Source organism: Durio zibethinus, chromosome 9 (genome assembly GCF_047325235.1).
Source record: "Durio zibethinus cultivar Kanyao isolate XHJ-2024 chromosome 9, ASM4732523v1, whole genome shotgun sequence".
NCBI classification, from domain to species: Eukaryota; Viridiplantae; Streptophyta; class Magnoliopsida; order Malvales; family Malvaceae; genus Durio; species Durio zibethinus.
In genome coordinates, this window is record NC_143170.1 from 3,540,443 (window position 1) to 3,647,906 (window position 107,464).

Sequence of the window (107,464 nt, forward strand, 5' to 3'; positions counted from 1 at the left end):
GCTATACCTGTTAGGAAATTTTTTCTGCACAATTCTCTCTCCTGGAATATTCTTGTTCCGTCCTCGTTAGTGAAGCAAAAACAAATCAATCCAATAAAAGAAGAAGGTCCAATTAAGTGCTAGGGAAGTTAGATACCTAAGTTTGGATCAAGAACAGAGTAGCAGACCAAGTAGCCAAGTCCTCATTCGGATAGCTTGGCCTCATTTGACGCTATTTTTTCATGGGGAACTGACAACATATCCTGGAAATTTTACTCACACACAATGCTCATGCAAAAGAATTCATCCTTTTATGTCGTCCCTCTATCAATAAATAACCTTTCCATCAAACATCGTACATGATGTCATCTACTAGAGCGTTAGTCCACCGATTTCTAACTAATCTTTGGTTTTTTTTTTTTTTTTTAAGCAAAAGTGCTCATCCGGATTCTTGCATCAGCGCATAATGGATACCCTTCCGATAAGCATGCAATTGACAATGACTGACTATTATAAATTGCAAAATGATCGAGACAAACGGAACATGAATTGATAAATTTATTGTGACTAAAGCAATAATTACAATAATATAGAAGTAATAAATAATAATTAATAATAAAAAATACAAAAAAAATAAAACACATCAAGATTTATGTGAAAAATCTTTCAGTATAGAAGAAAAAAATTACGGACCACTAGAAAAATATTTACTATCAAATAATAGGTATACAAAGTTCTTCTCTAATTAAAACTAGAACTAATCAACAACTAGAGAAACAATTGAAAAAATCTCATCAAACACACATTGGATGCATTTATAGAGAGCTTCAAACCCGGTTTTCACCGTTCAAAATGTAAAACTCTGAATCATAAATCTCTTCACAATGTTTCAATTCAATCGAATTACGAATCGACTTCCGTTCAATTAACTCTCCTTTCTTCTTTTTCTAGCTTTTCTTCTTTCTCTACTTCATTTTTGACACACCCTTAAAACAATCATACCTTTTTTTATTAAGTAATTAGAGCTATGTGTAAAATGAAAAATCAAAGCTCATGATCTTTACTTGATAAAAAATCACTTACATAAAGTTGGACCATTTTCCTGACAAAATTAAACCACCGCCTATCAACTTGTTTGCGATAACTTAGAGAATCCCAAAATTAGGAATAATTGAAGCAATTTGCTGCTTCCAATGATGCTCTAACATTGCTGGATTGCCCTCTCCTTCCACCTCATTGCACTCTCTCTTATCATTTTTAATCCAATGGTTGGACTGTCTAATGGGCCTATCTTTTCTCGTTCCAGGGTGAAGAAGAGATTTGGTTCTATATAAAAACCTTACTTATAAGTTAGGCAAGCTGTCATCCTCATTGCATCTCACTTTGGGACATCTCATTGCAAAGTTCACAGTTTCATGAGCCAGAACAGTAGTTGCTGAGATACTGGATATTGAAACAGGGCCTATAACTATTTCTCCTTGTAAAATTGATGTTTGACAGTTTCCATATGTTATAATTACGATTTGATGGTTGAATTATGTAATAAAAAGCATTGAACAGACTATTTTTGCAGTACTGGCTTTGCAATTGAGAAATTGTACACTGATTGTTCTGTCCTAGAAAAATGCAGTGACCCTGCTATATATAGATAGCAACAATAATTAAAAAAAAAAAAGAAATTCAAGAAATAATCCTTCATTTTACACATTGAATGGGTACACCATGTTACAAATTCAGAACTTAAGACATTTTTTGTGGCAGTGTTCTAATAAACCAAAGAAAACAACCAACAATGGTATACATGTGCAAGGACAGTGCTAACCAACATTGAACTTTCCTGATCACTTTGCACTTTTGCATTTGAGGAAAGACAAAAAATTACAATTGTTGAAGAAACAGGATAGTGATGCATGAATCCATGGAGTCCCATGTGATGGAGAGCCTCCACCAAAAGGATCATGCATGGGTTATCTCCATGAGAAAGAATGCAGCAGATTATTCTCTAATTTACAAAACCCAACTAAAAGTAAAGTTTCTAAATTGGAAAAAGGAAAGAAAGATTCAACCTTTTCGTAGTAGTGTGTAGTGGGGAAAAGCCATCGTTCAGCTCAAGTCCTTGTTCGGACGAGGGGTGATTGAGGTAATGGAGAGTGAGGAGACATGATGCCGGGTGACATGAAATCATCCTTTCTTCGAGAAAAGCTGAGTTTAAGGCTGCTTCGCCTGCATAGTTTGTTAGGAGGAACCACGGCCTCATTGTTATTAAGCATAAAGGTTCTAATTCTCGACAAAGCAACATCCATGGTGTTATCATCCATGTTAGCAAAGCAAACCCTGAACCAACCTGGCTCATGGCAATGGAAAGAAGAACCAGGGGAAACATTGAGCTTAACTTCATGGATTATCACCTGCCACAAATCCATTTCTGCTTCAAATGTCTTCTCTTTAAGGAGCTTACGCAGATCCATCCATATAAACAGGCCAGCATTGCTCTTCAAAGAACCAATACCAACTTGAGAAAGACGCCAAGTGAAATACTTGTGCCTTTTGAGTAACTGCTCTTTGCTTTTCACAATGAAGTTATCAACAAAACCATCATCAGATAGCATTGATGCAATTAAATGCTGAGTTTGTGAGGACACCAGTCCAAAGCTGGACATTTTGCGGGCACAGCTCAGCACTGCATCATTGTACGAGTAGACAATGCCAACCCTGAAGCCAGGGAACCCCATATCCTTCGAAAGGCTATAGACAATGTGGATGAGATCACGGTTACATTCGACTTCCTCTATAATCTCAGAAATACTAACGAACTCAGGCTCCATGAAAACTGTGGCAGCATAAATCTCATCACCGATCAGGTGTATGTTCTTTTCGTTTATGAAGCTTACAATACTCTTCAAAGTCTCTCTATCCAAGATAGTACCCAATGGATTTGATGGATTGGTTATGAGCAAACCCTTGACTCTGAGGTTAGCTTCTTGTGCTTTTCCATATGCAGCTTCCAAGGCATTTCTAGTGATCTTGAAATTATTGGAACTCTCACAAATGACTGGAACAAGTTCAACGCCTGTTCTCCACCTCAAGTCACGATCAAATCTGCAAAGAGATGCCAAATATTTGAGTAAACTAGGAACTAATTACACCATGAAATTGCAAAGTAATGAAATCACTTTTCAATTTCTAAATTGCTTGAATTAGTCATTCCATTTAAGCCTTAGTCCCATTTGTTATCTGTTTTCCTTTATAGCATCTTAAGTGTCTTTCATGCATCCAGCTATTATGCTACAGAGTTAGGTCTATGAGAAATGAATGACAAGCAGACTGATTCTAATGAAAATGACTACTCAACTTTCTAAGAGTATTACTGTCCCACTCAGGTTGACGAGCCTCATGTTTATAAGAAATGGTTTTTTTTTTTTTTTGCTAAAAATTAGCAAGAACTGTTGAATTATTGTCCTCCGCCCTCTATACAAGGTTCTGAAGTTTTCCTATATCTTTTAAAGAGGGTCTCTGTACTTGATAATAACTTTTATCTATACACAGATGGGCCAAGAGCTTAAAAGTTTTCGACATAAAAAAAACAAAGAGAGAATGTTGCTTTCATGATACTCGTCGGTGAAACGTATGTGCATAGAAGAAAACTTGATGCCAACAAATTTGTTTTCCTTTTTAAGGTATTGTTTAGCACGAAGGGATCACTCAAAAAATCCTGATTTATGCATAGCAATCATATTATTATATTTGATAACCATTTAGTAATCTTACGTGATAGTAATCTTGAATCATTAAAAATGATTAGATTATTTCTTTGAAAGTGATTTAATTTTCATTCGAAAATGTAAAAAACTTTTATCATTGGGATAAAATGATATATAAAATTAATAATAGTAAATATTTTACTTATTTAATATGTAAACTAAAAGCTTTTTTTTTAAAAAATTAATTGTAATTATTTTATATTATAACTTTTATATTTTCAAACTAATATTTATTGTAACAAGTTCAAAAATATTTTATGTGATTTTTTAAATTTTTTTTAAATTTATTCATAATATAATCTTTTGATTTTAATATATTAATTTATTTTCTAATTCAAAATTTTGTTTACATAATTTATACTATAAAAACTAATTTTCTATCAATAAATATATTTTTAATTTAATAATTTAATTATATTTACTATGAAGTAAATAAAATATTACTAATATTTAATATATAAATTATTATATTTAAATAATATTAAAACCATTAACTTGTGTAACTATGACAAGGTGCATGGTTATTTTGGTATTTCAAATAAAATAATATTTAATTTTTAATAATATCAAATATAATAATATTTAATTACTAAAAATTAATGATTTTTAATCAAATAAAATGATTTTCGATCACCAGAGATAAAATTACTTTTACAATAAAATCATCTCGGTGATGAAATTATTATAATGATCTTAAAAATGATGCGAATGCTATAGAAGAAGAAAAAATGGAGGAAGAGAGTACCGATTTAACCAGACTCCATCCCCCTTTGAATCAATCCCAGGCGGCGACATTGCCACATTTGACATTACTGCTAAGTTGACCAAACTTAGTTCTATTAAACTAATCTTAGCCATCATTTAATTGTGAATTAGAATTTCCTTCCTCTTTCTCGTTACTATCCATGCGTGCGTGGGTTTGGGGACAAAGGTCAAGGTTGGTCATTGCAAGGGTGAAGAAAAAACTCAAACTCAAGTTAAGCAATTCAAATTTGGGCTCTTGTATGCATCTAATTTCCATTTTCTTATCATTTTTTTTAAAGGAAAAAACCGAAAAAGGAAAATTAAGAAGAAAATGTCTGATGCATTACCCGGGGTAATAAGGAGTGGGAACCAGAATTGCTTCACCAGGATCTGCCAAGCAAAAGGCAACCATCTCATGAGCTCCGGTTGCTCCACCGCTCATAACAATGCGGTCTGGGTCAAATTCTACTCTATCTCCCCTCACTTTCGCCATAAAATTTGCAACAGCCTGTGGTGAAAGTACACAATTTTCATTAGTCAGTGTTAATTAATGTGATCAATCAATAAATTGAAGCAGATGCAAAAATTCTGTTATAGTTTGCCATACCCGTCTGAACTTGGGCATTCCATGGTAATCCTGGAAAAGTGCTGTCTCCTTGAATTTGCTTACACCTTCTCCATTGCAGAGGGAGGCTTCTGGGTGTTCCATGAGCCACTTTTCGATGAAGTCAAAGCAAAGCTGGAGAAGTAAAGAGCAGGAAACTATCAGTTTCTTTCTATCAGAGCCCAGAAAATAGAAAGTGATCTTACTACAAAATTCCGGGAGAATTGAATTTACCAGATTCTCAGCAAGACCCATCTGAATGACTCCATCTCGTCTGTCTGTGAGATGAAAAGGATTTTTCTCGAATGCCTTCCATCCATCGAAGTAAGCAGAGTTTTCACCGTGACCATTGCCAGTTGCAATCTTAGACATGCCAGCCATTTTTTCCTGCTTGAGAAAATTCTTTTTTTCAAGTTCAAAGAATGAAGATTAGCTTTGGAGAAGCAAACACGTCGTTACAAAGAAAGAACAGATTAGCTTTGGTGAGAGTGCAGGAATTGCTTTGAGTTATTGTGGGTTGTAATGCTGCTATTTATAGTGTTGATTACATCTGCATAAAGTCTATGATGGCTGGGATCTATCTGAGAGAATTAGAAAGTTCCATGAAGGAGGAAGACTATTGACAGGATTTTTGCGATTTTTTATAATCATTTTTAACATTAAATTTGCTGTTAGTGTTTAGAAAATTAAAAGAATCTCCTTACAAAAAAGAGACGACATGGCCATCAATTAAGTTAATACAGCTTCACAACGTGATGGTGACAGATGAGATGAACTATTAGTGGGCGAAAAAATTTGAAGTAAATAGATTGTTTAGTTTTTTGGATCATGATAAGATGTATTATATATAATAATTTAAGTTAAATGATTATAAGTTATGCATTCGAGATGAACTCAATAAATGATTATTAATAAAATTTGAATTTAAAATTTTTTTTTATAAAAAAAATGATCGAATCAATCATTTATTGGTAATGAGAAGTATTATTATTAGTATATTTTTGAGGATTGAATCAACGTTTTAAAAACATATAACTTATTAACTCATAGTAATTGCTTTCAAATTAAATGTAAACAACATTCCCTAAAGTACATCTTTTGTGTTTTTTCTGACTAAAGAAATCTTGTCATTTAAAGGATAAAAATATTTTCCTTGTTTCTGATATGCAATTATTATTGTTCTCTGAATTCTACAAACAGGTTGAAAAAAGATTATCAGTTCCCGAACACGGTAGCGTGTCATGGTATACAATAGTAACTCACTCCAAAGTCACCGACTAACTTTACTACATCAGACATCAAAATTCGATGAACCAAAACCGTCCCATGCGATTATAGTGCTACTTTCATATGGTAACATTTTCATCTTTTGGCTTGCTATGTGACAGTGGCATGTTCCATTTTTCATATGTCAAGCATGGACCACGAAACAACTTAGCTCTGAGAGTAAGTGTGACGGGGCAGGGTTATGCAGCCTACGACCTGGCTCGATCAAAGAATTGCAGACGACTAGGCAAGTCAATTGGTGCGGTCCTCTCAACCCTTTGCACCTTTTCCAGTAATTAGTGGTTAAAGACTTAAACGAATGAAAGTTTTTCATGGACTTTGAAGATTGAAAAACAAGGTTAGTGGAGTGGACACTTCTAGAACATTGCTTGTAAACCAGGATAGAGTCTAAATCTGTAGTAAGTGTACCGACATAAGGGAGGTATACTGGTTCATAGCTAATAACTAAAGCATATAAATGGATGTCCCGTAACCACCGACTATTAATTTATTGGAAATTTAAAGAGACCGACTTCACTTAGCTCAATCAATTCAGTAGGAGGTCTCAATCTGCTTACCTGCTATGGCCCTTCTATAGAATAATTCAACTCTCTCTTTGGCCCTATTTTATAAATGCTAGTTTATGTTGCTCAGGAAGTGCAACCAGAGAGGCAGCAGCAGCATTGGGAAGCAACTGTGGAATCAATCCGGTTTGCTCTGAGATATGCATTGACTTCCTTTTTTAATCCCCCCGGTTGTCCTTTTTAGAACAGTTGGATTACACAAACTAAGATAATGCTTTTATATCCGTTTTGATGCTTAATCTTTTATAAAGGAAGATTTGATCAATATATTTTATTGTATTATTACCTGATTAATTAGTAAATTACGTCTTAATTCTTTGGTAAAATTAGCTTGTTTTTCAAAACTTAATTTCTTTTGTTTATACAACTATCTAAAAAATTATCATTTAATACATTTAAATTTCAAATTTTAATATATATAATTTTTTATTTTATTCTCGTACTCCGACTTTTTTATATACAAAAAATTAGCGTGCTTCCTCCGTCTACTTTAGTCTTTTTCTCCAACTTGGTCGAAGGTGTCTCCTTCAAAGAGCAATGTATGACAAAATTAGAATAACAAGAAGACAGAAATATTATTGGAGGCTTCTAACTTTTTTTTTAATTAAAATTGAAAGTATATAAATTATTTAATCTTTTAATAATAATTTAAAATAAATAATTATAAATAATATATTCGAAATGATTTCAACAAATAATTATTATTAAAATTCAGATTTAAAATCTCTTCGTCAATATGATGGCTTCTAACTTGGTTACAAACTTCGTCAGCTTCAGGGGAGGCTGAGTGGAGGTCTTCCCCTGAGATTTTCACGGTCAGAGACTGATCGTATGGGAAGTTTGAAGCCTTCATAGGTGTCCAATTCGATCCACTTGTTTAACTTACTCTTTCAGGTTAAGATGAAAGCTTGTCATTCGTCGTTTAGAAAGTCAAAACATTTGATTGGCTAAGAGCAGCGTTGAAAATTCTGATCCGGTACAATAACACTTTGGCAACCCGGATAGTCAGTGACAAATAGTCTGACTCTGACCTAGTAAATGCGGTCTACCTTCAAAGCCTAACTCGAAGAACGTTTTTCTGGGTTTATTAGTGATCCTCAACTCCAGAAACCAGTAGTCCTTAATGAATTATAGAAAAATAATTTAACACCAAAAGATAATCTTTGAATTATAATAATCATTAAACATGATATTTAAATTTTAAAAATTTTTAATGTAATACTTAAATTATGAACTTATTAATTAATATTATACTCATTTTTAATGTATTTAACTTTACATAATAACACGTAATAAAATAAATAATCATTCAAATATCAACTTAATTAATATATTTATAATTTAAATATCATATTAAAATTTTTTAATATTTGGATATTAAATTAAATATTTCATTATAATTAATCTTTCACAGATTATCTTGATATGATATATAAATAAATGAGAATCATGTTGGAATTTCATGAGAAAAATAAGTTAATTGCCCGCGGCCAGAGACGTCTAAAGTTGGTTTTTATGTCTTCTACTTTGACCTGATCAAAACTCAATTGTTCAACAAAACATCAAAGAATCCCGGAAAGAAAAAGACTTTTATTCCCCTTGTAGTTTTCGTGTTGAGAAATGCAGCAAACAATATTTGAAAAGAGTGAACTTACCAATCTTTATTCAATAATCATGTGAAATTCATGGCAGCCATGTATTTGATGATTCGATGTGAAACTTGAGAATGATTATTTAAAGTAAAGAAAAAAAAAAAAACTGGTAAATTAACTAAAGTTGAACACGTGAAGGCAGCCATTGGCACTTTAATGCAGCAGAAAGTAGGCATTGAACACGGAAATTGGAAAACTGCAGAACATAAATTTTTACTATTAATTTGACCATGGTATGTTTCAAGTTGAGTCTTTGACAAACTTAGTATAACAATGACCAATATGGAGATGGTAGCCTGTTAAAACTAACCAGCACTTTATTGTTCTAGTTGTTCAGGTGAACTGGGCCAACCAAATACATTAAGCTGTCAAATATAGCAATACCATATCGATGACGGTATACAATTGCCATACTTTGAGGGACCTATATTCACTTCCTCATATGTAGGGCAATAGTATGTGCAGAATACTTTGATTTTCGCCAAGGCTGTCAACCTTCTAGTGTGTTCATTCGATCGATTCAATTAATTTTGAATCGAATTATTTAAAACCAAATTAATCGAATTAAAATGGTTCGATAGATTAATTTGATTAAAACCGAATTATGACCACCTTGGGTTGGCTTCTAACAGCTCAGACCAGTTGGCTTTGATAGCCTCCTTGTGTGGGCTCATTTTTGGTCTTTGAAGAATTAAGGTGGCATCTAAGTTTCCAATCTCATAACCTGCCTCATGCATGAGTCTCACATGAAATAAACCATGTTGCAGAAAATGAGCATGAGTAATCTAAACAGTCTGAACAGCCAAAATTGAGTATGTTTCCTAGAATGGAAGATATAAACAATGATGGCCTAGCATGACTAACTTGAGCAGAGTGCATACTGCACAAGGGAAAAAAAATTCCCAGACAAATTATTCCTACTCATTTTATTTTTAAATAATACTCTTAAGGGTTTCTCTCTGATTGTGCCTAGCACATTGATATGTAAAAACTTAGTCAGGGAGTTCTTCAAATGATATACACATTTAGTTATTTGCTACTCATTTCTAAGATCTGAATTCAGTGGAAAGGGAACAGATATCTCTTTCCTGAATTAAATCAGTTAAGGGGTCATCCACATCTATAGTTATAAAAAACCATGGTTTTCATATATTCCCCTACTTTCTAGTTTGTTTTGACTTGCCAGTTTGTTAATCATTCTTCCTTTTGCCAGTCCTACAAACAATTTAGGGTTGGCAATCTCACATTAAGTTAAAAATTTTAGAATGCCAAACAGCTAAATCCTTGAGAAGAAAGTGACAGTAAAAGATTTGGATGAGAAGAGGGATTGGGGGAACATTTTAATGATTTAGTCTCTTCTCTGACTGATGCAGTATACATGCAAATTCAGGTTCAGCAAGGATCCCTCCACTATTTATATATACAGAAAACCACATGCGAATTTCTAGGTGAAACATTTAGCATAAGATGTTTAGCATTTCACTTTACAGCCTACATTGACATCACCGTATAGCATCACAAAGTAGATTCCGTTTCCAACCACAAACAAGTTAGGCTGTTTTGAAGAAAGGTTCATTGCATCATGGTTGGTAAAGTCACTGTCAAATAAAGCATCAAAGTTTTTACAGAAGCAATATCATACCAGATACAGTGCTTTTAAAAGCAAAAAAACGTTTATTAATTTATATAACTTAAGTAAAACATCATGTTTACAAGGTGCATCTGCATATAGAATCACTTTTGCAGGTTAGATAGAATATAAGGATATATAGAGTTTTTTTCAGTTACATACATGCACGTGCCATACTAGTTCTAACATTCCGTAATAAAAACTTAATCCAATTTCCTACCATAAAAAAGTTAAGCTGTTTCAAAGGAAGAATCATAGCCTGTTAGGTTCATTGTATCAAATAAAGTACAAGGTTCATTGCATCGAGGTTGGGAAGTCACTATCAAAGTTAAAGCATCAGAGTTTTGCTCTAATACAGCAGTATAATACGCACTTCTCCACTGCTCAAGACAGCAGACATCTATTAATTTGATTTGCTAACGCATCCAAGACAAATTACCAAAAGCTTCGAACTAGCAGACACAATTTTGGTTTCTAAGCAGATAGAAATTAACCAGCCATGCCCCTCAAGAGATCAACAAGTAGTGCTATATCATATATGGGTTGCTACAAAGACTGGCTATGCAGTCCAACCCACTCCAGGAGTTTCTTTTCATTTTTTTTTCCTTATTAACAAGGCTGAAAAGGATATTTCATAAAATTTTAATACTTATATGGTGTGTCAAAGTACACTAGTGCAGCCTATAACTTTCAGTCTCGTTTATGTTTTCCTTGCTTAACCATGCACCTGAGCTAAATAATTGCATTTAGTCTCTTTTTGGTACTCACAATACTGTGGTTCGGTATCCCCATCCGAACACTTTCCATCTAAGCTAAGGCCAGATTTCAAATAGAAGTTTCAGAGTATGGCAATGAACCAGTCTTTTCTTTGTTTCCTCTGTTTTTAAGGTAACCAGCAATGAACCAGTCAAAGGCTCAAAGCATCCACGGGAAAATAAACACCCCAAAAAATTAAATAAATAAAACAAATTTCTCAAAATTACCCAGAATCTACACTAAAGAAATACTCACAGCTTCTTTGATGAAGACCGAAGATGCAGCTCCTTTCCACTTGGGATCAGAGTCTGGAAGTATCTGCCCTATATGAGGAAGCCCTAAAGCTCCCAGTATTTCATCCACAACACAATGAAGTAGCACATCTCCTGCAACATATCGATCTCCATATGGTTAGCATCAAAAGCAAATTGTGGAAATTTTAAACAAATAATACAACCAAGAAATAAAGATTTCGAGATAACATCAGAGAAATTTTATAAATTAAAACTATCCAAATGCAAGAAATCAAAAGAAATAAAAAGTATGGCGTTGATGTCGGGGAGAAAAATAAATGGGGAAAAATTTCAGAAATTAAAAAAAATAGGAAAAAGGGAATGAGAAAAATACCATCAGAATGAGCCTCACAGCCTCTATCACGAGGAATATCAATCCCACCAATGATCAGAGGGTAGCCAGGCTCCCATCGATGCAGGTAGAAGCCATGGCTCTAAACGGCAAAGACTTAGAAGGTTTGTTGAAGGTGGTGGGTCCATCGACTGCAACTGAAGTAGCAGCTGGTGAAATTGAAGCTCGAAGAGTGAAAGATGAAGAAGATGACAATGGTACGACATTATTATGATGTCTGGCGGTTGAGATAAGAGGATTAGGCAACAAAATGGACCTGATTGAGATTGTTTTGGAGGTGGGTTTTGCTGGAATTGGAGAACAACCGTAAGACTGAGTGGCCATAGCCGTTGAAATTTTGTCCTTTTTTTCTTTTTTTAATATATAATATTATACACATGGATACGAGGAGAAATTTTGAATTTCACATAAAAAATAAAAAAAAAATTATTAAAGTATATAAGATTTCATATCATCTCTTTTTTGTGAGGTGTTTTTGTAAGATAAAACCCTGAAATCAAGAGATCAGAATAGATAATATCTTACAAGGGTGTGAATCCTAACAGTTAAGTTGATCTGAAACGTTCGATGAATGGATATCCGAGTCTTGGAGCCGCGTGGGTCGGAGCTTAAGTCGTGACCTGTGGTATCAGAATCAACTCTAAACCATTTGATCCACGTCAACCACTTCGAAAGGGATAGACAGAATGATCAATTTTTTCGTTAGATCTTATGAGGTCTTTTTTATAAAATAAAATCGTGAGATCATAAGAATAAAACAGACAATACTTCTGAATCTTAAAATCATGCGAATCGAAACTTAAGTGTCAATCCATGACACACGCACGAACCAAACAATTTCATTCATTATTTTACTTTTCAACCAGTGGTGCCAAGAACTCCGGCTAGTGGCCCATTTCCAATGTTTTTATCGATGATTCATGTTAGTGTAATCACAGCCATTGCAATCCACCTACCCCATGAATACGAGTCCCAAATGCTCAAGTAATTTTTAGAAGAGCCTTTTCCAATAAATTGCTTAGGTCAGTTCGGTGCCAACCTTGAAACTTGAGAGTTGGGATCATAAATAAACCTAATTTTACTTCCTGAAACATGAATGGTTATCTTATGTCTGTCCGTGAAACCAGACAGGGAAAACCTTCAATTTGTATGACCGTAACAGGAAAAAAAAACTAACTTCATAATCAGGTTTACCAAACCAGACAACACAAAAATGTATATGATTTCAGTTAAAACATAAAGCCCCAAGAGCCCCAAGTAACATTTTCAAACGTGTGATTACCTAGAGATTCAATTGTGCACATCACTTTTAAGATGAAATCTTGAATACTTAAACCAGCATACAAGGATTTAGCATTTCAGCAATTCAGCCATACCATTGCCACATGGAATGAATACCAAGAAGAGAATGTAGAACTAAGCATAACACCTTTTGTTACTATGATAACCCCAGCTATTAGTTTGATTTATACACAAAATGTACAAGTATGGCATCCCGGTTTACGAGAATAAACAGAGACATGAGCACTAAGAAACAAAAGAAAATCTCATTATGACTATGAGGTGGAAGCCCTAGGTTGCTTGCATCCATGCTCTGGTATTAGATGTTCAGTGGCAGCTCTCTTTGATCTCAACTGCAATAGGAAAAGCACTAAGAAACTACATGACATATCCACACAGCCAGTCTCAAAGTGCATGCATGTGTCCGTGACTTTCTATCTGTGACTATGAAATTATTTGTATGCAGTGTTATAGCATGAAAAATCATAAACAAGTTACTAACCTTCTCCTCAGAACACTGATAGAAGTTTCTAATTAGTATATTTTTGGCCTCAGTAGTTATAACTGTTAAAAGTGTTTGAAAGGTCAGTTACAAATAAAGAAAATGCTTACAGGTCAATTAAAAAAATTATTCATAACAAAAAGTCATTAATTTAAGTCAATGAGCTGTGGCATTTTGCACCAGGATGCAATTTCAATCGGTAGTGCCTTTATATTGGTAGCACAGGTAGTTCAGAAAACACATACAAATAATATTCTCAACATTTTCATTCCAATTGATAAACTTCAAACAACAATTTCAATCTTGTATGCAACCAATCATTTTAAATTCTGATTAGAAAATATCCACTCTTTGTAGATATCAAAACAGAACTGAGAGACAATGAACAATTCCATATAAGTAATCTATGACATTTAGATTACTGAAGAGGGAAACAAAGAAGGTAAATCAATTCCACCATTTCAGAGGAAGATAATAGAAAGTATGTAACAAATAGTAGCAGTGGCATGCATCAAGTGATGCATAAAAATCAATTTCTCAATCCATTACCATTTATTTAAAGCCCATTTGTCAAGACAATACCATTTTTCCAGCTAAATTATATCATATCAAGTTCCAATTCAGAAATCTCTACATACTTTTCCAGCACTTGATGCTTTCAAAAATAAGTCAACATTCAACATCCTAGAAGGTATAACAGCCAAATAATTACCACACCATTTGACTCGCATTATAAAAATATATTATCACTATGTGGATAAAGCCTGAAAGAATTCTCCAAGCAAAGGTTACCATATTGTCACCACAGACAGTTTAAAGTGCCAAGAATATCTCACTTTCACTGAGAAAGAAATATTGTTTCAGAAGTAAAACAAGAAGAAAGAAATATCTGCTCAATACCTTGATCGGGTGGTGGAAGAGTCCGGCTATGAGTAGGGTGGTAGGTGGCAGGTATCATTTTCTAGCCAAAAAGAAAAAGTTACACTATAAAAGATAAGTGCAATCAATTCTTAACATGACTGAAAAATGAGGAGAAGCTTTTTGTGCTCCTAAAATGTTCAAGCAAAGTAACAAACCATACACGTGAAGTCAGTGTAATTTTGTTAAAGACCAACCCATGAGAGCAAAAAGACTAATCTCTCATAAACCGTTCATTTAAAAACAACATAGGAGCTCAATATGAACTCCATGCAATAGCATAGATCTCACATGCTAAAATAGCTCAAAATGATAAAGGGGAAGGAGAAAATTGCTCTATACCATTTGAACCATTAGACTATTCTATGCTTAATCAGAAATCTTATAACAGGTAAGCAAGGAACCACTGCAAACTATTGAAACTAAAGATAGATTACATAAATACGTCTAAATTCCCACACAAAAACAAACTATCAACTACTGTCTTAGCTAAAACATAGAATTTCGTGACCATTGTTAAGAACCAGTGCTAAGAACCAAAACTACCAAGAACACAACAAGATCTGGAAAGCTTCTAAAGCATAAACTTAAAGTCTTAGTAGTTTTTGAAGCTGATATTGACTAGCAGCAGACAAAATCACAAGCTCGCGAAGAATAGTTACCGCCCATCTTAAGGAAACTCCCATCATTATCCCGTGCAATAAAGCATTTCCGGGCTAATGCTTGTGTTGTATAAAGATCTTTGTCATTTTAGCAAACAGATAATAACAAGCATTAGCATTACTTGGATGCTTCACACATAAACATCACCATATTACACTCCATTTCATCAGATTAATCAACATCCTAATAATAAATGTATCTGGCAATGCAAACAATAAAATCACTAAAGGGTAAAATACCAGAGTTGGAATTCCATGAATCATTTAAACCGTATAAACCAGGAAGCAAATATATTCTTTTGTAACCACAAACGCCTTTATCCAAAAAGCTTCTGACAACTAACTGGTTATATATGGACAACAGCATTAAGGTCCAAATTCAGAAAAATTACTTGATAGAATCCAGTAAATATATCTGAGGTAAACCCAGAAACCTACTCATAAAAAATGTAACAAATTTTCAGTACTCATGTAAACTGCACATCGGGATTTATTACAATAGCATGACAGCTGAAACAAACAACTTGTTCAGATCAAACCCAGAAATAAAATTCCTATGTTACGTATTTCGGAAAGTGAGGTTGGGTTAAAAAGGATTGTGGGGATACTTACAGAAGGATTAGAAGGATCGGAGGGACGAAGCTGGCTGAAGTTGTGGGGGTCAAATGACGGCAGGTCACCGAGCATAGACCCCATTGGAAAAGAAAAAATGCTCGTTTTCGGCCTGCACCCAAAAATCTCTGCAGACTAGCTAGAGAGATATGAGATAAAATGATAGAGAAACCACGACAAAGCCTACCCCGGTTTTAGAATGAGCCTTGTTTATGCCAGTGCTGGATGATTATCAGTAAATTGACGTTAATATATATATGCAATAAAGCATTAGCTTAAGCATCCAATCCATTTAGGCAGTGATCTCTTTTGTCTGTCCCACTCACACCCCACCTGTTTTTCCCATATTTTCATTGTTCTTCCATGCCAAGTAGACATATATAAACTTGCTCTACAATGAGATTTGTATTGTAAATTTCTAACCTCTTATATGGATAAGGATCACTATCCACAGTAGGAAAATGATGTTTGAATAAATAACTATGACTTTTCTTTTTAATTTGTTTTTCTACAAACAAATGACCTTAATTGCACTTGCATATGTCAGGATCAAGGTACATGATTTTCTATATACATACATATATATATATATATATGTCAGTCATGAACATTTTATTTTTTCAATGTAATGATGAAAATCATTAATGGAGTTAGCATATGAAAGTTAATTAGAACCGTTGATTAGTTGAAATCAAAGAGTTTTGGTTTTTGGTTAGTAGACACTTTGACAGTGCTGAAGAAACGACGCCGTTCATATGAATACTACGCCCGATAGGTGAAATATCAACCGTTAGGAAGCGAATGCCAAAGCCTTTCTTTTTGGGCCAATAAAGCGAATGCCGAAGTGGATACTGGAAACAGAATAAGCGGCTTACAACCATCAGGTCAGCCACGCATCATTACGTTATTAAAAGGGAACCACAATCCAACCCTGTAACTATCACACCATAATTAAATATCCACCGCCAGATCTTCGCGTGTCCACTGAACTCCAACTATCTCGAAGCACCACATATCCCCTCACTTCCACCTAGGTTTTTTTCCTCCCTCTTAAACCTTTTTCTCTCAACCTTCTTTAAAACGCGGCTCAGAATTGTCGGCGGCGTAGCAGAGGGGAACAAAAAGAAGAGGCAAACATGGCCGCACCTGAAGCTCCACTCTGCTACGTCGGCATCGCTCGCCAATCTGCTGCTTTTCGACTCATGAAGCAAATGGTACGGATCCATATGTACTTATATTTTGTATGTATAAGCGTATTTGTAATTTGTAATTATTTGTTGTTTGGGTGGCCTGGTTAGGGATGGGAGGAAGGAGAAGGGCTTGGCAAAGATAAACAAGGGATCAAAGGTTACGTTAGAGTTAAAAACAAACAGGACACTACTGGTTCGTTTCTCTTTGCTTTCTTTTTTTTTTTTAATTTTAAAAATGGATTTTTATTTTTGACAATATATGGAGCAGGTGTTGGATTAGACAAGCCGAATCCGTGGGCTTTCGATACTGCTCAGTTTGATAGTATTCTCAAAAGGTTGAAAGTGGTGAGTATTTGATTCTTAATTTTATTGTCTTTGATTTGGCCAATAAAGTGTTCAATTTGATTCAATGCTCTTTTTTTTTTTAGGAGCAAGCAACGCAAAACAATGATGAAGGTATGATTGATGCAAAAAGAAAAATGAATCTCATTTTATACGTAGTAGAAGATTATTGATTGAGAAGTAAGTTAATTTTACTGAACAGCTGACAATGATGAAAATCAAGTAGAAGCCAAGATGGATGTGTCTAATGACACGGAAGAACAAGTTGTCAAGGCTACCCGACCACAGGGAAGGTTGGTGCGCTTGTTTCATGTTTGTTTGTTACTCTATTTTTAGTGATCGGAGATTTTTGGTGATTATTTATGTTGTTTGTTGTTGTTTTTACTTTCTTTGGTTCTTAGATATAAGAAAAGAGAGAGAGGGAAGCTTGTGCATGCATATTCTTCAAAGGATCTTGAAGGAATTTTTGTAAGTTCGAAACCTTCATCATGTCTTCATTAAAGTTATTTATTCTGTCAAAAATACTTGTTTGAAGCTGTGGCAATCATGCCTTCTTTTATATATATATATATATATATATATATATATTTCAGTATGTAATTCTTTTTTGTCCCCCAGTGTCCTCTTCAAGGTACAAAATAATTTTATATTACATCAGATCAAACTGTAACATGTCCTGTGTTTGGTTTGAAATGTGTTCACTTGTCATTGATTATTCAAATTTGATGTTTTAATAATGCCCAATTTACTCAACAAGATTTTCCTGGTGTAGAAAATACATGAGAGCTCAAGTAAAAGGTAAATCTTGAATATTTATGTTTTCTTGGGTGTGTTTGTAAGTCTAATTGTCAGTATAATTTTATATACTCGATCAATTTGTTAATTGTTTCATATTAGCACAAGAGAAAGAAACCATTTTACCTTCACCATTGAGTCTCTCAACTTTTTAAACAAATTCTAGATGTCTCTACATGAGTTAGAAAGGTGGAAACGCAAAGCACTTGTGAAACATGGTGATTCAGTAATAGATAGTTCTTATGTTTCGGTTAAATGCTAAATGATCTTACAACTTCATATGGAAATTGAAATGGTCATTAGAAATTAGTCTTTATGTTTTGTTTGATAGAATTATCAGATCCTTTTTTTCAGAAATATATTTTTCCCTTGTAAATAGTGTTTGATTTGATGCATTTTTGACATTTACTAGTATTTTTGGTTTAAACAATCACTGTATATTTACCCATGCATGCTTTGCAATAGGCCAAAAAGGGTGAGGAGTCATCACCGGCAAATCCTGATGTGGGTGGTGAAATGGAGTTGATAGAGACAACTGAAACTCAGGATTTTCCCACTGAAGGTAAATACTACAAATTCATTGACAGCAGACACTGATAGTAACTTTAATTCATACTGAAAACCTTGGGGTGAATTCTTGCAGTAAGTTTATGTGCTATTACATTATATTGTTCAGAAACTTTTGCTTAGTCTTTATGGTCTATGCGGTAAATATTGAAGAAGGAAAGCCAGACCAGACTTTTTATTTAGATTTTATGTTACCTTCTACCTGAAGACCTATTATAGTCCTTTTGCTGGAAAATGATATTCTTGGCCTCTTTCTGTAACTTGCTTGCTATTTGCTGGCTGCAACTGTCTGCTGTTGGTCATTTCTGATATAACTTTGCTCTTTGTTACAGGAAACAAAGCTGAAAGTGTTTCTCCAGAATGGTGGGGCCATAAATTTGGATTTGTTTCTGGAGGTTTTCTGGGAGAATCTACCAGAAAGAAATCAATAAAAGCTGGAGAGTCTAAAAATTTAACTGAGAGAACTGTATTTTTCGAAGATGACCAAGAGAATCTCTACAAACTCGTGCAAGTATGTCTCTTCTCCATTTTTTTAAAATGTGCTAAAGTTATTTGTATGATGAAGAGAACAATTATAATTTTCCTTTTAATTTAACCTTTGATCTGAAGATGAGAAACAATAACAAGTCTCATCAATGTGTAATATTTTAATTGATTATTCTGCATACTTTTGTTGTATGTGAATTTAATAGTGTTGGGGACTGGGAGATTAAGGCTTTGTTTTGGTAGAAAGGATGGAAAACTTGTTAATCGTTAAAATTCTTAACCACATTCCCACTTTATAGCTTAACCATTAGATTAACAAGTTTTATATCCTTACTCCTTTCCATCATCTCTACTAAGCGAAGCCTGAAGCAGCTGAATAGCATGTTAGATAAGTAATATTTGTCTTTTATCCCAAAATTTCAGGATAAAGCCACAACTGGAAAGCAAGGCCTAGGCATTAAAGATCGACCAAAGAAAATAGCCGGAGTTCACTTTCAGGGGAAAAGAACTTCATTTAGTGATAGTGATGATGAGAATGCTGATGATTTTGGTCTTCCAGCAAAACGAATGCATGACAACGCATTAGAAATGGAGAGAGCTAATGAACCAAAATTGAAGTTGAAAAAGCTGTGTAAACAGCTTCTTCGTCAGGTACTTGATCTAAAATGCAAGCTGTTTAAAATCGTGTTTCAATCTGTAATTAGTAGTTATCTGCCTATTTCAGGTACCTGGTGAGTCATTAAAACTAAAACGACTAAAAGTTCTTGTTGATAAACAGTCATCCTCAGTTTTTTCCAACTATTCTTCAAAGAAAGAGGCTCTTGCCTACTTGAAACGAAAGGTGACTGTATTTTCTGATTAGTTTAGTACTATGAAACTTCGTTTCCTTTTTGGTAGAAGAAAATGGCTTCATCTCTTCATTGCTTTCTGGTTCTGAATTCTGCCATTTCTTTCATTTGGCAACAGCTTGAAGGCAGTAGCAAGTTTTCCGTGGAGGGACAGCGGGTGAGTCTTACATCAAGAAGCGGCTAAATAAATTTTGATACGGATCTGATATTCTTTTAGCTACCAGTATATACTGAGACTGAATTAGTGCATTTATATGCCTTGCATTCATTTTTTGTAGCGGCCAGTATATTTTTTGAAATTTGTTCTTCATTTGTTAAGAGTTATGAGAGTTGCATGGACGACAACAGGCATGCTGGAAATACTAAAAAAATTTCATAGAATTGTCAAAGGCATTGGATATTTGTACCTTGTATATCTCACCTTGCATTTCCTCCTGTTTTTATCAGTGATTGAATTTCGAGGCATGATTCTTCTCCGACAATGCCTACTGTCATTAGATGTAATTGCCTTGTACAATTTTCTTTGCTATATACATCACCAAGTAGTCGTATCCGTGAAAATATAGAGCTTCGAAGTCTACTATCTGACCATTCTGCATCATTAGTGCCAACTCTTCCCTGTTATTCTCCTGATGAACACCATTTTAACTCTTAAAATATGGAGATGCTAGGTTATATACCAACTTCCTAGAAGGATATTGAGAACATGAACTAGGGATGGATGTAGACTACTGCACCTGCATGATTTCTGAGGAAATCAAGCTTTTAGCGATTTGAAGGTCCCGTGGCTTTACCGGAGCTAAAGATTGGTCAGGTATCAGTTGTAGATCATCGCCTCGCAGTCCCAACCACGTAACGTTGCAAGCTGAATGGTGCATAGAAAACAATTTCGGTTTATATCTTAAACAAGGAGAAAACAGGTGCAAATTGGCTTGACTGCAGGAAAGTACCCTATCTTTATGCCTCTAGGCCCTTCCCTAAGCTTCGAAACTTGTAGGTAGACAATATAGCTAATCCGGCTGGATACCTATAGAGGTTCAAGTTTGAAGCTCATCAGTGTCAATGGTGCACAGCTATTGCTGTTCTCAATTTCATGAATGAAGAATTCGTGTGCGAGTAGGATAAGTGTAAGGGGCATATACAAAGAGTCATCTCAAACAAAAGAAAATTGTGCTGAAACCAGTTTATTAGAGGTCGGTATCTACAGGAGATCCATACCAGTCAACTAGTGCTAAAATTGGCAAATCAGGAAAAGCCCGACTCATTTGGTGAAGAAGAAATCTATAGGCATTCAAGGTTGGTGATTACAATGAAAAATCCAAATGACAACAGGCTTAAGCTAGAAAATGGTTAAAGCAAATTCATGAAACTAGTTGAATTCGCAAACACTATTGGTACCTTGTGGGTATATCTGGATAACCTTTTGCTGTGAGAAGAATGCTTGGATCCTGGTTAAATGCACGATCCTCTACCAATCGCTGAAATATTGCATGCTTCAAAACAGAATCATGTCGAATGCTGTTTAATTGGATGTAGAAATCATATATTCATAATGACGTCTGATTGGATTTCAATGTAGAAAATCAACTTTTCTACCACAATAATATATAGCGAGTATCTTTCCGTTAGAAAATAGTTCATATGTGAGTAAAAAATCTTACATTACTAAAAAATCTGAATAAAATATTTTATATATACATAAATAACCTAAGAACTTAATAGTTTAAATTTTTGGGATCAAGTAGTGTCCAACATATATGTATAGATTCTCTAATGTCCTCCTATGAACTTCAAGTGTAATTTATCTTTTCAATAAGTGATATCAGAGCCAAAAATCACGAGTTCTAAAAATTACGGGTTCAAATCACAGTTGTGTTACTAAAGTGGAAATTGTTGGTAGATCATAGATTGAAGGAGCATTGAAATAACTTAGGTGATAAGGTTGAGTGCTGTGAATGAGGTATTAATAGGACTTACTCGTCGCATGGGGAGCTGAGGTAAGACTTATTAGAACTTACAAACATCATTAGAAAATCTGAATAAAATGTTTTATATAAGCATGAATGATTTAAGAACTCAAAAACCTAATAAACTCAAATGATGTCCAATATGCATATATGAGTTCCAGGTGTGGTTTATCTCTCCAACACTTTCTTCGTAACCAAGCTCTCTAACAATTTCGGATCATCTGAAATTGCTTATACAGAAGACTCACAAGCAGAAAAATCCACAGCCTCTTGGTTTGGTTCCTGTCACATGGTCCATAAACAAGAAATCACTCACATGTGCATGTACATCATAACATTAGAAAACAAAAGAAGCAAGTGGCCTATGAAATTTGATGAATTCTTTTCCCAAACAAGATTGATGAAATTGAAGTGCCTGCAGCAAGAAAGGCCCAGCAACAAGTCCTCTGCTAGATGCCATGATTCCTATTTCCTAGACAGGAACGGCTGCAACGAAGCGATGCTACAACATCTTTGGCACAAAGTTCTCAGTTATTTCAACCATTAAAAAGAAACTTAATAAGAAAAAAAAACCCCTTCATATTGAACATAAACATCTTCTGAAATCATTAGTATTATTATAAACGAGTGAGAACTCAGTGAAGTGACCTTAGATTGTCCTATTGACCTGCAATTGAGATGAGAAGTAATCTGGTGAATCACAAAGCAACTTGTAAAAGAGTTCCCTCTGCGTAACTCGCTTCTTTTGAATCAGAATCTCAAAGCATATCTCCATAACCTTCCACACTTCATTTTTAGTAGGGATAACATCAAGAACCGATTAAATTTTAAAACAAAAGAATAAAAGAATAAAAAGGAGCGTTGGACCTCATCAATGATCTTGTACTGAAGGAGTGAGACAGAAAAATCCACGAAACATCAGTCAAGGTCCCTTCACTCACGCTGCTATTACTCGATTTCCTATTGATATCGTAGTTGCAAAAAGAAAAGAAAACAACTCAAATTTCCCACAAACCAAACAAAGAGAAAATTTATAGTTACCAGAGAAAGATCGGGCATAGCAGGATCAGGAGAGCACAAAGATCTTGAGGAAATTGAAGATGGCTACTTCGATTCTGGCTCGAACCTGAAAGAGAGATTCCGATCTTTTAAGACAAACGAAACAGGGTCAAATCAATAACTGATATATGATCAAGGAAGAAGGATTACCTCGTGAGGAGGGAAGATGTCGGCGTAACAGAGATGTTGATCGGAGAAGAATTTCATGGAGTATTTGTTGAAACCGTCCGTTGTTTTTGTTGATTCTGAGGAAGTGGCGGGAAATGAGTTCTGAGTTTTTTATTTCCCGTGTATGCTTAAGGTCAGGCTTGATGGGCTCCTTGAGTTAGCATTCAAGGCCTATTACTTTCGGGCTCGCATCAATTGGGCTTTGTCCACAACAATTGCTGTAAGCGTCGCAAATGCTTACCTCATTGTAGAAAAAGAAACAAAATCTTACAGTATTAAAAGCCAATTTCAAATATGAAAAAAATATATATATTTTATATTTCGCGTGGGAATACAAATTAAAATAGGATAAATTTTATATTTTACACGTGTATAATATTAAATAGATACAACATAAATAAATAATATAAAACATTATTAAAACACTATTTTAAGAGTTTATTACGTGAATTTCTCGTCAAACGTCGGTTGCCAATTTGAGATATGGCCCTTTTTCCTCAAACTTGACCGGTGAAAGGGGAAAAAATCCATTATTTTAATATTTTATATATAAAAATTAGTGCTTATCACATAAAGAAGGAATATAGCCAGCAGGAAATGTTGAATCGAAACCAGACCAAGACTTGGAGAATCATCCGGTTTCGTGTATTCAGTTTGGTTTTCCCAATTGCCAGAAATTTCCCCCTCCTTTCCGCGTGGTACAGTCCCCAAAGACTAAAACAAACAGCTTTCAAGATTTTTCATTTTTCAAACTTTTCTAGGTTGTAGCTTCCTAGGAAAATGATGTAGAATCTCAACTGGGAGGATGAAGTTGTTGACAAAAGTGACCAAAAAAATGTTCTTATGAGAAGTAGTAGTGGAAGTAGTGGCCCTTTTTGTGGTCCGAAAAGCCTCCATTCTTTTGAGTTTTCCTTCAGTTCACGTAATGATTTGTTTCTTTATTTTTTCTTCAATATTATGTTCATAGCTAAAGGCCCATAAGCCTATATGTGCATAATCTTTTACAGGCTACAAATGAAGTATTAACAGATCTGTTTGCACTTTGCAAGTTGCAGAATGAAGACAGATACTGATCATATATATACTCCATAGTTTATTGCTTGACTTTGAATTTTTCATCTTGGCCCCAGTTATGATCCGTTAGCAATTGTTTTATATGAACAAGAATTGGCAGGACATATAAGCTGATGAATTCTATAAACAGGACCACAATGGAAAGAGAGGTTGTTGGGCTTAAATTAAAGACGAGGCTATGGTTTCATATGGGGACCAACCATGGCAATGCCCTAGCTCTAAACTGGAGACATATGGGGTATGTGATATAGTCATTCTGATCATAATAATTATAAGATTTCCAAGTTTGGATATCTATATTGCTTTGGTAAAATTTCTGGAAAAGTTTGATGCTCAATTATAAAAATATTTCTGCCTAAAATTTTATCTTCCTACGAACCATCTTATCAGATAAGTTCAAGTTGTTGAAAAGGAAAGTGACAGGTTTATCAGCGTTCATGATAAGTGAATTAAATAACATATATTAATACATAGTACATCCACCATTTTCAAGTGATTATTTATCAGAGATGAATTCATAGAAAACTGCTTTAGCATTTAGCAAATGCGGCAGCCTGTTTGTTTCCCCCCGACTGAAGTGAAATTGTATTCAACATTTTCACAAGTGAAAACTGTACAAAATGCTGAATATATTATCTTTCCTAAAACTATAACTATTTGACTTTTCAAAAAGTCAACTCAGTGGAAATGCAAAAACCTAACTTACAGAATTGCTGCTTAATTTCAAGTAAACAAATCTTTTCTCTTTCTCACCATTATATAGACAAAGGCCCGGATTTAGATTTTCTCTCATATCTCTTTATCACAAATCCCTAACAGATCTCAAGTCACCACCACTGTTTGTTCTCTTCTAGTTTTCCTTTCTATCTCTCCTATTTTTCATATATGGAATAAGAACAATTGTTGATGAGCGAATTCTACATGGAGAACTGGGATTTGCAAGCAGTAGTTGGAGGAAGCAGCAATGGTGCCTGTATCCCCGACATGGAAGACCCACCATATAGTTTTGATCCTTGGAGTTTTCAACAAGAAGACCTTATGAGTTTCCCAGAAATTTTTGGAACAAACCCTACAATTTTAGATGAATTGGAGGAACTTTACAAGCCTTTTTATCCTGAGTTGAATCCATATTCCACACAAACCATCATTACCAGTTCCCTACCAGTCCCTCAAGATGTGGACGAACAAGAGAATCAAAAAGGGCAGCAATCTGTTTCTCAGCCTGCTATTTCTGGTACAAATAATGAATCAGTCAAACCTAAAAGATCCAGGTTTGTAAATTCGTGCTTATGTTTACAAAGTAAGAATTTCATAATTGGAAACCCGAAGTTTATTCTGGTTAATTAAACAATTGATGTTGAAAAGTTCACATATTTCAGCCGGAGGAATCAACAAAATAGAGTGGTGCAGCATGTAACAGCTGATGGTCTATCATCGGATATATGGGCTTGGAGAAAATATGGACAAAAACCCATCAAGGGTTCACCATATCCAAGGTAAAAATCTCTCTTCCCATTTTCAATTTTGCTTTGGTATCAAAGTTAGATAGTTTGAAGGGTAGTTTTGATCTTCATGTCATTGAATAAACTTGTTTGCTTGGTTGAATGGAAAAACAGGAGCTATTACAGGTGCAGCAGCTCAAAAGGATGTTTGGCAAGAAAGCAAGTAGAGCGTAGCTGTTCGGATCCTCGAATCTTTATCATAACCTACACGGCTGAGCACAGCCATGGCTACCCAACTCGCCGAAGCGCGCTTGCTGGAAGCACTCGCAGCAAGTCATCATCAGGAGTAACTAAAATTCTTGCCAACAAAAAAGAACCCCATGAAGCAGCAGAAACAGTTATTTCTCCAACAACCATTAAAGATGAGTCCGTGCAACAAGAGTGCATAAAAATGGAGGAATTACAAATGCTTGAAGATGGTGATGATCAAAGGGACAAAATTCTCACGCCAGACATAATGTTGAGTGACGAACTAGTTCAAAGCTTAGAGAATTTTGAGGGTCTCTTTCCAGACCAATTTCCCGATTTGTCTCATGAATTATGGTCCATGAATGAATTTGCAGCCTCTTAGGTAGCTAGACCGGGCACAAAGCCAGCCATGTAACAAGAAAATTGCACTTCTCTAAGAGGCACCACGTTTTTTTGCTTGGTTTTGTTTATATAACCTTTCTTTTGGCACTTTCAGTTCCTGTAATCCATCTTCTTGCAAGAGGTTGCAAGTATAATAGTGATAAAAAAAACTAGATTTATGCATAAAAAATATTTTTTTTGGTTACACTAAATGAAATGGAAATATTGTTGGCAATAAATAAATAAATGGAATTAATTACAACAAAAAATTTATGGATTAGATATAGAATCCATACCACCAACCAAGCAATTCCATTTAGCCCACCAGACACGTCTTGACAGTAGATAGTATTTGTATAGTTTTACTTGTCGTGTCCAAGTCTAAGGTTTGATTTAAACATTAATTTCGTTCTTATATTTCTTAAAGTGTCAATTAAGTCCAAAAGTTTAATGTGCATTGATTAAATCTTTAGTTACTTATGTGAGAATTGTTGAATTACATCAAATATTTGATCATTACATGCTCCCAAATTTTTTTTTTTTTTTTTTTAAAGATGTCTCAATAAAAAAAAAATGAACCCTTATTTATAAATCATATTCTAATCCTTGATTCTTAACGATAATATTTTCTCCTTCAACACACATCATCAACTTTTTTGTTATAAAATAAAAAATGTAATTTTGCATATATTTATGTGATTAAAACATTGAAGTGAGTGAACGCATGGGATTTTGAATTACTGGTTAGATAGACTAAGGGAAGAGAAATTAAAAGATAAAAAAAAAAAAAAGAAAGAAAACACCAAAATTTGCCTAGGGTTTGAGAGGAGGTGGCCGAAATTTGAAACCTAGCTTGATAATTTAGAACCAATCTGTAGTCAACATGACGAAAACAAAAGGAAATGAGCTACAGTAAATGTTGAATGTCAAGAAAATCAGAGTTGACCAATTTTACAGTTGCTTATAATTTTAATTCGCAATTAGTGTCGGTTAATTTAATTATTCCCTACTTTGACGAACTTTAAGAAATTTTTTTTTTTTAATTTTGGTATATATAATATTAAATTTTTATCTTTTTATGAATTTGATGTTCATAATTTTTAAAGATAAAAATAAAAAATTATAAAAATTTTAGAATATAAAAAACAATAGATTTAAGGATTAAAAAAATATAATTTTAAAACCTAAAAAAAAAGAAAAAAATTGGAAAGAAGGAATATTTTATTAGGAATACCCAATTAAGCTAAAACCAACTTGCAATATATTTCTCGGAAAACTTTTTTCGTGCAAAAATAATGCAGAAATTATCCGCGCCCCACCTGACCTAATTGAAAACAACAGTTAAAAAAAATATAATAATATTATTTAAATAGGATAAGCTTTTCTTGGAGGCATCCAGCATGCTTTTGTATATTGTGTCATCCGCAGTTTATTCTATGATGATTCTTCTTCCATCATTTCTATCAATTATGTTTAACTTTTTCCGTACGAACTCGAGCAAACCGGAAATCTTGCACATTTTTATATACAATCATGTAATTCTAGTTCTTCACGGTTTGGTTATTGATGATTAGATACAGTTGGCTTTGACTTTTTAATTTTTGGCTTATGATTTGGTTTGAAAAAGTCAAAAAAAGATGCGTCATGCTTGTTAATTCTAAGATGTTTTACAATCGCGTAAATGGGTTAGGGTATACGATCTCTAGAAGTTTAAATTATTTAGGCAAAAGGAAAATCACTTAACTAAAATTTAATAATTATTTAAATTTTTATTTTTTAATTAATTAAATTTTTAAATATTTATTTTCATCAATTAAATTTTTGTTAGAGAAAAAATGGTTAATTATTTTTATCTAATCAAATATTTAATTGAGTAAAAATAAATAATTAAAGATTTAATTTGATGAAAATAGATATTTAAAAATTTAATTGATCCAAAATAAAAGATGTACGAATCAATTGATTGTAATAAAACATTAGAAATTTAATTAATTGTTAAATTTTTATTTGTGGGTTTTTTTAAATCCTTATGGCAAATATTAATCCCATGACTGGAAATTGAAGGGGTTTCAATTGCATGCAGTTCTTGTAAATTACATATAATCAGTCATGTTTGTGCTTGTGTTAATCTGAAGTGGTTGCAGAAGCTCCTGCTTGGTTTCATCAGGCAAAGCAGCATCTGCACTCACATATGCTGCATTAATGCAAGTTGTGGTCCGGCCTAAGAGTGACAACATCATCCATAAACTTCAAAGGCCCAATGGACAAATTCCCACGAAAAACAATTTGAACAATGGTAAGCGTACACGAATCAACAATAACAACACTACACTTAAGAGGCTTCCTGTCCTGAGATTCTTTATCCAATGAAATCTCACCCCCTTCAGCAGATTCTATCAAACGTTGGTCACATAAATGGGCACCTGCATTATCAAATTCACCACAGTAGTTTGATGCAGAGAATATGGTTACCAGTTTCCGCTTAGAAAAGAACTCATAACCATCTTTCACAGCCTGAATGAAGCATAAAAATATATATAAAAAAAATTAAGAAATATTTACAATTCAATAAGAAAGTAAAACACGGATGCACATGTTTCTATTTTGACAATATACAAAAATTAATTACAAGAATTTAGTAGGGGTGCCCACGATAGGCAGTAATAGGAAGGTTCCAAGAACATGGAGATAAGTGCATCTACTGACATGCAAAGAAACAATCTATAATGATATACTAAACTCTTCAGTTCTCACATGGTTCCCAAATTGCCTATTATACCATCAAGTAATGCAACTTCAGCAAAGAAATGTGAAACCTTCCATACATGTAAGCTGCAAGTCCAATTAGGAAGGCTAATGCAAATGATACCTGGTGAGCTCGGCAAAAGAGACCGAGGTCATGTTTTTGAAGGAATTCAGAAACTTTGTCAGCCTCAAATGTCTATGACATAACCCTATCATTCTCTCCCCAGCCTTCAGCATCTTTATCAGGGTCAGCCCAAAGATCACAGAGAAGGCCCTGATCTGGCACATAAACAGGGTGATCAATGATCCATATCTGATCCAATTTTTTTCAAATCAGGAGATAATCCACATTGCATGCAAAGGATCTTCTCATCAATTAGAGCAGCAACAGCCAGGCAATTAAAGCAGTCTGTAAATATCTTCCAGACATGCACACTAAACCTCCTTGCACTCATTGTAGAACCCATATATACGGTTGATTGTGCACATTCATGGTTGCCTCTAAGAAGAAAAAAAGTTTTCTTTGTATTTGATTTTGTATGCTAGGAGAACACAAATTATCTCAATGCTTTGCTTGCCACAATCACCATAGTCACCTAGGAATAAATAGTTTGCTGCAGGAGGGTACCCACCATACTCAAACAAGAGTAAAAGATCTGAAAATTGAACATGAACATCTCCTGCCAACATAATAAGAATCGAAAAGCAGATATTACATATCAATTTGTTAAAACGTGCTAAAACAAAAGGAATAGAATTATATACATGCAAGCCAGCATATGCACACCAAGCATGCTTGTGATATAGTTAATGAAGATCAAGTAGTGTGGTATTAAACGGAAGATAAACTCAACTTGGAGAAGTCCAAGTCCCTTGGGGGCCAAACATTTGCAAGATAGACCTTAAGGACTCAGTTAAAAGGCCTTAAAATAACTGAGTGAGAGTGAGATCCTATAAAAACTGAAAAGACCACAAAGATCTCATTTAAGGCTCAATAGCTTCTGCAACACTCTAATACTTGGAGGCTCACCAAGAACCATCACAAACTTTGATGAACCCTTTCGTATATGTTTTATGGATGGTAACAAACTTACTGGACACCCCACCCAAACCCCACCCAAACACTTGTACAGAGAAACATAAATACTGAAGAGAAGAAAAGAATAAAACAGAAGGGAAAATGTCCAATTTTATGGAAGGATGTAAAGGAACAAATAAATAAACTGAATAGTGCAGCTTTCGAGTCTTATTTTAAACATGAAGACATTTCAAGCTCCAAGCCTCCAACTAAAGATTAAACTGAATGGTGCAACCTTCAAGTCTTATTTTAAACACGAAGACATTTCAAGCTCCAAGCCTCCATCTAAAGATTAAGACAACAATGGCGATTCTAGAACCTTCATATGATGCCATTAGTCTCATCACATAAGTTTCGCTTCGTAGAACTTTCCCTTAATACCACAGTGAAAACAAGACTTTCCAGAAGTGCTTTTATTATTCTCACTGCATGGGGGATACAACTACTTTAACTTCCTGATAGGACAAAATGTCAACAACATTTGAAATTGAGACCGTCGGTAAAGAAAAGTTCTGCCTATGACCACAAGACAACCAAAGTTCAACAACAAAAACTGGCCTCATAAACACACTAATTGGTAAATAATAAACCCAATAACTTTTGAAAGTCTAAAGTATCATCTCATTATGTCATATGGATAATGCCATACAACTAGGCACTAGCTATAACATAGTTGAGCCAAGTGATGCTTCCAAAGCAACAATGATATACCAGATACATGTGAGATTAAATCTTAGGCAAAAATTGTATATAACTAAATGCAAAACTCACATTTGAAAATCCAAGGCTACCAAACAAAGCACTTGCATAATATTCTCGTGCTGCAAAGGCTTTCCCTGTGATTAAACCAATCAAGTATCTTGGTTGTTATCTCCCAATACTGCATTGCCAATAACAATTCAATTAACAGTTTGGACTACACTTTTACTGCGCTTCACAACCTTCCTACTTTTTCCTATTTGTTTCTTTATTCCTTCCTCCAAGTCCATAGCATCTTTTACCCTTCACCTCAAAAACTCTATTGCAAACAGAGGCTAGAAATTTGGGTATAAATTTGCAAATTCTTACATCCATACATGTTCAAGATTAACACTTTCAATGATTACAATCAACTAAAACCTACCCCTCTCCCCCCAAGAAAGCAATGAAAAATACCCCCAAAAGAAAAACAATAATCAATTGTATAAATTAAGCTACTAATTATTACCACAAATCTTGATAGGAGCTTCAAGCTCAAGAAGATTAGGCTCACAAAGAAAGCTCTCTTTGGAGGCAACACAAAGCTGCCTTTTCTCAGCCTCCGTCAGCTGAACTTGCCTGGTGGTCCTCCCATTCTTGGCCGCCACCAGCCAGCCTCGTTGTGATGTCATCAAGCAAATTCTCATCCAGAATACCAAAAACCCTGAAACAACAACACCTCTTTTCTCAAACTGAACCAGAAAACAATAGATTCCACTTATTCAGAGAATGCGTTTCGTTTGTTTCTTTTGGCTTTGTCAGAGTTCAAAGAGGAGGAGAGCATGACAGGGTTAAATTACTTTCTCAGAGGGGTATAGTTGTAATATCACTACAAAACGCTCAAACTGAGTGTTCCTACAGTAGTGACGCTCACACGGTGTCACAAACCCGTCCAATTACCGACTTAGGAGGTCATTAACGTAAAATCTTTAGTCAACGATAGACTTGACTAGAAACGTGTTATGTTACTATTGGCTCTTAATTGCAACACTTTTCTCGTGGGCCTCATCGGATGAACATAATTGAATGGATAATGCCATGTCAGGACGTTGAGCGGAGAAAAGAGATGTTAGTGTGGAGATGGCCTCACCGGAATATACCCTAAAGGCTCCCAGGCCCCAACCGACGGGTAATTTTTCCACAACAGAGACCAAAAGTCCGACCTTTTCCCGAAAACTATAAATACTTGTCACTCTCACTTTCCTTTGCATTTTGCCCTAAAATTTCCAACCGACTCCTCCTCTAACGTTTCAGCCGCGACCATGATTTCCTCTACCAAATACTCAGTTTCCTTCCACTTTCCTCCCTGTTGCTCCCTTCATCTCCCCTTTCTCTTCCTCCGACACCGTCGTTTTCTTCCCTTTTGACCGATTGTACTTCTCTGAATCCCTCACCCGAAACACCGTTGTTTCTTGGCGTTCTTTTTTTCTTTTTTCTTCGATCGAGTGCAAAGTTCATTCCTTTTTCTTTGGTTGGGGTGGTGGGGTGTTTGGATGGATGCGCTGGATTTGAATTATCCGGTTTGACATTTCGAAGCTTATGGGGTCTGAAGGGTTTGGAAGAGGGGCTAGGGTTAGTGAAGATTGTAAGCCGCTTCTTAATTCTTCGATTGACTGTTGTACCTCTTCGCTTAAACATAAAGGTCCATACTTTTTAACTCTTTTTTTTTCTTTTAATTATTTTGGTTATTTTTTCTTTTCTTTTATTTTGTTAGGAGTTTTAATTTTTTTTTTCTTTTATTTCTTTCTTAATACCAGAAATGGAGAAATTTTTTGTTCAGCTTATGTAATTTATTCTAGGGAAGCAAAAACAATGGTCTCAGTAGAGGATAAAAAATTCAATAAAAAAAAAACCAAAAATGGAAAATGAGGATAATTAGTGAAGCTGTGAGTTTTTTTTTTAATTGTTTTTAATCCTTTCTTTGGTAATTATAGTGGAGAATATCTCATGGGTTTCAAGGAAAGTAGAGAGTTGTCTGTTTTTAGTTTATTCTTTAGTAGTGGTTGTAATAAAATAAATCCTTCTACAGATGGCAGATGAGACTTCCCCTTGCCTCACTCCTGCAGTAACTGTTATTCTTCTTCTTTTAGCAAAAAAAAAAACTGTTTGTGATGATATAGGAGTAACTGTCTACACGGTGGAAAATATGCTGCCAATTTTAGAACGTTGTTCGCTTGCTTCAATACTTTGTTACTTTTTCTTTTGCACTTCAATAATTTGTTGTGGTGCTTATTGTCTTTTGTTCATACAGTTTATATGGTTGGGATGTTATCCCAACTTTTCCATTCTCAATTTGTAGGTCATCAGTGTCTAATCTTTTGTACTGAAATTCATCTTTGACATGTGTTCTAATAAAATCTGATTTTGCAGATGAGACCATGGTTCTTAATGATATAGAGTCGGCTTCATGGGGTATGGTTCCTGATGCTGAACTTTGTAGGCATGCTAGTCTGCTGTCCAGCTGTCAGATAGAAGAACTGTCTGAACAGCATGATCACAAGGGCACCAATTGTCACTTATCAAATCCTGGTCCTGATGCTGTTAATACACAAAGGAAAGCTGGAAAAATGCCGAGGAGTAGTAGTGGACGTTCTAAGAGAGCACGTGTTGCTCAACTAGAAGACACTATGACTTCAGCTGGAGTTGATGATATAAAGGATATAAATAATAAGCTAGGGTCTTATTCTACAAAATGTAACTTTCCAGGTTGTACCTTTTCTTCCCCTTTTTGGAAGTAGTACATTAATTTAATGTAGATTTATGTCAGCACACTTTAATGTCAGATCATTGAGAATGTTTTTGTCCCCTGAAAGTCTACTTAAATGATACAGTTGTCTGGTTTGTGCTATTTTTTATATCATTCTTTCTTTGCATGTTTAGTCTCCACATATGTGGCTCCTTATTTTGTAGCGGGAATAACCTTGGAGTCTAATGTTTGGTATAGTAACAAATGCTATTTAGTTTGAAATTGCAGTGTTGGCTAGTATCCTTGTTTTTGCCTAAGTTTGTGTGCATATCACATAATCACTTCGATTACCTCCACCATCGTGGGGGACACAATGGAAAGTTTTACAGAAATAATGTTTAAATTGATTAATCTTGTTTCACTTAAATTGGTGTTGTATCACTTAGATTTGGCAAGATGCTTTTAACCAATTGATGCTTAGAAAATCTGGCTCTCCTCTTTAAAGGTTGTGAGGCACCTTTAGAATTTATATTTGAAGGATGCATGTTTTAATGAGGCAAGAGCTTTATTTTATTCAATTGTAAAAACCTTGCATCAACAAGTGTAAGTGCATCAATTTAAACAATGGGAGTGGCTGCTTTACTGGAGTAAGGATAGGAGCTTATTAGGATCACCTGCCTCAGGTTCCCACCTTTTGTGGAGTCTTATTTGGATAATGACCCTTTATGTTATCTACAAGGTGATAAAAGTCAAGCCTACATAAACAGAAGATTTCTCTCTCTGCTAGTGATATTACTGTAATAATGCCCTTTCTTACTTGTCCAATTGTAGTGTAAAGTTTGACCTCTAATTATGATCAGTAACTTTAATTCCACATTCTATTGTAGTCCTATGTTTTGATGGAAAAACATCTTGAATGATTCTTGTGGAATTAATTGCTCTGGTTGATTTGTCAATGTCATGCTCCTAAATAATTTGCTTTATTGCTTAGGTACTAGATGAAAATTTAGCATGTGGTCTTCTTTTCCTGGCTCCAACTTGGCCTATTTAATAATGAACAGACTCGTTTAATTATTTTATTGTTATTGTTAATTTGTAATGATGATGATTGTACTTAACACTTATGCCAAGTCTGAATGGCTAAAATTTATGAGACTGGTTTAAATGGACTGCACATCCTGCATGTCACCTACTGAAGACAACAAGATTAGAAATAGAAACTTAGAAGTAGATTCTGGATTATCCTTGCAATATGTTGGAGATTATGCTGATTGTCTGTTTTTTCCTTTTTGTTACATTCCAGATAAAACTCAAATTTCAAGACAAAAGAACAGCTTTAGTGGCAAGCGGGGTGATAGGAGAAATTTTAAAGTTCCTATGAAGCCAAAATTTGACTCTTTCTCAATGAAGGCAGGTTTGGGGAGCTTTAATATGGCCTCTGGAGGGAACAACTTCCTTGGTATGTGATTGTTACCAAAAAAGGTTTTGCTAACATACATGTATTTTTTAGTGTATTACGCTATATTTAGCATACAAGAAATGTTTATCACAGTTGTTGGGTTTGGATATGCTAAAAGAGTCTCACCAATTTGTTGACAACTGGCTGCATGAATAATTTCTACTCATTTAATTTAAAGTTAGCTACCGATCCTGTGTTTCTGTTTTATACATCATTCACCTTTGGGCATCAATTTCAGGATTATATGGTCTGAAGTCAGACATTCAAGATGTCACCAAGCTCATGGAGGATTTATCATTAAATGAACTCCTTGATGGCACTTATGAGCAACCCATTTTAAGCAAGGAGAAAAGCAGGAAAGCAGCTAACACAACTGAAAATTTTCTACATTCAGTTAAAAAGGCGTGCTCCATTATTCCACTTCAAAGGGTTCAGTCCCAAAATTTTACAGATATAGACAATTCTTCTAACAAGGAAATGTCCATTTACCCACCAAGCTCTGTTTCTGTAGCGCCAAGTTGTGTTAATGGTGATAAAGAAGACATCTGTTCTATAGACCCATCACCATGCAACAAGGTGGTTTTTGAGCAAAAGTCTAACATGCATGATCCTAAAATGCAACTATAAATGAAGTTAAAATATTGATACGTATTGATACTTAGTAAAATACTTTCTCCCTATTGACAGGAGCCTTTAGCAATTTTCATTTTTCCCTTTTTATTTATCTGTTTTCATTTTGTAACTTTTCATTGTGTCAAGGTCATTTGACTAGATCCATTCCATTCTCTGAAGTTCATATACTGATCCTATTGAAAGCTGTAATGCGTATTACACCTTTTTTATCATGCCTTGAAGTCTTAGGCCCAACTGGAAGCACTTTTTTTTTTTTTGTTTAAATTCATTGTAGATGCTGACAAGTTAGTGATTAAGTTTGTACTTTTATCTTGTTCCTAACCCAGGATTCATACGGTCAGCCTGAATTGCCTGCCAGTCCTCCAGATTTTCCATTGTGTCGGCCTAAGGATATTCTGGAGCGCTTGGCATTGCCTCCCCCAAAAGATTTGGACTCTTTACTTCTTGATGCAACCAAGCCTTCTTCATCGACAAGGAACAATTCTGATACTCGCTCAGGCAAGCAAATAGTCCGCGGAGCTAGGTTGCCACCATTTCCCTGGTCACATACTTTTAATGGGTTTAGAACCAATTCTGATGCTGTTAAGCTTTTATCAAATAAGAGCACGTGTCAAGGCCGATGGGTAAAAATACCTAACACTCCCAGTTCTCTTGGGATTGAAACTGGTTGTTTTACCAACTTGGAGTCACTTGCTTATGATCCAGGCCTAATTCCTTTAGGTTCAAAGTTTGGTAATTCGGAAGGTGGTAGTGCTTCATCCACTGGTAATCCACCTTTCTATGAGCAAGGTGCATCATCTCTTGCAACTTATACCAAGGCTTTTAATGTTCCTCAAGGTAAGAATTTCTTGTAGGGGTAGCTTCATGGTCTTTCTCTGTCAACCTTTTTGGCTTAATGAGGGATTCTTTTCTTGAATTTGCAGAATCTGGACTTGGGCTGGCAGAACAATGGAATGGTATGGTTTACTATTATCTAGAGCTCTCCTGCACCTCACTCTCGTTTTTTTTATTGAATAGTACATAGAAAAGAGAATGCAATCCCTAGTACCAACTATCTTTCTCCTTGTTTGGTAGTTGGTTTGTTTGCTATAGATATACTGATCTCTTTTGAAGGACTCTTTTACTTGGTTTTCCAGGAGTATCTTAGTTTCTGGATCAAGTTGCTAGTTTCACATGATTCTTCTTAGGAATCCTGCCAGCCTCCCTGGGCACGCATTTCCCTTTTTTTTTTAACTTTTTTCATTTTGGGATAAAGAACTGAATGATAGAAATCTTCCAAAATGGAATTCAGTGTACTTGTTCTGGTTCTGGCTATCTAGTCTTAGATTCTAAGGACCGAGTAGCTTTAGGTTGAAATATGGGCCATGTGGCGTGAGATTTCTAGTTATCATTCTCCTATATGAATATAGGCAAATTTATTGCCATTTCAGTTGTCTGTCATTTCTAATTTGTGGTTTTCTTTTTGGTGATAGTTTGGCACTGTCCAGGACTATTGACTGCCGCTCAAACATTATGTGACATTGCGACTAAATCCTTCAGGCAAAACCCAGATGGGATTACAAGGTGGCCAAAGAAGCCTTCACAAAAGGCCATGACAGCTCGAAAGACAAAATCAATTGAGAAACCTGAGGAAATATATGCAACGCCTTCTTCAGTATTGGGATCTGACAAACTAGTGAGAAGTGATGTGGGCCAGACAATTCCCTCAAAAAGGCCTAAGCTCTCTGTAGTTGAGAATAAGAAAGATCTCAGTCATATCAATGGTGTTAGAAAAGGACCAATAGCTTGGTCTACGCCTAGATCAAGTAGATTATCCCCGGGCAAATCATTAAGAGACTCAACCGTGGGAATAAAACATTCAACTGCCAATGTAGTAAAGCCACCATGTACGATGCAGCCACCACCAACGGCTTCGGATAAGCCTCGCAGCAGCCAACAGAAGCTGCGTAAACTAATGCCAGTGGACTGGAAGAAGGGGAGAGATGGGCTTTACTAATAAAGTTTTTTTTTTTTCAATGTAGAAGTTTCGTTCAACAATTATTGCAATTTATCAGCCACTCTGTGAGGTTACTAGCGTTCCCGGTTTATTTGTATATATTGTGTTATAGGTGGAATGCAATACTTGTGAGGCTTTGTTGCAATAGAAGCCGAGTATTTCATTTGTTGTAACATCAAGGATAGTTGTACGGTAGGGAATTCTTTGCCTTGTGTAGAACAAGCAATTGATGGGGCAATAGAAATTTCAGTTTCTCTTACTTTCAGCTTTCGGGCCTCGTTTTCTTAAATCCAGGTTGAAGTATAAGCCTCTCCTGACCAGTACGAGTGGGAACTTTTGTGGAACAGGCCATAATTCCACCATTGTCAACTGCTTAAAATGACAAAACAGAGGACCTATGTATTTGGTTCAGCATGCATATGCTGTTGATAATGGATAGGAGTAGCCACTTTCGAATTTGTTTTTCTATGCCTAATCAAGGTTGAGCTGGTTTTCACAAGTTATAGTAAAATGGAAAATGGTCTCATTCAATTTTAATTCGTTGCTTTTTCTGTTAAGTCGCTGTTTATGAATATTTACATGGTATTTGCTGCTGTAGTAGCTGATCATTACAATGGCAGCTTTGGGTTGAAAACATGAATGATTAATTCTCACAACAAAAAAATTGAACACCTAAGAGAACATCTGATCCAGCAAAATAACCAGAGCCATTGCAAAGCCAGGATCAAATCCTGGCTGTACAATCAACATAAAAACCTCTAGGCCGAAAAAAATGCCTCCAATTATTGCATCCTTTCTCCTGATCTCTGCCACCATCCTCTTTGTTTCATCAACCACTTTACAAGATCTATGCGAATATGATCCTTCAATCATATAAGCATACCTTTTGTCCGATGACTGGCAATATACATATGCTAGCACGTTAGGGTTGCCATGTAAAATGTTAATGCACTTCTTTACATAGAAAATTGGCTTTTCTGATGATTTTGCTGATGTGCAATAATCACCTACTTCCCCTCCATAGACAAGCCAAGTATCTATCAATCCAAGGTTCTGTCCATGAAAATGACAAATTTAGCTCCATATTACTACTATTTATGCATACATGTATTAGTGTAGATGAAATCTTGCGAGAATTATACAAAGATGATATAGTACCTTGTTACGGTGCATTGTCAGGATGGATTTTCCTGAGCCGTCCATGAGAATGAGTTCCTTGGGGCGTGCCATGTAATTGTCAACTCGATAAACTAGATTTCCATCAGAATCAATCACAGTAAATCCATTACAGCTAATTATAAGTGATTTTCTCCACACTGTTAGTGATGTGCACAGATCACCTTTGGTTTTGGATAACTCTGGCTGTTCTTGATGTTCTTGATGGACCGATCTTGACAAGGATTTCAAGAAAAGAAACATTTTTCTTATGTTTCTCTGTCTAACAGCTGTTCTCAAAGGTTGAGAAGGTTATGGAAAAAGAAATTTATAGGCTATAGTAAGACCAACCTATGGTGGTTAAGCTGTATTTATTTCATTTCCTTCCAAAAATTGTGAAAGACAGAACTTTTTACCAACCTGTTATGCCTCTTTTTCTAGAGGCAATTTTGATGGGATTGAAAAAAAAAAGTTTTTTTAATCTCATGTTGTCTAGATTTCACATATTCTTTGCGTTGGAAAATGGGATTCTTGTGTTTTATGCATAGATGATATCCAATTCCAAGATTCCATTTTTTTCTTCTTTCAAGTAGTTGTTACGTTTACGGATTCATAAGGAAAGGACGAAAATATGAACCATAAAATGAGTGAGAAAGAGAAATTCAAGATAGACTTCACTGTTTCCCATCCGTTGATGTCTGTCAAACATATAAAGACGAAACAGAGATGGTGAGACCAGTGACCCCATCGGCATATTATTTTTGTATCCAAATCATCTTAAGTTGTTTGAATGCTAGTAGTCATTGTTTTTCTGCATTCCAGTCGTCCTTGGTAGGCCAGCATGGTGGAGACATTGTTCCCTAGGGTGTTGGTCACTTGGTCTGCATAATATACTAACATTGAAAAGAACAATAGATGAGTGATCCAAATCCTCATGAGTGATTGCTTTGGTTTATGCAAAGATGGTCTATATAATCAGATGATGATATCATTCTACCTTGGGTGCTCTGGTAGTTTTAATCAAGCTTAAACCATGTAAGATGTAGCAGGTTTTGGCAGGTTATTCCAAAGTGAACTTCTAAATTTGGTTTTGGGGTTAGTTTTGCCTGATTCAATACTATTGCCAGTAAATTTGTAATATAATTTGTAGACATCATCAAACACTCAAAGTTCATAGCATTATAGACTGGAAAATATCATTATGTGCAATGTAGGTTCTCTTTTCCAACACGTTTTTCAATGAAGAGAGACCCATTAGTTATATTCTCTTCAAACACGTTTTCCCTCTAAGATAGAGATCAGAAAGAGATCGAGAAGGACCAATTCAGAAGAACATTCAGCATTAATGGAATCAATAATAACCCACTTGGACATTTATTTTTCCAATTTTTTGGTTTTCTTTTCTTATATATTCAAAAAAACTCTTTATTTCGAAGTGAGAATTGTGCAATGATTCATCATCTATGTCCTAGCTTAAGGATATTTACACCAATGAACTGTCCACTTCAAACTTCAAAGTATTTTGTTGACATGGGCAGCCGACCAAGACTTTCAGTAACCCATCTTCTATTCTTTCAGACTTTCTGGTTTGGGGTTCTTTTCATTGCAATGTAACCAACTGAGACTCACACACATAATAATGCCTAACAAAACAGGTGAACGAGCAAAACCAATCTCATCTTAACAGGCTGGCCTAAAGCTAATATTCTATATCAGATCAGGGTCACCAGTCTCGGTGTTTTCTACCATCACAAGTTGACAATTGAAACGGAATTTGCTCCCCTTGGGGACTTCAAGCCACTGTTTATGAAGGAATTTCTTAAGAAAGCAACAAAATCTTCCTATGTCAGTCAATTAAGACACCCAAAATCAAAATTAGACAACAACTTTTCTTCAAATAAACAGGGAATCTTCAACCTTTATACGGCTTTGATTTGTCTCTCTGGCACTGGTTTGTATAACCATGAACATGTTTCCATCGTATTGACACGCGGCCTTGATTATAATCGTGGGTCACTTTAAGATATTATTTCCCGAAAAGAGAAGCGCTATCTGCACCTCAAAAAAATTTTAAATACATCTCAAAATTTTATTTAAATATTTATTAATTAATTATTTTTTTATCCTTCACATAGTAAGTCATTGAAAATTTATCTGAAAACTTCTTTATTATATAGAAAAATACATTCCGGAAAGCATTACAATTATTTAAAACTTAATTTTCAAAAAGTATTGTAATTATTTAAAAATATATTTTCAAAAAACATTATAATTATTCAAAAATTCATTTCCGTAAATAATTTTTTACTTCAATTTTTTTATTACAATATCTTGATCAGTGTGTTTGATATGAAAATATCTTATATCTTTTATTGTGATTTTCAAATGGATCTCTAATAATTTCTTTGATATTGGATTATTTAAATCCAATAATAAAAACTTTTAATCTTTCAATTGTACTATCCATTCATTATTGTTTATAATATTTTTTCAATTCTAACAAATTTGTATATGAAAGAAATCGATAATTGTGAAAAGATATTCGTATAAATGATTACTGCATTATATGCGATGAGACAATCATGTTTCACCGCACATGAAGCAATAACCAACTTGCACGAACACTTCTTCATATTTAATGATTCTTCTCAAATATACGTTTGTCAAAATTATAAAAATATTATAAATGTTATTGAACGGATAGTGTTTGGCGGTCAAAAAATTAAAGATCTCTATTATCGAATTTATCAATCTACTGATGATAATGTTAAGGTTAATATTCTTTACGATGCTAAATTATTGTGTATTAAAAATTTATTTTCGAAAGTTTTTGAAATATTTTGAAAATTAATGTTTAAAAATCATTGAAAACTTTTGAAAATATATTTTCAAAAATTTTTAAAAGTTTTCGAAAATGAATATTCGAAAACTTTTATGAGATTTTGAATATGTTAAAATTTTTTTTGAATATTTATTTTTAAAAATTTTATTTTTGAAATACTCGAATCACATTCCAAATCGAACCTTAAAACCTAAAATCTTAAATATTTTGAAATTAAACGTAAAATTAAACGAAAAAAAAAAATTTACCTCTCATTCTAAGTGAGTGATTAAGGCTTTATTTGAGGTTTAAACTTTTAAGAGTTTAAGATTTTCGGTTGAAGAAAATGAGTGTTTCCTTGTGAGTAGGTGTCAAACCACGTGCAAGTTTCCTCTTTGGAAGTGGTGATTTTCTGATCTTCTTGTAAGTGACCCATCGACAGGTTTCCTGTTTAGAGAAAGAAAATGGCGTTCAAAAGCTTGGACACTGGACAGGTTTGTTTATTGGGTGCAATATTTTTCCCAATTATCTAAAAATTAATTTTCAGAAAGTATTGTAATTATTCAAAAATATATTTTCAAAAAACATTATGATTATCCATAATTTCATTTCTGTAAGCATTCTTTTACTTCAATTCTTTTATTACAATATCTTGATTAGCGTTCGAGATGAGAATATCTAATATTTTTTGTTGTGATCTCCAAATGAATCTCTAATAATTTTTTGATATTGGATTATTTAAATTTGATAATAAAAATGTATAATCTTTCAATTATACTACCCATTCAATATTGTTTATAATATTTTTTCAATTCTAACAAATTTGTATCTCAAAAGAATCGATAATTATGAAAAGATATTGGTACAAATGAATATTGCACCATATGCGATGAGGCAGTCACGTTTCATCGCACGTGGTGCAGCAGCTAACTTGTACGAACACCTCTTCATATTTAGTAATTTTTCTCATATGTAAATTTGTTAGAATTGTAAAAATATTACAAATGTTATTAAACAGATAGTGTTTGGCGGATAAAAGATTAAAGATCTCTATTGTTGAATTTATCAGTCTGCTGATATTGTCAAGGTTAATATTTTTTATGGTGCCAAATTATTGTGTACCGAAAATCTATTTTCAAAATTTTTTGAAAGATTTCAAAAATAAATGTTTAAAAACCATTGAGAAAATTTGAAAATATACTTTCAAAATATTTTAAAGGTTTTCGAAAATAAATGTTTGGAAACTTTTATGAGATTTCGAAAATAAATTTTTGGTACATTGAAAAAGATCTGAATATCTATTTTTAAAAATTTTTAAAAATTTATTTTCGAAATACTTGAATCATATTTCAAATCACACCTTAAAACTTAAAATCTTAAATATTTTGAAACTAAATACAAAATCTAACGAAAAAATAAAAGAAAAAACGATTTATCTTTTATTTTAAGTTAATCTAACATAAAATGGGTGATTGAAACTTGATTTGGGATTTAATCTTTCAAAAGTTTAGGATTTTCGGTTGAAGAAGATGAGGAGTGCGAGGAAATGAGTGCTTGAATTTTTTAATAAATTTATGTTTTAATTTATGATGTGAAGAGAAAAATTAATGGATATTAATAATAATGAGGTGTGAAAAAGAACTTGAGGTGCAAATAGCAGCACTCTATAGGAAACTATGCCAAGCAAGAGCATGCAAGTCCTTGTGAGTAGGTGTCAAACCACGTGCAAGTTTTCTCTTTGGAAGTGGTGATTTTCTGATCTTCTTGTAAGTGACCCATCGAAAGGTTTCCTGTTAAGAGAAAGAAAATGTTGTTCATAAGCTTGGACACCGGACAGGTTTGTTTATTGGGTGCAATATTTTTTCCCCCCTCTTACCAAACTGTTGGGGTGAATGAAGAATGTACACCACTTTGCTAGATCCAATGGACTGCAAAAAAATTTAGGTTTCATATGAAAATCTAAACAGCAATTATCCCTACTAAATACAGAAAGCAAGATTTCAAATTCACCCCAGCGACAGAGCCGTAGTACAGAAGGAAGCCAGGCTCATAACCACAATCTTTGTCCAAAATATAAAAACTCTGTTCTTTATTTTTTCTTTTTTTTCTTTTTTTTTGGATTGAGACTGTCGTTCTGTTGGAAAAGATTTCATATTTAGGATTTGATTTTGCGTTGGTTTTGAAGTCTTTAAATCTTCTCCACACCCAAAACCTTAGAGCTTAATCGTCGGAAAAGATGGTTTGCGTGGATAACAATGCAGGCCAACCAATCTGGTTGAAGTCAACTCTATGGGAGGCCTAAGACCCACAGTCTACTAGTATGGATGATGTATTATCTGGGGCGATGCTGCCGAGTGGACTCATCGAAGCTTTATGACCCAAACGAGTAGTGATTTACAGAGCATAAGCCGGCCTACTTTTAAGAAACTTCCAGCCAATTATTTTTTTTTCTCTTAAATTTGAAGTTTATATCTTATGCACTATGATTTTATCGCTATGTACTATTAGAAACTTTAGGGAGTTGTATAATGACACGTTATTAAAAAATTAATTTTAACTATATTTTAAAGATTAAATATATTTATTTTTAAGACTTTAAAATTAATTTTTTAATAAAATATTATTATATAATATATTAATACTATATAGAATTTATATATGAATAATTCATTTATAAAATCTTTAACTTTATGAAATGATTAAGGAAAACAAATTAATTAGCACCCGCCATTAAAATTAAGGGAAAACAAATAAATTGAAAGATAAGACCCAATTGTTTTGTTTCAGGTTTCATTCAGATGGTAAAAGAAAGGATCCGACGTGGAAACAACTGGATAGCACGATGAGAATTCTTCCGCAATGATCATCCAAATGAAAGTTTAATTTGCCGTTTTTTTCTATAATATTGTCTCTCGTCACAAAGAGTTTATATTTAATATATTATTAATATATAAATTTTTATATACTATCAATTAATTAAATAATAATAATTCATTAATAAATAAATTTATTTTAAAAATTTATATTTATTTATAATGATTTATTATCATTTGATTTATTGATAATTTAAAAAATTTATACATTAACGGTGATAATATTTTTTTCTATTATTTTACATACTTCCTCAGTAATCTCAAAGATTCTGGTTAGTAGCTTCTTATTAAAGCTGCTGCAAAAGAATTAAAAGAAAAAATATATAACATCGCAGCAAATGTAAAGCAACTTTACTAAAAGTCTAAACCTTAATTTCTTTCATAAAGCAAAGCAGAACAAGTATATATCAAAGATGGAGTGACTTTTCATTTATCCTAATCGTTGAATTACACTTTCCTTTTCACACATGAAGACTTGGCTAACTAGAAACAATTATCATCATTTAAGCATTTTTTGAGTGGGTTCCCCTTCCTTTTTTTTCCAAATTCAATGTATAGGCTGTCTGCCATGGGTATTTCATGAGGCCAATACATAAAACACTTGTCTATGTCTCCAAGAATTTTCCAAGTCTGATCCTTGCCATTAGTTTTGCCGTATTTTGGACTCTAATAAAGCTTAATTCGGCGCATATAATCTACTTTTATTCCCATTTATGAACTTGTTCAACCCCTTACAAAGCTTTACAGAAAAATGAATCAGTGCTTCTTTCTTGCTGCCATTAGTGGGATTTCATGCTTTTTGTTCTCTTGGTATGAATATGGGGAATCTCCATTTCACTTTCAATGACTGATATATACTAAGCAAGCAGCTGTACAAATTAATGCAGATGGGGTTGTTATCATCAGCAAAAAATTAAGACCAGAGAATTGAAACAGTAATAGAATATTATAGCATTCTTTCTTTGTATGAAACATGAAGAAAGCTGGCTGATGATAATGATCAAGACTGTTGCCTCCAAAAATGTGCAGGTGAAGTCAAGTCATATGCATTAAAATACCGTTGTGGGGATGACTTTATCAAGAAAGAACCTTAAAAAGAATTAAAATTTAAGGGACCCCAATGAATTGCATCTACAGAAAACTCCATTACATGTACAGCAGATAGAAATGGTAGGTAAAATATAGATATGAGTTTTGCCTTGTGCAGCTGAATTTCAATTTGTAATTATCATATATTATAGTAACACCAATCTCTTCATTCGTTTTTCTCTACGTTTTATAATCCAGAAAGGTTGAAATAAATGTTAGTAACTTTTTGTACGTATCCGTAAATGTTACTTGTACGTTTAAAATTTAACTAATTTTAGTGACATTTTTCCATGCATCATTGATCAGTTCAAAAATGTTCAATGACATGAGCTCAGATATTGTATAAGTGGGCATTGAAACAGGCTCTTTGGCAAAAGTCCATAACTACTGCAAGATGTCATTTGCCTGCATATATACATCGATGGACTTCGTGCGGTCTTTTCACGTAGCATCATTGACGAACAAGTGAAGTCCCAGTCAATATAAACAATTTCATTTGAATTACAGCTAACTCTACCAAACACTTCCAATGAGAAAAAAAAGCGCAACTGGTAAGATAAGGACGTTTAAATTTACAGGAACCAATCTTCCTTGAGGGCGATGTGGGAAATTGTCTGTTTTTCCTGTGTTGGTGTTATTTATTCAACCTGGGTTTCTAGTGTTTTAAATTTGGATCAACTCAAGTCCCATAAATAAATATGTAAATTAAATTGGTTTTGTGTTATTTACAGCATAGGCTTACATATAATATAATAAGAAAACAAATCCAATCAAAAGTCTCTGGTAGATTAGCCAATTGATGAGAGGGAAATAGATGATGTTATGCAAAGAAAAATTGAACGACCACATCCACAAAAACCAACAAGACCTTGAAAAAGGTTTAAATTCTAAAAAGGAGTTGGTGGGCAAATGACTTGGGAATAATGGAAGAGATTTCAAGTGGACCCAAATTATCATTTACATTATCATTGTATCAAGTATAAACTCATAAAATAAAACTTGTTTGTTGTTATTTGTTTAGCATCGTCTACGATGATTTTTTTGGACTCTTCAGTTCTTTCTTTTTATCCTTTTGAAAGCCACAAAATTTGAGGAAAAGCATGCATTCAAAGTTTTTTACTTTATACCGTCTAAATTCTCTCTTGACTGAAACTGTAATTTTGTTGTTGAAAACAAGCTTGACATGAAGTGTATATATGCACATGTGTAACATCATTTTGCTTCAAAAAAAGTCGACAAATTTTGTTGGCATGTCTTTTTGGACACACTTTTCCTTTAATATCTGTTTTTAGCTATAAAAACTTGAAAAGAATGCATACTATAATGCTAAAGCCCTTTGAAGAAATTCCTGATTTAAAGCAGACTGAAATCAGACATTCCGTTACTTTATTTGTTCTTCCTTAAACTCTCTCTCTCTCTCTCTCTCTCTCTCCATATATATATATATATATATATATGAGACGGCAAAGTCAAATAAGAATGTCGTCCCACATTGCATCTGTGTCATGATCTGATCATATATGTAATCTCAGTTTTCAAGTTTAGAGTAATGTTATAATAGAAGAAGCTGTCATTCAAATCCTGTAATGAGGCAAGAGACTGATTTGTTGGTTGGAAGTAATGTAATGAGAGACTTGGCATTGTCTTTAATCCAAAGACAGAATTCCTGAGATTACAAGTATGTATGTAATTGTAAGCTTGAGAACCACACAAATTTGCTAAAAATGAGAATGTCATGTTTAAAAGTGTGATTATCTCTTTTGCATTTCTGTTTTATTTTTAGAAACATAACTAAAAATAGTATTAGCTTTGTTGAAAAGACAAGAAAAAAGGAAGGGCTTTGCAGACCCAAGCAACACGGTAAATTAAAATTTTAATTGTGAAAATTTATATTAATTAATATTTCTTTCGTCCTAAAATGTTCACTGCCCATCTGGCTTTCTTTGTTTGCCTACTTACTAGTTTCTAGCTCACAACTTCCTCTCCAAACAAACCAAATCAGTATAAACGCGTGAAGCCAAACATCAAATTACAGCGGACAGGAAAAAGACTCCCCAATCCTCAAGAGCTCACTAACGTTATTGTCTTTTCCCTCAGATTCCCTCCGCTTTTCCTCTCCCCTCCCCTTATATTGAAAGCTTCTGTCTTTTTTTTTTCTTTCCTTCAATAACTAAACTTTCATTTAACTCCTGCTTCTTTAAAATAACATCAACAGTAACAGAGTGTAATTAATATTGTTGGGTCAATGAGAGGCGGTTCTTTACCGACGCACGAGAGGCGGTGGGCCTCAGACACTATTCCCGCCAAAACCATCCTCAGTTCAACGACGTCGCCGGGGACTGAGTCCAACTCGGCCGAGGAGTTCGTCGAGGTCACTCTCGATCTCCAAGACGATGACACCATCATACTCCGAAGCGTCGAGCCGGCCACTGTCATCAGTGTAGATGACGGAGCGGATACTCCGGCCTCTGGCTCACGATCGCCGGCGATCAAGCGAAGCTCATCCAATAGATTGAGACAGTTTTCACAAGAACTAAAAGCGGAAGCCGTAGCCAAAGCCAAGCAGTTCTCACAAGAGCTAAAAGCTGAACTACTCAAGTTCTCATGGGGCTACGGACACGCAGCTCAAACTATAACCGGATTAGACTCGGTTTTAGCCGCTCGAGCTCTTAGAAAGCAGCGAGCTCAACTCGACCGGAATCGCTCCGGGGCTCAAAAAGCACTCCGAGGATTAAGATTTATAAGTAACAATAAAGCCAATGCATGGGAAGAAGTTGAAAACAATTTCAACAAACTCGCCAAAGACGGCTTTCTCTTCCGCTCCGATTTCGCACAATGCATAGGTTATCATTCATTTCATCATCACATTTTTCTTTCATATCCAATTTTCCTAAGCGCTTAAACTTGAATCTATCTTCAAACACCATTTAGTAATTGACGTTTTCTTTTTCGTTTTTTACTGTTTTTCAAGGAATGAAGGACTCGAAGGAATTTGCGTTGGAGATGTTCGATGCATTGAGTAGACGAAGGAGATTACAAGTTGAAAAAATTAGCAAAGATGAGCTTTATGAATATTGGTCTCAAATCACCGATCAAAGTTTTGATTCTCGCCTTCAGATATTCTTCGACATGTACGCATTTTTAAACTACTATTATTAATTCTAGTTTTTAATTAATTATAAAGTTTTTTTAATTAATCAATTTTTAAATTAATAAATAAAGCTTAAAGTTCTCTCTCTCTCTCTCTCTCTCTCTCTCTCAACTTTGTTTGAGACTGTTTGAAATTTTTTTTATAGGTTCAAATTTAAAATTTAAAAATTTAAGTTTTTATTTTTATTAAACTAGGAAAAAAGTTACAATGAGGTAAAATTTGTGAAATTTTTTCTTAAAAATGATTTAATAAAATTTTTAATAAAAATTTAAATAGATAGATTAAGAAATTTAATATAAAAATTAATAATGTGTAAAAAAAATTAAAAATTTTATTTATAATTTAAATTTAATCAATATTTATTTAACTATAAAAATTTCGTTCATATTTTATTTATGTAAAGAGAATTTTTAACCTATAAATTTTGCTTTTCAATTTTAATTTTAATTTAATTATTTTTAATTAAAAACTTTATAAATTTCACCTAAAAATTTCATTTAAGAATTTCTCTATTAAACTAACCGCTTAACTTCATAATTTTAAAGACCAATAAATAGTGATGCAAATTGAAAGTTAGAGAAAATCGTCTTTTTGTAAGTATTTAAATGATTAATATTTGAATTTTATTTTTATAATCTTATATTATATGATGTTTACTTTATGTTACAGGGTGGACAAGAATGAAGACGGTAGAATTACCGAGGCTGAAGTAAAAGAGGTAAAAATTATTCTTTTCCAAATCTTTAATAAAATTGCATTAGGGAGCCACGTTAAACTAATTTTGTAACCCAACATGCATAAATTAGCCAAAATTATTGTCCCTTCCGCTAAAATTAAAAGTTTTTTCTTGAAAAAAAAAAATTTCAGGCCGCCATTTCGTTATCGGAGGGAAGTGATTTAAAGTTTATCATGAATGATTAAAGACTTGGTTACAGGGTGTCGTTTGGGTTTATTATAATCAGTGTTAGGCAGGGATTGGCCGACCTTAAATCACAAGAAATTCTTAAAACTATCTACTCCAATATATAATAGATCGATATTCATTATTCAAAGATAAGGACAGATGGCACTTCCATTTTTTTATCAATAACTTTTTAGTGGGATTGGTGGGGGCATTTTGGTCTATTAAATTTTTATTTTCCTCCTGGGATGTGTAGATTATCGTGCTAAGTGCTTCAGCAAACAAGCTATCGAGATTGAAGGAGCAGGCGGAAGAATATGCAGCTCTGATCATGGAAGAGTTGGACCCTGAAAGACTTGGATACATGGAGGTGGGTCCATTATTTATATGATAAAGTGATATTTCCATGACCAAATGTTTCCTTCTTTGCTTTTTGCATGACTTTTTTTAAGGCATCAAGAAAAGGGATGTTCTAGAATTTAATAAAGCAAGTTGAGATAATTATACTACACATTATTATTGATCTTTTGCAGACTTCGTTTTCAAATTAGGTTCCACAATCATAAATTAGTTTCAGTAAGATATCCAATTGGAGATGGAGTTTTGAATATTATAAAACAATAAGTAAAGGAAACAGTTCTTAAATTGGACATTTTCTTCCAAAGTGTATTTGTTAGGCGAAAAATGATCCAACAATCTGGTTCTGGTTTTGTTCAACCGTTATGAAGAAAGAATGATCAAAGCAAGAATAACAAGCTTTTACAGTTTTACCAGAGACAGCTCAACTCATCTTATGTTGGTAAACAGTAACTTATATTTGAGGTCGTCGAACAGTTTCCAATACTTCCTTTTCTGAGTCTGGGCCAATTTGCTTGAGCTCCATGTGGAGAAAAAGTTAATAAGTTCCTTTCCGTAATAAATGGTGCAGCCCAAATTATACTCCTATCTAATATGTTTTCCATTTTAATCTCTCAAATTACAGGATTATCCAGTGAATATTTACCACATTTAATCTTCAGTTTCAGTGAGTGTATTGTTTTCTTTAACTGCTTCATCTTCATGTGATAATTAAAGAGTGTATCGAAAGGCCAAAATCAACTTGTCAGGTCACTGTCTGGCATCTGCCTCGAATTTGATTTTTTTTCTTTATTTTTTTCATTTTTTGCATGTTGATGTTTTTCTTTTGTTTTACTTGTCAAAGTTGTTGAGATAAGAGTATTGAGCAAAGGGTATTTACGTTATTTGGTAATAGATTTTATGGGTCCTGACCAACTCCATCCTATGATTGACCGTTTTGAACTCGTGGTCCTGCCAAATTGTGGACCTGACACTGTTGAGTTCCCATGTGAGCTTTGCTTTCTGGTTATTGCCGTCTCTAATACGCGTTTCCTTCACTCATTCACGCATGCGCGCGTCCTCCATTCTGCATCACTGATAGTGTAATGAGTTGACACTTGACAGAATCAAGATAATCCTGTTCTTTGCATGCCTAGAAATTTCTGATCATTTAATATAATTGTATGATTTGGTGGATGATGACTGATGAAAATGATGCAGCTGTGGCAATTGGAGACACTTCTCTTGCAAAAGGACACGTATCTGAGCTACAGTCAAGCCCTAAGCTACACAAGCCAAGCCCTTAGCCAAAACTTACAAGGATTGAGAAAGAAGAGCAGAATCAGAAGGATGAGCGCTAAACTTCTGTACTATTTGGGAGAAAATTGGAAGAGGTTATGGGTCGTGTCATTGTGGATTTTGATTATGATAGGGCTCTTTACTTGGAAGTTCTTTCAATACAAACAGAAGAATGCTTTTAAGGTTATGCGTTATTGTCTCCTCACTGCCAAGGGAGCAGCTGAGACCTTGAAGTTTAACATGGCTCTTATCCTCTTGCCCGTGTGCAGAAACACCATCACTTGGCTCAGGTCCACCAAGCTGAATCTTTTTGTTCCTTTTGACGACAATATCAACTTTCACAAGGTGCGTATACTTGTATACCAACTCTTTTTTCTCTTTAACCTTTTTTGCTTCTCCTTTACGTTTATCCTCTGGGTGACTGGGTCCCTGGTGGGGGGGCTTGATCATGGAAGTCAATATGATGGGTTAATTTCAGCCATAAAAGACAATAATAGATCGTTATTTTCTCTCCCACTTAAAACAGTGATGTCTACAAGACTATTTATGTGGGGGGCATCAAGCAGCAAAAGTTGACAACTAAACAGATCTTTTGTTTTCTTTTTTTTTGTGGTTGAAGAAATTAGGGTACTAATACTATACATGAAATTAAAACATTGTAGTTTTACTGTTTTAGCTTTTTTTGGTGGTGACCAAAAGCATCGACTTTCACAGACAAACCAAGGTTTTAGTTTCACTAACAAAGAAACAAAAAGGAATTAATTGTTGAAATTAGGAGATAGAATATTAGAAGCGAAAAACCTGGTAAATACTGTACTAGGCTATCCAACAAAGTCTCCATATGTTATAATCGTATAGCCAGGATCTGGGTTTGGTTAAATGCTTCTCAAAATTGCAAAACCTGCATTTGCAATAGACTCTTTCTTCTTTTTATACACGGAAGAAAATATCATGTTATCTGGGTTAGTCTTCTATTTTCTCTCTCCTATTCCAATGTTCCTTCAACATCAAATTTTAGAAAAGAAGATAACGGGCATTTAATTACAGTGTATTCGAGCCCATATCTTACTTTAGTTGATTTGTGCAGCTTAATAGATTTTGAGTTTGAATCCCGCATCTACAATTGTTTCTTTTTATCTCAAACTGTGATTTTTTTTAACAAAAAATTACAGTATATTTACTTATAGGTTTACTTAGGCCAGCTAGATGAGATCTGAAGGGAAATAAGAGCTTTAATAGCTCAACTCAATCTCAAAAGAGTTTATATCTAATGTGTTAATAGTATATGAACTTTATATACTAATAAAGTTTATACAATATCTTTGAATCACAATTTATCACATCATTTATAAATAAATTTGAAAGTTAAAAAATCTTTAAAAATAAATTGAAATTAACTTTTATTATTTACATTTTACATAAAATTTGCTCATTAATTTGGGGTTGGGTTGAGTTATTAAAGCACTTATTTCCCTTCGCATCTCATCTAGTTGGCCTAAGTAAACCTATCATATTAGGTAAATATATTGTAATATTTTTGTAAAAAATTTTACAAGATAAAAGAAAATATTTTAAATCTTGGCATTTAAATTTCAAATCTACTAAATATTATATTTTAAAAATAATTGCACAAATTAATTAAAATAAGCAATGAATTCAAATATACCGTAATGATTTTCAATCTGGTCCTTTTTAAAGCCAATAATATGCATTCTTAATTTCAGTTCCTTGCAAGACTCTCGTGTCCCAATAGCTTGACATTTTCCCTACTTGGACGTGGACGGTTCGATATTACTTACTAGATTGATAAAACGTGCCCCCATAGATGGCAAGTGACGGCTCTAGAACAATGGATCAGCATACTTTGTTGTTTTATGATTAAGAAGCAGATACTTAATCCATCAGCCGCATCATTTATCCTGTTTTCTACTGTAGCTCAGGGAATTGTAGCTTCAAAGGTTCTGAAGAATGTAATCTTTGCTGTACTTGGGTCCATGGAGCCAAAACTGACACACACACATGCACACACACACACCCACACCCACACATTTATACATACATATACATAAACATAGATATATGTTTATGTACATATATATATATATGTAGATATACATATATAGGATTTAGTAGAATGAATATAAGGTTAGCGGAGTTAGCTAGTGGATATAAGGTTTTCATGGCACTGACTATTTTATATCCCTGAATTAACCATGTTCTTGAGTTAAAAACAATTCAAACATTTGCAAATTAGCCCATAAAGAAAAGCAAAATTGATGCATTGCATAATAACATTGCTAATTGTTAATGGAGTATTTTGTTATTAAAGTTTGAAAGTTGTTCATGATTCCCATCCGATTAGATCATTTTTTATGTTCTCTCTTCGTCCCATTGAATTTGTGCAGGCTATAGCTGCAGCGATTGTTATTGGAGTCATTCTCCATGCTGTTAACCATCTTGCCTGCGATTTTCCGAGGCTGCTCAAGTCTTCTACTGAAGACTATGGTGATTTTCTAATCCAAGACTTTGGAAGTCATAAACCAACGTACATAGACCTGGTAAAAGGGGCTGAAGGAGTGACAGGAATTCTAATGATTATCTGCATGGCAATTGCATTTACACTGGCAACAAGATGGTTTCGGCGGAACCTGATTAAGCTGCCCAAGCCCTTTGATAGAATCACTGGCTTCAATGCCTTCTGGTACTCACATCACCTGTTCGTCATCGTCTACGTCTTGCTTATCATCCATGGTGTATTCCTTTATCTCGAGCACATATGGTACCGAAAGACGGTATATATTTAAATCTTATTCATTTCTCGAATGATTGGAGAAATTCTAACAGCAGGATTTTATATTATTTTTTAAGTAACTGTAACTGTAGTTTAAGGAATGGAATTCCTGGTTACAGACTTGGATGTACCTAGCTGTTCCAGCTTTGTTATATGCTGCAGAAAGGACACTGAGATTTTTCCGATCTGGTTTCTATACCGTCCGGCTCTTGAAGGTAAGCTTAACTCCTGTCAATTATGATTCATTATATACGACAAGTGATTGCAGAAATTTGCTTCTCTTTGCGATCCTTTTCGAATGAACCCTGAATTTAGGTCTCAATCCAGGCCACTATGTATTTTGACTGATGATCTTATTGTCCCCCACATTCTCAATAAATAGGTTGCAATTTATCCCGGGGGTGTTCTTACATTACAAATATCTAAGCCACCTCAATTTCGGTACAAGAGTGGACAGTACATGTTTGTCCAGTGCCCTGCTGTCTCCCCATTTGAGTGGTAAGTAAAAAATTTAAAGTATATATAATATTTTAGGGATGATTTCAGCTGTTTCACTTCAAGAATAATATCACTAGAGATAAATCCTTAAATAGAAGAGGATGAGAATGGACATTAGTTAGATCAGAAGCAAATTCAATTTGCCGTGAACAATAATCCTGTAATATGATAAGAACCTGGTTCATCGTATTTGATCGCTTTTTAAGAATGAAAAGGAAGTTTAACATACAAAATGTTTCAATAGTTGCAATCTTAAATCAGTTTTGAGATAAGGGTGGCTTGATCAATCGAGAGAGCAGGGGTATATTTTGCATTATGCAAGTTTTTTCTCTACTCATGAGCATTTCTTTTTGTGAACCAGGCATCCATTTTCCATCACCTCTGCTCCCGGTGATTCCTACCTTAGTGTTCATATCCGACAGCTAGGTGACTGGACCCAAGAGCTCAAACGGCTATTCTCAGATGTTTGTGAACCTCCTGTAGCTGGGAAAAGTGGCCTTCTCAGGGCTGATGAGACAACTAAGAAAAGGTCTAATCTATTTGGCTTCTATTAATATTCAACATTTTCTCTCTTTTTTAGAAGCATTTAGAATCTATAGGAATTATCTAGTATTTTTAAATGATTCTTGATATTCTTCTCTGAAAAACAGTTTGCCAAAGCTCTTAATAGATGGGCCATATGGTGCCCCGGCACAAGACTATCGGAAGTACGATGTCTTGTTACTTGTAGGCCTTGGAATTGGTGCAACACCATTTATCAGCATCTTAAAAGATCTGCTTTACAACATTGTCAAAATGGAGGAGCAGGCAGTAAGTAACACTTGCTAAGTTAAAGAATCTGCTTTTCTTATTATTTGGCTAAATCATGGTTTCTCGATGTTTCATTATCAGATCCAATGATTCTTCTTCATTTTCAGGATTCGGTCTCAGATACCAGCAGGACATCAGACCTAAGTACTGGGAGCAATGATTCAACCACTCACAACAGAGTTTCACCAAAACGGAAGAAAACTCTTAAGACGACCAATGCTTACTTTTATTGGGTAACCAGGGAGCAAGGTTCATTTGATTGGTTCAAAGGAGTCATGAATGAAGTTGCAGAACTTGATAAAAGGGTAAATGAACTAATCAACTTAAAAGTTTTGTATTCTTAATTTTCTTAGAAAATCTTAAGGTGTTACTAACTTGTCACTTTGAACACTAGGGTGTCATTGAAATGCACAACTATTTGACTAGCGTGTACGAGGAAGGAGACGCACGTTCAGCTCTTATCACCATGGTCCAAGAACTAAATCATGCCAAGAATGGAGTTGACATCGTTTCCGGCACCAGGGTAAGATCTTTTTGTCTTTCATTTTCATTCTGTTAGCATATGCCACCAACTGATTGTCTTTTAGGATTCTGAACATCACATCCAAAACCTTTATGATGAGACTCTGCAATCTGTTTCTGTCACAAATTCGCTCTGCAAATCACGGGTGTTTCCCATGCATTAAAAATAGTGCGACTGTTACAAACTTTTAAACATAAATACATAGCAACAGTTCCTCTTTTCCATTATCAGGTGCGGACCCATTTTGCAAGGCCTAAATGGAAGAACGTCCTCTCTAAACTAAGTTCCAAGCACTGCAATGCAAGGATAGGTGAGCCCCAATTCTATAAAAGCAAATTAAAATGGCAATCTTCTGTGTCTTCTTATATTGTTGGTGGTGGTGGTTTTATTGTGGTGGAGCAGGAGTCTTTTACTGCGGTGCTCCGGTTTTGGCTAAAGAACTTAGCAAACTCTGCTACGAGTTCAACCAAAAAGGTTCCACTAAATTTGAATTCCACAAGGAGCATTTTTAAAAAAGAATGATCATGGGAGTAAATAGAAATAAGAAATTTTGCAGTAAGCCAAGATAGGAGTCGTTGCTGTACAGTTACAATAGAAAAGAGAGAAAAAAAAAAAAAAGAAGAAAAAAATTATCAAATATATTTTTATTTAGGTCTCTCTTTAAATATATATTTCATTTAGGTCTATCTTTTAATACCCACAAAAAAAGAATGGGAAAAAGAAAAAGTTAATGGTTTTGGGAAATGGCTTGGAATTCAAAGGCGTACTTCTTCATTTGACTCGTGGCGCAAGTACGGAGAGAGACTGAAATGTATGGCGAGCAAGGGATGAGTGCCGTACAGCTGCATGCAATTTAATGTAGAGGTTGACGCTGGTGATAATGAAATGATAAAGCCAGGTCAGGCATGACTGGTAAGCCATTCATAGGTGGATTAGAACGAGGACAACTTTGAAAAGCAGAGGGGATGCCTGGAATTTTGTCTTTTTGAAACGTTCCAATTTTTCCAGGGAAGAATCCTTCTACAATGTCGTGCCGATGAAGATTTCAAGCTGCTATTACGTATTTTATTCCAATAAGGATCAGATGTTCACACCTTTTGTAAGTTAATTAATTTTGCTAGTTTTATCTTGATGTTTAATACAGATTCAATGGAAAGGGTTTTTCTTTTATATATATAGTTATTGTGTAAATGTAAATGTATACGATCAGTTATATAATATAATTTCAACAATTTCTTTTCTTCTTTTATATATTTCCGTCAAACAATAAATAATCAACTTTGACACTAAACCTCGAAATTTGCAGTTCTATAGTATATATTATGGCAGTGTGGTTCCATTTGGAGAGAGCTTTTTCTTTTTTTTTTTTTCACCCTTGTACTTCATTAGATGGTAATTACAGCACAACAAGAGCCTTGATCCGAAATATAGCCCATTTGATTTCTCTTAGATAGGCCTTTTTTCCATTGGGCTCCAATACCTAGCCCACAGATCACATAAGGCCTCGTCAGCCCAATGAAAAATAGAGATCCTCATCCCTCAAGATTAATTATTTGAGCAACTGTATCGGTAGCTTAATTCAACGGGGGATTTTTTTTATATTCATTTGTTTTTTCAGCTTTATTCACTTGGATTTTTATTTTTTATTTTTTATTTAATTTTGAAGTTAAAATTGCTTTGATATCATTGTCAAATTCTCTCCCTCACCTGCCTATGTAATCAGCCTGCCTATGTAATGCGCTGCTCAAGTCCTTAATGGCTGCTGTCTAATGTACTACTACTAATCATTGCTCTGGTTTTTCTCCAAGTTTGGCAACGTACCAACTTTTTTTTGGCCAACGCAACTTACGAACTCCAGTGTTGCTTTTGATGATGAATGATTTTTTTGTTTTCATTTATAAGCTCTATGATTATTCAATTAATTAAGCTTGAATCATGTCCTTTGCTTCTCTTCTTGTACTTTTTTCTCCCATAGAGGTCCAGAAAGGAGGTATCACTATGCATAATATTGAGGTTGCTTCCATCCACGTTCTTCCCCTTCTAAAACCTCAATTAACTATTAAGGGTAATTGTATTTGATGTGAGGGATATATAGTTGAGGATAGGCTAATTCTCCCAAATGATTTAAGGTTTAATTCCCCTTTGATTTGATTTTTTTTTCTCTATTATTATTGATATAATAAGGTCATATACTCTCATAAAAGGGTTACATGTAAACCTAATGATTCATATATTATTATTATATAAACTATTAAAATTTATATATTTATATTAAAAATTACGCATCGTGTTAATATAAAAATATAAAATATATATTTTATTTTATTAAATTTATATATAATTATTATTAAAATTTTAATTCATATAATTTTTTTTATTTTTTTTATATCATGTTTATGTTTATAGTATTTCTTAATCTAATTAAATTGGTAGGATCAACACGCATTAGAGGACTCTAGACCAATATGAAAAACGCAAATTGTTTGTTACACGACCAAGATAACTGAGGTAAATGCATTTTCTTTGAATTCTTGAAGCCACCAAAAATTTAATACTAATTAATAGGGCTTGTGGTTCCCTATCAGTTGTTTTGGTCAGTCTGAAATACCCCGTCGTTTCTTCTAACTTACCGTACTATATAATTTACTTGTCTCTAAAGTCTCCGAAATTGGTAAATTCAAATTAAGTTTAATTGTTTGAACTTTTGGATCCGAAACTTCTGTCCAAGTCGTTTTTTCAATATCGTTCCAACACCTCAGTTGTGAAAATCTACATTGGCTGCCAAGATATATTTATATTTTTTCCACACGCTGTATGAGCAAATCATTTCATAGCATCTTCCTCCATTTTCATTGATCGAGATGAAAACTTTATTATAAATCTGTTCCTTTGGCCACCGCTACCTATAAGTATTTATGATACCCACAAGCACAAATTAATCTCCAGCACTCAGGTACTTAGCCGATCAAACATCATTTGAACCCACTTTTCTCTGATCTTAGTTAAAACAAGTCCAGCCATGTTGGAATCGGAGAAGTACAAGAAAATGCAAAACATGAAATGTTATGCATATATCGTTGCTGGGGTTGTCTTTCAAACCATCATAATTCTTGTTTTCGCGTTAACGGTCATGCGTATCAAGACTCCTAGGGTTAGGGTAAGATCCGTGACGGTCCAAAATCTCAACTATAATGCTTCGGGAGCCCCTCACTTCAACATGACACTGATCATGGAAATCGCAGTGAAGAACACGAATTTTGGTCACTTCCGGTTTGAAAATACCACTGCTAACATTACCTTCGGAAGCGTGGTGGTGGGTCGTGGTGAAATCATCAAGAGCCGTGCCCGTGCTAGGAAGACTAAGAGGATGAATGTGGCGGTTGATATTGTAAGCTCAAGTGCTATATCTGATGGAAATGATGAGCTTCGTACTGAGTTGAGCAGTGGGACTTTGAGGTTGGCCGGAGTGGCGAGGTTGAGAGGGAAGGTGACTTTGATGAAGATGATGAAGAAAAGCAAGACTGCAGAGATGAATTGCACTATGACTGTGAATTTGACCAGCCATGCTCTTCAGGATTTGGATTGCGAATGAAATTTCAGCTGTTGGATAGATTGTTTTTCTTTTATTTATGTTTCGCTTCAGTCGACCTTTTCTTTTTAATACTTTTTCTACTTCTATATATATTAGATACATTATTATGTGTTGAAATAAAGAAATAAATACTATCCTCTTTTGTTAGAAATTTTGTTAATCTCTACTTAAGAATAAAACTATCCTTTGATGGTAAACAAAGTTTGTTTATGTTTATTATCTTAAAATTTATGTAGCAAACATTATCCGAAGATTTGGTTTAATGGTTAATACATAATTTTTTCTTATTGAAAAATTGAGTTTGAATCACTTAATTCTTAATATATATAAATTATGTAAAAAAAAAATTATCTTGAAATTTAACTCAACAAAATAAGAGAGAGTTGCAATGTGATATTGAAATAAGTTAAGTGAAAGGAGTTTTGATATCATAGCAAAAAATCATCTATAATTTAAATAAATATGAATAAATTATCATAAAAACCTTGATATTTATTAATAATAATTTAATCATAATAAAAGGATTTCATTGAATAAAATCTTATCATATGTGAATTTTTTTCATTCAATTTGTTGTTATTTTATTAATCTATTTAATTAATTTGTTATGTCATGTTTATTAATTAATTTTAATTTGTACATATAATTTCATAAAAGTTGATGGAAATCAGTTAGATAAGTCCTGCAAATAAAAAGATATTTTTTCCATTTTATTGACCATAATAAATTAAGAAATTTTATAAGTTTTTTTTTTTTTTCTTTTGTTTAATTAGATTTAGATGAATGCAGCTTTCTAACATACATCTTTGCAAACTGAACCGATTCAAACAAAACTAGTCCGAGTCCCCCACCATTCTGACCCTCCGAAGAGTCCCTTGAACACAGTTTATGACTGTGACCCAATATAGTTCAGATTTGGAAGGAAAAAGGAGTTAATTTCTTCACCTCTAATGTTCAAAGCCTTCATTTCTACGTCTTCCCAAAAGAATTGTTCAACGATAAATAAACATGAATGTTATTGCCATAAACATAAATAAGAAGACATAACTCTTTTGTCCCTCTCAATATTCTAATTTTTATATTTGTTTTCACTTCAAAAGATGCAACTTGTTTAATTCTTTATCTTATAATATTAAAAATATAATATTATATAATAACAATTACGTGATCTGTGGATAAACTGTACAAATTTATAATTTAAATATTAACGATTAATTTCTAATAATTTAAAATAATATAATACCCTGATAAATATCTAATATATTTTCTAGTCCAATTAACGGATTGAATAGAATTTGAAACCTAACGATGAGAAGTTCTTACCATTTAACAAAGTCAAGGGGCCATCTAGAATGAATGTCAAAAAGTCCAATCTTACACGCGTTTAATGCTTGAACAAAAACAAAGACTCTTCGTTTCATTCCCATTTCGGGGAACCTCTCTGACCATCAATATTTCACTATGACAATTTGTTTATTTCTATGTTAAATTCACCGCCCTAATGATTTTGGAGTACTATATATATCAGATTGCTTTGGTGAAGTTGCCACAAACTTTCTCAATTCAGTTTAAACATCAAGAAAAGTGATAAATTAGAGAATATTTTTCTTTTCAGTTTCTGAGCTAGCAAAAGAAAAATGGCTGAGAAAGACCAGCAGATGCATCCCCTAGCACCGGCCAACGAGCACCCGAGAAGTGATGGAGAATCAGCCAGTTTGCAATTGGAAGAGCTCAAAAGAAAGAAAAGAATCAAATATGCTGTGTATATTGCCGCTTTTGTGGTGTTCCAAACTATTGTCATCCTGGTTTTTGCACTAACTGTCATGCGGGTTAAGAACCCAAAGGTGAGAATTGGAAGAGTCACCATTGAAACAATGGAAACTAATAACACCGGCACTGCTGCTGCTGCTCCTTCATTTGACCTCAAGTTCATTGCCCAAGTTACAGTAAAAAACACCAATTTTGGTCATTACAGATTTGATTACAGTACTCTGACATTCCTGTACGATGGTGTAATAGTAGGGGAGGCGATTATTCCTAAGGCCAGGGCCAGGGCTCGTTCGACCAAAAGATTGGATGTTACAGTGGAAGTAAACTCCAGAGCATTGCCCAGCACTACAGGACTTGCCTCTGAACTGAGTTCCAATATATTGACATTGAACAGCCATGCCAAGTTGACAGGAAAAGTGGAACTGATGAAACTGATGAAGAAAAGGAAATCCCCAGAGATGAATTGTACCCTCACATTCGATGTTTCAACAAGGAATCTCCAAGATCTGAACTGCAAATGACGACAACTTGGTTTTCAAGTTCTTTGGTTTTTTTTAATACTATGTTATGTGAGAAATTATACGCCGACATATATTTATTTTGTTCACAGCATTATATATGCTAGATGACGATCTCCTTGTGTGTACAGATACATCTTATACAGGATGTCATCATATACATTTATTATTGTTGAATTTTTATTTCATTTTTGTATTTTATGCTTACTGGTTTTGGTTCTTACTTCCTTTTCTTTAACATTTATGATTCTTAGCAAGATTAAGGGAACTTAAGAAGACAGACTGAGAGCTTTAATATCCTGATTTAATCATATAGGACTAACGGAGCCATTTCATTAACTGCTGGTAATTAAGATATATATAGGCGTCCAAATCCAATGGAAAGCAATCTCTCTTTGACAAATAACTGAATTAATTTCTCAACTTCTTCATGATATTGTATGTGCAATAACTAAAACATCATTGTAAAAACCAAAACTAAGAACACTTACCATATGGTATATCCAAGCTCGCAGCGACGATGAAGCCTTGAAGCTGAAAAAGAGAAAATATATCCAGTATAGTGGCTGCATCTGGGCGCTTTATTGATTCAAGCCGCGTGGTTGTTTTACTTTTAGTCCCTTTTTTCAGAGTTTTTCGGATACAGGATCTCAAGATCTGGATGGATTCTATAACAATCCAGCCCCTGGAGTACTTTTTACCAAACGGAGTCTCAAGTCAGGACTGATGTGAACGTGACACTTTTAGTTGATGCTTCAATGAAGAACCCCAACGTGACACTTCGACTGTTGTATGATTTTCTGATTAATCTGTTAAAAGGCCAATGTTTTTGTGCATGGTTCGTTTTGGCAAAATTTTGTTTAATATTTTTTTTGTTCAAATGTTTCTGAAAATATAGCGAGGCCCAGGAATTTTGATAATTTGGGCCTTTCAGGAGAAAGACATTGGCTCTTATAAGCCTCGTTGGGTCAACTTGGCCAACTTTCCCTTACCAACTGCATCAGCCGTGGCCCATAAAGAGGACATAGCTTTTTATTTTAACGCAAACCGCCGTACCTGGAAAACGCGGCCGACAACTTTTTTTAGCAAGTTTTTATTTTAATTTAAGAGAAAAGGAAAAAAAGTCGTTTTTTATTCACTTAAAAGTAAATTTTTTAATTCTATAAGATTAAAATCTGCTATCCATCTATCCATCTATGGATGACAAGAGATCGAGTCAATTGATCTGATTTTATATCCATAATAATAGAATTTAATTTAATAATTTTTTATTTTTTTAATATTAAAATTTGATAAGATCTAATTTGATATTATATAATATTATATTCGATTTGATTAAACATAAAATTAATACAATATTAATTTTTAATATAAATATAAAATAATTAATTAAATATAATTAATTAAAAAAATTATATATATATCAAATAAGATCAAGACAGGTTTATCTAAAACACAATCTCGATTTTATCTTAATTTTTTTATTATTATTTGACACGACTCAAAATATAATTTTAAAAAAAAATCAATCCTAAGAGCTTCTCGTTAAGATAGATTATCATCTCTATATGCGTCTCACTTTTTTATTATTTTTTTATTCACTATTAATATATATATGATAATTTTTTTTTACATATTTTTATAATTAGTTTTTCTTAGGAGATTATTAAAATGTTTAAATAGAAAAGTGATGTCAAAATCATTGAGAAAATACTTAAATCATGTTCACATACGAAATATATAATTTAATTTTAAATTATATGTATATTCTTTTTTTTTCAAAATGACCTACGTGCTTAATTGCTTGTTGGGCTAGCATCGTCATAATATAAGAATTAAAAAAAAAATTTGTAGTTACTGAAATTTTAATGTTAAATTTGTTGAATATTAATTTTTTATATATATATTACATAAATGAGTTAAATTTGTATTCTTATTAAGCTAGCAACTTTAAAGAGCTAAATCATCCCGGGAAGCAGTGCCAATCTTTCTTCCTCAGGCTGATGAGAACTTGTTTGGGGACTTTGTCAAGCCTTTTCAAGTCCATGCATTTTTCCACTTATAACTTCCAAAAAAAAAAAAAAAAAAAAAACCTTAATCTGCATTAATCTCATTTGCCTCTATTAAAATGCAAAATTCTCAGTGGTTGCATGAATCACGCCTGTTTAATCACTATCAAATCTCAATTAAGGGGGGAAAAGCATCCCCTCACTCCCTCTCGCACATGCGGGCTCTTGATGGGCGTATGTGCCCCTTAAAACAGTCGCAATTGTCATGGATGGTGAAATTTGTGTTTCAAACATCCATTTATGAAATCGAGAAAACAAAGAGTAGTTTCCATGTTCATGAATCAGCCTCAAAAAGCCATCCATGCAGGCATTTTGAGGGGATCTGTCCCCTATAGCAGTTACAATATAGGTTAAAATCTGCCGAGTGCTAACATGTTTCTCTCGGATATCCAAAACCAAATACAGTGCATTTATTAATATCCGCCCTCATCTAATCGTCTCCTATCAGACAAACCATCCTGGTTACTACTTGGTCAGGTAGTGGAAGCCAAACCTTCGAAGAAATTGGCCAGGATCATGTTGACAATTACAAAACTTGTTTGAAGTAAGCTTATGATCCGCGAAAGATCATAAACACTAAAGAATGGCTCACTCAACATGCATTGAACACTTCTTCCGACAAACAGAGGCTAATATGGTACACTTATGCCTAAAAAAGATTGCAAAGAACTAATAATTATAGATTCTTTGCTTTGTTTTTTTGGAGAGAGAAATTGAAAAAGGTTGTGCGGCGTGCTTCAATCTTTAGTCTGATTAGAAAGCCCATTTAAACTTTCTAATGCATTAGTCAAAGTATTGTGCGAACAAAACAATGCCGTTATCAAGTTTTTCGGGCATGCTGCTTCAGACACCAAAACCAAAAGATTCTTACTTCAATCATTTACTCGATTTATTACCCTACAACATTCTCTTCATTTTCTTTCCTAAGAATTTGTTAGTTTCATTTCTTTTTACGATTTTACTAAGTAAACGAAGAATTAAGTTCATATAATGGAAGCTTGAGCAACAAAAGTTTGGGCAAATAGCTGCTGTTGGTAAAAATTAATCGGTAAGAAGCCGACTATTGGCCAAAACGACAAAGCACCAGGCAGGCACTCAGCAGCGCTTTTGACCCAATACTGCCGCCCGGGAGACAAACTGAATCTCCTAAGTTATTTCACAACACCAAAGAGAAAAAATGGGACGCATCATCAACATCCATGTCTTCTCGAGTTCCAATACATGATTAGGCCAAAGCTAATGGGAAAAAAAAATTAAGCAAGAACCAAGGAACGAGTCCATGAGAGAACTCGTACGTGGACTGCTCCACAGACTAAAAAAAGAAAGATAAAAATGTTGGAATTTTTGCCGTGATGGAGATGCCAACCCATATGCCGTTGCCCATTCCCTTTCTTTCTACTTTACCCTAATCTGCTGCTGCCCAATCGTTAACCCTATTGTGTCGGTCTTTTTGTCAAAACCTCAAATCTATTTTTTAACTGTTTTGGTTTCCACTTTCCCACTTCTCTGACCACTAAAGACAGTATTTTGTCCCGACTCCGGGACCCAGGAATAAGAAATACAAATTAAAAGGAAAAAAAAAACGCAAAATTAGCTGATAACAATGAAGCCTTCATAACAAAGATCTGATTCTTCTCTCACTTTCACAGAAAGAGGAGCTTTACATACATCATGGAGAGAAAGAGAGAGAGCAGAAGAGACCAACTAGCTACTACTAACCAGTCATCTTCACAAATAAGCTGCTGCTCATTTTTCCCTTTTATCTAATACTACTAGTAAAAATTCATTATCTACTAAAGAAAAACATTTATTTACAGAAAGATAATCAACTGAGAGGTGAAAACTGATTTCCTTGTCCTGAAATATTAATACAGGATTGATTCACTGATAAAGGACAAATTTTCCCGCCTTTTGTTTCTTTTTATATTTCTTTTGCGAGCCGATCTTAAAACTTACGGAGACTGGGGTTTCCAGCATTCTTCATTCTTTAGCTTTAACTGGTGATGTTCTTGACAAAGTATTTGACTTTTCATGAGTTGGGTCACTCACAGACCTTGGCAACACGGTAGACTCTGAAGAATCTATGGCAGATAGAAAAAAAAAGATTCAAAACTCATCCAGAAACAGAATTAATAAGAAAAAAAAGGGTCACCTTTAAGTAAAGTGATGAGCTTTAAACAAAATACCTCGAGAGCCATTAAAGGATCTCTTGCAATGCAAGATGGCGCTTTGGATTCCATCCTGTTGCTGCAACAGAGAATCATCTCTCCTCTTAGACAAAGCCGGCGCAGGAGGAGCCGCCGCCACGGCGGAGGAAGCTGATCTACTCTTTCCCAAATGATTACAAACAACTCTAAGTCCAGCTGGAATATTCACCTGCTTGAGGTTCTTCCCATTCACCTGACTCTCCCCAACCTCCATCTCCACCTGTCCCTTCTCCGCCGTCGTTACCTTCCCCGAAACAGATTTCTGAGTCGCTGTAGACGGTGGCATTGCAGGTTTTAAAGAGCCAAAGCTTAACTGCCCTGAAAACCTTAACTTCTCAGCGTATTTTCTTGAAACCCTAACGTAAAAAGGCTTAACTTTCTTTAAATATTTTTGCATTACATCTTTGGAGAATTTCTTTTCATCAGAAAAAGAGTATTCGGAGCTCTGTTGTTTCTGGGACTTGCTGTTGTCTCTGGAAAACAAAGACATTATAGGAACATCTTCAACCTTAAATTTCACAGTGAAAAACTTGTTCTTGTTGTTATTGTTGTTTTCCTCTTGGGTTGTTTCTTGTATTTTTGGTGCAGCTGCGGGTACAGAAACAGAGCCATTAGCTGAAGCCGACTCTGTTTTTTCAGTTGAGTTAAGCTTTGATTTCTTGAACCTTAACAACATAACTCGAAACTTGGTGGCTGATTTCAACAATGAGACAGGGAATTGGGGAGGCTTTGAGTCTAAAGAAGAGTTTGGCTCAATGGGTACTAGTCTTCCTTTAAAGAACAAATCATCAGAAGGAGATAAGGTCAAGTTTGGATCAGAATGATCGTCGCTGGAGCCAGAGGAGAGTGTAAAATTTAACTCTGTTTCACCATCTGAGCAGCCATCATCGGATTTTGAATCAACGTCGTCGTTTAGATCCTCACTTTCTCCATCTTCAACATTATCTCCTTCATCAATCTCTTCGTTTTCCTCCGTTTCATCCTCTTCAGGAACCGCAAATTCTAGGTCAAAGAAAGGCCCATCATCGTCGTCGTCATCATCATCCGCATCAACCGCCTGATGAGTAGTCACTGCCGTCACAATCGTAGTTGTGTCGGAGGCGGTGGCGGTCGAACGTGCATTAACGCAAGAATTACCGCCAGCTCCACCAGTAGTACCACCCCCTCTCCAATACTTAAGCAAGCTAAAAGCTTCCATTGTTGGGAGAGCCAGAATAAGAAAAAAACAAAAACACAAATTTTGAGTCCTTCCTGAAGATGGATTTTAGTGTAGAGGACTAAAATAAAAACAAGAAAAGGAAAAGAAGGGATTTTTTTTTTTTTTGTGTTAGAGAGAATTAGAGAAAGAAGGCGGAGGCTTCAGGGTTATTAATGGGAAGTGGGTGTGACAGTAGTGAACAGAGGACGGGCCAGCTTTTTTACCAAGGAAGAGAAAAGGAGAGTAAAGAGAGAAAGAAAGAGAGGAAGAGTGTTGGCCTCTATTTTGTCTTGTACTATATACGTGGCTGCAGCAACCAGCAGGTCAGTCATGTGAGAGCAGTCTGAAATGCTCAGAAAAAAAAAAATGACAGAAGACAGAGTTATAAGAGAAGAGAGAGGGGAAGTGTGTGTACATACACTATGTACTACTAATATACCGTAAAATGTTTTATCTTTTACGTGGTTTTACTGTATTTTTGCTGGTTGTTGGCAAGGTAATAAGTTCTGCATCTCTACCCATCCTTTTTGTTTTATAGCAAGTTCATTTGTTGAATGAGTTGGATAATACTCTTTTTAACTCTCCTTTTATTCTCGAACTGTGATTTTTTAGTTCATAATTACACAAATTTGTGAATCTTTTGTGATAATTTAAAACCTCAAATCATTATGGAATCATATGGTTTATGATGTTATACCTAAAAATATAAGAAAAACATATTTAATACTATGAAAATTCACCTTTTTTTTTTTGAACATCCCTCTCTTTTACATGGTAAGATTGTATGTGTTAATTGTGGCACCGACACGGTAGTTCATCGACTTAGCGAATTACTATATACATGATTGTTGTTTCATAGTAAAATTTTACACAAATTATCAAAGGAAGAACAGTGATTCTTGAAGCTATCATCTACTGTTGACTTTAAACTTTAGCCTAGGTCTGAGTTTAATTCACAGTTACTTTTACAGACGAAAAGGACAAATCCCGGGGACCAAGCCCCTGCGAGCTGCAGAATCCGAATTGGCTATACTTCCGTAGAAAAATCATGTGCCCATGTAGGGGACCTTTGCATAAATCCACTTCCGATCGAGACTTTCACTAGAAAAAAAGCTTTGAGCTCGAGAGTTTGCTAGTTCAGCCTGATGGCCATAACCCATATCCTTCTTTTGACATTATATGTATCTCAACGAAAAAGAGTGAAGTTTCCTTACACGAAGGATAAAGTCTGGTTCTGGATTTCTGGATTTCAATAACAACAAAAAGATAAGGGACTGCCCATCTGCCGCATTTCGAGCGAGAGAGAGAGAGAGAGAGAGAAAGAGAGATTGATAGCAACCGTCCGATGTATGGACAACCACCATAGTTTTATTACTTGAGGGAAGTTTTCTTCGGAAAAGGGTCCCATGGAAGTGACAGAACAACCCCCTTTACTCTTAAATGTAGCTACCTACCTGCTGCTTCCAAGCTACTACTACTACTATATTATCAATGGATTATTGGTCCAATAGATAGAATCGGGTATATTTTAAGTTTTAAAAGCATCCGTCGCAATTGATCGAATCAGTAACTGATATTCCCACATTCTTCCACATGGTTTAGCACCTTTTTAAAGGGCCGCAATCTTTCAACAAAGTAAGTAAAAAACTCTATTGTTGGGTAGGTTTTTCCGCAGCTAGCCCAAAAACTTGACCTTATTAAACTAGTACTAGTTTAGGGTTCATATCAGAGGCGCATGCATGTATGAATGGCAGTAAAAATTTCTCTTCCCGGTTCAGGAACACGTAAGGCCAAACTTCTTGAAAGAAAATGAAAAAGAAATATGCATAAAAACTGAAACTATCTAGGTTCTACTGAACTAGAGTAACCTTTTACTTTAGTTTGGAAAAGGGATCTTACCCTCTAAAATCCCCTGATTTCCTAACCATTTTGTCTTGTTAATTGGAGGCAGGTACAAAAGTTTCAAAACCGACCCCACATTCATTGTATTTACATCAATAAATCACAAGAAACTTTGGGAAAACAATGATTTGTTGAAACTATATGTTAGAATATCCCCACTAATATTGTGATGGTAATCACAGCCTTGGCATTTTTTGTTCCCACTTACTTTCCTTTTGAATATGAAGGGTGGCCCATTACTTCCCCTTTTTCTTTCATCTTCTCTCGTGGAAAACAACAAGCCCTTCCTTTTCAGGTTTAAGGCTCAATCATATCCCATTTCTAGCTCCATGATTTTTTTTATTTTTTGTGTGTGTACTTTATAGTTGCTCTGCTGGTCGCTCAACCACGATTGGATTTGACACGGTTAATAAAGAACTTAGCCAAATCTTGGCGACTGCCACCTTCTTATTAAAGTTGGAGGTTTATTGGGTTGGTAAATCATTTTCTCCCTAAGCCCAAATCACTCTGTTTTCTGGTCTACAGGCTGCAGAGGTGCAGCCCAATTTTGTAGTATCTTTCAGCCCTGAAGCGAGGCCCAAGGTTCCTGGCTTGCTTTTAAGTTTCAAAAAGGCCCAATTGCAAAGTTTTCTCTAATTTTTTAGTTTTAATACCGAATATACCCTCAACTTTTGTATAAAATGAATTTAAGGCCTTAACCAATTAAGTTAAATAAGACTAACCATTGGTTATATAATACAATTAACATGTAAGATGATGTATAAAATAATATAAAAGTAGGTATCATTTGGATAAAAAATAAATAAAACAATTTATTAAAACTTATGCATCATTTTGACATGTATGCTATTTTACACGTTATTATTTTAAATTTATTTATATGTAATAAAAGATTAATGATTTAAATTTATTTTGTATAAAAGATTGAGGGCATGTGTGAATATGAAACATTTTTTTTTTAATAATATGAAAAAAAATCTTGGCCCTCTCTGGTTGCCAACACCTTTTTTGGGGTCACAATCCTTTACCCAATTTGCATTTGTCACACAATTTAATTATTTTTCTTTTTTTCCTAGTGTAAGCAGACAAGTTTACGTCATGACAGAAAGAATATATATATATATATATATATATATATTTATGCAACTAGTTATTGGTAGATAAGAGAAGCCAGGCACATGGTACTTTGCGTGTATTCGTTGAAATGTTCTTTTTTCTCAAACAAAGTAATATGCCTCGAACAAAACCATTTAAATTCATATGGAAAAGCCTCCATTGACTTGAATGACAACAGTGCCCTTATAACCTTCAAAGACTGCGGACGGTAGCTTCAAATTATAACCCTCCAACATGGTTATTTTGGTCAAACCAGTAAAAACAACTCTCAGAAATTGGCTTCAAATATGGTCAATGAGCACCTTCAGGCAATTGAAGCTGAAGTCTTTGTTATCTGGAAGCGTATCCAAGTACAAGCTGCTTTCGTGAAGCCAGTTAAAGCATGGCTTTTTCTCTCTTCACAGCATCAAATCAGGTAATTCCAATACTTCCCTACTATACTTTTCTCTGGCAGATTTGTTTTTTTTTTGTTTCTTTGCTTCTGCTTTTAGTTTGTTTAGTATTGTAGGATCATCCAACACTTTAGCTTCTTTTTCTCTGCAAAAATGAAGAAAAAAAAAAGTTTATGGGTGAAGAAAAGGAAAGTCTCTATAGACTTTACTGCCTTATGCAACATAACTTGTGATGAGATGTTGACTTTCTTATATGCATGCTTTGTTCAACTGTGTGTATGTTGTCGTCTGTTCTGCATTATTTATATGTTTCATCCGTGCAGAATTCATGTATGTTGATTCATTTAATTTAATACGCATGTTTTTCCTGCTTTAATGTTATGGTCCCTTTTAGTTGCTTGACCAAGATTCAAGAAACAAAAAGTCGTTTTATTTGCAATATGGTGAGGAAAAACTGTTGGGAGTTAAAATTGCAGTCTGGTCTTTTGGGTAGTTGGTGGATCTTGGTAAAGAATCATGGTTATGAGTATCTGTCAATCCATTAATTAAATGTTTTTGGTGTCTGCATATAAAATATCAAGAGATTCTTGCTGATGATTAGTTGTTTTGTAGGATTCTATAGACTGAGATGCAAAATTGCGATTTTGTCATTTATTGCAATAATTTGTGAATGATGTCTAGATTCAATTGAAGGTAAACCCAAATTCAGAGAACATGTTTAGGTAGAATGATCATTGATTGGGGTTTTGGAGAACTTAACTTCCGCAAACATAGAATTTGGTTCTACATATGCAAGGTTTTATTCACCTTGATTAGTAAAATTTGCTATATATTGATGTGGAAACCCGCATTCAATGATATTGTCTGCTTTAACTTAAAGATTTTACGATTTTATTATGTGAAAAAAATTTTTAAGTTTGGGTTTAAATCTCTACATGTATATCATAATAAATCCTCAAAGTATCTTGATGTGAATTAAGACGTTACAAACTCTTCTTGTTAAAATTTGACATCCCCATTAAATCCAACACAAAACCTATAGATTTATCAAATCACACCAAATTTAAATAAGCCTAACACAAAGTACACACAGTTTATAAGTTCACATTAAAGGTTAAGATTTTAAAGGTGACTTACATGTTGTAACACTTAACTCCAATTCGACTAGTGAACGTTTTGATATTATTTGTGGAGACTCGCACTTAATTTACGATATATTATCTGTTTTGAACTCAAAGCCTCATAATTTTATCTCAAAAAAATCACCTCATAAATTTGAATTTAAGATTTTATATATATATATATATATATTTATCATAATAGATCTTTAAAATATCTTGACATGAAATTAGAGCGTTGCAATTGATGACTTATCTGTCAAAAGATTTGAACACAATCTTGGTGGTTAAACCTAGATTGGTATTCATAACAAGCCGTGAAGTGGTGCAGTCTATGACCAAAGGATGGTCCTTAAGGTTAATCCATGACAAAAGTTCCCTTAATTGGTTAACTAATTAATGATCATGCTAGTTGGTGAGAGATATGCTGTTTAGTTCTCACATCTGTTGATTCTCTAAGTACTGATATAATATAGTCTACTAGCCACCAACACTTTAAAAAAAATGGTCAGTCTGTTTCAAAGCACTTTGTTTTAGGAAAGTGAAAGTAGTAGATATACAGACGGTGGGGAGAGTAAAAATATTTTGTTGACTATCACAAGGTTATTATTATGGCAATGGGGAAAATGAGAATTTGGAGTGATCACTGAAGCTGAAATCCTACTTGCTGATCTAGTCTTGCTTGGTCTTGAAGGTAGGGTGGCTGTATTTAGTTTCATATATGGCAAGACAACGACTAACTTATTTGCTTTATAGATGTCCAACATTTGAAGTTAAACTTAGCCTACATAATAGCTAATGACTTTAAAGTGATGGGAAACCCACATTTTACTTGGACATCATCATCATCATGTTAACGATTATTTGCTAATGAGATGCCTGCATGCTCCTTGGATGAATATCCCAAATTACACATTTTAGTTTCTCTCCACCCAATCATTACGAAAAATGAAAAATTTGGGTTGAAGCAATATCAGGGCATACTCTGTCCAGGTACAGATGGGTGCAGAAATTTATCAGCTTTGCTTGCATTTGTCTCCTGACCCCACAATTTTCTGAATCATTTGCTTTTTGAAGGCGTATAGATCAGATTTGTTATAAAAGCTTGAATTGTGTTCACTTTTTATGAATGTTTGTCACATAGAAGCTGGATGTAGGGTCATCAACATCATGTCAAAGATGACTAACAATCTCCCAATCCTAAATCATTTTTTTCAATTTAAATTTCAAACATTGCAATCGGGTTTTGATAGTAACATTTTGCTGTTATTCAACTTTTGGAGTTTTTTTTTTTTTTTTTTTTTTTTATAGCCACATCTTTGTCTTCCCTTCACATTTTTGTTAGCTTTCGTTTGGAGAAAAGATACTTCCTCATCTGGCCCCATGAGGAAACTCCCACTTACGGCTATTAGATGATAGATGATGGCCTAATGACAACCGGCTAAATTGCTCTATGTACAAAATAAGCTACAGATTTCACCAGATTTTCTCCTGGTTCAAACACATTAACATCACTACTAAAAGCATAGATTCTTACTCTTTCTCTTTTCATTTTTGGGTGTCCTTTGGCATATTTTGGAAGTTTGGTTCTCATCATGAACATGGATGTCCACAACTCCGTATAGTGGATGAATTTGGAACGTTTACAAGTACATGTTATTGGTATGCCTCAAATGATGTTCTAACAACAACGTAGAAGTCAATTAATTAAGAATCGTTGCTAGAAGCATCTAGATTTTGTATTATTTTTTCAAATCTAGAAGATACATGGAAAATATTATACAAATCAATTAATTATTTTTTAAAAGAATCCGTTTTTTAAGTTATCTTTATTATTGACCACAAATATAAACCAACCTATTAAGTATATGTCCTTCAATTAAATATAATTGAATTTAAAAGTCATAAATTTACTTACCTTTTGCTTAATAATTTAGGATTTTTTACATAGGTACAATAAAATATTAAAATATATTAAATTTAAAATTATTAAATATAATGTTTTAAAATTAATTATTCGAATTGCTGGAATTAGCTTTAGATTCAGTACTTTGCCCTCCCTCACATGCACCCATGTAATGCAAGTACACTTATTTACCAATCAATGCCTCTATCGAACGGCTCTGGAACTCCACGTGTCGTAATAATATTCGGAAACACCGCCGTCAAAATCGGACGACAGTTAATCCTCGAACTTATATAAAACGTACTTCCCCATTTATTTATCTTTTTCCACTTCGGGTACCGGTTTTTTCCAAGCCTATAGGTTCGGAATTTCCAAAGCTATCAACGGTCCAGATCAAAATCTTTCCATCAAGCGGTCCAGATTAAATCAAACGTGTTCACACTCTATTTAGCCACAAAAAAGATTCGAGCTTGGAAGATAGAACACTCTGGAAATTTTCACAACTGTTGTGTGTGTGTGTGTGTTTTTTTTTTCTTTCAATCTACAAAGCTTTTCGAAACGAGTAGTTAGGGTTTTAGAAATTGGGTGAAAAAAATGGCTGAACATGAGGAGAAGCACGAGGAATCGTTGATGGAGAAGATAACGGAGAAGATCCACGGCCATGATTCATCGTCGTCATCGTCGGATTCTGAAGACGATAAGCCATCAGAATCGTCGATCAAGGCCAAGGTCTTCCGTCTCTTTGGGAGAGAAAGGCCCGTCCACCACGTTTTCGGTGGAGGCAAACGTATGTTGCAAAAACCCTTTTCTTCTTTTCTTAAATTTGTTCACTCCATTTTTAAGTTTTCTAGAAGTCTGGGTTTTTTTTCTTAATTTTGATTTTCTTTATGAATCAGAGTTAAATTCCCATTTTTATTATTTGATTGGTGGTCATTGAAGAGTTAGATCTGGCTCAGTGATTTAGATCGAGCATTCGATTTTGATTAATTGATGTTGGTTGAGCTGAATTATGGTTTTTGATCTGTTGATATTTGTTTTGGGATGAAAAAGAAGTTTGGGATTCTAGATCTTTAACCGAATGGATGCGATTGGTTCTAGGAGAGATTACTTTTTTGCTTTATGGGAGCGAACAAATTCTGGGATTATATTATTGTATTAAAAGTTTCAAAACGTTGTAGTATTGATTATCAATAACTTCCCTGACGATAATAATTTGATATTCCAATTGATTATCATCAGTAATTATTACCTCTTGACTGGAATTCTTTTTATGATGCATACTTATGTAATGAAATTGGGTGTGTAATAGCGGCTGACATTCTCCTGTGGAGGAACAAAAAGATTTCGGCCGGAGCTCTTGGTGTTGCTACTGTGATATGGGTTTTATTTGAGTTGCTTGAGTACCACCTTCTCACTTTAGTGTGTCACGTGTTAATACTTGCCCTTGCAATACTCTTCTTGTGGTCAAATGCTACTACCTTCATCAACAAGTAAGTTGTTGAATTTGTTGTCTGCCTTTGGGGTTATATTTGGATTCAGGTTTCTTTTTGCTCATGTTAACATAAATTGTTTTGAGTAGGTCTCCACCTCGCATTCCCGAAGTTCAAATCCCTAAGGAACCAGTTGTAGAATTTGCCCAAGCACTTAGTTTTGAGATTAACTGGGCTTTTTCTGTCCTGCGGGATATTGCATCAGGAAGAGATCTTAAGAAGTTCCTCTCTGTATGTTGATTACTTGTTTTCTTGTACTGAATTGCTTTCTTTTCTGGTTGGTAATATGCAATTATTCATCCAACTTGCAATTAAGATAGCGAAGCAATGGTTACATGGTTTCCTATGTCCAGATCATTTTATTGATATGAAGATTTTGAATTATGTTATTTTGCATTTGATAATGATATTGGAATGGCATTATGATTGTTCAGGTGATTGCTGGCTTGTGGGTCTTGTCTATTGTGGGAAGTTGGTGCAACTTCTTGACATTGTTCTACATAGGTATTGGAGTTGCCTTCAAGCGCATTGTTTTTTTAACCGTTACAAACATTTTCGTTTCCTGATTTTATTTCAATGATTTTGCAAAACAGTCTTTGTACTACTTCATACCGTACCTGTGCTGTATGAGAAATACGAGGACAAGGTGGACCCATTTGCTGAGAAAGCAATGCATGAGATTAAGAAGCAATATGCGGTGTTTGATGCTAAAGTTCTAAATAAGATTCCATGGGGACCATTAAAGGAAAAGAAGAAGGATTAGATTCACCGACCAAGATGTTGGTGTTGCTAGGTTCTGACATACATCTGGTAGCTGCGTTTTGTGAAGGTGGTGTTAAATTTTATCCAGTATAAGCCAGAACCCGGCTGTCATCCTTTATTTTCGTAGTTTCTGGGTTCTCAATGTTGATGAATATGGGATTTTTTTTTAAATCTTGTTTTTGCTACACACGTGGTAGCCTTTCCATGGATCTATAAGCTATGTGACAATATGTTATCATATTGCATGTTGATTAGTGCATTGTACATTGGGTTGAAAGTTCTCCAAAATTGTTCTGGATTCCTTTCGGAATGGTCACTTTGCTCTGTGTTTTTGGACTGATTGACCTCCAATCATAATCGTTTAAATTGCTGTTACGTGTCTGCGTAGACAATTGCGCATAATTCCAGCCTACGGATAGATGTTAATGCCAGCCTGTGTATAAATGAAATCAAACGAGATCCTATAATGTTGATAAAACTGAAGTAGACTAATTTGTTGCCGTTGAGGTGTTCAAGGGCCAGGTTCGGCTTGATGGGATTTTGAAATTTCAGATTTAAAGATTTTATTAAACTCGGTTCAAAAAGTCCGATGAGATTTTGAAATTTCAAATCTAAAAGTATTTTTAAACTTGGTTTAAATTAAAAAAAATTTAAGTTTAGCTATTAAATTTAATTTATATAATAAAATTTTAAAAAAATTGATTAAATTAAATTTAATGAGGTTATATTTAATTCATACAATATAAAAATTAAAAACAAAAATTATATATATATAAAAAATAAAAATAACATAAAAGTAAAAAATAGGTGTAATAAAATATAAAAAAAATTTTGTTTTTAATTTATATATATATAGAAATTAATTTTTATATATTTTACATATATATAAAAATTAAAAATTTATATATATGTAAATTAGGATTGGGTTTAGATCTTAAATATTTTGTAAAAAATTTAATTTAAAATTTAAATAAATTTAAAAATTATGTTCAAATTTGTTTAAGGAACTTAATTTTTTTGTTCAAACTCTCTTAAAATTTTGCCATGCCGAACTTGGACTAATAGCCGGCTCTAAAACAGATCTAGTTGCGTTATATTTCATATAATTAAAAGTGCATTTATAGTTCTTGAGGATGCCCTGTGGATGTGTAAAAGCTCTATCTCCACAAGAGCTGCAATTATACCAACTAGCAAATAGCATTGTTTCAACACGATCTACTTAAGCATGGGGTTGTTGTACGCTCGCAATTTGGTTGGAAATTGCGTAGACTGCTGGCTTTTAACACCCTACTCCAAGAATAAAGTAAAACAAGCTGTATCTGAAGCATTATACTTGTAGACCACAACCCAAACTATGGTGAAAATAATATTGCAACTTTTATCTGCTTCACAACAGGACTTAGCTACCAAGAGGGACGGATTTTCAGGTCCCATTTGGCATCTTATTTATTCATTGATCGGAATTTTCACCCACTTTTATGAAGGATGATTTGAGTCATTATAAAATACTTCTCATGGTGCTTGTAACCGTAATCATAGGAAGTATGATAACTGTTCCTTCTTTCTTGAACCCCCTTCTCCATTTTTAACTCGTTCTTTCCAGCTCCCTCCGAAGAAAAGATAGCTGTCACCTGCCTAGCGGGAAAATGGAACATAAATAATTTGTGAGAAACAAATAAGAAAACAATCAATGAATTGTAACACGCTATTGAATCATTTGATTATGGATGATGGCGTCAAGCTTCGGTATTTCTATAAATTCAAAAAAGAAAAAAACGGTTAGAGATAAAGATAAGGGATGTTTTTTACATTTACACTTTAACACACAAATCAGTAAAAATCAAACCGACAAGAAAGTAAAGAAATATGAAAAGAGAGAGTGATTGAGATGTACTTGCCTTTATGATGTATGAGACTTCATATTTATAGGATGATGTATGAGTCTTCATATTTATAAGTAAACCAAAAGGATTATAAAGAGATAACTAGGATAGAGTCAAATTGAAATAACACTGATCATGTCAGGTCGATCTAACGTGTCATATCAACACAAATGATAAAGATATTGTTGATTGTCTGCTAAAGGTTTTGAGAGAGAAAAAACCATTATATTTTTTTGACCATCAACTGCTCCTAACAATGGAGTTACCTGATTCTTTGCTTGCCTAAAATCTTCCGTATTTAATAGCCTTAGGTAATGACTCTTTCCTCTGCAGCATCTTTTTAGTTGAGGCATCTTCTTTGTTCTGCTCTTCATCAGCTCTCTGCTTTCCCTCCTGCAAAGGCTATAGTTTATTCCAGGCATTTGCTTGAAAATAAATGTCTAAACTGAAATTTTCCTTCAAGAAAAATAATTTTCTTTGTTTAAAACAAAAACAGGTGGATGTCAAGGACTTAAAGGAAGTAATGAACTCACCAGATCTTTCAATCTCTCTTGCTGTATTAACTCTCTAACTGGCCGATAAGCAGCTGTTGTGCATAAGTTCTGTTTTTAAACAGGAAATGACATTGATTATACTTTAATCACTAATCTAAATGATAACATCTTATCAAAATGCAAACCTTTAGGTTACTTCCAGTATATCCTTCCGTCATCAATGAAAGCTCGGTGAAGTCTAGACCTTCTTCTACTTTTTCTTTTGCCAAAAGAGTTCTAAAAATCTTTTCCCGGTTCTCTGCAGCTGGAAGCCCCACCATGATTCTGTTAAAATGAGTACGGTTACTATAACAAACATGATTCCTTGAAAGAATTCAATGATTCAATTAATTTCATTGGTGCCAATTCTCCAGTAGCAATTTACACAATTTAGGAAATTATAAAGTGTTCAGATGATCATTTAAGAGATGTATAAGCTTTGAACTGTATCAATTCTTGAACAAATTACGTTCTCTGCATACTAAACTACTCAACTACTTAATGAGAGCAATAGGCTGCAGATTGAGTACAGAATGGAGCTTCAAATTGAAATTTTTTAAATTAGAATTTCACCTTTTGTGAAGCAAAAAAAATGGTACAAATGCAAGTAGAACCTGTGCTTCTGCCAAGATGTAAGACAGTTCTGTAATTTAAAATTATCAGTAAGCATAAGTACCTTCGCTCAAGACGCCTAATGATTGCTTCATCAAGGTCAAATGGCCTGTTGATCGCAGCAAGGACAAGGATACGTTCACCAGGCTTTGTCAAGAGCCCATCCCAGTGAGTCATAAACTTATTTTTATTTTCCACATGGCTTCATGCTCTCCAACTCTAGTCCTCTGACCAAGCATACTATCAACCTCATCAACAAATATAATAGTTGGAAAGAACTTGGCTGCCAATGTGAACACAGCTCGGACATTTTTCTCATCTTCACCAAACGATTTAGAAGTAATGGTAGACATGGATACATTAATGAAGCTTGCTCCAGCCTCTCTGGCAATGGCCTTGGCCAGCATTGTCTTCCCAGTGCCAGGAGGACCAAACAACAATATTCCGCCGCAAGGCTTTAGAAGTCCACATTTAAAAAGGTCTGGCCTTCTCAGAGGAAGCATCACTAGCTCCTGCAGGGATTCTTTGGTCTCATCTAAGGCACCAATGTGAGCAAATGTTACATTGATCTCATTTGCTGGTACGACCCCTGGCCTTATATGCTTTTCAAATTCATGTCCGGAGGAACTTCCTGCCACAAGTACAAAGTGATATAAAGGATGAAAAAACCGGATATTGAAGGAACTGGTTACCTGAAAATTTTGTGAAGTGGAACTACTACAAAATTATTTTCACAATTCCTTACTCCTGAAAGGGGTAAATTTGGTGATTGGTTAAATTATTCAAAATAGTTGCAATTTTGAGGTGCATTTATTCAAACAATATCATCCATAAAATGTACCTAAAAGAAGACAAAAAACTCACAGGAACTTTCGAGGCTCGAGCAGAAATTTCACCCTCAATCTTTGTTGCCAAAACTATCGTCTCTGTTTCACTCTTCTTTTCAGGATTTGCGCTTTCGGATTTTGATTCTGGCTACATACCTGCAGAAACCGCTCCTGCTTCCTACAATACTTAAAGAACAAAATGGGAAGGTAGGCTTAGTAATCTACCATTTAATTCCTTCTGTCTAATGTTAAAAAACAAATAGTTAGCGTGAAGACCTTTGATGTTTCAGTTTGTGCTTCCAGTTTTAATGTGTCTTTGCCAATGGACTTTCCTTCCTGGAATATACTTAATCCATGTGACAAACTGCATCAATGTGATCTAATCAGAAAATGTAATGTTAATGGTACATCAACCATGCTAGAAAAACTAATCTGACCTTTTTGATGATATCCCGAGTTTTCCATTTCTGTATTCATGATCCTTATTATTCATCAATTGATAAGAAATTGCTGATACCTCCTCTATGTATTTACTGAGGGCCATTGTGTCTGCCACACAGATTGAATCTAGATCATCACAATCAAGATTGTTTGCTGAATATGAAGTGATTTCTATTATCATGAGCTTGGATCATCTTCATGTCCTTTTCCAGTTGAGATTTCCAGCTGACAAGATGTTTTTCATCTTCTGGTGGCCTGATCTCAATGTTGCCAGGGAAAAGGGCAGCTAGCCTCTCATCCACCTCTCTGTCATCATTACCCCGATCTACAACTCGTGACCCAAGGATCAACACATTTCCAGACAGTTTCTTCAACATTTTTTGAAACAAATTACAAATTGTTTGTGATCTAAACAAGATCTTGTCAACATCCCTAAGATACGGTACAATAGGATTGGCTTTTGACAAAAAAACCAACACCTGCATTCAATTCAGAATTGCTGTTTGTCATCATTTATTTCAAAACAAAAGATGATCTCATTTATAAATAAGATTCATTAAAATTCTGCTGCAACTCACATGCATGCCAAAATGGCACTACCTTGTAAAGAGCCTGTATAAGAAACTTCTCATCAAAAGACAAACTGCTTGTCCTCCTCAGAGGAGCTAAAAAGAAGGGAGAAAAAAAAAAAAAAGCAGCTATGAGCGGTGGGAAAATGAACTTGGAAAATAAGAATATGAAGTATAAATAGTAGAGAGTACTTAAGATTTCAAGAGAAGGGAAAGTGTTCCAGCCATGTTGGAGGATTCTTTTAATCATCAGTGATTGATTCAAAATCCGTGATTAACATGAAACCTTTGTCCTTATAAAATTCAAATAATTGATTGAAGAAAGACCAAGCAAAGTTGTTTAACTACCACCAGCTTCAAAAATCTTATTGTTCATTCAGGATAATAAGAGACGACTCTGAATCTCTTCAACACAACTCACAATTCTATATTTCAGTTATAGGATTGCCTGCATTTCCTTGTCTAGTACAAATTCTGAACAGAGACCTAAGGGCTAGAGAAGAAACACAAGAATGGCCTACTACTTTCTTATTGCTTTCTCATGAGAGATAATAGCACCGTTTGTTAGCTGCTTGTAATGAAGTGCTTGGTTCTACATTCTGTCCTAAAAAGTTACTATGAAGGAGATTTCTTTTGTTTGTTGTGAACTAAAATTTGTGGTTTTTAGTGTTAACCTTGCACTCAAGGAAAAACTTACAACTATTTCACCCAAAAATTTCTATTCTTTACTGCAAAAAGAAGTTTAAAAAAACTACTTTTTAAGCCTTTCATTAATTTTGACAAAAAAAAAGCCTTTAATTAATAAAACTTAAGGACAACCTGGATTTGCATGACTACGTTGAGAAGCAAGGCTATTGATATTATCTGATGCATGCAGTTACAAGAACCAGAAATATTGAAAAACAGAAGACTAAACTCCAGGCTACGCATTTCTTTGAGATTAATGAGGAATATTTTCTCAATACCTTGATACAATATCCACACCACTGCTTTGCCGCCTCAAGGTACCTGCAATAGAACTTAGAGTTGATAGTCAAAGAAGGATACACACAACTATTGTAAACAGTATCTACATCATAGGAATTGAAGAAATTAGATATTTCAGTTCTGCTACTAGATTCAATAAATGATATGGATATAAAAGATAGAAAAAAAACTTCACGTAAGTACTGGAAACCAAAAATTTTCTACTGTACCTTTGGGTTCCTCCTGTGAAAGGAGTGAAAATGAATCAAATAGGCCAGCCAATCGCTCTAGTGTTGACTCCGAAGGGGATCTTTTGAAACACTGCACAACAGAATCAAAGATTAGGGAAAAATCAAAAGCAGAGGAACCCATTTCTATGTGCCATATGAGAAAATTTGACTATAAAAAAGAGAAAAACTTACAGATTCTTTGCCACTTCCATATTTACTTTGAATGTGTACATAGGTAACCATTTAAACTATCAAATGTAAAAACTTGAAGCTTAAAGACACGGCACGGTAAAGGATGGGGGAAATGAAAATGTGCAATGCTCACTTTTAAGGAAAAGTCAGTTACATCCAACAGCAGCAACTTTGATTCAAAGTATGCGCTAAAGCTTTGGCAAGCATTTGGAGCTAAAGTTCTCCAACAAAAAAAAAGAAATAATGCAATTAGCACCTTTACAGAAACAGATAATACGGAAAATGTGAAGTATAGCCTGCCAGTAAGAAAAAGGATTCCGGGCAACCAACCTGCAGGTCCTGATAGCAATATGGCTTGACTAGCAGGGGAAAGGTTCCTGGTATACTTGAAAACATCAGCATGTTTCAATTGGACATAGGCAGCACTAGTCAGCGATGTTCGAGTCTGCTCGCTGCCAAACGAAACCAACAGGATGAAGATGTCAGAACAAGCAGGACTAGATTAAAGGATGACAACTCAACAGTAAGCAGATCATTCGAACAATGAAAAATTAATATTGCCTATTCCCCTTGCCTTTTTGTAACTTGGATACATCATCATCAAGTAAAACACAAGATAGCCTTTATCTTGCTATTAGATTCAGTAAAATTAGGCGTTTGTTATCAAGCACACGCATCAAACTATAAAATCCATCTAAACCTGTATGGAGTTTAAGCCTTTAACACCTATTTGTTCCAAAAAAGGAAATAATCTTCATCTTGGGTTTGGCAAGCTACCACATAATACACTATATTGGGTAAGCAGAAATATCTTAGGATAGTTATATACAAAATAAATGAGCGAGATAACTGAGAAATTCAATTTAAAAACACAAGAAAACAGAAGAGCATGTGAAAATGATCAGCATTATAAGTTTAGCAGTTTTCCATCATTAAAAACAAACGTTTTCAAAGACTGAAAAAGAAAAATACGTTCTTTTTTGTTACTATGAAAAAATAATTTATTTTTCAAATATCAAACAAGAACGAGAAAAATGTAAAGTTACCTGAGATAGTAGGGAAACTGATCAAAGGTGACCTGGCTGTCTCTGCCATCAACGATTTGGCGGAGCAATTCTTTCTTCAACTTCTCCAAGTGATGTTAGTTGCTGCAGTCGAACTGCTTCCGTTCCATTTGGTCTGACCCGAAGCCAACCCAAGACCCACTCCTACCCCCACACCCCCACCCAACGCCGACAACGGTACATGCTTTTGTTCCATTGCTTGCCTAAGATTTTTTAAACCCAAACTTTTATTTTTCTTCATGTCAGAATTAATTTGATTGTTCTTCAGAAGTCTTATGTTTTGGAAACCCAAATGAAAATCCTTCCGTCTCTTGCGATATTTCCTCTGTCTAGTGCGTATACCCTTTTTTTGGTTCCTAACAATTGAATGGTAATTTTTCGTGGCCAATTTAAATGAAGCAAAAGAAGCGAATGTTTTGACGAAAAGAAAAGCGGCGTTTATGCACGGAGGATGGAGACGAAGGAAGAGTGGTGGAGTCGGTTACCGCTATTCCTGGAGTGGTGGAGTCTCCATCGGCTCTTCCTTTCAAAGAAGAAAAACAGAGGAGAGGGAAAATTTGCCGAGTAATCACAATTCGCTTAAGCGGCCCTATTTTGACGGTTTGTGGCTCAGTTTGACAGTTGGCGCATGATTACGAAGGAAGTCGGGTGTAAGAAAACCGTTGCCTAATGTAGTCGCCCACAATGTGGTAAGCTTTGTAGTATTTTAATGGATCTCCTGACCGGTTCTATCAAGACCGTTAAATCAAGTCATTGGCGGGTCAGGTTTCCAATTCCTAGGACGGAAGTTTACAAGGAAAGAGGAGCAGCGACTATGACATCTAGATATATAGTATGACCGTATGAGGACAGAATCAAGTGGAACAAAGCATTGCATCTATAAGAGCACGTTGGCAAAAAAAAAAGCTTTGTTTCGGAGTTCAAAGCAGATAATGGGTCAACTTAACTACATCTGTATAATTTGCACGTGGCAACTATGGAAACAGCAGCAGCACCATTTCTACCAATGGAGAAGAAGCATGTATGGGGAACGAAGTTGACCATGATTTTACAGTAAGCTCCAAAATTGGTCTGTGCGTGCTTGCAAGTACAAAACCTTGACCTTCCAAGCCAGCGGATCTGATCAATTTTGGGGCGGGCACAAGCTCTGTCTTCTGCTTGACGTAACCTGTTTTCTTTACTTTATCCAATCAAGCATTCACATGATTTGATGCCAGGTAAATTATTTGGTAATTTCTGTTTTCTCCTTTACCTCCCTAGGAAAGAAAAATCCAATGCTTTTTAAAATTGTCAAGGCCACGACGTCTCAGTGACTCAGTCGACCATGAGCACAAAAGATTGACAAATCAAAATCATTCTGATCTGGAAAATTGAATTGGCTTGGATTTTGGAAACAAATTCAAGTAGAAAAAGGTTTTTCTTTTTCTTTTTCTTTTTTTTTTTTATGTATCTGCCTCGGAAACTTTCAATAAAATGAAGTTTTAAAATTTAAAGATTTGCTTTAGAAAAAGTAGTCGAGAAGCACATACAAGAAATTTGGAGAAAGTGGACCTGAACAATGATGTGGACAGGAATCATACTAATGTGTGGTTTTTAGTTGGGTAAGTACGTTCTTATGTCGGCATCATTGGTCTGGTCCCCAGAGGAAGACCGATAACCCTTGAGGCGTAACTGTGGAAACTACAAACATTTAAGTCTGAAACCAGAATCGTTGATTGATCTCATATATTTGTAGTTAATTATACAAAGACGCAATTTTCGATGGAAGAATGAGACAAAGGTTTGAAAATATCAGCTGCACCATTTTATTTTTTATACAGTGCCCGATCATGCACAAAAGAGATGGATCAGTGTCGGATTCCCACTAAAGCTGTACCATGAATATTCAATATCAAAGCAATCTCCCAAGAACTGTGGATGCTGCAAAAGCTAAGACGTTTATTGTTGTCATCAAGCCACTCTCACATGCACTACTGCTAGAATCGTAGAGGATTGATGTACTGCGTCCTCTTTTTTGGGTTTTGATAGTGATTTCTGGGGATATGATCATTAGCACCAAGAAGGATCAAATTGTATAAGAAAGAGAATCAAAAGATTCTGTCAAAAGCAATTTATAATTAGTTGAAAAGGACAATGATAGGGCAAAAGTAGCCATGGCAATTAAGTATTAATAAATTAAAGGGAATCTCCATGCATATACTGATTAATGGAAGGTGGGCACATGGATCTGGTTCTTTGATTCTTTCCAAAGCAGAAAGCATGCATTTTTCTATACCTGTAAAGTATCTTTTATAAAAAAGAGCCTTCGCTTTTTTTTCTTAGAAAAGGAGAAAAATTAAGACCATTCTATTAAAATATAGTTTAATTGATTATATACTTGGCTTGGCCTAATCATAGCAGAATGAATTTCAGAAGCACCCTACAAGAATGGAAATAAAGAATTATTATTTACCATAAAGAAAGTAAAACATCCTCACCTAACAAATTAAAACATGCAGTTCTACAATTCCAAGATGGGAGATTGCCTTTGGCTAATAAGGAGATATAATCTTCATTATCTTTATTGCTTTTACCGTCCCCGGTCTTTGACTGTCCCTGGTATAATCAAAGACAAACAGAAACAGCGGAGCAAATCTCTTAAGCTATGCTGGATCAACTGAATGGCCCATCAGCATGCTGCATGCATGTTACTTGTAGCATTCAGTTAGTGGAACCGTACAAAATTTCTATGCATTCATTTGTGTTGCAGATACAATGAAGAAGCTTGTCTATCGACAAGAATATGCTTAAAACATTGCAAAGACGCGTACCCCAGAAAATTTACCTGAAGCCTATGCTTCACTTAGTTAAGATCAACCAACAATAGAGCTAATATGAGAAGACAAAGATGCTTATCTCATTAAATCCAAGAACACAAAACCATTCCAGAGGCTGTGCAGAAGCATAGATGGCAATAGATTCCTTGACCGTGCAAATACAACACCCATCACCATTCCTAGGAAAATAAGTGGTAACATTCTCTGTACATTAAAATGTGCCAGAGCAAAGGCAACTGAGCTAACCAGTATTGCACACCATACAGGCATGTATTTGGTCAATGAAGGGAGAAGGAAACCACGGAAAACTATCTCCTCCCATACAGGAGCACAAATTGAAACTACTATTGCATATAGTGCCATGGCTACCGGATCCCTCGATAAAATTGACTGCTCAACGCTTGAAAGGGTTACAGGTGTAGAAGGCATAAGGGGTAACAAGTTGAGGTTGAACTGTGATAATCGGTTGACGAGAGGAAACATGAGGCATCCTAGCACAACATCAAAGAGCCACTTCCCTCTCAAGCTAAATTTAAACCAATCTGATGGAAGGGGATGAAACTGAGACAGACAGCGGTGGAGTATTGCAATCCCAGCAAGGCCTTCGGTTACATCAGTCACAAGGCTGAACAGGGCCTGTCCTCTGAATGTTAGGGATTCCTTGCTGAACCCTGCCATGTGAGCTGCAAAAGGAATCATCCAAGACCCAATGAACCAGAATGCAGTTACCCAGAGAAGCATAACCTGTGTGAAGACAGAAACTATTATCATGCAACTGATTGACGTGCTTGTAATTCATCCAAGTTTCAATGAGACTGTCATACAAAATGCCATTCCTTCAGTTACATCCTTTATTACAGTTCCTACTCTTAAAATGCTAGTATGGATGACTGATTAATGACAACATCTACCGTTAGATATGATGATTTTAACTGATCATCAAATATTCTTCCACTTCTTTACTCAAATTCATTTTCATTACTTATCTCCATGACAAACCATTGCCAATTATCAAATATAGTACAATAAACAAAGATTTATTCCTGTTCAGCTGCGATCTACCAGCAGATATTGAACCTACAATCAATGACATGTTAGGAAGCAGGTAAAACAAACTCTCAATTTTCTTTTCTCTCCTAGATTCGTTTAGGGCTCAAAAGAATGGATTTGAATCCACAGCATGTCATCTCCTACAGCTCCTAGTTGGCAGCTTTGCCACATGATGCTCATTGTTAAAGCTCATGGAGCTTAAGCTGCTTATTTCTGTATAAATAATTGGCAAAACATGCTTAACATCTATAAAAGCAAAGAAGCCAGTTACAGATGCCAAATATATTACTAGAGAATACCAAGTAAAACAAACTAACCTGCAGAATGGTCTCTGCTGTCCATGGTACAGTCCACCTGCTACCAACTGCCCCCAAGACTGCATCTACAGCCTGCATTGTAACCAACTAATTTCTTCATTTTCTCCATAGAAATTAAAAAAAAAAAAAAAAAAGAAAGGAGAAAGAAAATGTAAAGAGATTAGCAAACATGTTGACATATTTGACAATTCTGCACTATGCTCAAATTTTACATCCCCTGAAACTATAATCCATTTTGATTCTCAAAAAAAAAAAAAAAAAAAAAAAAGGAAGGAACAAAAATAAACGTCTTAATCCCAATTTCATTACTTGATATGAAAGAAATGAGAGAAGTAGGATCTCCAGCATTATACATGTTGAAGGAATTCGTAGCCTTCTTTCTTTTATAATTACTAGGAAACTAGCCAGTCGTTTCTTCATAGCTTGAATGTGCAAACAACCATATCAGGTTTACAGGTCATTCAATACCATTTGGTCCATATCAGTACAGTTTCAGTATGTAAGCTTAGATACTCAACAGGTTGATTAATAAATCCATTGAGTCACAACCACAAAATCCAACTACAGGAACAAACTCTACCAGTTTTCATGTTCTAAAACCACCTAGTTTATATGCCAAGAGCCAGAGGATATTCAGTATAATAGCCCATTTAACTTATTCTCATTAGTTGCCAGTAAGTTCACTTAGGACATAAAAGCAACACCTATATTCTCAAATAAATACTATCTCAGACTGAACTTTAGTTAATAAATTCATCGTCCAGCCTATGAAGAGACTGGTTGCTAACAGATCCAGTGATCAACCAATGACAGATAGCGGGCATATAGATAAATTGAAAGTACTATCTATTGCACACATAAATAAAATAAACATATGAGGTCAATTATATTGAACAGAATTGAAGGAAAACATCACCTCCTGAAGTGTTGATTTCCAATCTCTTTTGTGAGCACAAGACTTATCGAACTCAGGTTGTATTAATTCATCGGCGCAAAAATGCTCAATATATTCGGATTTTGGGTTTTCCGGGGAGACCCCCTCATGCCTAAAGCATGAAAATTTCCATTTCTGCAAATTAAAAACAAAACCAGAAATGACTATAAACCACTATAGTACAGGTAGCATAATTTCATTAACATAACCACAATAAAGGACATATACAATTGAACTCTAAAAACTCAACCAATTAGAAAACCTACTAACTTTGTAGATTTATCATGGCCTAAGTGGATTAAAACAAGTTTCCTGATACATAATTTACTCTTTCTTTTTCCTCCAATTTCTCAGTAACTAAGCACAAACAATTATAATTCAGCTCAGGTCAAAAACCAATATTAAAAAAGAATCATTTAGGTAAAACTTATTAAATGGATTAAAATTTTTCAATTTTATAACTTCCAAATAACTTTTCCTCCACTTTCTCGATAACCAAACATAATCCATTTCAAAATTTGAACTTCAGATTCTCAAAAACCAAAATTTTAAAATAAAAATGAAATTAAAAAAACAGAAAATAAACATGAAAACAACAAAAATGCTTGTGCATTTGTACTTACTTTCTTTGTGAGCTGGATATTGGATTCAAAGATCCGGGAGCTCCGGGTCAAAGAAAAGGTACCGGGTCGATTCGGAACCCGAAATTTGGAGCGAGAAGGTGCAAGAATTGGGCGCTGATAGAGAGAATGAGAGCAATAGGAACTCAACATGAGGCCCTAATTTCAAGAACTCTAACAACTAGCATTAAAAAGGCAAATTTTTTTACAAGTAATTGGGGAATTGTAATAAAAAAAACCCTACTTTGCGGACTCGGGTTTTGAGAGTAGGGACGGAACTTGTAAGCTACTTTCCAGTTTCCTAGAGTGATTTTTTCTGGTCGAGAAGATTTATGGGTGTTTGGAAACGAGGGATACATTTTTCTTGATAATAGTTCCAGGAAATCAGAAATTCTTTTTCTAAAAATAATAGTCCCTTTCATGCTATTAATTGTGATGGTCAAACACGTTTTCTTTAAAAAATATATATATAAGTTCCCAATCGAAAAAATTTTACCCATTTATTAATAATGATTTATTTAATTAATTACGTTCATCTTTTTCAATAAAAATATTTTAAATTTAAATTTTATCTACTTACAATTATTTATTTTAAATTATTAAATACATATATTTTATTTTGACCTAAAATACGAAACAATATATCTATCTTCATTTTTACCAAAAAAAAAATTCTACTCAATTTTTTTTAATATTTTATAAAGGGTTCCTTCAAATGATGTCCCTAAATACTGATTAAGGATAATTAAATTATTAATTTAAAAATATAAATTGATTGTATTTAAAAAAAAAAATTTTTCATGCGTCATTGGATAGGCCCTAATGTAAATGTATTAATCAAAAACCAGCAGGCTTGCTTGTTTATTAATGAGCTTTCTTCTTAAAGACATTTGGTCAAATATCTTGAAATGGAAAGGGGAGAGAGGGAAAAGGGGGGATTTCTTTGAATAACAATAAAGGAGAAAGTAGAAAAAGTTTGTTACTTCAATAAAAAAGAAATAAAGGCTCCACCTGAATTAAAACAAACTGATACCAATTGAGAATGCCACTTTTGCATAAAACTGGATAACATTACAATATCCGATTCTTAATAAACATTTTAAATGAACTGGTTGAACCATAGCATCTGCTTGAGTTCATTTAGTTTCCAGTTGCCGGTTGCTACACTCCACAATGATTTGCACCATTTGCCAAATGCGTCAAGTGAACCAACCAAACTTTAGTAGCACAATATGCCATAAGAAATGTCGCTCCACTCGCTGAATGATCAACTAACCGTGCCCATTTATACAATGCATCCTTCGTGTTCTAGCACTAGCACAAGGTACAAGCAAGCAAAAACTAAAAACCATGCTCCACCCTCTTTAAAATCTGCAATGCATCCAAGGTTTGAGTTCATGGCACTCCAGAATTAAACCAAAGAAATCTGCAGAACCTCAATATGATTACACTCACCAGCAGTTTGATGGCAATCTAGTCCATTTCTCTGGTAAAGCGCAGGAAGAGACAAAACACTAATGATTTCACAACGCAAGGGCTATCTCACGATTCCAGGTGGTGAAAATGAGATCACTTATGATCATGGTCATACTTATAACAAACCAACCAGTCCAGATATGAATATAAGCGAGCAGACAAGCATGCCACATTCAGTTTACTTGCATCGTATGTTACTGACTAACTCTGGATTGCCTTTTCTCATCATGGCAACAAACTCATCATAGTTAATTCTTCCATCCTGCAGGAAGAACATGGTACATCAATTATGAAGATGCGATTACAATGGTCAAGAAAAATTATAGGTTTTGGTTATCTAAATAACAACTAGAATATAATTCAATACCCCAATTGGCATTTTCATTTATATGGATGGATTCACTATTAGCCAAAGTTAAGCACTTTTGAAGAGAAGAAAATACAAATAAAAAAATAGCATCTGAAAAGAGATTATAAGAATAAATACTTGTCTTTAAAGAAGAAGAAGCATACCCTATCTGTGTCAACTTCAGCAATGATCTCTTTTATTGTTTTCTCATCACCCATATTATACTTCCTAAGGGCCTGCTCTAGCTCTTCCATTGTAATGTACCTAAATTGAGCAGCAAACATATACGTTCAGTCATCACAATGAAACATATAATTAGGGAATGACAATTACAAGAAAACAGTTATGTTTTATAACAAGATGGTAAGACTGATTACCCGCTATTGTCCTTGTCAAAGTATTGGAAGGCAGTGTATAAGTGTTCTTCTCTTTCCATTCTATTCATATGCATGGTAGCTGTTATAAACTCAATGTAATCAATCGTTCCATTTCCATCGACATCAGCCTGGGGAAGTAACAAACAGGTATACCATAGCTAAATTAAGAAGAATGTTTTGCATAATTAGATTTACACATACATTTGATAAATTTCCATTATTCATCTACGCTTTTTTCAGTTCTTGCCTGTGATTAAGATTCCAGCAGAACGCATTTTAATCAAGAAATCACACATTCATAGAACAATACCATGATTGGATGCTGAGATGATGTGTTGCAAAACAAAAAATGACATAAATTGAGCATACCCCAATTACATATTAGCTCAGCAATAGACTAAAATATAGATAAAACGTTATCATGAGATAACACTAAGCCAATCACCGAGAGGGTATATTCATCCTTCCTTTAATATGTGGTTTCGAGTTGCTTTAGGGCACCACTATAGCTACCTAGAAAAATTAAGGGTTCCAACAGCACATTTAGCAGGGCAGAAGTTAGACTATGACTTCAGCTTGGTTTGAGGGATTACTTACGGGTCCCCAATGTGTGTGGTCCCTATCTTGTCATTTATTTAGCATAATATAATGAGATGGCAAGTTGCACGATAGCCTCACTCAGCATTATTCTTCTTGTAAAATTTATTAATTTCTTGTTCCTAGTCCTATTTCTTTCAGCCAAGAATAGAAGCATGGAACTAATCAGTACTGACCAAAGTTCTACAAGGAAAGCAATGTTGTCCCATCCAGACATTTATTGTCCATCATCAGATTGGAGTTTTGATTAAATTATTTTAAAGCATAGTGATTATTACAGAGGATGTATATAAAAGGACAAAGGCATACCGCTTGCATTAACTGCCTCACTTCAGATTCAGAAAGCTTAGTACCAAGTTTAGGAAGGCCAGCTTTTAACTCCTCAAAGGTGATTGTTCCACTGTTATCAGTGTCCATGGATTTGAACATCTCCTTCAAACCTATAATTTCTTCTTCAGATAGATTTTCTGCAATTACCTGAAAGGAGAAAGAAAGAAAGAATAATGCATAATAATGATGACTATGTGCCACATTGCTGCCATCAACTAATGGCCAGAAATAGACTAGAGGTTTTTTATGCTATGGCCCTATAGATGCCTACATATAGTTGAATCGATGGCTGATATTTCAAATTTACTATGAGCAAAATAAACTTGGGCTAATAGATCAACCAAAGAGAAGTTTTTTGAAAAAGAGGAATATCACCTTAACACAATCATCTTTAGCTTGTTCTCTTGAAGATTATCCTTAAATATTTTCCTTCATACTCTCAGCTTTCAGAACTTTTAGGTCAGAACACCTCATTGGCTCATCCCCCATTATATTATCTTCTTTTCACATTCATTAATTATGTAGCTTAAATACTAATATTTCATAATGGTAACAGAGAAAGCAATTCACCTTCAGAGCAACTTTTTTGAGTTTGTTCATTGCCCTGAATTGCTTCATTCTAGTTAAAACAGCAACATCAAGAGGCTTATCAGATGCATCACCATCTTCACGCATCCATGGATGACCTGCAGTGAAATTTGTAAGTGAAACTTTATTTCTTTTCTTAAGAACTGCCAAGAAACTTGAAGAAATTTAGAACCGAGGCAAAAAAAATTCAAAATTTTATTTGACAGCCAACTTTATAGTTTCAAGTCCAAGGCTTTTAACTTCCTTATCCTTCACAACAGAACACAACCACCATCGACTTGCAAGAAACCCTAATCAGTCCATAGGTTCTCTCAAATTAAAAAAAAAACTTACTTAACACTTCAAATGCTAAGAGCCGTTCTTTGGGATCATCTCGTAGCATCTTCCTCACAAGATCTTTGGCACTGCTGGTAACAGAGGGCCATGGATCTGATGAGAAATTGATATTTCCCCGAAGAATAGAATCAAAAATACTCTGTTCAGTTTCTGCATACAAAACCAAAAGCAGAGATGAGAGACCCTCTCGCTCACCCACCGCTGACCAATGTTTATTGCAAATAAGCTCTTATTTTTTATATATGCTTAACTGGAAATCATTGAAATTTTAAAACTTTAAAAGTTTTCAACTCCTAGAAAAAGATACGGTTGTAGAACATATTATGAGGATCAGCTAATCTTCACAAGAAACAAGTAGTACCTCCATAGAATGGCGGGACCCCACTAAGGAGAATGTAAAGAATCACTCCTGCACTCCAAATATCTGCTTCAGGTCCATAACGTCGGCGCAATACTTCTGGAGCTACATAATAAGCACTTCCAACAAGGTCCTTAAAAACATCTCCTGCATCAGTGGAGAAACTTTCTAGTTGATTCCCGTCATCAATAAGTCTTCAGAAGTAAAAGTGATGAGAAAAGTGAGTAATTGTCTTGGAATCTACCTTACTTTGTTAGATTAATTGCAGATAAAAGATGAAAATTTACAATTTACGTTAAATAGTAGCATTTTCTTGTTAGAAACATCTAAGATTGACAAAGATCTTCAATATGATTTTTCCATCATACAGAAAGTTAAGAAGAATTTTCATTTCGTATCATTGAAGATTGACTATAGCTACAATATTTCCGTTCTAAACAATATGCTTTTCCGGTTCTCTTGGACATGAGTCTCTAGTTGTCTTTCATTACACCATAGACAGTGCCTCTAAGAAGATATTGTTCCAATGACCAACATATAAATGTACTGAAACCAAAGGTGAGACTCTCATTCCAAAGTAACTGTTGTCAAGCTGTTAGAAAAAACTTCAGAGTTATGCATCCAATGTACCATGAGAAGCAACCATTAGAAGAAATCCAACTCATGAATTCAACAATCATAGCTTCACCCTACTAGGATGAAAATTCACTATCCCTCCTTTTTTCATCTATAAGTGCTTTGTCACATTTTCATGGCACTAATATTGATAATCAGTTCATCACCACAAAGTCAAACAAAATCAAATCAGAGAAACCAAAATGCTTACCTGGCTTAAAAAATACGGATAGCCCGAAATCTGTAGCCTTCAATGGAGAATCCTCGTCCTTACTCAAGAACAAGAAATTCTCAGGCTTTAAGTCCCTATGCATCACCCCCATGGAATGACAGTTATGCACCACCATCACGATCTGCCTACACAAATTAGCCGCCTCCCTCTCAGAATAATGACCTTTCACGATAAGCCGATCAAACAACTCCCCACCGGCACACAGCTCCATAAGCAGATTCACGGAGTGTCGATCTTCATAAGCCCCCTTCAGCTCCACTATGTTCCTGTCAACCCCATTGACTGAAAACTTATTAAAAAAGACAAAAAAAATATATAACAGAATTTAATATATAATATCAAAGTTTTGTTTAGGGGAGGACCTGTGGCCGGTGAGGTGGTGCATGATCTGGACTTCACGGCGGGCGTCTTCGATATCATCACGGTTGATAAGCTTACGCGTGGCGATAGATTTACAAGCGAACTGCTGGTTGGTTTCTTTATGAGTAACCAAGTAGGTAACACCAAACTGCCCGCGGCCAAGCTCGCGGCCGAAGACGTAATTAGACTGGACGTCCTCCATGGGACGGCCGAGAACGCGACCAATCGGAGGAGTGGTGGAGGTAGCAAGGCGGTGATTGGAGGCAGCGGCGGAAGGGTGGTGGTGGATTGACGGTTGTTGGGGTCTTGGCGGTGATGGTTCGGCAGGTTTGACATTGATGCCATCGTGGGGACCGCCGCAGGACTCTGGTCCAAACTGGTTATTGCTGGACGGAAGGCCGTTGCAGTTGCCCATTCTATAAAAACCAAAACGAAAAGCCCAAATTTCCTTTTCTACGTCAAATCAGAGTCAAGGGAGTTATGAGAGTTAAGGAGGAACGTTAAAACAAAGCTGTTTTTGTTTGTCCGAACCAAAACTGGAACACTTCGAGTTTTGTGATTGGTCAAAAGAAATTAGCTTGAGGTTTTTGAAATGACAAAAATGGGATGGGCAGTTGCTGTCACGTTCAGAAGTTTCCTCAGCTGACAAATGTGCCCTTTTTCCCACTTTCGTACTTTCCGACATGTTTTTGTTTTTTTTACCCTAAGCCTTTTGACTTTCGGATCTGGAACCCAAGTAAAAATGACGTGTCTAAACTGAAACCCGGCCGATGGTAAGCAGATTTTTGTCCTCGCTTTGGGCGAGAACTGCAAGAAATGAAACGGCACAAATGCTCACTTGATTAAATTTTTTAAATAATGTATTATAGACACTCATTTTTTTAATTTATTTTGGTTGATTCGGTGGACTTCGAATAGGGATAATCAGAATAATAAAAATAAAATTTCAGTTGTGATAAGGCTATAAAATAGAAGGTTTGAAATTGAGCTAATAAGAGGACTCTCGAGAAATCAAAACAAAATGGATAAATGGATAAGAGTTTTTGAAAAAGGATTCTTTTTAAAATTTTTCAACTGATTGAAAAGTTGGACTGAGCAATTTGAGTCCTATATAAACTAGTGATGTACAGAGTAAGGAGAGGCAAAAAAAAAAAAAAAAAACAGACCACGATTTTCACCCATCTTTGCCTTTTCTGCCATTGCCATCACCCTACAGCTTTATTGCTAAACTGCATCCGACAGCTCTATTGTTAAACTACATTGCCATCACCAGCCATAGCCCCGTGTGAAACTGCAAGCACCATTGCCAAATTGAAAACAACCCTTCAGATCACACCAATAATTTAGCCTACCCTAGACTCTACCGAACCCACACAAATCCTAACACCCGATTTTTCGTCAATCAATTTTCATCTAGAAACCATGACCAACCATTAGCGACCATTGGCAAACAAAACCGCCAAGCACAGCAACCGTGAATCCACTATCGCCATCTTCAAACCATTGCCCTCAATCACCCAACCACTACCCACATCCATAAAATTAGACCACCTGAAACCTGTATACCACCAACTGGCAAACACAAGTCCAACACAGACACATCTCGCACTTTCCAGAATACACAAATCATTCACAAGGCGAATATAGTCAGACAACTAGTAACGCTTGGTTAGAAGGCAGAAAGCAAGTGGAGTGTCACCGTTGATGACAGCAGTGTAAACAGCTCACAGCGGCAATTAAGTTTTGGGAGATCTGGAATGGTGAAATTTTGCAACTAGGGAAAGTGATTAACATAGCCAAAAATCACTTTGATCGGACGATGAAAAGAAGCGAAACGGTGGGGGAAGGCTGCGACTTCAACTTTGAATCTAGGCAACTAGGAAATGATCTTTGATAATCTGATCCCGGATCCAAGATGAGCAGACCAAGTTGAAGTTTAGGTGAGATTTGGAGGCCAACCAGAGCCGACGGACGGTGACCAATGCTGACCAGACAGCAGCATCCGGCAGTCAGTGGCAGCAGAGATCTGGAAAAGCTCGAAGCTGATCGATGTTCTTGAGGTCTCCTCGGTTTCTGGAAAACTCTATAGAGAGAAGGAGGAAAGTATATAGTTAGAGAGAGAGTGAAAGTCTGAAAAAGAAAGAAGAAATGAAAAATTTTGACTCTTATAGTTAAACTAAAACGCAACATTTCGGTGAATCAAGAAACGGGGTCCTTCGAAGGGGATCTGCGTGTTGCCCCACGGGCAATCTGACCTAGTTGCGACCCGCTTCAGACTTCAAGCCAGGCCAATCTGTGAAGTCAAGTCGTTTGACCAGTCAAGCCGAGCCTAAAGCTATACCTACCAAGCTGTTTTCTATTTCTACGGCTGAAACCCTTTTTTAGCTACCAAACTAAGTGAGGCGATTTTTATTGTGAGTACTTTTTTTTTATTTGATGTATTTATTATATTAACATAATAAAAAATATATTTAATAAAAATATTTTTAAGAAAAAGTTAAAAGTATTAATTTTTTTAAAAATAAAAATTTTAAAAATATTTTTCAAAAAAAAATTAAAAGTATCAATTTTTTTTAAAAATTAAATTTTAAAAAATATTTTAAGAAAAAATTAAAAATATGAATTTTTTTTGTATAAAAGTATGAATTTTTTAAAAGAAAAATGAAACAAAGCAATAAAAGATATTCCCATAAAAGGTGAAAGCATTATTCTTTTTTTTTTTTAATTTTTTTTTGTTAAACAATCTAACGATAGAGCCCTTGTAAGAGAAATAGTAATTTTCTTATAAACTCTTAAGGTGAGAAAATTTTCTTAATTTTTTGTTAAAAGTATTGGACTCAATTAAGAATAATTTTCAATAATTAACTATTTGATAAGATTTTTTAGGCTTAATGGATAACATAGAATCGAGCTGGTACCATCTTTCAAGGACGTTGTGAAGGTATTATAACCTTCCTCACATGTAACTATGCTCTCAGACCTAGTTTTAGTTTCCCACCTTTTAAAAATACCTAAGTCAAACTTAGAATTTCTCTTTAAAAAATGATAAATTAAATAAGGTGATCAATCGCACATAAATAAAAAGATTGGTGGTGACTCCTAAATCAATGTCTAACGATAGGTCCATAAATTTAGACATTATGACAGTTTGTCGACTCTACTGGAGATAAGCCGAGAGTCAAGCCAGCAAATAAATTTGTGTTATCCAAAAGCCTAATAAAATTAATTTTTTTAAAAAAAATATTTTTGTTTATTATTTATTTATTACGTCATTCACATACATGTGCATAATATGAACTTTATACTTAAACTCTGTCTCTCTAGGAGAAAGTAAAGCACCCGTACTTTCGTGAGGTTTTAATGCCTCCGCAGTGGCTAGCAAAATAGTCCCACAAATTGAATCATTTTCACTTACAGCCTGTGATGGGTGAGGATCGAAGTGCCTCACTAGTCTGTGATAGACAAGGATGTGAGGAACAATTTAAGAACCTTTAGACTATCAACCTTAAACCACATATAGTGAACATAAGGAACCTAACCTGTAGTTAGAGCTTTACCTTTATCTTTTGTAGAAAAATGCAACAGCTAAGTTACATTTTTACAATGATTGATTTTTCTTGAGTGGAAATTAACTATTGTATATGTCATGTTACATGAATTGTCATGATAGATGCATGTTAATTGAATTGTTTTTTCTTTCATCTATTATTCTTTTATTAAAGTAAGATAACATTAGGTTGTATATATTTTTGCCATTCATTTCGCATGTGTTAACTTGAAATCATGTTAAGATTTTTTATAGTCCTACTTTCATGACATGAGCATGTAGTAATGCAATTTCTTAATTTATGGTAATCAAAGGTTTAAGGATAGCTCGACCGTCGACAAATTTAAGCCAACTTGCACGTCACCTATATAATACTCGATCGTGAGTAAGGCAAATGGAACAGGAACAAAGTCTCCATATGGACAAGATTGAGAAAGTTCAATAGGAGATAAAATGAGAGTTAGCAAAGATGATAGAGATGCTAGAGAAATTAGATAAAGGTAAAACAGTAAAAGATACCTCAAATTCAAATGAGAAACAAGATATTGTAGATCCTCTACACCCTTCGAAGTTTGACCCAAATCGAGGCCAATCTCCTCCAAATACACAAGCCCTACAAATGCCATTTTCTGAGGCATGTCCTGAAATGCCATTTTATAGTTACACCAACCCTACCATTGGGGCAAAGATGTATAATCCAATTCAGGTCCTTGATTTTAATGATCTTAAAAAAAAAATAAAGATTGAAGATGAAGACTTCTAAGGTGATGGAAGACCTTAGCATGTAATAAATGAACTTTTTTAAAAAAAGAATATGAGCTATCGAAGGAATGGATATCTGTAAATGCAGCTAAACTATGCTTAGTTATAGAGGTGATCATCCCACCAAAATTTAAAGTCTTCAAATTTGAAAAATATGATGAGACAAAATGCTCGGTAACTCATGTTACCATATATTCCCATGCTCATGATGAAAAACTACTGATGCATGTGTTTTAAGATAGTTTCATTGACTCAGTCGCGAGGTGATATGTCCAGTTAGACTGAACCCGTATCTATTTCTAGAATGATTTGGTAAAGGCATTCATCCTCTAATACCAACACATTATAGACTTAATTTCAGATCGTCTATCTCTACAAAGTATGAAAAAAAATCTTCTGAAGGCTTCAAAAAGTATACACAAATGTGGAAAGATGTAGCTGCTCAAGTTTAACAATTTTTTACTGAAAAGAAAATGACTATTTTATTTATAAGTACTTGAAGCCTCCATATTATGAAAAAATGATTGGGAATGCCACTAAGAATTTTACTGATATGGTGATCTTTGGGAAAATGATAGAGAATGCCATTAAAAGTGGCATGTTTGAAGAAGGTGAAACCTTCAATACAAAAAAGGGTGGGATGTCCAGAAGAAAAGAAAATGAAATTCAAGCTGTGAGTTTTGAATGACAGCAATTTAAAAGTTATGTCCCATATCCACATCCAGTATATCTTGTCTATTATCCATCCATTAATCATGTTTCACCAATTTCTTACCATCATGGTCCATAACCAATCTTTCGATCAACTTTTCAAACACCTACATATAGGTCTAATCTTATTAGTACACCAGCCTCAATGCCTAATAACCAAATAGGTGGTTTGAGAAAGTCTCAAAACAACCAAAAAAGAGCCCATATCGATCCAATCCTTATGACTTACACTGAGTTATTCTTCGAACTAGTTAAAAATAACTTAGTATCTCCTGTTATTCTAGAACTATTAAAGCTACCCTATCTCTAATGGTATGATTCCAATATCACATGTGATTTCCATAATGAGAATATGGGTCATTTATAGAAACTTGTCCTGCTTTCAAGCACAGAGTGCAAAGTTTGATCCGAAAAAGCTTGATAAGCTTCGATGAATCAGAAAAATCATATGGTAGTAAAAACCTTTCACTTGATCGCACATGGGCATAATCTTGAGGAAGGACAAGGATATTGATATTAGCTAAAAGTTGCTTGGATTTCTTTTAGAGTAATGCCAAGATTTCTTTTATGTAATAAGATTTAATCATTTATCATTTTAATAAAACGCAAGTTGATGCATCTCATTACATTTTCTCTTTCATCCAAATCATTATTTTTTATTACTTTTCATACACATTTTGTTCCCATTCTCAAATTTCAAATGGTGAATGTTTGGATAATTATAAACAATAATTCTAAGATTTAATTTTGAAAACCCATTCATATTGATATGTGAAATTATTTGAGCAAAAAAAGTAATCTGTAAGCAGATATCATTCATAAAAAATATACATGTCTTGAAGGCATCTAATCAATTTGTCTTTGTTCAAAATATGATATTCAAATAAAGCATTCATATTTGAGATGAAAAATGATCGTCTTTCTTTTATCATTCATAAAAGTAAAATCATCTATTGCTACCCCCTTAGAGCTTGTTATGATTTTTTTTAAAGAACCCCAACCAAAGATCACCCTCTAGACTAGAGAGCAAATTTAAAAAAAAAAACCTATTTAAAAAAAATAAAAGATCATAATAAGTCTCAAAGATAGGAATGAAAAAAGAAGAACCATTTAAAAAAAAACAACAAAAAAGAAAAAGAAAAATGAATGATTTGGGGCAAAATAGTGAGAATTCTTTTGTGAGAAATAAGATGAATGAAAAAGCAAAAAATAATGAAATGATGTGGAATAGGGCAAAATGTCAAGTTGCATCATATGATATGAAATGATCCTTTGGTTTGAACCCTTTAAACACTTGTCTTGAACCTATTTTATCCATTTCTTTCATTACCCCTCACCATAGCCTACATTACAACCTTTAAAAGTTCATTTTGATCGAATGTGAATGCTCGAATTGAATGATTATATGTTAGACTCAAGCATGCTTATGATGGAGCAATGAAATTGTGCTATGTTCTTATGTCTTTGAGATTGATGTTTGGGGGGTACTAATAATGGATGAAGTGAAAAAAATTAAAAAGCAAAAAAATTAAAAAATGAAAAAAGAGAGAAAAAAATACTTAAATTGAAAACCTAAAAATACAATTTGGGTAAAAAAAATCTGAGCTGAAAACTAGAATGATGGTTCAATATATGAAAAGTCAATGTCATCTGAAGATCCTCTAAAACTAGGGTAAAATGTGAGAGCTCAACATGATTTTGAAAGTCAGTGGAATGAGTTTTTGAAAAAGAATCCTAGATTAATGTTAAAAATTTCTAAATATTTATTATTTGGATATTGTTATACCATTCAAACACCTACCCTAATGACATGCTTTGAATTTGTTCCTTGATCTATTTATTTTTGTACCAGACTTGTTCTTGTATTGATTCTCTTTTTTTCTCAATTCATTCATTTTGGCTTTCCCATAATAAATCAAAAAAATATGAGATTGCATTGTGTTTGCCATGAATTGAAATGATAATGAACGAATGATAATGTTCATAAAAGATTCATGAATTCTTTTGAAAAGAAATCTAAGATGATAGAAGTAAAAAAAAAATGAAAAAGATGGAAAAAGACTGAAAAGTTGAATTGAAAAGGCAAATATGGTACCCAAGTGGTGAATATGGAGATGGATCAACCAATATAATATGTGAGTTGTGACCAAATGCTAGAAAAAACATGGATCAATTAATGAAATTGGTGAATTGATTCTGAAAATGTTAGCGTTGGAAAGTTAAAAAAAAAATGTGAGACGGTGGAGTCTTGAGAACCTTATTACCACAATCAATTAGAATTTCATGGTGTTGATTTTAGTAACATTTGCATTACATTGCATTTGCAACATAGTTTAGTCACGTATTTGCATCATGTAGTGAACATGTGAATTATGATTTAGAGTATGACATATGCATTGTTGTGAGAATCTGGGTTGTTGTATTTGCATCATTGAGAAAGCATTCGCATCATTATCATACAAAATTTTAACTTTGGTAGGAAAAAGAAAAATTTTCATGATGAGATTTTTGATGAGGAAAACATTCCAAATTTTGAAGTTGTGAAAACTTTTTGAAGAAATATTTTCAATGTTGAGGATAATTTGTGAGACCTCTAAGCATAATCTCTAATAATTTTCAAATGAGAATCTTAAAATTTTTTTTATGTGAATCCCTAAAGTTTTGAATCAGAGTCTTAAAAATTTTAGATGAAATTTTAAAATTTTTGAATAAGAACCTTTGAAATGCTAGTTGTGAATCTCTAGAAGTTTTTCAAATGTGAATCTGAAAGTTTTTACGAATCTTCATTTATTACGAATTTGAAAGCCTTGCGAATCTTTAATTCTTATGAATCTGAAAACTTTGTGATCTTTAATTCTTGCAAATCTGAAAGTTTTTACAAATCTTCATTTCTTATGAATCTGAAAACCTTGCGAATCTCCAATTCTTGCGAATATGGATGCCTTACGAATCTCCAATTCTTGTGAATGTGAATCTCTTGCGAATCTCCAATTCTTGTGAATATGAAATCTTACAAGTCTTCAATTCTTGCGAATCTGAAAGTTTTGTGAATTTTTAATTTTTACGAATCTAAAATTCTTGTGAATCTTTGAACCTTATGAATATTTGAATTATGAATCTTTGAATTTCAAATTTTTTGAACACAATTTGTGAATCTTTGAGTTTAACTTGTATTGTGAATTTTTTATTATGAAATTTTTGAATGCTTCAAATCGTGAACCTTTGAAGTTTTGAAATTTCATAATTGTTGTAAAATCAGACTTCGGTTCCATCCAGGTCATTTTATTTTTGGATTTCGGCCTATGCCAGATTCTTCTTCGACTTAGTCCAAGTTATTCATTTCAGACTTCGGTTTCATCCAAGTCATTTTGTTTTCGAATTTTAGCCTATGTCAGATCTTTTTCGGCTTAGTCCAAGTTATTCGTTTCAAACTTTGGTTCATTCTAGGTCATTTTGTTTTAGATTTCGACTTATGTCAGATCTTTCTTCGGCTTAGTCCAAGTCATTCATTCTAGACTTCGGTTCAGTCCAAGTCATTTCGTTTTGAATTTTGACTTATGTTAGATCTTTTTTTGGCTTGCATTTCAGACTTCGATTCTGTTCAAGTCATTTTGTTTTCAGATTTTGACCTATATCAGATCTTTCTTTAATTTATTCTAAATTATTCACTTCCAGACTTCGATTTAGTCTAGGTCATTTCATTTTGGATTTCGACTTATGTTAGATCCTTCTTTAGCTTGCATTTTAAACTTCAGTTCCATCCAAGTCATTTTGTTTTGGATTTTGACATATGTCAGATTCTTTTTCGACTTTTTTCAAATTATTCACTTCAAACTTTGCTTTAATCTAGGTCATTTTATTTTAGATTTTGGCTTATGTCAGATCCTTCTTTAGCTTAGTCCAAGCTGTTCATTTTAAACTTCGATTCGATCCAGGTCATCATTTTTGGATTTCGACCTACGCCAAGTCCTTTTTTGACTTAGTCTAAGTCGTTCATCTTGAATTCCAATTTAATCCAAATTTTTCTATCTTTAGACTTCATATTAGTCCAGCGTGTTTCTTTTTTGGATAAGGTCATGATGAGTGTCTACATCTTTGTATAATCTTTATTTCATAAAAAATATGCAAAAAGAGACAACTGTAGATACTCATTTTTAAAATTTATTTTGGTTGATTCAGTGGACTTCAAATAGGGATGATAAGACTATGAGATAAAAGGTTTGAAATTGAGCTGATAAGAGGACTCTTGAGAAATCAAAACAAAAAGGATAAACGGATAAGAGTTTTTGGAAAAGAGGATTCTTTTTAAAATTTTTCCACTGATCTGAAAAGTTAGGCTGAGCAATTTGAGTCCTATATAAACTAGTGATCGCACACAATAAAAAGAGGCAAAAAAAAAAAAAGACCATGATTTTCACCCATCTTTGCCTTCTCTACCATTGCCATCACCTTACAGCTTTATTGCTAAACTGCATCCTACAGCTTTGTTGCTAAACTACATTGCCATCACCAGCCATAGCCCCGTGTGAAACTGTAAGCACCATTGCCAAATTGAAAATAACCCTTCACATCACACCAATAATTCAACCTAGCCTAGACTCTACCGAACCTATACAAATCTTAACACCTGATTTTTCACCAATCAATTTTCATCTAGAAACCATGACCAACTATTAACGACCACTGGCAACCAAAATCGCTAAGCACAGCAACCCTGAATCCACTATCGCCATCTTCGAACCATTGCCATCAATCACCCAACCATTACCCACATCCATAAAATTAGACCACCTGAAGCATGTATACCATCAATTGGCAAACACAAGTCCAACACAGACACATCTCACACTTTTTAGAATACACAAATCATTCACAAGACGAATATAGTCAGACAACCAGTAACGCTTGGTTAGAAGACAGAAAACAAGTGAGGTGTCACCATTGATGACAGTAGTGTAAGCGACTTACAGCGACAATTAAGTTTTGGGAGATCTGGAATGGTGGAATTTTACAACTAGGAAAAGTGATTAACATAGCCAAAAATCACTTTGATTGGATGGTGAAAAGAAGCAAAAACGGTAGGGGAAGGCTGCGACTTTAAGTTTGAATCTAGGCAACTAGGAAATGATCTTTGATAATCTGATCCCAGATCCAAGATGAGCTGACCAAGGTGAACTTTTGGTGAGAGTTGGAGGCCAATCGAAGCCGACGGATGGTGACCGATGCTGACTAGACAGCAGCATTAGGTGGTCAAACGCAGCAGGTATCTGAAAAAGCTAGAAGCTGACCGGTGTTCTTGAGGTCTCATTAGTTTTGGAAAACTCTATAGAGAGAAAGAAGAAAGTATATAGTTAGAGAGAGTGAAAGTCTGAAAAAGAAAGAAGAAATGAAAATTTTTGGCTTTTACAGTTAAACTAAAACGTAACATTTCGGTGAATCAAGAAACGGGGTTCTTTGAAGGGGATCCGCGTGTTGCCCCACGGGCAATCTGACCCAGTTGCGACTCGCTTTAGACTTCAAGCCAGGCCAATTTGTGAAGTCAAGTCGTTTAACCAGTCAAGCCGAGCCTAAAGCTATACCTACCAAGCTGTTTTCTATTTCTACAGAATCCCTTTTTTAGCTGCCAAACTAAGCCAGGCGATTTTTATTATGGGTACTTTTTTTTTCTTATTTGATGTATTTATTAAATTAATTTAATCAAAAATATATTTAATAAAAACGTTTTTAATGAAAGTTAAAAGTATCAATTTTTTTTAGAAATCAAAATTCAAAAAATGCTTTAAAAAAAATTAAAAATATCAATTTTTTTATATAAAAGCATGAATTTTTTAAAAGAAAAATGAAATAAAACAATAAAAGAGATTCCCACAAAAGGTGGAAGCATTATTTTTTTTTCTTTTCTTAATTTTTTTTTGTTAAATAATTTGATGATAGAGCCCTTGCAAAAGAAATAGTAGTTTTTTTTGTAGACTCTCGAGGTGAGAAAATTTTATTAATTTTTTCTCAAAAATATTGAAGTCAATTAAAAATAATTTTTAATAATTAACTATTTGGTAAGATATTTTTGGCTTAATGAATAATACAAAATTGAGTTTGTACCATCTTTCGATAGACGTTATGGGAGTGCTATAACCTTTCTCAATGTAACCGTACTCCCGGACCTACTTTTGGTTTCGCAGACATTAAATCTACCTTTTAAATATACCTAAGTCAAACTTAAGATTTCTATTTAAAAAGGGGCAAATTCAATCAGGTGGTCAATTACACCTAAACAAAAAGATTGGTGGCTACTCCTAAATCAATATCTAACGATAGGTTCATAAATCTAGACGTTATGACATATATAATATTATAAATTTTAAAAATTTAATTCGAATTTGAATCGATTTTTTTTTAAATCGATTCAATTTTAATTAAATTATATTAATTCGATTTGATTTGATTTATTAATTTATTAATTTTTATATATTATTTTAATAAGAGTTTTAATATATTTAAATAGATTCATATACAAATAATTATTTTTATTTTATAAAAATTTAAAATATATATATAAATTAATAAAATATATATTCGATTTGATTCCATTTTTTTTTAGTTTTTCATATCCCACTCTAAATTTTAATTCAAATTAATATATAATAGATTTCAACCCCGCGCTTCACTTGCGAAAGTAAAATACAGTTATGTATTAGTTTAAATATTAAAAAATGTATAATAAAAAATATATGTATCCATGTTTCTTCGTAGATTTCATTAGCTTAAACTATAGATTATCAAAGGTTGAAGCAATAATGCAATAACAACAAGCATAAATTATGTCTAAGATAAGCCATACATTTAAATTAGCATATGCAACAAATTACTTAGATTTAATTTAGACATGCAATAACAGATATTAGAGAATTAAGGACATTCAAAATTGTCTATAACTAATAATATCTCTACAAAGATAAATGCTACAGGTTTTTCCATTATTATAATCTAGACATACTCAAACTTTAGTCCTTTTAATACATGCTTATAGTCTAGTTCAGCATATCTAGAATTTATGTCTTATTGAGATTGATCGAATTAAGCTTTTCAAGTTGAGAATGTTCTAACAGGTATTAGAGAATTAAGCGAGATTTCATTTACCATAATTGAGTTAGATAAGCCATTTATAGAATGTAGCATTCAATAATCTTATTTTATGTTCAATTTCTTTCCAAAGATGCCTGTATATTGTTTGAAATATTAACAATCAAGTGCCTCACATAATAGCAATATCAAGTTTTATAATCTATTTTGGAATATCGACAATCAAATGCCTTACATAACACCAATTTCAGGGCTTATGATCTATTTTTCTTTCTTTGATATATAAACAGTATAAGTCACTAGAACAAAAGTAATCTATGTTACACATGTAATAATATAGGGTATTGTAGGTGCTTTTTTTTTTTCTTAAGGCATAATAAAGCAGAACCATGAATCCATGATCCATGGATTATCTTTATCTAAATTGAAACACAAAGTATTACATAAGAATTAAAGCAATCCATTAATACCCAGAAGACAAACAATAAAATTAAAAAAATTCCTTTATTGCTCTCTCTAATTGACTGAGATTGCTACTAATAATTGCTATGATCTAATCAACAACCATTATTGCTTTGAATATTGGCAATCTCAGGGTAAAAGTTTTGCATTTGGGTGTATTCAGGTTTTACCATACTCTTCCTTGAGGAAAAATCATCTTTTTTTGTAGACTCTTAAAAACTCCAAGCTTGTTTGTTGTACCTAAAAATTAATATGTCAAAAAAATCTTTAGAAAATTGAAGAGAAATTTTTTACTTAAATTAATTGAAAATGATTACATACTATTTGAATTGTGCTAGTTGATGATAAAAACATGCTTGACAAAGAGGTGGCAGGTTATGGTTAGGTTTGGAAAAAGAAATCAGAGTAGTTATTGTTTTCTTATTTGATGTTTTGCTAGTTGTT

The 107,464-nt window shown here is 34.2% G+C and overlaps 13 protein-coding genes, 1 long non-coding RNA gene and 3 pseudogenes across 21 annotated transcripts; 7 read left to right on the forward strand and 10 right to left on the reverse strand.

Annotated features, from left to right (window-relative positions):
• Positions 1 to 1,658: 1,658 nt before the first annotated feature.
• Positions 1,659 to 5,701, reverse strand: LOC111315659 (1-aminocyclopropane-1-carboxylate synthase-like). Its single transcript, XM_022917559.2, has 4 exons — positions 5,323 to 5,701; positions 5,092 to 5,223; positions 4,832 to 4,992; positions 1,659 to 3,078 (listed from the first exon to the last, which is right to left on the reverse strand). Exons 1-4 carry the CDS (start codon positions 5,467 to 5,469, stop codon positions 2,088 to 2,090), a joined length of 1,431 nt encoding a protein of 476 aa, XP_022773294.2. The 5' UTR covers positions 5,470 to 5,701; the 3' UTR covers positions 1,659 to 2,087.
• Positions 5,702 to 9,839: 4,138 nt separating this feature from the next.
• LOC111306901 (2-C-methyl-D-erythritol 2,4-cyclodiphosphate synthase, chloroplastic-like) lies at positions 9,840 to 12,055 on the reverse strand (annotated as a pseudogene). Its single transcript, XR_016345026.1, has 3 exons — positions 11,604 to 12,055; positions 11,232 to 11,362; positions 9,840 to 10,188 (listed from the first exon to the last, which is right to left on the reverse strand). The product of XR_016345026.1 is annotated as a 2-C-methyl-D-erythritol 2,4-cyclodiphosphate synthase, chloroplastic-like (transcript).
• Positions 12,056 to 12,096: 41 nt separating this feature from the next.
• Positions 12,097 to 16,074, reverse strand: LOC111306907 (DET1- and DDB1-associated protein 1-like). Of its 2 annotated transcripts, XM_022904922.2 has the most exons (4): positions 15,597 to 16,044; positions 14,305 to 14,365; positions 13,405 to 13,466; positions 12,752 to 13,255 (listed from the first exon to the last, which is right to left on the reverse strand). In XM_022904922.2, the coding sequence occupies exons 1-4, from the start codon at positions 15,678 to 15,680 to the stop codon at positions 13,178 to 13,180; spliced, it is 285 nt and encodes a 94-aa protein (XP_022760657.2). In that variant the 5' UTR covers positions 15,681 to 16,044; the 3' UTR covers positions 12,752 to 13,177. The 2 variants fall into 2 exon arrangements, with proteins under 2 accessions (XP_022760648.1, XP_022760657.2); XM_022904913.2 differs by having other exon boundaries at positions 12,097 to 13,466; positions 15,597 to 16,074.
• A 573-nt stretch (positions 16,075 to 16,647) lies between these two features.
• LOC111306919 (G-patch domain-containing protein 1-like) lies at positions 16,648 to 20,237 on the forward strand. The gene is made up of 11 exons (XM_022904951.2): positions 16,648 to 16,810; positions 16,895 to 16,979; positions 17,055 to 17,131; positions 17,215 to 17,242; positions 17,331 to 17,421; positions 17,530 to 17,596; positions 18,389 to 18,485; positions 18,823 to 19,001; positions 19,400 to 19,627; positions 19,701 to 19,817; positions 19,943 to 20,237. The coding sequence occupies exons 1-11, from the start codon at positions 16,733 to 16,735 to the stop codon at positions 20,006 to 20,008; spliced, it is 1,113 nt and encodes a 370-aa protein (XP_022760686.2). The 5' UTR covers positions 16,648 to 16,732; the 3' UTR covers positions 20,009 to 20,237.
• Positions 20,238 to 20,330: 93 nt separating this feature from the next.
• On the reverse strand, positions 20,331 to 23,676 carry LOC111302477 (uncharacterized). The gene is made up of 3 exons (XR_016345027.1): positions 23,001 to 23,676; positions 20,562 to 22,917; positions 20,331 to 20,453 (listed from the first exon to the last, which is right to left on the reverse strand). It is a non-coding gene; the product is annotated as an uncharacterized LOC111302477 (long non-coding RNA).
• A 1,154-nt stretch (positions 23,677 to 24,830) lies between these two features.
• LOC111306933 (putative WRKY transcription factor 29) lies at positions 24,831 to 26,278 on the forward strand. Its single transcript, XM_022904973.2, has 3 exons — positions 24,831 to 25,363; positions 25,472 to 25,588; positions 25,709 to 26,278. Exons 1-3 carry the CDS (start codon positions 24,999 to 25,001, stop codon positions 26,163 to 26,165), a joined length of 939 nt encoding a protein of 312 aa, XP_022760708.1. The 5' UTR covers positions 24,831 to 24,998; the 3' UTR covers positions 26,166 to 26,278.
• Positions 26,279 to 28,183: 1,905 nt separating this feature from the next.
• LOC111306927 (serine/threonine-protein phosphatase PP1-like) lies at positions 28,184 to 32,183 on the reverse strand (annotated as a pseudogene). The gene is made up of 5 exons (XR_016344871.1): positions 32,002 to 32,183; positions 31,715 to 31,901; positions 31,195 to 31,406; positions 29,034 to 29,589; positions 28,184 to 28,678 (listed from the first exon to the last, which is right to left on the reverse strand). The product of XR_016344871.1 is annotated as a serine/threonine-protein phosphatase PP1-like (transcript).
• Positions 31,940 to 37,764, forward strand: LOC111306916 (uncharacterized). The gene is made up of 7 exons (XM_022904937.2): positions 31,940 to 32,367; positions 33,096 to 33,431; positions 34,715 to 34,870; positions 35,109 to 35,446; positions 35,830 to 36,340; positions 36,427 to 36,459; positions 36,976 to 37,764. The coding sequence occupies exons 1-7, from the start codon at positions 32,265 to 32,267 to the stop codon at positions 37,497 to 37,499; spliced, it is 2,001 nt and encodes a 666-aa protein (XP_022760672.2). The 5' UTR covers positions 31,940 to 32,264; the 3' UTR covers positions 37,500 to 37,764.
• A 235-nt stretch (positions 37,765 to 37,999) lies between these two features.
• On the reverse strand, positions 38,000 to 39,133 carry LOC111306942 (protein LURP-one-related 17-like). Its single transcript, XM_022904982.2, has 2 exons — positions 38,658 to 39,133; positions 38,000 to 38,552 (listed from the first exon to the last, which is right to left on the reverse strand). The coding sequence occupies exons 1-2, from the start codon at positions 38,916 to 38,918 to the stop codon at positions 38,172 to 38,174; spliced, it is 642 nt and encodes a 213-aa protein (XP_022760717.2). The 5' UTR covers positions 38,919 to 39,133; the 3' UTR covers positions 38,000 to 38,171.
• An 8,205-nt stretch (positions 39,134 to 47,338) lies between these two features.
• LOC111306955 (respiratory burst oxidase homolog protein A-like) lies at positions 47,339 to 56,993 on the forward strand. 2 transcript variants are annotated; one of them, XM_022905018.2, is made up of 14 exons: positions 47,339 to 48,280; positions 48,409 to 48,568; positions 49,258 to 49,306; positions 49,746 to 49,859; positions 51,047 to 51,469; positions 53,530 to 53,916; positions 54,035 to 54,130; positions 54,298 to 54,413; positions 54,775 to 54,942; positions 55,064 to 55,223; positions 55,331 to 55,528; positions 55,618 to 55,746; positions 55,978 to 56,056; positions 56,149 to 56,993. In XM_022905018.2, the coding sequence occupies exons 1-14, from the start codon at positions 47,683 to 47,685 to the stop codon at positions 56,256 to 56,258; spliced, it is 2,787 nt and encodes a 928-aa protein (XP_022760753.2). In that variant the 5' UTR covers positions 47,339 to 47,682; the 3' UTR covers positions 56,259 to 56,993. The 2 variants fall into 2 exon arrangements, with proteins under 2 accessions (XP_022760753.2, XP_089621641.1); XM_089765515.1 differs by having other exon boundaries at positions 47,471 to 48,280; positions 55,064 to 55,220; positions 56,149 to 56,310.
• Positions 56,994 to 58,519: 1,526 nt separating this feature from the next.
• On the forward strand, positions 58,520 to 59,492 carry LOC111302492 (late embryogenesis abundant protein At1g64065-like). The gene has a single exon (XM_022898375.2). The coding sequence runs from the start codon at positions 58,766 to 58,768 to the stop codon at positions 59,336 to 59,338; it is 573 nt and encodes a 190-aa protein (XP_022754110.2). The 5' UTR covers positions 58,520 to 58,765; the 3' UTR covers positions 59,339 to 59,492.
• Positions 59,493 to 60,866: 1,374 nt separating this feature from the next.
• Positions 60,867 to 61,849, forward strand: LOC111315668 (late embryogenesis abundant protein At1g64065-like). The gene has a single exon (XM_022917572.2). The coding sequence runs from the start codon at positions 60,976 to 60,978 to the stop codon at positions 61,627 to 61,629; it is 654 nt and encodes a 217-aa protein (XP_022773307.1). The 5' UTR covers positions 60,867 to 60,975; the 3' UTR covers positions 61,630 to 61,849.
• A 3,438-nt stretch (positions 61,850 to 65,287) lies between these two features.
• On the reverse strand, positions 65,288 to 67,288 carry LOC111315674 (putative membrane-associated kinase regulator 2). Its single transcript, XM_022917584.2, has 2 exons — positions 65,882 to 67,288; positions 65,288 to 65,776 (listed from the first exon to the last, which is right to left on the reverse strand). Exons 1-2 carry the CDS (start codon positions 67,098 to 67,100, stop codon positions 65,676 to 65,678), a joined length of 1,320 nt encoding a protein of 439 aa, XP_022773319.2. The 5' UTR covers positions 67,101 to 67,288; the 3' UTR covers positions 65,288 to 65,675.
• Positions 67,289 to 74,013: 6,725 nt separating this feature from the next.
• On the forward strand, positions 74,014 to 76,126 carry LOC111306971 (reticulon-like protein B3). The gene is made up of 5 exons (XM_022905030.2): positions 74,014 to 74,321; positions 74,844 to 75,024; positions 75,114 to 75,255; positions 75,459 to 75,528; positions 75,618 to 76,126. The coding sequence occupies exons 1-5, from the start codon at positions 74,129 to 74,131 to the stop codon at positions 75,785 to 75,787; spliced, it is 756 nt and encodes a 251-aa protein (XP_022760765.2). The 5' UTR covers positions 74,014 to 74,128; the 3' UTR covers positions 75,788 to 76,126.
• Positions 76,127 to 77,196: 1,070 nt separating this feature from the next.
• On the reverse strand, positions 77,197 to 83,471 carry LOC111306977 (uncharacterized; annotated as a pseudogene). The gene is made up of 15 exons (XR_016344872.1): positions 83,086 to 83,471; positions 82,370 to 82,491; positions 82,173 to 82,260; positions 82,040 to 82,072; positions 81,848 to 81,938; positions 81,471 to 81,659; positions 80,683 to 80,747; positions 80,079 to 80,561; positions 79,918 to 80,005; positions 79,679 to 79,819; positions 78,879 to 79,445; positions 78,349 to 78,487; positions 78,203 to 78,271; positions 77,936 to 78,062; positions 77,197 to 77,417 (listed from the first exon to the last, which is right to left on the reverse strand). The product of XR_016344872.1 is annotated as an uncharacterized LOC111306977 (transcript).
• A 2,506-nt stretch (positions 83,472 to 85,977) lies between these two features.
• LOC111306985 (uncharacterized) lies at positions 85,978 to 89,178 on the reverse strand. Of its 2 annotated transcripts, XM_089765518.1 has the most exons (4): positions 88,844 to 89,178; positions 88,203 to 88,355; positions 87,287 to 87,358; positions 85,978 to 86,663 (listed from the first exon to the last, which is right to left on the reverse strand). In XM_089765518.1, the coding sequence occupies exons 1-4, from the start codon at positions 88,991 to 88,993 to the stop codon at positions 85,995 to 85,997; spliced, it is 1,044 nt and encodes a 347-aa protein (XP_089621644.1). In that variant the 5' UTR covers positions 88,994 to 89,178; the 3' UTR covers positions 85,978 to 85,994. The 2 variants fall into 2 exon arrangements, with proteins under 2 accessions (XP_089621644.1, XP_089621645.1); XM_089765519.1 differs by lacking the exon at positions 88,203 to 88,355 and having other exon boundaries at positions 88,844 to 89,135.
• Positions 89,179 to 89,806: 628 nt separating this feature from the next.
• On the reverse strand, positions 89,807 to 95,010 carry LOC111306991 (calcium-dependent protein kinase 3-like). Of its 2 annotated transcripts, XM_089765517.1 has the most exons (10): positions 94,461 to 95,010; positions 94,078 to 94,364; positions 93,255 to 93,398; positions 92,891 to 93,043; positions 92,540 to 92,655; positions 91,949 to 92,116; positions 91,043 to 91,170; positions 90,830 to 90,929; positions 90,296 to 90,578; positions 89,807 to 90,211 (listed from the first exon to the last, which is right to left on the reverse strand). In XM_089765517.1, exons 1-9 carry the CDS (start codon positions 94,871 to 94,873, stop codon positions 90,495 to 90,497), a joined length of 1,593 nt encoding a protein of 530 aa, XP_089621643.1. In that variant the 5' UTR covers positions 94,874 to 95,010; the 3' UTR covers positions 89,807 to 90,211; positions 90,296 to 90,494. The 2 variants fall into 2 exon arrangements, with proteins under 2 accessions (XP_089621643.1, XP_022760810.2); XM_022905075.2 differs by lacking the exons at positions 89,807 to 90,211; positions 92,891 to 93,043 and having other exon boundaries at positions 90,346 to 90,578.
• Positions 95,011 to 107,464: the final 12,454 nt, after the last annotated feature.

What these genes read in the sequence shown, in the direction of transcription:
- LOC111306942 (XM_022904982.2), bottom strand. Translation starts at nt 38,918, where the DNA reads ATGTTTCTTTTCTTGAAATCCTTGTCAAGATCGGTCCATCAAGAACAT. An exon ending in TGACAATGCACCGTAACAAG is followed by an intron (nt 38,553 to 38,657) that starts GTACTATATCAT and finishes TTTCATGGACAG; the next exon opens with AACCTTGGATTGATAGATAC.
- LOC111302492 (XM_022898375.2), top strand. Translation starts at nt 58,766, where the DNA reads ATGTTGGAATCGGAGAAGTACAAGAAAATGCAAAACATGAAATGTTAT.
- LOC111306919 (XM_022904951.2), top strand. Translation starts at nt 16,733, where the DNA reads ATGGCCGCACCTGAAGCTCCACTCTGCTACGTCGGCATCGCTCGCCAA. An exon ending in ATCTCTACAAACTCGTGCAA is followed by an intron (nt 19,002 to 19,399) that starts GTATGTCTCTTC and finishes CCAAAATTTCAG; the next exon opens with GATAAAGCCACAACTGGAAA. An exon ending in GTAAACAGCTTCTTCGTCAG is followed by an intron (nt 19,628 to 19,700) that starts GTACTTGATCTA and finishes TGCCTATTTCAG; the next exon opens with GTACCTGGTGAGTCATTAAA.
- LOC111315668 (XM_022917572.2), top strand. Translation starts at nt 60,976, where the DNA reads ATGGCTGAGAAAGACCAGCAGATGCATCCCCTAGCACCGGCCAACGAG.
- LOC111315674 (XM_022917584.2), bottom strand. Translation starts at nt 67,100, where the DNA reads ATGGAAGCTTTTAGCTTGCTTAAGTATTGGAGAGGGGGTGGTACTACT. An exon ending in ATCCTTTAATGGCTCTCGAG is followed by an intron (nt 65,777 to 65,881) that starts GTATTTTGTTTA and finishes TATCTGCCATAG; the next exon opens with ATTCTTCAGAGTCTACCGTG.
- LOC111306933 (XM_022904973.2), top strand. Translation starts at nt 24,999, where the DNA reads ATGAGCGAATTCTACATGGAGAACTGGGATTTGCAAGCAGTAGTTGGA. An exon ending in GTCAAACCTAAAAGATCCAG is followed by an intron (nt 25,364 to 25,471) that starts GTTTGTAAATTC and finishes CACATATTTCAG; the next exon opens with CCGGAGGAATCAACAAAATA. An exon ending in AAGGGTTCACCATATCCAAG is followed by an intron (nt 25,589 to 25,708) that starts GTAAAAATCTCT and finishes ATGGAAAAACAG; the next exon opens with GAGCTATTACAGGTGCAGCA.
- LOC111306991 (XM_089765517.1), bottom strand. Translation starts at nt 94,873, where the DNA reads ATGGGCAACTGCAACGGCCTTCCGTCCAGCAATAACCAGTTTGGACCA. An exon ending in GGTCCCGCCATTCTATGGAG is followed by an intron (nt 93,044 to 93,254) that starts GTACTACTTGTT and finishes TTTTGTATGCAG; the next exon opens with AAACTGAACAGAGTATTTTT. An exon ending in CTTAGCATTTGAAGTGTTAA is followed by an intron (nt 92,656 to 92,890) that starts GTAAGTTTTTTT and finishes ATTTCACTGCAG; the next exon opens with GTCATCCATGGATGCGTGAA.
- LOC111306907 (XM_022904913.2), bottom strand. Translation starts at nt 15,680, where the DNA reads ATGGGGTCTATGCTCGGTGACCTGCCGTCATTTGACCCCCACAACTTC. An exon ending in CCGATCCTTCTAATCCTTCT is followed by an intron (nt 14,366 to 15,596) that starts GTAAGTATCCCC and finishes CTTTTTGGCTAG; the next exon opens with AAAATGATACCTGCCACCTA. An exon ending in TCTTCCACCACCCGATCAAG is followed by an intron (nt 13,467 to 14,304) that starts GTATTGAGCAGA and finishes CACTTTTAACAG; the next exon opens with TTATAACTACTGAGGCCAAA.
- LOC111306985 (XM_089765518.1), bottom strand. Translation starts at nt 88,993, where the DNA reads ATGTTGAGTTCCTATTGCTCTCATTCTCTCTATCAGCGCCCAATTCTT. An exon ending in GGAAATCAACACTTCAGGAG is followed by an intron (nt 87,359 to 88,202) that starts GTGATGTTTTCC and finishes GTTACAATGCAG; the next exon opens with GCTGTAGATGCAGTCTTGGG. An exon ending in CAGCAGAGACCATTCTGCAG is followed by an intron (nt 86,664 to 87,286) that starts GTTAGTTTGTTT and finishes GTCTTCACACAG; the next exon opens with GTTATGCTTCTCTGGGTAAC.
- LOC111315659 (XM_022917559.2), bottom strand. Translation starts at nt 5,469, where the DNA reads ATGGCTGGCATGTCTAAGATTGCAACTGGCAATGGTCACGGTGAAAAC. An exon ending in GAATGCCCAAGTTCAGACGG is followed by an intron (nt 4,993 to 5,091) that starts GTATGGCAAACT and finishes CTTTCACCACAG; the next exon opens with GCTGTTGCAAATTTTATGGC. An exon ending in CCCACTCCTTATTACCCCGG is followed by an intron (nt 3,079 to 4,831) that starts GTAATGCATCAG and finishes ATCTCTTTGCAG; the next exon opens with ATTTGATCGTGACTTGAGGT.
- LOC111306971 (XM_022905030.2), top strand. Translation starts at nt 74,129, where the DNA reads ATGGCTGAACATGAGGAGAAGCACGAGGAATCGTTGATGGAGAAGATA. An exon ending in ATCTTAAGAAGTTCCTCTCT is followed by an intron (nt 75,256 to 75,458) that starts GTATGTTGATTA and finishes ATGATTGTTCAG; the next exon opens with GTGATTGCTGGCTTGTGGGT. An exon ending in CTTGACATTGTTCTACATAG is followed by an intron (nt 75,529 to 75,617) that starts GTATTGGAGTTG and finishes TTTGCAAAACAG; the next exon opens with TCTTTGTACTACTTCATACC.
- LOC111306955 (XM_022905018.2), top strand. Translation starts at nt 47,683, where the DNA reads ATGAGAGGCGGTTCTTTACCGACGCACGAGAGGCGGTGGGCCTCAGAC. An exon ending in TCAAAATGGAGGAGCAGGCA is followed by an intron (nt 55,224 to 55,330) that starts GTAAGTAACACT and finishes CTTCATTTTCAG; the next exon opens with GATTCGGTCTCAGATACCAG. An exon ending in TTGCAGAACTTGATAAAAGG is followed by an intron (nt 55,529 to 55,617) that starts GTAAATGAACTA and finishes TTTGAACACTAG; the next exon opens with GGTGTCATTGAAATGCACAA.
- LOC111306916 (XM_022904937.2), top strand. Translation starts at nt 32,265, where the DNA reads ATGGGGTCTGAAGGGTTTGGAAGAGGGGCTAGGGTTAGTGAAGATTGT. An exon ending in CTCTTCGCTTAAACATAAAG is followed by an intron (nt 32,368 to 33,095) that starts GTCCATACTTTT and finishes CTGATTTTGCAG; the next exon opens with ATGAGACCATGGTTCTTAAT. An exon ending in GCTGGCAGAACAATGGAATG is followed by an intron (nt 36,460 to 36,975) that starts GTATGGTTTACT and finishes TTTTGGTGATAG; the next exon opens with TTTGGCACTGTCCAGGACTA.